Source organism: Capricornis sumatraensis, chromosome 2 (genome assembly GCF_032405125.1).
Source record: "Capricornis sumatraensis isolate serow.1 chromosome 2, serow.2, whole genome shotgun sequence".
NCBI classification, from domain to species: Eukaryota; Metazoa; Chordata; class Mammalia; order Artiodactyla; family Bovidae; genus Capricornis; species Capricornis sumatraensis.
The window spans coordinates 201,063,362-201,180,130 of record NC_091070.1 but is presented as its reverse complement, the minus strand read 5'-3'; the positions used below and the strand labels follow the sequence as shown (position 1 = coordinate 201,180,130).

General features: G+C 40.6%; 4 protein-coding genes across 7 annotated transcripts; 2 read left to right on the top strand and 2 right to left on the bottom strand.

The window, feature by feature from the left end:
- The first annotated feature begins 6,601 nt into the window (after positions 1 to 6,601).
- Positions 6,602 to 35,418, top strand: NASP (nuclear autoantigenic sperm protein). Of its 2 annotated transcripts, XM_068964116.1 has the most exons (15): positions 6,602 to 6,735; positions 20,401 to 20,451; positions 22,832 to 22,942; positions 25,078 to 25,158; positions 26,202 to 26,311; positions 27,012 to 27,992; positions 31,180 to 31,259; positions 31,516 to 31,601; positions 31,709 to 31,782; positions 32,267 to 32,455; positions 32,586 to 32,752; positions 33,140 to 33,196; positions 33,293 to 33,370; positions 34,087 to 34,215; positions 34,662 to 35,418. In XM_068964116.1, the coding sequence occupies exons 1-15, from the start codon at positions 6,677 to 6,679 to the stop codon at positions 34,740 to 34,742; spliced, it is 2,334 nt and encodes a 777-aa protein (XP_068820217.1). In that variant the 5' UTR covers positions 6,602 to 6,676; the 3' UTR covers positions 34,743 to 35,418. The 2 variants fall into 2 exon arrangements, with proteins under 2 accessions (XP_068820217.1, XP_068820218.1); XM_068964117.1 differs by lacking the exon at positions 27,012 to 27,992.
- Positions 35,419 to 36,284: 866 nt separating this feature from the next.
- CCDC17 (coiled-coil domain containing 17) lies at positions 36,285 to 40,200 on the bottom strand. The gene is made up of 14 exons (XM_068961682.1): positions 40,027 to 40,200; positions 39,875 to 39,949; positions 39,542 to 39,737; positions 39,289 to 39,451; positions 39,031 to 39,114; positions 38,824 to 38,942; positions 38,466 to 38,579; positions 38,137 to 38,243; positions 38,069 to 38,077; positions 37,899 to 37,996; positions 37,542 to 37,745; positions 37,161 to 37,371; positions 36,979 to 37,089; positions 36,285 to 36,683 (listed from the first exon to the last, which is right to left on the bottom strand). The coding sequence occupies exons 1-14, from the start codon at positions 40,198 to 40,200 to the stop codon at positions 36,600 to 36,602; spliced, it is 1,749 nt and encodes a 582-aa protein (XP_068817783.1). The 3' UTR covers positions 36,285 to 36,599.
- A 1,837-nt stretch (positions 40,201 to 42,037) lies between these two features.
- GPBP1L1 (GC-rich promoter binding protein 1 like 1) lies at positions 42,038 to 106,204 on the bottom strand. 3 transcript variants are annotated; one of them, XM_068964134.1, is made up of 12 exons: positions 106,154 to 106,204; positions 75,928 to 76,926; positions 74,994 to 75,108; positions 72,584 to 72,713; positions 71,911 to 72,197; positions 57,544 to 57,616; positions 56,253 to 56,446; positions 49,416 to 49,556; positions 48,815 to 48,973; positions 47,775 to 47,899; positions 44,119 to 44,221; positions 42,038 to 43,078 (listed from the first exon to the last, which is right to left on the bottom strand). In XM_068964134.1, the coding sequence occupies exons 3-12, from the start codon at positions 75,051 to 75,053 to the stop codon at positions 42,926 to 42,928; spliced, it is 1,425 nt and encodes a 474-aa protein (XP_068820235.1). In that variant the 5' UTR covers positions 75,054 to 75,108; positions 75,928 to 76,926; positions 106,154 to 106,204; the 3' UTR covers positions 42,038 to 42,925. The 3 variants fall into 3 exon arrangements, with proteins under 3 accessions (XP_068820235.1, XP_068820234.1, XP_068820236.1); XM_068964133.1 differs by lacking the exon at positions 106,154 to 106,204 and adding an exon at positions 105,536 to 105,664; XM_068964135.1 differs by lacking the exons at positions 49,416 to 49,556; positions 106,154 to 106,204 and adding an exon at positions 105,536 to 105,664.
- Positions 106,205 to 107,857: 1,653 nt separating this feature from the next.
- Positions 107,858 to 111,951, top strand: TMEM69 (transmembrane protein 69). Its single transcript, XM_068966070.1, is given in 4 exon segments — positions 107,858 to 107,921; positions 110,084 to 110,223; positions 111,404 to 111,743; positions 111,746 to 111,951. Coding segments are annotated over 3 exon segments (465 nt in total). The 5' UTR covers positions 107,858 to 107,921; positions 110,084 to 110,181; the 3' UTR covers positions 111,829 to 111,951.
- The last annotated feature ends 4,818 nt before the right edge of the window (positions 111,952 to 116,769 follow it).

The window sequence follows — 116,769 nt, the reverse complement described above, 5'->3', positions numbered from 1 at the left end:
GCCTAATACATAGTCCATTTTTGTAAGTGATCTCTGATGTTTGAATATAATATGCATTTGCTGTTTTTAATATTTATTTTTTGGCTGTGCTGGATCTTAGTTGTAGCATGCAGTATCATTTTTTCTTTAGTTGCAGCATGCAGAGTCTTCAGTTATAGCATGAGGGATCTAGTTCCCTGACCAAGGCTCCAGCCCAGTCCCCCTGCTTTGGGAGCATGGCGTCTTAGGCACTGGATCACTGGAAAGTCCCTGTATTTGCTGTTTTTTGAGTATAGATTTCTATATATGCTTAGTGACTGAGCACACACACAAACACACTAGAGCATATCAATAATATTGGTTCTGTCTTCTCTATCTCTGTTTATTTTTTCATCTGCTTGTTTCTGAGTGATGTGGGTTAAAAATTTTCAACTACAGTTGTTGATTTATCTCTATTTCTTTTGCAGTTCTTATATGATGGATATATCTAAGAAGTTTATTTTACTCTTATATAACATTTTTGGAGTAAGTAGTCCAGAGCTTGTCCAGTGGCTCTGTGATGCCAGGAAATAGTCCATGGGGTCGCAAAGAGTTGGCCACAGCTGAGCGACTTTCGCTTTCACTTTCAAGCATCTTACTGATTTGTCATTCCTGGTGCCTCACACTGATTGACTTTGTCCAAGTTGGTTCACCACCATGTCTTCTGGAAAGACAAGCCCCTTCCCTTTGATGTCGCTACACGGAAGTTGCACATGTTACTTCTGTTAACTTTCCTTTGACCAGAATGTCATCATGTGAGCACTTCTAGTTCCAAGGGACATTGACAATTTTGTTTTTTTTTTTCTGGTGGCTATGCACTAAAATGAATGCATAAACAAATTACTAAAAGTCAGGGTTCTATTTACTGCTATAGGAGAGAAAAATAGATAGTGGAAGACAACTAGGAGTCTATCACAAGGTGTCAGTATTTTGTATGTGGTCATTCATTTAATTCATTTCTTTTCTATATGCTTCTTCTACCCTCAACTTTCACTTAGTTCAACCTCCTTATTGTTTTACCCTCTCCAAAAAATAAACTTCCAGTTTTCTATTGCCTTGGGGAAGACAATTTGTCAGCCTAACCTGCTTTTAAAGCCCTGGGAGACACAGATTTGATCCCTGGGTCAGGAAGATCCCCTAAAGGAGGAAATGGCAACTCACTCCAGCATCCTTGCCTGGAAAATTCCTTGGATAGAAGAGCCTGGTCTGCTACAGTCCATGGGGTCACAGAAATGGATACGAGTAACTGAGCATGGACGTGTGCACTTCTTCCCATACTCTTAAAAGAACCTGCTGCAACCAATTCATGAGCCTTTTGTGACTTCTCTGTTGTCAACCTAATTGCTTCTTGGCTTTCCTATTGGGATTCTCTCTCTCTCTCTTTAATGATTTTATTTATTTATTTATGGCTGTGCTGGGTCTTCATTGCTATGCAGGGGCTTTCCCTAATTGTGGCGAGCAGGGACTTCTTTTTAGTTGAGATGCACAGACTTCTCATTGTGGTGGTTTCTGCTGTGGCCCAGCTTGAGCTCAAGGGCGTTCCGGTTTCAGTAGCTGCGGGCTGAGTGCTCTAGAACACCGACTCAATAGCAGCGCCTCCTTGGCTGCAGCAAGTGGGATCTTCCTGAACCAGGGATTGAACCCAGGTCTCTCGCATTGGCAGGTGAATTCTTTATCACTGAGCCACCAGGGAAGCCCGAATTCTCCTTTCTTAGGTGTTAGGTCAGTTACTACTTGTCCATCTCTTTTCCAACTTTAAAATTTTTGTTGCTATTGCTTCCTTTCCCATTCTCTGTGATCTTGCCAGTCTATCTTTAAAAACAAATTTAAAGTTTCTTTATTGCTGTGTAGACAGGTTTCAAAGGGAATGGGTATAAATGTGTTTAACACACCGAAAAGTCCTCCCTAAATCATGTTAAATAGAATCTTAAAATTACTTACTATGAAATCTTGTGGCTTGTTTTGTTTTTGGCCGCTGCTTTTGGGATCATAGTTCCCCGACCTTGGTCCTTAGCAGTGAAGCATAGAGTCAACCACTGGATTGCCAGGAAATTCCCCCAAATCTTGGTTTCTATTTTAAGTAGATATATTTTAAGTGAAACTCTTTCCAGTTCTAATCATGATTATATTATGATTATTTTATTCATTCACTCGATAAGTTCATTTTGGACACCTAGTATGCATCAACCACTGGTAAATCCATTGGGCATTCAGCTGTAAATAAGACAGAAAAGGCCACATGAAGCCTATATACTTAGAAGTGGTAAGAATAAAAGAAAAATGAATAACTTCAGATTTTGATAAGTACAATGGAAGAAATAAACACTAGGAAGCTAACTTTGATTGAGTGGCTAGGGAAGGTTTCTTTGGGGAAGTAATACTTGAGATGAGGCCTAAAGGAAGAATCAGTTCAGTTCAGTTCAGTCACTCAGTCGTGTCCGACTCTTTGTGACCCCATGAACCGTAGCACACCAGGCCTCCTTGTCCATCACCAACTCCTTCAGTTTACCCAAACTCATGTCCATTGAGTTGGTGATGCCATACAGCCATCTCATCCTCTGTCGTCCCCTTCTTCTCCTGCCCCCAATCCCTCCCAGCATCAGGGTCTTTTCCAATGAGTCAACTCTTTGCATGAGGTGGCCAAAGTATTGGAGTTTCAGCTTCAGCATCAGTCCTTCCGATGAACACCCAGGACTGATCTCCTTTAGGATGGACTGGTTGGATCTCCTTGCAGTCCAAGGGACTCTCAAGAGTCTTCTCCAACACCACACTTCAAAAGCATCAATTCTTTGGCGCTCAGCTTTCTTTATAGTCCAACTCTCACATCCATACATGACCACTGGAAAAACCATAGCCTCAACTAGATGGACCTTTGTGGACAAAGTAATGTCTCTGCTTTTTAATATGCTATCTAGGTTGGTCATAACTTTTCTTCCAAGGAGTAAGTGTCTTTTAATTTCATGGCTGCAGTCACCATCTGCAGTGATTTTGGAGGCCCCCCAAATAAAGTCTGACACTGTTTCCAATGTTTCCCCATCTATTTGCCATGAAGTGATGGGACCAGATGCCATGATCTTCGTTTTCTGAATGTTGAGCTTTAAGCCAACTTTTTCACTCTCCTCTTTCACTTTCATCAAGAGGCTTTTTAGTTCCTCTTCACTTTCTGCCATAAGGGTGGTGTCATCTGCATATCTGAGGTGATTGATATTTCTCCCAGCAATCTTGATTCCAGCTTGTGCTTCCTCCAGCCCAGTGTTTCTCATGATGTACTCTGCATAGAAGTTAAATAAGCAGGGTGACAATATACAGCCTTGATGTACTCCTTTTCCTATTTGGAACCAGTCTGTTGTTCTATGTCCAGTTCTAACTGTTGCTTCCTGACCTGCATATAGGTTTCTCAAGAGGCAGGTCATGTGGTCTGGTATTCCCATCTCTTTCAGAATTTTCCACAGTTTATTGTGATCCACACAGTCAAAGTCTTTGGCATAGTCACGATGGTGTGATCACTCACCTAGAGCCAGACATCCTGGAATGTGAAGTCAAGTGGGCCTTAGAAAGCATCACTACGAACAAAGCTAGTGGAGGTGATGGAATTCCAGTTGAGCTATTTCAAATCCTGAAAGATGATGCTGTGAAAGTGTTACACTCAACAGGCCAGCAAATTTGGAAAACTCAGCAGTGGCCACAGGACTGGAAAAGGTCAGTTTTCATTCCAATCCCAAAGAAAGGCAATGCCAAAGAGTGCTCAAACTACCGCACAATTGCACTCATCTCACACGTTAGTATTCTTACCTGGAGAATCCCATGGACGGAGGAGCTTGGTGGGCTACAGTCCACGGGTCGCAAAGAGTCAGACACGACTGAGCAACTTCACTTTCACACGCTAGTAAAGTAATGCTCAAAATTCTCCAAGCCAGGCCTCAGGAATACGTGAACCGTGAACTTCCAGATGTTCAAGGTGATTTTAGAAAAGGCAGAGGAACCAGAGATCAAATTGTCAACATCCGCTGGATCATCGAAAAACCAAGAGAGTTCCAGAAAAACATCTATTTCTGCTTTATTGACTATGCCAAGGCCTTTGACTGTGTGGATCACAATAGACTGTGGAAGAAGGAAGAATAGGAGCTAGTTATTCAAAGTATTGGTAGAAGAGCTTTTTAGGTAGTAAGACAGTAAGTGCAAAGGCCCCTGGATATGAGAAAGGGCTTGTACATCAAAGGAACAGGGAGAAAGTGTGGTAGAAAACCAAGTGAAGGAAGAGTAGTATAAGATGAATTTTGGAAAGGTGAATTGGAGCCAGATCATGTAGGACTTGTAGGTAATGATAAGGAGCTCAAAATCTCTTCTAACAGCAATGGAAAGCTATTCCAGGAGAGTGACATGATCTGATTTACACTTTAAAAAGATTTTTCTGGAGAGGGTTAAGCAGAGATCAGAAGGTGTGCAGTAGTACAGGCAAGAGATGAGTGGTAGTAAAAACTGAAAGTAGTGGATGGATTTAAAATCCATTTAAAAATCCATTCTTCATAAGACTGAGTTCCTCAGTCTTAAGCTGACCATGTATTTTGTCCTTAGGACTTAGAACAAAGCCTTGAAAAATTATAGCTGTTTAGTCAATATGAGTTTAATGAGGGACTTCTGTAGTGATCCAGTGGTTGAGAATCCATCTGCCAATGCAGGGGACATGGATTCGAACCCTAGTCCAAGAAGATCCCACATGGCATGGAGCAATTAAGCCTAGGTGCTGCAAACTACTGAAGTCCACACACCCTAGATCCCGTGGTCAGCAACAAAAGAAGCCACTTCATTGAGAAGCCTGAACACCTCAACAAGAAATTAGCCCCCTCTGGCCACAACTAGGAAAAGCCCCTGCACAGCAATGAAGACCCTGTGTAGCTAAAAATAAAATAAAAATCTTTAAAAAATTAGTATAAGGAATGAGTGGATCAAACAAGTTTCTGGACTGGATTTGTCAGGCCCTACTCCCCTCTCCGGAGCTCAATCCTCCAGTCACTGTGTTATCAGACTGTTGTAGCCATTTAGTAAATGGTTGGCATGACCCAGGCATAGTGCTGATTGTTGAAGCATCATCTCGAATTCTCACAATATTCTTAAAGGGTGGATACTGATATTGTCCTCGTTTTACATTTACTCTTATATGATTACTTGACTTGGCTCAGGTCACCCAGCTAAAAACTGGGGAACCCATATCTGTTTGCTACAGGAATTGGCATTTACAGGTCCAGGTCTTTTTCCCTAAAAATTCCCAACTCCCTGAGTCTTGACAAACCGGAATAATACTCCCTAGGAATCTTTCGCAGTATGTCTGAACCTGGACGAAAATAAAATTACTGTTCTGATCACGGTAGGCCAGCAAGGCCATGGTGGTAGGCAATGGATGGTGCTCCAGGTGTGAGGAAGTGCACTCATTTCAGCCTGCCAGTTACCCACTCCAGTACTCTTGCCTGGAAAATCCCATGGACGGAGGAGCCTGGTAGGCTGCAGTCCACGGGGTCGCGAATAGTCGTACACGACTGAGCGACTTCACTTTCACGCATTGGAGAAGGAAATGGCAACCCACTCCAGTGTTCTTGCCTGGAGAATCCCAGGGACGGCGGAGCCGTCTCTGAGGTCGCACAGAGTCGGACACGACTGAAGTGACTTAGCAGCAGCAGCAGCAATCTTCCACTCAGCTAGTTGCAGGAAACGAGGCACATTACGCTAGTCAAACCTTCTCTGAACTTTGCTTTCCATTTCTACCAAATGGGGCTGAGAACACCGTTGTCACCAGTAAGCTTTGGTGTAAAGTTAAGTAAGACAGTTAATAGCTTTAGATGTTTAAGCACAGTGCCCCCGCATGTAGTGGAGAAACGATAAATCGAAGCTCGATAAATCGTAATCAGCAAGTCAGATTCGGAGTCTGGGGTCGGGTCTAAGAGGATGGCGTCAGCGGATTGGGCCAGTCGAAGGGAGGCGGGTCCAGAGGGAGGAGCCACCCGCGTCCCGCCGCAGCCCGGAGCCCTGAATCAAGCGCGGTAGTTTCAAGCGGTGACCAATCCTAGGACAGCACTATTTCGCGTCAGTTGTTGCGGAGGTTCAGAGCCACGCGTCTCTCAACGATAACAGTTCTAGCCGTTGCAGGTATACCCGTGCTCGGTTTCTGCGAGTCCATCCGTTACGACTCAGACGACAGACAGAAAGTCTCAGTTACCCTCCTAAGTATCGGGCCTAGAAAGAGACTCCAGGCTACTCGCTCCAAACACGTAGAGCAGCACTAGCTTCTTTTTTGGAAGCCGCTGGCCAACGTCCAGTCAGGAGCTGTAGTGCCAAAATTCTTACGCGACTTGCTAGAGAAGCAAAAAGTTGCTTTCTTCGAGGAAGGCAGACCAGGGAAGAAAGGTACCCGGTAGAACCAGGCGGTGCGGGCGGGGGATATCCTTGGGTTGGTTTGGGACTGGGTCCTGGCCCTTTAAACTCGAGGGGGAGGATCCGGAAGTGGATAGGCGGGGCGAAGGGCCCTGCTATATAAGAGGACCCAACCGCGCGGGGTCTCCAATCTGCCATTTTCTGTCCCTGAACAAGTCTCTGGCGTCCTGAATTCCGTCTTGTTTTTCTCACAGGCTGTGTCCCGTCCGCTGGCCCACCACTCAGGGGAACGATGGCCGCAGAGTCCACAGCCACTGCCGCCATCACCGCGGAGCTGGTTTCCGCCGACAAGTAAGCCGGACCGTGGAGAGCTTGAGGCACTGGCCAGTCCGCAGGGAGGGGGTGGTGGACGGAGGCTCCCTGGGAGGGGCAGACCGGAGGGTTGGAGGACGTTCCTTCCAATGTACAACCGTCGCTATTCGGGAAGGCCCGGACACTGGAGAAGCTCACCTCTTGTAGAGAGTCTTCCCTCAATATCAGTAACGCCGGTCGGCTGGCGCCCCCTGCCCCGCTTTTCGCGGCCGCCATCTTGCCGGGGGCAGCGGCGGCTGTCTCCATTGCCTGCCCCTCTCTTTCCTCCCCCGGCCCGGGGCTATCTGTGGGGAGGCGGGGCCCAGGCGCGCCGGTGTGCCTTCATGCCCCTGCTATCCCCACACAACTGGTGTGCGCCTCCGGTAGTATTCTCAAACACTTCGGGAAAATAACCCAACAGAGATTTGGCGCCAAAAGAAAAAAAAAAAAAAACCTGCACGAGGAAGGAGGCTGGACTGGTGGCTCGGGGTGGGCGGAACCTCTAGGGGGCGGGGTTGTGCGCCAGTGCGTTCGCTTCCCTCCGCGGGCTCTGGAGCAGGGGGCGGGGCCCCGAGGAGGCGGGAAAACTCCATTGTTTGGGGCTGTGCGGCTCGCTGTCCGCTTCGGACTTCCGCGGTGGGCCTTAGGGACCTTGTTTCCTGCGGACTCCTTGCTCACCTGGTATCCTCCTACCTTCAGCTAGGCCCATTTCTTTTTGTGGTGGAGAGCATCGTGGTTCTTTTAGATTTTGGCAATGTTGGCAGGGGACTCGATTGCTTGTAGAGGACTTAATCGGGTCGTGAAGCGTCTTCAGCGCTGCGTTGAGGTCTCACTTCTAGCAGCGTTTGGTTGCTAGGAGAATGGGCAGTATTATGCGTGAATTGCAGTAGAATGGAAGATACGATTGCTGTCAAAACGGCACAGTGCCACTCAGGTATTTTTTGAACAGTGAAGGGAAACGGGACGTTTATTCGAAGAAACAAACTATTAAGTGGCAGAGTCTGGTTAAGTCCTAGTATTTCACGTTTTTATTCCCTCATTTCTCATCCTTCCTTCATCCCCAAACCTTACTTGAGAGGAAATTGCATGAAAATTTAATTAGCTAGCTGGAGAGAACAATAAAGGCAGCATTCCTCAGTTAAATTCTTGGAACAATTCAGGGGTAAGGCGTTTAAGGGGGAGGGTGAAGAAAATTAAGGTGAGTTTAGAGTCTTAAGAATGCACATTATAAAAAAAAATGCACATTATAATTCCAGTTTAACCGTTGAAAGAATAAAAAACACATAACTTTTCAAACCAGTAGAGAGAAAAAAAATGGAATGAGAAATAAACCTTAATTCAGAGTTGACTTTGATACCACTTTCATTGCTTAAGTAGTGAACGTTGGGCCACAGTTTTGTCATCTCTAAAAAGCTTCAATTTGGCTTCTGTTCCCTCATGCCATTTGAACAACATTGGTAAAAAATTTATCAATGACTGTCTAAATGTTAAATCAGTCCTTGTCCTCACTAGTTTTCTAAATAGTTCTAATTTTTAATGTTTTTATATTACAGTAGATAAAAGAATATAACAGTTTGTAATGTAGTGGTAAGGAGGAATGAGGGTACTTAGGAAGTCTTATGTGGTGCACTGAATTTTAGTTTAGCTGTCTTATTATAATTCCTGAGCTACATAATGGTACCTTTAGATGAGAGATGCTAAAGTAAAAATGAGTGGTTTAGCTCAATCTTTAAAGTTCTGGAGTTTGTTGTTTCTGTTTCCATAAGTGTAAGGTTAATCTGTGTTGATGGGAGGCGTATTTTGGTGCTTAGTATTCAGTGTTCTTGTCTGGAGAATCCCAAGGACGGGGGAGCCTGGTGGGCTGCCGTCTATGGGGTCACACACAGTTGGACACGACTGAAGTGACTTAGCAGCAGTCAGCTGTTTAAAGTGAGATCAGTAACTTCTTGTATTGGGTTGGCCAGAAAGTTTGTTTGGGTTTTTTTCCGTAAGCTCAGTAAGTAGGCTTTACCATGAGATGAATTAATGTCACAGTAATTAGAATATACTTTTGTGAAAGATTTAGCCAATGTACCCTTGTGATTGGAGGTGTTAGGCCAGTATATTAGCTCAAATGTGTAAATGAGAAAAGTCTCCGTGGACCTGCAAAAAAAAATACTGTTCTTACAGGATTGTTTTATTTACTCATTAATTTTTTGTGGCATGGCATGTAGGATCTTAGTTTCCTGACCAGGACCTTGAATCTGAGCCCCTTGTATTGAAAGTTCTCAGTCTTAACCACTGGACCACCAGGGAAGCCTCCTTAGAAGATTGTTTTAAATGAAATCTGATATGTGATAATCTCAGGGTGGTTTTGAGGTGAAGGACAAGAACAGATCAGAAAAATAAATGAAATATTGAAATTATTTCTGAACAAGATGAATATGACTTGTACTCTTAGGACAAGTTTATTCATCATCACATCCATTAACTTTGATAATTTATGTGTGTCCGAAAGAATTCTTCACTTACCACTTTAAAAGCTGGGGTTCAGAGAATTCCCTGGTGGTCAATTGGTGGAATCAGTGCTTACACTGCAGAGGGCAAGCTGTGCGGCCCATCCAGAAAAAAAAAAAAAAAAGTTTAAAAAAGAGCCCTGAGGTTCACCCTTAGGATTACACACATGCGCACACACACACACACACACACACACACACACACACGGCCCATCCGGAAAAAAAAAAAAATTGTTTAAAAAAGAGCCCTGAGGTTCACCCTTAGGATTACACACACACACACACACACACACACACACACACACGGCCCATCCGGAAAAAAAAAAAAAATTGTTTAAAAAAGAGCCCTGAGATTCACCCTTAGGATTACACACACACACACACACACACACACACACACACACACACACGGCCCATCCGGAAAAAAAAAAAAATTGTTTAAAAAAGAGCCCTGAGGTTCACCCTTAGGATTACACACACACACACACACACACACACGGCCCATCCGGAAAAAAAAAAAATTGTTTAAAAAAGAGCCCTGAGATTCACCCTTAGGATTACACACACACACACACACACACACACGTCCTGTAAAAAAAATTGTTTAAAAAAGAGCACACACACACACACACACACACACACACACACACATCCTGTGTTCATGGACTGGAATGCCTGATACTGTTAAGATGTTCATACTACCCAAAGAGACCTATAGATTCAACAGTCTGTCAAAACACCAGTGGCACTTTTTGTAGAAATAGGAAGATGCATGCTAAAACTCAAAAGAAACCTCAAGGGATCCCAAATAGCCAAAACATTTTTTGTTGTTGTTTTTGGCCTTACCTCGGCCCGGGCCCTTAGCAGTGCGAATGTGGATCCACTGGACCACCAAGGAAAGTGAAAGTGAAGTAGCTCAGTCGTGTCTGACTCTTTGTGACCCCGTAGACTGTAGCCTACCAGGCTCTTCCCTCCATGGGGTTCTCCAGGCAAGAATACTGGAGTGGGTTGCCATTTCCTTCTCCAGGGGATCTTCCCAGCTCAGGGATTGAGCCCAGGTCTCCCGCATTGCAGGCAAACGCTTTAACCTCTGAGCCACCAGAGATTCCCTGCTAAAACAGTTTTGAAAAAGAACGAAGTGTAGGTCTCACTTCCTGATTTCAAAACATTGCAAAGCTATAATAATCAAAACAGGGTGGTACTGGCATGATGGAGCAATGGAATGTAATAGTCCAGAAATAAATCCTTGCATATGGTCAAATGGTTTTTGTTAAGGGTGCCAAGATCACTCAGAGAGGACACGACATTCTTTTCACCAAATGGTGTTGGGAAAATGGGATGTATACATGCAGAAGAATGAAATTAGACCCTTATATACAAAAATGAGCTGAAAATGGATAAAAGTCCTAGATATAAGGCCTGAAACTGTAAATCTCCTAGGAGAAAGCATAAGTTGAAGGTTCCATGGGACTTCCCTGGTCGTCCAGTGGCTGAGACTCTTGCTTCCAATGCAAGGGGTGTGGATTTGATCCTTGGTCAGGGAACTAGATCTCCACATGCCTCAACTAAGAGTTCACAAAATAAATAAATAAAAATAAATATTAAAAGCCCCATGGAAATTCCCTGGTGGTCCAGTGGTTAGGATTCAGTGGTTTCACTGCAGTGGCCTGGGTCTAGTCCCTGCTTTGGGAACTAGGATCCCTCAAGCCCTACTCCCAACAAGGGTAGTTTTTTGGACTTAGAAACATTACAGATTAGTTTTGTCTGTTTTTGAATGTTATATCTACAGTATGTTGTTATATGACCTCTTATACTCAACTTTATGTGAATCATCCACATTACATATTATTTAGTGATTCTTTTTGCTGTGTAGGGGCTCTGCTTTTGAATACTGCACTTTATCTGTTATATCGTAGGTGGGTGCTGAACATGTATTTATTTGTAAGGGTATCTTAAAACTTTTTATGGAGGGACTTCCCTGGTGGTCCAGTGGTTAATACTGCAGGGGGCACAGATTTGATCTCTGGTCAGGGAACTAAGATCTTGTACGCCAAGTGGTGCAGCCAAAAAGAAAAAAAAACCTAGACAGATGATGTCTATGATGACTAGGAGTCAAGAAAACTGGATTCTCTTTCTGGCTAGCATGGTGGACCTCAGTTTTCCCATTTGTAAAATAGTGGCAGTAATGGGGAAGATTCTTTAAGGAAATTTCCTTTTAGGAAAATTTGTGAAGCAGTTTTTTCTGTCCTGCTTATAGGCATAGTGAAAGTGTTAGTCCCTCAGTCATGTCCAATTCTTTGTGACCCCATGGACTGCAGCCTGCCAAGCTCATCTGTCCATGGAATTCTCCAGGCAAGAATACTGGAGTGGGTAACCATTCCCTTCTCTAGGGGATCTTCCTGACCCAGGGATCGAACCTAGGTCTCCTGCACTGCAGGCAGATTCTTTACCATTGGAGCCACCAAGGATTCCTTGTATTTATTGAGCATTTGTTTTATATAATGAGACAGAAAAGATCTCTGCTCTTAAATGGAGACTACTGGGATAGAGACCATAAATATGTATATTAGAGAATATCAGTGATAAAGTGCTATGCAAATAATTACTTTACCTTCACCTAGTTTAAAGAGATGTGAGGTAACTGGGTGGTTATTTTAGACTGGGCAATCTGGAATGGCCACAAGGAGATGAATGACCAGGAGCCAGCTGGTCATGAATGAAGTTTCCATTCATGAATAGGAGAGAGTGTGGATGCAGGTACAGGTAGGTTGATGGTTTTGGTGGTTGAGGGAGACTTCCTGTCTAATGGTGTCTGTTTGCTCAATGAGGTGTGAAGCAAGACCTGCTTAGAAGTAAGGGAGAATGGAATACGGTGTAGGAGATTTGAGGAGAGAAATAGTTGCTTTGGATACTTGGAAGACATATTTTAGGGAATGTAGTAGGATTGCCGGTTTTGTCCTTGCTTCAGATTTGGGGCCAATAATTTAAAGAGTGCAGTCAGTGCTTTTGTTTTCTTAAGTGTGCATTCAGCTGCTTTTCTGGAGCAGACACGGAATAGACAGCTTGAGGGTTGAAACCACTTCTTGTGGAACTTAAAAGTTCTCTAGAAGAAAGGCCTTCTTCACAGAGTGAGAGTTTACGATAAGGAAAAAAATCTTGACAATCAAGACAGTTGGAGATTCCCCCCCTCCCCCCCTACATCTAGCAGCTACCTGTTTGGTCTCTTGGTGCTTGTATTCCTTCGATAGAGCAGCTTCTCCTCTGCATTCAAACGTCCCAAGGTGGATGCTTGTAAAAACATTTTCTCTGTGATATATCTGTTCAGTTGCTTTCTTTGCTTCTTCCTTTTCATAGCCAGGCTTCTTTAGGGAAGAGTCTGCATTTCTACTCTCCCATTTTTTCCCCTTCTATTTGCTTATGCATTTAACAGATGTATTCAACATATTTTAATATGTTGGGTTTCAGAGATACAAAGATGAATAAGATATTAGTTTTGAGTCATCAGATCACAGTCTAACTGGACAACTGTGTTCTGAGAATATACGCATTTGTCCATCCTGTCTCAGTTGAGCTGCTTTCCTTCATGTCATTTAAACAGCATTGGTAAAGGTAATCATTGTCCAAATGCTGAAGTAGACCTTATCATTCTTAGCTTCCTGATTAGTTCTTTCTGGTACCTTTTTGCTGCCTCTGATACCAGGTACTCCCTCTTTAATTTTGTTTTCTTTTGATGCTGCCTCTAATTTTTCCTATCTTTTGGTTCTTTCATTGTTAATGATTGCTAGCATCTTTTGATTCCTCCTTATGTGCCAAGCATTGAACTAAGCACTTTGTGAACATTCTCATTTAATTTTCAAAACAAATCTTGTGAGATGGGTACTCTTAATAGTTGAGGAAATTTAGGTACTTCACATGATAAGTGGCAAAGTCACTTGTCCTTAATCCTACCCTTAGTGATTCAGAATTGGTTACTTTAACAGATATTGATTAGATGCCGGGCTTTGTGCTTGGTTGTAGAATACAGTTTGGGATAAGACAGACATGGTTTCTCAGATCTTAATCCGGTTGGAGAAAACAGAAAGTCAGTAGGCAGTTAGAATATAGCATGGGTTATGATTGGTGTTATGTATAGATTAGAAAATCATCTGTGTAATTGGGTAAGTTACTACTCTGGAAAATAGGATATTGACACATACAACAAGGTGTTTTGTGTGTGTGTGAGAGAGGATTAAGTGATAATGTAATAGGTACTGCTCTATGACAGATGTTTGCTCTGAATTGGCCCATTGAATGTTACCCATTTCCCTGGTGGTCCAGGACTTCCCGGGTAGCTCAGACGGTAAAGCATCTGCTTATAGTGCGAGAGACCCGGCTTCAATCCCTGGGTTGGGAAGATCTCCTGGAGAAGGAAATGGCAACCCACTCCAGTTCTTGCCTGGAAAATCCCATGGACGGAGGAGCCTGGTAGGCTACAGTCCATAGGGTCGAAAAGAGTTGGACGCGACTGAGCCACTTTCACTTTCACCATTGGGTAAGACTCTACTCTCCCAATGCAGGAGGCCTGGATTCTGGTCAGGGAACTAGATTCCACATGCTGCAATTTAAGAGTTTGCTTGCTGCAACTAAAGATCCCTCATGCTGCAGCTAAGACTCAGTGCAGCCAAATAAATTTTTTTTTTTTTTTAAACCAACCAACCAACTCGTAATATGTACCCACAGTTCTCACTAATGAATCCTGTTCTTGTACCATATTTTGCTCGGATAGTGCTTAGTTTCCCAATCCCAGAAATAAAAATTCCAGATTCACCCTCCCTCCTTTCCCAGTTTCTAAACAGTCACCAATATTTAGCAATTTGGTGTTTTGTAGCTTAGAGGGCCAGATAGGAGAAAGTGATGTGGTGGTGGGGATTGAAGTGAATTCTCCCTGACAGTGCTAGGTCACTGTTCAACTTCAGTTATTGCGGCGAATGTATGCCACAGTGGCAGATATTTTTGATATTTAAAATATTATTTCTTTGACTAGGGCATACATTTCTGGTTCAAAATCCAGAAGACGGGAGTATACAGTGAAATGTTAATTAAACCTTATTAGCATTTTCTCCTTACAGTCCACCAGTGTTCGTAATTTATTATGTATCCCTCAGTGATAACTTTTGGGCTTCCCTGGTGGCCCAATGGTAAAGAATCCGCCTGCCGATGCAGGAGATGCAGGTTCAATCCCTGGGTGGGGAAGATCCCTGGAAATGGAAATGGCAACCCACGCCAATGTTCTTGCCTGGGAAATACATGGACAGAGGAGCCTGGCAGACTACAGTTCATGGGGTTGCAAAGAGTTGGACACGACTTAGCGACTAAACAACAATAACACCAATGATACCTAATCATATAAGAGCAGATTGTATGTAGTTATTCTACATTACTGTACAAATGGTAGCACGCTTGATAGATTTCTGACCACTTTATTAGCAATGTATCTTGGAGATGATTCCTCCTCAGGATGTAATTTCCTCATTAGGGCATAGTTTTCCTTTTTTTTATTTTTTAAATGGCTGCATTTTATTCTATTCTGTAGCTGTCTCATAACAGGTTTCCTGTTGGTGGATACTTGAATTCTATCCAGAATTTAATTATTACAAATAATGCTTTAGTGAATAACCTTGTAAACCATGGACTTATCTATAGGATAAATTCTACAAGTGGAACTGCTGGATCAAAGAGTGTTCACTTGTTATTTTTAATAGATATTGCCAAATAGACCTGCATAGATGTTGTGTAAATTTAAACTTCTATTAGTAATACATATATTTAAACTTCTATTAGCAATTGGTTAGTGTGCAGTACTTATACAGTAGTACATGCAGAGCCTTGCTGAGGTTGTTAGTTGAAGCCTGACCTGGAGCATGACCCTTTTGGATACCCTCATGTCCCTCCTTTTGATTCCCTGGTAGCTCAGACGGTAAAGCATCTGCCTGCAATGCTGGATACCCGGGTTTGATCCCTGGGTCAGGAAGATTCCCTGGAGAAGGCAACCCACTCCAGTACTCTTGTGTGGAAAATCCCATGGATGGAGGAGCCTGGTAGGCTGTGATCCATCGGGTCGCAAAGAGTCGGAAGCGTTTGAGCGACTTCACTTTTAGCAATATATGGGAACAATTGTTTCTCTTACATTCTTGTCTTTGAATATTTGATGGGTAAAAAAATTGTATTTCTCTGAAGAATGTGAGCGCGTATTCAGATGTTTGAGCTCTTTGTGTTTCATTTTCTGTGAATATGTTTATATCCTTTCATCTTTTCCTGCTGGACCTTTTTCTTTTTGATTATAATACTCTTTGGCAAGTTAACCTTTTGTGAAATGAATTAGATGAAGTAGAATTTATCAAGCTTCTATATTTCTGAATTTAAAAAGGCCTTCTCCAGATGAGTTACATAGTAATTTTGCCATGGTTTTCTTTAGTAATTTTTGGTTTTACAGTTTACATAACAATTTTTCAAGAGAAGCAGAAATCCAGATTTTTTATGTGCTATCTTCATAGTTTTAAATGTAGTAGCTACTGTAATTAACATTAAAAAATAATTATGGATAAACATGTCTGTGGCTCAGATAAGACATGAACATTAGTGTATAATTTTTTTCCTAATCTGGTGATTGTTACATTGTGGTCCCCAAACCAGGAGTAGCATCACCTAGAAGGTTGTTAGAAATGCAAATTCCTGGACCTCATAGTAGATCCACTGAACCAGAACTCTAGGGTTGGGACTCAACAATCTGTTTAATTCATGTAGACTGAAGTTTGAAGAATCTCTGCTTTAATTATGCCTTTTCTTCTGACTGTATTACTATGGCTTTGATTGGTTCATGCCCTTTTTGTCTAGGCTGCTAAGTAAGAATAGAAGTAAGTTTATCACTGCTGACCTGCCTCTTGAGAAACCTGTATGCAGGTCAGGAAGCAACAGTTAGAACTGGACATGGAACAACAGACTGGTTCCAAATAGGAAAAGGAGTATATCAAGGCTGTATGTTGTCACCCTGTTTATTTAACTTATATGTAGAGTACATCAGGAGAATCGCTGGAGGAAGCACAAGCTGGAATCAAGATTGCCGGGAGAAATATCAATAACCTCAGATATGCAGATGACACCACCCTTATGGCAGAAAGTGAAGAAGAACTAAAGAGCCTCTTGATGAAAGTGAAAGAGGAGAGTGAAAAAGTTGGCTTAAAGCTCAACATTCAGAAAACGAATATCATGGCATCCGGTCCCATCATTTCATGGCAAATAGATGGGGAAACAGTGTCAGACTTTTATTTTGAGGGGCTCCAAAATCACTGCAGATGGTGATTGTAGCTATGAAATTAAAAGACACTTACTCCTTGGAAGAAAAGTTATGACCAACCTAGATAGCATATTAAAAAGCAGAGACATCACTTTGTCCACAAAGGTCCGTCTAGTCAAGGCTATGGTTTTTCCAGTGGTCATGTATGAATGTGAGAGTTGGACTGTGAAGAAAGCTGAGCGCCAAATAATTGATGTTTTTGAAGTGTGGTGTTGGAGAAGACTCTTGAGAGTCCCTTGGACTGCAAGGAGATCCAACCAGTCCATCCTAAAAGAGATCAGTCCTGGGTGTTCATTGGAAGGACTGATGCTGAAGCTGAAACTCCAATACTTTGGCCACCTGATGCGAAGCGCTGACTCATTTGAAAAGACCGTGATGCTGGGAGGGATTGAGGGCAGGAAGAGAAGGGGACAACAGGATGAGATGGTTGAATGGCATCACTGACTCAATGGACATGGGTTGGGGTAAACTCTGGGAGTTGGTGATGGACAGGGAGGCCTGGCGTACTGCGGTTCGTGGGGTCGCAAAGACTGAGCAACTGAACTGAACTGATACCCATTTTTTTCTAATTTTATCCACTTCAAACTTTTGTACCACAGGGTATGTAAGAAGTAAATTTGATGATATTACATATTCAGTGCCTCAGCTTTATAAAAATGTAAAGACTTAGGTTGGCATCAAAACTAAATGATCTGTTTCTAGCCTTGTTCCTAGGAAGTGGGGATACGAAAAAGTAGGGTGAAGGACAGTTAAAAGGTAAAGTTCAGGTAATTCCTTGGCGGTTCAGTGGTTGGGACTCCACACTTTCACTGCTGTGGTCCCTGGTTCAATCCCTGGTCTAGGAACTAGAGTCCTGCAAGCTATGCTGTGCGGCCCGGTCCCCGCCTCTCCCCACCCCACCACTCCCCCCCCACCCCACCAAAGATGTAAGCATAACAACTGAGAGTAAACAGTTGGGAATGAAGAAATTTGACATTACTCTGACATTTCTGTTTTACGTTACAAAAACCCATTTCTTGCATATTGAAATTGAAAGTCTGGTCCTTCAGTCATAGGTAATTTGAGAAGCTCTGTGCTAGAATTAGAATAATCCGTTAGTGAAAGAAGCTATTTGAAGGTAATTAGCTATGTCAGGGGCTTCCCCTGGTGGCTCAGTGGTAAAGAATTCACCTGTCAATGCAGATTCAATTCCTGGATCTTGAAGATCCCCTGGAGAAGGAAATGGCAACCCACTCCCGTATTCTTGCCTGAGAAATTCCATGGACAGAGGAACCTGGCAGGCTACAGTCCATGAGGTCACAAAAAGAGTTTGACACGACTTGACAACTAAACAACAGCAAGCTATGACAGGAAGTATTTGTAGATAAGGATCCTGGGCCATTCCAGGGTTCTGGTCAGATTGTTTGCCACTTACCCTGCAGCTGAACACGTTAGCTTTTAAATTGTGCTTTTTTTCCTGTCATTGTGAAGTCTGCTTATTTTCAACCCCATTTCCCTGCCCACCTCCCCTCCCCAGGACTTTTCATCAAACTCGTAAACCAATATAATATTTATAAAAGGTTTAGGAGTTTCTAGCAAAGATACTGGATCCTGTTGAAGGTAATTGACAACTTTTCATCTCTAAAGCATTTTCTAAGACTCAGATTCCAATATGGTTAGCCCTTGCTTGTCGTTTAATCTCTTCTGCTTTTTCCAAATTGTCCTCTTTGCTTTTTGTTCGGGGGGTGGGGGTGTGGGTTGGCGTTGGCACCTGTGGCTTGTGGGATTTTAGTTCCCCCACTTGGGCCTTTGGCAGTGATGGGGCGAATCCTAACCGCTGGATAGCCAAGGAATTACCTGTGTTCTTTGCTTTAACTTTTGTTGGAGGTTAATTCTGATGCTTAGCATACAGTAGATACTAATAAAATGTCTATTGAATTTGATTTTTGAATTAATACATTTATTGAATTGAGTAAGCTATTTTTTAGTTCATTTGTTTTGTCCATATTGTGTATATTACTCTGTTTTCATAAACTTGGTGTGCTAAATAAGAAAGTCCAAGTATGAAAAATTAATTGACTCATTCTGTTTGTGTGTATATTTTAACCTTTGGAGGAGTTAAAAACACAACTTTGTGTTCTTTCATACTCCTAGCTTTCTTGCTGCATGTACTTCAGTTCGAATATATGGCTTCTGAGGTGTTTAGTAGTAAAGTTTTCTGTTTTCCCACTGTTCTTTTTCTCCATTTCATCACAGCTAACAGCATTCTCTGCTCTCATTTGAGATGTAACAGTCCTTGGTTTAAACTCTCGTGTGGCACAGTTAAAGATAATATATATCCTTAATTGGATATTTCCTTTGGGATATAGGTGAAAACTGATGATAGACTAGGTAACAAAGGCAAGGATTTAAGTTAATACAGAGTGAATAGTGTCAGTGTATAGCATTCCTAGTAATAACTTAAGTCAACCCTTTTCTTGAAACCTACCTAAGGTTTAACTGTATGATGGTAAAGAGAGGGTAAATTCTTCTTTTCCTTTATTTATCAATTTTCAAAATAATGCAGTGGTCACCCATCATTTTCCAAAGATGACTAATGAGTTTTTTTTGTTTGTTTGTTTGTATTATTGAGAACTCACACATTTAAACATATTTGGAGTTTTCCAGTCAATTGCAGCTATAATCTTTTAAAAAATATTTAAAATTTTATATTGCAGTATAGTTGATTAACAGTGTGTTAGTTTCAGGTGTACAGCAAAGTGATTCAGTTATACATATACGTGTATCTATTCTTTTTTGAGTCTTTTTCCCCACTTAGGTTATTACAAAATATTGAGCATATTTCCCTGTACTACACAGCAGGTCCTTTTTGGTTATTCAGTTAGTATCTGTGTGTGTGTTATATTTATTTGGCTGCTTTGGGTCTTGGTTGCACCGCGTGGGCTCTTAGATCATCATTGCGGCGTGAGGGATCTTTCAGCTATGGCTTGTGAACTCTTAGTTGGGACATTCGGGATCTAGTTCCCTGACCAGGGATCGAACCCGGGCCCCTTATTGGGAGCTTGGAGTCTTACCCACTGGGCCACCAGGGAAGTCCCTATTATCTTTGTTGATGTTCACATGGTCCCTTCTTTTGGCCAGTGAGATTTTATTGAGGTTGGCTCCTAAGTGTGCTTTGGTAATATTTTTGTAAATACGAAACATCAAATTTATAGAGAAGCTGAAAAAGTACCAAGAACTCTTCTTGCTTTACTCTGGACTCCCCGCCTTCCCTTTAGCATGACCATTAGTAGATAGGATCCTAAATAATGCTAGATAGAGTTTTGCTGCCTGCTGTCATGATACTGCCCCAGATTCACCTGTGTACTTCTCCAACACTGTTTCAGATCAGTTACATCTCAATGGATTCTTGGTTCCTTTTAGTGGGAAATGGATTTTCAGGAGCACAGTCTAGGCTCTAGGGGCTGCTGAGTTGGTCATTATTTCTGGACTTTTTCAGTAAACACAACTATGAAATATTTTTAAGATATTTATTAGTACTTTCTCCCCAAAAGATGAATGTTCTGGGAAACTTTGCTTTTTCCTTTAAAAAAAAAAAGTTATTTTTAGTGAGCAGTAAACTCAAATCTAGGGTGTAACTGTCTTGTTCATTGTATCAGTAGTATCACATAGCCAATAAGCATTCAACAGTTACTTGAATGAATAAACATTAAATTTGATAATTTAAATAAATGTTATGTAAGATCTGAATAATTGGACATTTAATAAATAGCTCTTTTTATGACTTTATGTTTTTAAATTTCTAGTCTTAAAATAGCCTTTCATTTTTACTTTTTTCCCCTTAATTTTTCTTTACAGAATTGAAGAAGATGCCCCTGCTCCTTCCACTTCTGCAGATAAAGTGGAGAGGTATGATTATTTCAATGGTGTGATTTGATTTATATCTAGAACATAGACATAAGAGCTATGTAACTTGAGGGCAGTTTGTTTTATCATCTTTAATAGGTAACGAGTGAGAGTGAATAAGTGTTAAAGTATTTGTTCAATTTAAAGTATGGAGTCCTGACAGTGACGTCATCAGGTTTTTTTGTATTTGATTAAAATATTTGAATTTTTAAAGTTGTTTAATTCTTCTCCTTAATTGGTACGCAGTATGCCTGGCAAATGCTAGCTTATTCTTTGTTTGAATACGTCTACTGATTTAGATCTCAGTTTTGTAAGGTTGCCATTTTCAACTTTGTTGTTAATTCTAGTTGAAAGTTTTAAATTTTATATTGGGCCCACATGTATTTCCATGTAACTTCTGCATCTTTATGTGACCATAGTTCTTAATCAGAGGAAGCATAATAATTGGAAAGTTTATCCAAAAGGTAAATGCCTGAGTTGCATTCCTGGAGATTTCATTTGTTAAGCTTTGAGTGTATGAGTGTTTTAGAAAACTTCCTGGTAGTCTTAAGCTCACTTAGGTTGAAAATTATTGTTCTAAATTCTGTCTAATCCTTCTGCAAGATATATGCACATCTTTTGGGGTTTTTTTAAGAGTCTTAAGTTTTTCTTTTTTTTTGTTTTCATCGTTTTATGTTTTTTACATTATGGTCTTAAATTCCTTTGTTATTTTGGTTACTTAAACTATGTCTTCTACAAATACTATCTAATGATTTGTGAGTTAGTCTCGTTTTTGGGTGAAAGGAGTACTGCTCAGGATTGATCCTAAACACATTCACATAACTTTTAGAGAGTTAATCTTGGTATATACCATGATATTAAATTTTTGGACTGAGCATAAGGTGTAAATGTAGCTAGGCTATTTAACCCCTGGGACACTGCTGATAGGTAATATTATAAACATTTATGATCTTTGAAGGAGTATGATAATTGATTCTGAGAGAAACATGAAGGATAGTTGGGAAAAACATGAAGAGTCTCATAAATTGGTAACAACTGACCTGAAATGGTTACTTACTACTGCCCAGCAACTATAGCATGTTTCCCTGGCCAAGTTGTTCTTCTATTCTGCTGAGCAGCTTTTTCTTAACATTTAATACCATCACCTGTCTTCTTGCACTTGATGAGTTTACTTGTTTAAAAAAAGTTTTTGATCAGTGAATAAGCAACAGGCAGGGAATTTTTTTTAAATTATTTTTTAGTTGAAGGGTAATTGGTTTACAGAATTTTGTTGGTTTCTGCCAAACGTCAACATGAATCAGCCATAGGTTTACATTTGTCCCCTCCCTCTAGAACCTCCCTCCTGTCTCCCTCCCCATCCCATCCTTCTAGGTTGTTACAGATCCCATGTTCAGTTACTTTATCTTAAATCTGTACGCATACATTCTTTTCTTTTGGATATGGGTCCATGCTCTTATTCAGAGGTTCTCAAAAGTATAGTGTAGTTTATATACCCTTGGTATCCCCAAGACCCTTTGAGAGATTCTGCAAGATCAAAACTGTTTTTGTAATTGGAAGAACATTTGCCTTTTTGACTGTGTTGACATTGATACTGATGGTGAAAAGGCAATGGTGGATAAACTTGCTGGCCCTTTATTTAACATAAGTCAAGGCAGTATAAGTAGTTCACTACCAGTTTCACTTAGAAAATAATACAAGCTAATAAATTTATTCTCAGTCCTTCACTAAATGATTTTATAATCTGTGTGACAAAATGTGAAGTATGAATGCTACTTCTGCATACTATGGTAGGTAAGATGATTGTCTTTAGGAAAAGCACTTGTGTGGCCATTTGAATTAAGAATCAGATTTTTCTTTGTGGACATGGGGACAGGGGAGGAGAGGGTGAGATATATGGAAAGAGTAACATGGAAACTTACATTACCATGTGTAAAATAGATAGCCAACGGGAATTTGCTGTATGGCTAAGGAAACTCAAACGGACTCTGTATCACCCTAGAGGGGTGGGATGGGGAGGGAGATGGGAAGGAGGTTCAAAAGGGAGGGGATATATGTATACCTGATTCATGTTGATTCATGATGAGGTTTGATAGAAAAACAGCAAGATTCTGTAAAGCAATTAGCCTTCAATGAAAAATAAATAAATTAAAAATAATTAAAATTTTAATGGAATTCTGGATTTGAAAGGAAGACCAACAGACAAACTGATTATGCAGACTTTGTAGTGAGCTTTTGTAGTGATAGATTGTGGGTTAGCGCGGCCTTGCCAGAGCAGTTGAGAGGTTTAAGGAAATAAAATACTATGGTTTAAATGTAGCAGGTATTCAAAAAATGTTGATTTTAAAAATATATGACACCTGAAAAGAAATCTCTTTTCTTGCAGTCTGGATGTGGATAGTGAAGCTAAGAAACTATTGGGATTAGGACAGAAACATTTGGTAATGGGTGATATTCCTGCAGCTGTCAATGCCTTCCAGGAAGCAGCTAGTCTTTTGTAAGTACTGTATTACATTCCTAATAAACTTGAGTCATAAAAAGTTGTTTAATGGGAAAAAGAATGAAAAGCAAGAGTTTAAAAAGATATATTTTTCATGTATGAGCTTATTCCTATAACTATAAAACTCACATATAACTGAGCAGTTTTAGCCTTTGATTTTCCTGAGTTAATGAAATTTGTTTTCTGTTGATCACTAACTAATTTGTCCCGGTTCGGGGACTTGTTCCAATTTTAACAGTGGAAGTGTGTTTGTTATTTAAACTTTTTTTTATTTGAAGTGGAGTTGATTTACAATGTTATATTAATTTCTGCTGTATATCAGAGTGACTCAGTTACACGGATATATACATTTTTAAAAATTCTTTTCCCTTAAGTATATATCCCAGGGTACTGAATATACCTGTATAGTAGGACTGTGTTTATTCTAATGCTTGAAGTTCTGTATCCAGGGGAAGTCCATAATCCCAAGCAAGGCATGGTTTGTCACCCTCTCACTAATGCTGTTAGTAGCCAGCATTTTTCATAGATTCTTAGCACCTTTGTTATCTGTACAATTTCTTGAATATTGGTAGTTGACCACCAGGTGGCCATGTGTATCTGTATCTTGGGGGAGCAGGTTAGTCTTAGTGCCTCAAGAGTGATGTAGTTTAGCCAAAGACTTTAATGTACTTTATACAGTGAGAGAAAGTGTCTTACTTGTTCTCTCAAAAATAACAGCAATAGCAGTTGAAGTCAGTCATGCATGCTCATTAGTTGATAACATTATATTCAATGGAATTGAAATCTTCCTTATGAAAGAGATGCTTATAATAAAGCTGGGTTTCAGGTTTGAGGCTCACTGATTAAGTCTTTGGCTTCTTCATTCCTTTTATTCAGTCAGTCAGGGTTATATTAGTGTATTTTTTTCCTAACCCTTACTCCCTCTAGAACAGAATCTTATTCCTGGATCCCTGTTGATTCTTGTTGATTTATTGGCCTCTGGCCTCTCTGTCATCATCTGGGCCTGAAGAGCTGAGGTTCTGGTATTCAGTGTTGTGCTAAGGGTAGGATCCAGGTTTCATCTGATGCTAAGTAATTAGGTGTTTTTATATAAAAACCTTACATTGTAAAATGTTAAGATTAAATTTTTAAGATTGAGCACATAAAACACAATTCTTAGCTTTTTCCTTCCAGATTCCTGAAAAGTTTGTTTTCTCACTGTCCTGCCATTAAGGGTATTTGAGGAGAATTTGAGATGCATTCTTCTAATCTAACAGACTTCCCTTAAACATGACCTTCATCACTATAGCTTTTATGCTTAGTTGCCCTCATTACTCTTACTAAGACTCTTAGGCTATTAGTTGACCTGACTTATCATGATTTCTGCAGATCCTTTACTCCATAAAAGCTAGTCTCTTTACTCCACATAAAGTACTTCCTCCTTCCCATTTATCATACTTGTGATTTTTCCTCTGCTGCTTCCATGTTTATAGGTATTAATAGCTAAACTTGGTGTATATATATTGCTATCTGTATTTCTAAGCATTATTTTGAATGATTTTATATACATTAACAGTTCTTGTAGTGGATCTAAGCGGTTCTTAACATTTCCATTTTATAAATGCGAAAACTAAGGCATTGTGAGATTAAGTTAACTACTAAAGTTTAAAGTTAGAGGCAGGATCTGAATCTAGGCAGTCAGGCTCTGAAGAACGTTAACTGTTTATCATGATGCCTTTACATGAACTTGATTTATGCTTTAGAGTCCCAGCCAAAGGCCATCTAACTCCTAACAATATTCAGGCTTATATTGACCCCTATCTTTTATCAGGAGCAATACCAACTGATAGCTTGGATCTTAGATTATATATTTTAATTGTAGCAAATAGATGTCTTTTTAGAATATATATTATATTTAATTATATAATGTATATTATATATCTAAATACATAATTATATATACTATATAGATGAAGAACTGGCAACATTAACTTATTCATTGTTCTTAAAATCCCTTGAACCTTGAGTTCAAGAGGAAGGGAGAGTATTGGTTTCCTAGAAGGATGTGTTACAGAAGAAACAATATTTTATGGCTAAAGAACTAGAAAAAATAGAAATTTAATTCAGATCCTAGCTGTTTATTCTCTTTTTAGAGGTAAGAAGTATGGAGAGACAGCTAATGAATGTGGAGAAGCCTTCTTTTTTTATGGGAAATCGCTTTTGGAGTTGGCAAGGTATGTCTTTCAAGCTAAGTTTAAAGTAAGATGTTTGTATCATAATGATTTATTTAAAAACTTTTAAGTTTCTTTGTTAAGATTATTTACTAGCCTTGAGATTTCACAGGAACTGAGTGAGACTGGTTTTACTCAGGGGGTTTAAAAGGGAGGATGAAAAATTGACGGGTTGTTTTTGCTTCTCTTTTTCTTTTTTTGGTTGTGTTGCACAGTTTGTGGGATCTTAGTTCCCTGACCAGAGATTGAACCTTCGCCCTCAGCAGTGGAAAGTGTGGAGTTTTAACCATTGAACCTCCAGGGAATTCCCTTGATGGGAGTTTTGAAAGGCACTTAAAAGAGTAAAGTTATACTTAAGTTTTGACTTTTGCAGTTATTAGAAGCAGAGATCTTTCCATTAGTGAATAGTCAGTAACTTACCAAGTCTAGTTTAAAGAGGGAACCTTTAAAAACACTCAGCTAGCCCAGAACAATCATCCATAACAAGGACGGATGGAAGGACAATTTGGAAACACTTGGCACGTGAAAATGTCTTAAGATAAAAAACAGAAGAATCATCTCTGGATAAGGAGTTGGAAAGTTGTTGTGATATTCCACCAGAATTTATTAACCAGAATAAAATATATTGAGGGTACACAGAATAGCAGATAATCTGTAATCTATTTAATCTGTCACTTTTGCTAAGCTTTCTAATTTTGTAAAGCAGTCTAAGGATTTGTCATGAAAATCTTGCCAGAATGTTTTTGGCCATCTAGAGACATACAGGTGGATGAGAAGTTTGGGAAACATGGCCCTTTTGGTAAGGGTTATCAGTGCTGTTTCAGATGGGTGGATAAAGGGTATGTTCATTGTCTTCAGTGCTCTTAAAACCATAGTTCATATTCATTTTGATCATTGCTTTTCTTTCATGAGTGTTTATAGTTCCTATTCCCTGTCCTTACTTATTCTTCTGTTGCTTTTATAATATAGGACTGAGTTTCTCTCTTAAAAAGACTGTTAGGTTCTAGCCATGATACCTTTCGTGCTTTCTCCTTTTGTTCTGCTAGAATGGAGAATGGTGTATTGGGAAATGCCCTGGAAGGTGTGCATGTGGAAGAGGAGGAAGGAGAAAAAACAGAAGAAGAATCTCTGGTAGAAAATAATGATAACATAGATGGTATGTGGAGTTGCATGTGACATTCAAGAGATGCGACGTATATTTCTTGTGTAAAAGCGATGGAAATAGGGCTCTCCTTATTTTGAATAGTCTCTCATGAGGCTACACCTGCATCTAGTGGAGACTGTGGGGGAGGTCTCAGTGAAACTGATGATAGACATTTTTAAGGGGATAACTTAATTTCCTAAATAAATCTGGTTATTTAAATTGATAGTCTAAGTATTAAAATAACCTAAAATATTTTTCTGATGTAAATTTTTAAAAGTCTTTGCAGCTCAGTTATTTTAATGGCTGGGCTTTGGGAGCCCTTTTACATTTTTTGGTTCTAAGAAAATTAAATGTTAATTTCTAATCTGGGTTTTGCTGCTAGAGTTTTACATATCAGATCTATTATATATATATATATATAGTGTTGAGAGGAGAATGTAAAGCTTGGCATCTCTTACCTAACTGATAATTAGAATGCTCAAGTAAAATAATACCTAATTTAAGGAGCTTGGGTTTGTTTTGCAGTAAGTGGCTCTGCTAGTTGGGATTTTTCCTTTGCTTTTCTCAAAGGGGCAGGTAATTTGTAGGCCGTCTGCTAAAACATAAGCCAGGTTGTTTGAGGGTTTAAAGGGAATGTATTTTTAGTTTCCATTTATGCCTTTATCATTAAACTCGAAGACATGTTTATGCTTCATGTTCTTTAACCATGTAGAGGAAGCAAGGGAAGAGTTGAGAGAACAGGTTTATGACGCCATGGGAGAAAAAGAAGCCCAAAAAACAGAAGACAAGTCTCTGGTAAAGCCTGCAATGGATAAAGAACAGGAAACTGAAATGGAGAAGGGTGCAAGAGAAGATATGGATATCGGTGAGCCTGCAGAGGAACTACAGGAGAAAGTTAAATTAGCTCCAGATCAGTTAACTGAAACCACTGAAGAGGGAGAAGGAGCAGTGGCACCAGAAGGATTGAGTGAAGCTGAAGTCATTTCTAAGAAGCCAGATCAGGAAATACCGGGTGCTGAGGAAGGAAAATCAGTTTCTGAAACTGACGTCCAGGAAGAGTGCAGAGAAAAAGGGGGTCAGGGAGAAGTAATTGTGAGCGTAGAGGAGAAACCAAAAGAAGCTTTGAAAGAACAACCTGTTGTGACTCTAGAAAAGCAGGGCACTCCAGTGGAGATAGAAGCAGTCAACCCAGTGGATATGGGTGGGGATGAGCCAAAGGAGCAGGTAGCTGCCTCTGAAAGTGAACCAGGAAAGGCCATTCTTGAGCAGTTGGTAGGGCAAGAACTGCCTTCTGCCGAAGAGTCACCGGAGGTGACAACACAGGCTGCAGATGCCTCAGCTGCAGAAGCCGGATCAGAAGTCTCTGAGAAGCCTGGAGGGCAGGACACAGTTCTGCCTCAGGATGGTGCAGTCAATGGACTATCAGCTGCAGGGGATCACGCCTCCACTAAACTGCAGACTAATGCAGAAGGACTGATAGGAACAAAAGATGGCTCAGGACTAGAGAAGGTCAGGGCAGAGTTGGTTCCTAGCCAGGAGACTAAGCTGGCTGTAGAAGAGTCTGAGGCAGCCGGAGATGGGGTGGAGACTGAGGTGGCCCAGGGGGCTACTGAGCAATCCCCTGAAGACAAAGTTAAGATAGCTGCTAATGAAGAAGCACAAGACAAAGAAGAACAGATGAAAGAGGGTGAAGGTAACCGGGACATACAAGAGCTACAGTGGGTGGAGTACATTCTGGATTTGACTCACTAATCATGGGTGAAAGTCAGCCTTCCATTCAGAATTTTCCGTCTGCCTTTGGATTAGGAAAGGGCTAAATGAAAATGGGAGTGGTTTAAGAAGGTGGTGATAAGTTGCTGAGCAAGTTAAAAGCAAGTCTTCTTTAGCTGGCTTATAGACTAACGCTTTTACTAATTGCAAAATAGGCCTTTCTGAGATTTGGCTAGCTATCAGTAACTTGTTGCACTCTACTAGCCAACAAAGGTGGGTGGTGGGGTGGAGTAGGTAGGGAAATAGTGTGCTAGGCTGGCAGAGAATGCTGAATGGATGTTCACTTGCATGCCTCTGGATTTTTAAATTTGCTGTTCACATGGTTCCTTTTTTTCTGCTTTAGGAAGCAGGATTAAAGCAGTAGAATCCACTGAATTGATGCACTTAAGCAGGCATGCCATTTAAGTGAAGGCAGTTTACCCTTGAATGTTTTATCACCAGAGTGAAAGAATTCTGGTAATCTTTACTTTCAGTCTTCAGGAAGTGTTTAAGAGGCTTATTCACGTTAGTTAAATTAGCCCCCTCCAAAAGATAATTGAAAACTCTTGCAGCTTTCCCTCCTCATTTCATGCTTGCTTTGGCTGCTAAACTGACTTTTTTGTTACTTAGAATGTTATGAAGTGTGAATGCTTTGTATCGTATTATTGGTCTAATTATGATTCCATTTCATCAAGATGTATAAGCCTCTAATTAGCAACTACATAATTGGCACGTCTGACTTGAGTTGTACTATCATTTGAGGATTCTGCTGTGTCTGTAAGATTTATCTAACGTTGGTATTAATAACCACAGGTATAGTCCAATTAATCGTTAATACTTTATACACACACACATATTACTTAATTATGACTACTTTGAGTTTTCTTACGTTTGAGATGTTCAAAGACCCATTATCAATATCTGCAGCTAATTCTGGTTAACTTCCTTCTACCTGTGTGCAAGTCCTTGTACTCCAGCCAGCACAAGCATGGTAACCAGAAATGAATTGGCTAAATGGTAGCACCATTGGGGTGCTCATTGGGCTTGAGGAGAATGTATGGAAAAAGCACAGAACTCAATTCCTCAGTTTTAAAAAACCTCTCATGTCTTAATCTTTAGAGTTTCTCACATACATTACTTTACTTTTAATTCCAAAATACAGTCCTATGTAGTAGGTAGTAGTATTCCAGTTACAGTGATGAGGAAATGGACGGTTAGGGGTTACGTGACTTGTTTGGTGTCAAACAGTAAATCATAGGACCAGAATATGACCCTAGATCTGATGTGAATGTGTTCTTCCCAGAATACCTCACACTGAGGAAGGCAATTTTAATCCCTTCCTTTAACCCACTTTTTGTCAGAAATGTATGTGGTAGCACTAGCCTGCAGAAATCTTGAAAGAGGTTTTCTCTTAAAACCCCTTGAAGAGGTATTTAAGAGTCATTCTTCTGCTTTGCACAGCTCTCTTGCCACATTGTTTTGAAGACGCTCTAAGATGAGAGAAATGGTATCTATAAAACGTTGTTTCCCTTTCTCTAAAGGATGACATACTACAAAAAAGATTCTATTTACAAACAAACTTAGAAAATAAACAGATCGCTTAACTGAGGCCTTCAGTGCATTTCTATTAATACCTGGGTACAGATTACCAGGTTGAAAAATAGTGGCTTTCTCATTAACCTAGCTCTTTTCCACCATGAAGGTAATGCAGATTCCTCAAGAGAAACAAGTATTTTTCTCAGACCATTATAAGAATTTTAATTTAAAAATTTGATGTAAAACTCCAAATATCTAGACATTTTATGCCAAAATAGATGCCACTTTCTAGCATGCTGGTATGAGTTGAACAGATACCAGATAAATAAGAATATAGAAGAGCAACATTTTGTCAAATTTTCCTGCAAGTTGGGAAGATAAGGTGTTTGGTTTTTTTAATATTGTGAAAAATACACGCCATCTGCTTTACCTGTTATGTGTTCTGGTGGAGGATGGGTGTCATCATCAAAGTCAACATCTAGCCTAACATTAGGGAGCTAAGTATACAAACCACTTTGAAATTTGGGCATGGCAAGGTACTGGTATGTGGTGGTGAGTACTTACATTTCAGAAGCACCAAATTACATGGTCAACAGGAGAAAAGGGAGGTACCTGATAAAACAGTGTTTGCTATAGAGGTTAATTACAATTAACTTGTAACTTTAACTGATTCTTAGGACTTTAGTTTGTCCTAATTTATACGACTTTTCTGTGCCTATTTCCATCCTAAAGAAATATTGGTAGACAGATAAAAGTTCTTTAACCTGACTTCATGGCTCTAATGCCTAATTTTCAGTTAGACAGTATTTGAGCTCTTCTGATGGTGTTAAGTACTTAATGAAAGATGGCAGAAATAGGCACATTATACCCATTTCATGACTTGTTTGAACCCGTGTGTAGAGCTATTTATCAGCAGCCTGTCCTCGCAGGCAGTTAACTTGTATTTGTCAGTATGATGAAATGTGATGGTATGGTTGTAGATTATGGTACTGGAAAGTCAAATAACATGGTACTGCTCACTCAAATTCTGTGCATGCTGGAGCTGGCTGGAGTGCGGCATGCTCACTGGTGAGGACTGGTGAGGGCTGTGCTTCTCTCCACGGCTGTGTTGTGGGAAAGCACCCTCTTGAGCATCCTTGCTTCAAATGGACTGGAGTAATTTAACTGGTATTTTCTTGGCCTTATTAGTATTAACTGACAGTTGGCTTAAAGAACCCAGGAATACTGGCTGAGGCCGCCAACTGACTCTGGTTGAGTAGATGGGAGTTTCTAGCCAGTGAATTAAAGTCAGTAGTTAATTTCTTTTGATCTGAACTGTGCAGGTTGACTTTTAGAAGAGAAACACAGCCTGTTGGTCATTGAAGGTCTGAATTATTTAAGATTATGCTAAGTCTGGATTAGACTCGAGTTAGACTGTTAACCACTGACTTTATTATTTATATCCAGTTCAAATGTTACCCGATTTGGCTTGAATCTGGCCTGTCATACCCCAGAATATAGGTCATTTGACATGTTTATTGGAATCTCTGACTTGTCCTGTCATCTTTGTCTGTTATGTTTAGTATTCTCAATACTGAAGAATTTTTTGCTTGCAGAAACCGAGGGCTCAGAAGAGGAGGATAAAGAAAATGACAAGGCTGAAGAAACACTAAATGATTCAGCTCTTGAAAACAAGGTGAATTATTATTTGCTGAGTATTATCTCCTTTCTTACTGTAGGACTATGGTTTACTAGTGTCGGCATGATTATTATAGTCATTTCTTAATTAGGGTTTGGGGACCCTTTGTTCGTGCTGAGAATAGGCAGATCCGTTTGATCCTAGGGGTTCTGTTAATTAGGACAGGACCCATTGCTAACTGTCACTTTGATTTGTAATCAAAGATGCCTGTCTTGTACTTCTGCCTAACACCAATGATTTGGATATACTTTAGTCCCTTCAAGAAAATGAAGAGGAGGAGATTGGGAACCTAGAGCTTGCCTGGGATATGCTGGATTTAGCAAAGATCATTTTTAAAAGGTAAAACTCTTGGTGCTTTTAGGCTTAGGTTGGGAGTTTGGGGGTTGAAAACAAAACAGGCTTGGTCAGATGTTATTAAGGTTTCTAAGTATCTTTCCTTCTTTTAGGCAAGACACGAAGGAGGCTCAGCTTTATGCTGCACAGGCACATCTTAAACTTGGAGAAGTTAGTGTTGAATCTGGTAATACATTTTCTATTTTACTCTCTAACACAGTTTTCCCCCTATGCCTTAACCTTCTTCTAATTCCTTAAAATCCAGCTCAATTGATCATAAATTATGGGCAGTTAGTTTTGAATGGACAGTAGGTGTTTTGGGTTCGTTATGGTTCCTAGAACAATGAGTAGTCTTTTAAATGATATTCTAAATGAAAGTCTCTTGGTAGGTTGTGTTTCTTTTGGCTGCGCTGTGCAGCATGCGGGATCTTAGTTCCCTGATTAGGGTTGGACCCATGGCCCCCTTGCATTGGGAGTGCAGAGTCCTAATCACTGGCTTGCCAGGGAACCTCCCTCCCAGTAGCTTTTTTTAAGTTGTCCAAGGGTCCTGGAGATACTACAAAGAAAAGTGAAATATATATAACATGGGAAAACATTTCTGCAGAATTTCTGGAATTGTAGAAGTTCTGTATATTAAATGTACATTGGCTTGCTATTTTTCTCTTCAATAGAGAATTACCTCCAAGCTGTGGAGGAGTTCCAGGCTTGCCTAAACCTGCAGGAACAGTATCTGGAAGCCCATGATCGGCTCCTTGCAGAGACTCACTACCAGCTGGGCTTGGCCTACGGGTACAACTCTCAGTATGATGAAGCAGTGGCTCAGTTCAGCAGATCTGTTGAAGTCATTGAGAAGAGAATGGGTGAGTATGCGTTGGCTGTTTCCACAATAACTGTGATGGATCCAGTATTGACAGGTTTTTTTCTTTTTTTTTTAAAGGTTCCTTTTGTGTTTTCTATTACTTACTGATCACTTCAGTCTTTTCTTTCTAGCTGTACTAAATGAGCAGATGAAGGAGGCTGAAGGATCACCTTCTGAATATGAGAAAGAAATTGAGGAGCTGAAGGAGCTGCTCCCTGAAATTAGAGAGAAGATAGAAGATGCAAAGGAGTCCCAGCATAGTGGGAATGTAGCTGAACTGGCTCTGAAAGCAACTCTGGTTCGTTTGGTAGAGTTTTGATAGTCACACATTTGATATTTTTGAAGGCCCTTTTATCATGGTACCTAGTGTTCCATTTGGTTGGAATCTTCCTCATGACTTGGTTTCCAGGGATTTGGATGTCAGAAGGAATGTAAGAAGTCATATATGATTTCCTCTCAAATAGTAAATACAGTGCTTAAGACAGTGTGCTCTGGAGCCAGACTGTGGGTTTGAATTCTTTCTCAGCTACTTACTGTGTGACCATGGGTCTGAGTAGAGAGGGTGGGTGATGTTGCTACCATATAGAGGCCACTAGTATTTGAAGTCTTATTAATCAGTTGCTTGTGGGTAGGTGAGCTGGTGGGTTCTATCCTGGGACCCACTTGGGTTTGTCATTTCTCACAGGTGGAGAGCTCTACTTCAGGTTTCACTCCTAGTGGAGGAAGCTCTTCAGTTTCCATGGTGGGTATTCAGGTGATTTTTGTCAGTTGTTATTAGGCCTCAGTGTATATTTCATATATAGCAGTACATTGGTAACAAAGGTTTCTTTTTTGCCAGATTGCCAGTAGAAAGCCAACAGATGGTGCTTCCTCATCAAATTGTGTTACTGATATTTCCCACCTTGTCAGAAAGAAGGTAAATCTATATGTGGTCATTTCTTTTCTATATTCTTCCTACTCTGCATTTCCCTCCCTCCAAATGATACATGAGAATTACCTTTCACATAAACATCCCTAATACTTGGTGCAATAAGACGTCTGTTTTGGGACTTCCCTGGTGGTTCAGTGGCTAAGACTCCAAGCTTACGTTGTTGCGGGCCTGAGTTTGATCCTGGTCAGGGAACTGGATCCCATATGCCACAACTAGGACCTAGTGCAGCCAAAAGAAATATATATGTCTTCTGGCAACACTCCTGGTCTATTTTAGCCCAAGGGATGTTAGGAAAGCCGATGAGGATGTCTAGTCAGATCATCCCATCTTGGGAAGCTGGCAGGTTTACAGTAGTCATTCAGCAGCAGACCTCCTTAAGCTTGTGAAGGAGCCTTCACTCTTGTTTTGCTTCCTGACTCAACTGTAGAAATTCAGATTTGTGGGTTGGTCACTGTTGTCTATTCCTCATCCCTATCCTTTCTCTTCATCCTTGAAGAGACTGAACTGGTATGTTTAGGCATACCAGTCTCTTCTGCAGAGGACAGGCTGTGGCTCAGGAGACCCTTAGAACTGTGAACCCTGGTGTTCGTGATCTTTGCACCATAGGGAAGAAGCATGTGTTACAAAATTGTTTTATAATTGTCCTTTTAAAGACAGTAAGCACATTTGTGAAGCTTTCACAATTAATTATATGTTTATAGAGGAAACCAGAGGAAGAGAGCCCCCGGAAAGATGATGCAAAGAAAGCCAAACAAGAGCCGGAGGTGAATGGAGGCAGTGGGGACACTATTTCCAGTGGAACCGAAGTTTCCGAAAACATGGAGGAGGAGGTGGGCAGTTAAGGAGGGTTTGGACTCTTGCCTCATTTCCCTTGTTCTCAGGGACTGGGGAAACCAATGCATGTTCCCCAACTTGATCCTCTTTGGATTATTTGATTACTTTCATAAAAACAATGAGGTTGTACAGGAAACAGTTTGGTTATGAAATGTAAGATGTCTCATTGTCAAATACATACCACAGGTCCCCCTCTAATGATTGTGTGAGAAAACGCTTGATTGCCAAGACCATTCAGTCACTTTTGCTTGCTCCTCTTTCTGTCAGCCTTATTACAGAGAAGTTAGGAAATGGCTGTATACTTGTGATCACTTTTAGTGTAGAGAGCAAAGCAGAATTTAAGGGACTGTGTTGTTCCTCTGACTGAGGCCAACTCAGTTGTGTAAGAAAGAATGGCTTAAAGTAGGGTCACTTATGCCCAGGCTCCCTGTTTATCTTCCAGGCTGAGAATAAAGCTGAAAGCCGGGCAGCAGTGGAGGGGACAGTGGAGGCCGGAGCTACAGTTGAAAGCACTGCATGTTAAGAGAGGGAGCAGAGCCTTCCTCCCAATGGAAAGTGTTTTTGTATATAATGTATTTTTTCACTTTTCGGGGATTCTTTTTGTATAACTTCAATAAAGATTGTAAGCAAAGGTTGAGGCTTCGATGATTTTTTCCCCCTTAAATATTGGCTTAATCTGTGCCCCTTGGAGCACTCCGGGTTTTATACAGTGGCCAAAGGTTTTTGTGTTTCTTTCCTCCTCTGTATTGATCTCTGTTGGAAGTTCTAATCCAGATTCCTGTCTTGTGTGGAGGTGATGAAATCAAGCATGGCTGCAGGCCCTTACCTTCCAATGGTGCTATATCTTCTCCATTATAAATACCCTGAACCTGGGCTGTCTTGCAAATTGAGTGGTGCTCTCCCTGGACAGGGGCTATAAAACAAGACTTAGTGAAGATCTTGTTCTTTGGGGCTGATACTGTTCGATGGACTTTGTGAGCTAATAACAGCTATGCCAGGCCTTGGGTGGCACCTTGGTATCCACCTGGTCTCCAATTAGGGCCATAATCCTGTCCTGGAAAAAACTGAAGAAAATTTGGGGCAAGGGAGCGGGCAGGGGGAGTGATCCTTGAGGAAAACTGTTGTGCTAACTGTATAAAATTGAGCTTGCAAGTGGCTGAGGGACTGACTGGACACTTTGGATGTGGTTGGAAGAATCTGTGGGGAGAACTGGCTGGTTGAGTTACATTGTTATATTTGAACCTTCCTGTACAGAAAATAGCAACAGTTGAAATTGTTACCTGTCCACAGTTTTGAATTCTTAAATAAAGATGCTAAAATGCCTCTGGACTTGTGTTTAAAGAGTGGGATCCTGGGCTGCCTGGAGCATTTCAGTGGGATGTCGGGTTGAAAGGTGGAAACTGGCTCAGCAATTCTGGCTGCCCAGTCCAGGGGTGCTGGTGCTTAGGCCACTGGTACTAATGCCATTCCATTGGGCCCTTGCTCATGTCCAGGGTGCAGAGCCAGTGTCAGATCTGTAACTTGGCTGCCTCTGAGCTGACCTTTAATAAACTGCTTTATATCAGGCAGGATCTGAACTTCAAACAGTGCCTACCCTCTACTACCTAACGGGATTTGATAATTTCAACACTCACAGGGCTACTTTGCTGCACTGGACAGATAGCAGGTTAGAACCTGGAGTTTGAACATCCAGTGTTGGACGCAAAGGCAGCTAGCTCTTAATTATCAAGCCTTTGATTTTGCCAACACGGGTCTGAAGCCAGGCCCAATGTAATTTCAGCTGGATTTCACCTCTGATGAGCCCCCGGCCAACTTGGGGGGAACATGACCAGGTTGTTTGTAAGTAGATAGGCACAGGAGCTCCCTGTTTTACGGTGACCTTGAGAATCTGGAAGGCTTCCTGGAGGATGTGAAGAAGCTGGGATAAATAAGTGGGCAGTAAGACTGGCTTTAGCAAAAAAAAAAAAAACACATGGGAAGGAGCTCATAGAGTTCCTTTAGCCGAATGAAAGACTGTCTCCAAGTCACCTTTCAAAGAATTTATATGCTAGACAATGTTATAAACCTGACATGTTTAATCCTCACTTTTTTTTTTTTTTTAAACAAAAGGATAATAGGTAAAGAAAGGCCAAGTGCTTGTGGAAGTTAGAGCTGGGATTGGAGCTCATGTTATGTGCTCACATCTGTATTTGTTTCCATACTCTTGTCAGAACATGGAGTTAGTAAAGTTGCAGATCCCAGAAGAGGCCTCAGTGTAGGCCCCAGTCTTGTGCACATTAAAGCTACTCATATCCCCATTCTTCTTTTGGACTCAGAGCCAGTGGGGGTGGGTCAAAGCTGTGGGGAGGGGACCCTCTTCTCTGTGCCTGAGTCTGCTGGTTCAGGCATCTTCGGGAGGAGGGGGGTCAACAAAGGCAGTTTTTGGGGCGAGGGGGCTGGCTTCTGGTGAAGATGAGTTGGCTACCTGTGGAACAGGAGAGGGTAGATCTGCAGCAGTTGTATGGAGGTTAACAGCACAGCGTCTGGTGTCACACCACTTCACAGTTAACTGCTTACTGTGAACCAAGTTAACCTCATTGTGCTCTCGTTTCCTTACCTGTTGACACAGTAGTACGGACCTAATAGGATATGTGAGTCTCATGAGTTCATTCACAGAAAACACTTAGTAATGGCTTGGTAAGTGCATAGTGGTCAGCAAAGGCTGGTTATTAACCACATCAGCCACACCCGTGGTGTCCCTGCTCCAGTTGGGCCCTCACCAGAGGTGGGTACCGGTACTCCTGGGCATTTGCTGGATTGATCTCTGCCAGGGTCTGGACATCTGCATCTCTTGCATTCACCAGTCGCACGAAGAGCTCAGCCTGATTAACCTGGGAAAGGTGAAATGGTCTTGTATCTGTAACGTGAAGGAGCAGACCCAGCCCCCATCCTCCACACTCACCTGGGGAATCCTGTTCAGCTGCCCAGGGCTAAGGCTGGGGTCCAGGGGGAGGGCCCGAAGTGGGAGACGCCAACGACCACTTAGCAATCTCTGATTCTGGTCAAATAGCACTAGTGAGGCCCAGGCCTTTGGCTGTGGTGCCTTAGCCCATGCTAGCCCCTGCCAGGCCCAGAGCTCACAGACCAAGGCTACTGATGGTGAGGGTAGTAGCCTAGAGCAAAACCAAAAAATGTGTCAGGAGCCAGAAGTGGTTATGCTCCCTTCCTAGGACTTGGCCCTCAGAGTCAGAGTCCTTGTATACAGATGAGGAAATATAGCAGAGTGAGGGACAAGCCTCAGCTGAGGCAAAAAGCAGCAAGGAAATAATCCCCATGTACTGACCTGGGTACAAGCTGCTTGCTGGCAAGGATGGCACAGTTGCCGGTGGGCCCAGGAGCTGGAGGTGGGGGCAGGCAAAGGGCTGGGGGTAGCGCAGTGGTCCCTCCTGATTCCTGTCCATCTCGGGCCAAACCAGTCATTAGTTGCACCCAAACCCAAGAAGCCTCAAGGCCCCGCAGGAAGTCATAGAAAATGACAAAGCCAGCCCTAGGAAACACAGGTCTCAAACACGCACACACTCCAGTCCTTCATCCTCCCACCACCCAGGCAGTTCCCTGATCCTAGCTGGCCTGAGTGGGTCTCCTTAACTAGCAGCAGTGACTAAGTCAGAGGATTGTTGAAGGAGGGAGCAGGCCTCACCCAGGGTTGTAGGGTGCAGGGGCCAGGATGTCAGCTGCAGGCAGGAGGTAGTGCGGGTCCCTGGCCAGGTTCCTGGTCATGGCTCCAGGAAGCTGCGACTGCGCAGGAAGAGTTAATTCCAGAAAGTCTCCCAGGCGGCCACGATGCTCCCTGGGCTCCCCCAGCTGCACAGAGCAGAACTGCCCCCATCCCAACCCCCGGTCCTCACAGCCTTCTCAGCGCCACCCGAGAACAGGACTCCGGTGGAGGGTGGCAGCAGGGGAGCCACGGGAGGCGGGAGGCTTGGGGGATCTTCCCTCCTCAGGCGTGGGCTCGGATTGGCCCCAAGTCTCGGCTCCCCGCGCCCTAGGTACAGGGAAGAGAAGGGGCCCTTGAGCAGGACGCAGGAAGTGAGATGCCTCATCCCCAAGAGCCAAACCCGTGCAGACACCTGGAGATGCGCGTGGACACGGGACTGATGGGGCGCAGACACGGGTCGCATTCCCCGTGCATGGTCCCTCTAACCCCTTTCTCTGAGCCTGGCCTGCTGGGGAGGGCTGGGCAGGGTGGAACTGGGTGCTCACTGACCCCAGGGCATCTGGCCTGCGCCCCTCTGCATCTGCAAAGCCAGGATTTCTGCCTCCAGGCGCCGGTTTTCAGCCTCCACTGCTAGAAGCTCCTTGAATGCAGCGCCTGTTCGTCCTCCTGAGGTTAAACAAATGTGACTCGTCACCTCTGATCTCTGGTGACCAGCTGCTCTGAGCAGCTCTCCAGCCTTGGTACTCTCTGAACACGGCTGATTGTCAGCTAACATTCTAGCCACCACCGCAGAGACAAGTGTTCTACCTCGGAGTTTCACTTAAGTGGGTCTCAAGCCAAAGGCGTCCTCCCTCCCCGCCCTTCCCTCTTTCCGGAGAGGTCTCCTGGCTGGCCCGCTCCTGTTCACCCCTGCGGGTCCGCGACCGCCGAAGCTCCAGAGCTGATGCCTCCGCTTGCAGCTGCCACATCCAGCCCAGAACGCCAGGGTCCCGGCCTCCGCCTCGAATGTAGGCCTCACGCAGGGCCCTAGGGAGTAGGGGACAAGAAGGCAGCAGCGTTTTACCAGAATCGATCAGCGCTTCGTCCCGAGCTCATCCCCGGGCCCGGACCTCACCCGATCTCCGCAGGGAGAGTCCCTGGGGTGGCCTGTAGCACCGGACCACAGAGTTCTGCTTCTCTCACGGTGTTCAGCCGGGTGCTAGGGTCGGGACCGGCGGCGCCGGGACCGCTTCAGAGATCAAGACGAGGGTCTCCGGTAGCCCCGCCCCCTCCCGACGGCTCCCGCGCGGCCTCCAGGCCGAGCCCCTCTCCCCGCTCAAGCCCCGCCCCGCGCAGGCGCAGCTCTCCCGGGATCCCCACGCGTCTTTCTTACACCGGGTTGGCCTGGAGCTGCTGAACGTGCGCCCCTAACTTCTCCAGAGCCCCCCGCGTTCGCCCTGTCTCTGCCCGGAGTTCTCGAAGCTCTCGCTCCAGGCTGGATATGAGTGATTTCCCGTTCCCGGTCCGGGCCAAACCTTGGAGGCGCCGGCTCAGTTCTGAGGGGGTAAGAGCTCAAGTCAGACGGCCGTTGGGCGACCTCAAGGCAAGGGGGAAAGGTGGGCCCTAGCCCCGCTCTGTCCCCTCACCCTCGCCGCGTTGCTCTAGGGCCCAGCTCTGTGCCGCGGTCTCTGCCACGCGCCTTGCGTGAGTCCAGTGCAGCGCCAGCAGCCGCTCGCCCAGGCTGCCAGCAGCCTTGGAGTGGGCGCTCTGAGCCGTCGCCTCTGAACGCCTCCAGGGCCCCTGTGGCCTCCTGGGGATTTCTGTTACCCAGGGTCTCATTTCCTGCAGATAGAGCCGCAGCCGCTGCACCTGGAGGTAACAGTTACCCGCAGCCTCTGTTGGGAGTAATCTGACCCACTTGTGATCTCTAAGTTTGGGGGGGAATGCCGTTTTGTGCCCGTGGGGAAAGCCAGGTGTACCTCCTCCGTTAGCCTCTTCAGAGCTGATTTGCTGGCCTCCTGATCCCGGAGGCCGTGGTGTTCTTGTGGCACAACCTGCAGACGGGGTGTGGGGTGAGGAATGCTGAGAGTTAGTCACTTCAATACCCACTCATGGCCATGGAGGCCCTTACCCCGGGTACCCGTGGTTCAGTGGCTACTGGGGGCTGTGCTCCAACTGCCACCTCCCGGGTCTGACGGCCAATGCAGAAGCGCTGAGTGTGGGTGGCCAGCAGGGCCCAGGAGCGGAAAACCATGTCACAGGACCCACAGGGCAGGAGCCTTGGCTCCCTGGAGTGGGAGGCCATGAGAGGGGACCCCTTTCTTGACACCAGCCAAGACCTGGAGAAAACAGGACAGGGGCAGAGGGAAAGGGAGAGGAGGATGAAATACCCAAAGCCAGAAAGGAAAAGACCACGTTTACCAGGTCAAGTTTGTTTGGGGAGGAGCTTTAGCTCCCTGGGCAACCACCTCAGGTCTGGGCAGGTCTGGACAATGAGTGGGAAGGCTTAGTCACCTTAGGGAGGAGTCCCTGGCTTGAAAAACACTGTTAAAGCATTGTTCCACCTCACTGTATGAGTATAGGTAATCTCTTACCACCACGACTTGGTTTTTCTGCCTACATTAATAAAGGGGAGCAAACAGCTGCCTCCTGGAATAGCTGAGTCCATATCACATACTTCATCTTGGTCATTTAATAGCCTCTGGCAGAAAAGTGTCATCTTCTTCATTCTAGTTTTGCCCAAGTGGATGTATCCCAAGTTAAATGTCGTTGTCCATCCAGGGAATACTTGAGAGAAGACATTGTGCCTGGAAACCATGACTTGCTGGTTGAGTAACAAGCATTTCCTTCCACCATTCTGCTCTGGAGGTAACATCTTTTGTATAACCAAGTCACACCAAGGCTCCCCAACTCTCAGTTCCTGCCACCCACCAACACCCCCCCCCCCCCCACCGCCACAACTAAGATAATCAGCACAGCCCAGAAAAGGTGGTTCTGGAACACAATCCATCAGAAAAGGAAATAAAATACAGAAAGGTAGCCCTTCACTGGAGACTGGGGCCCACACAGGCCGCATTCCTGCTGACCAGATCTCCCTGCCAGCTCCCCAAGTAGATGAATCCAACAGAAACAGGAGCTCTGACCTAGCTCCATGTTTCTAAACAAGCAGGTAGTGGTCACCTCACCTCCAGGTACTTAAGGCCAAGGTAGGAGCAGCAGCAGGTTACGAAGTATTTCAAAGTATGTAATCAAAGTCCAGCTCAATTTCAAGTGAGAAAAGGGCTACATTTTAGAAATTTGTTCTGAGAGAACTAGTTAAGTGGCAAAGCCCAAAACCAAATATACAGGATATGTCTAACTCAACCTACTTCTCATTTCCAATTTATAGTTCATTTAATAGTATTTTATTGAGCCTAAGATGCACATTTTTCATATTTTAATACTGAAATCAAGATTCACAATTAATGTTGTGTCATAACTGTCAAATTTTTTCTTTTCCTTCCTTCCTCCCTCTATTAATTTCTGTCTCTCTCGACCGCCCACATGGCACATGGGAACCCTAGTTTCCTGATAAGGGATTGAACCCTTGCCTCCTACACAGGAACCGTGGCGTCTTATCCACTAGATCACTAGGGAAGTCCCAAGTTTTCTTATTAGTACTCTGCCTTCCTATCCTTTAGAATCTACCAAGTATCATGGTGGTTTCTCTTCCTCTAGTCTCTACCCCTTCTGGAATCTCCACTATAAGATAGTTATCCTTATAAGCGGTTGGGCCTGTTACCCCTTTGCTTGTCTCCCATTAGAGCATAATCTTGGGCTGCTATATCCACTAGGGACCACGTGATATACAGTTGGTCAAAGAATGCCACTATCAGTGATCTGTTAACTTTGAACTGTCCATCAGATCTTGGCCTAAGATTCCATTTTTAATTTAACTGTTTCTTCTCTTCCCTATTGAGTTCGGTGCTCCTTGCATTCCCGGGGCCTTGCACAATGCCTGGGAAACCCTATATTCTTATTTAGCAGGAATATTGAGGCACAGAGTTCCTTAAAATAGGTACACTGGCAAAAACACGGGCAGTGAAAAACAGCTTCAGAAAGGAAACTTGGGTTTCTGGTTTTATTACTGGTAGTTTATTGCACAGGTTTTTCTGCATCAAAATGTATCTGCTAAAAGGAGAAACAGGTGTGTCTGAATTCAGATTTTCCTCAGACCTCTAAATCCACTCATCTAATTTTAAAGAAAATATACTTCTTACACAAGACAATCCAAACTGATGCAAAATATTTATTCCAAGTTAGTTATTTTATGCAGTAGTTTTCCCCCTCAACAGACTTGTGATAACCACATCTTTTAAATCTGTAAATAATGTTATCAAAATAATCTTAATCTTTGAAATCTCACAAAAATTTATATTTTACAATCCACCCTGAATATCAAGGCTGCAAGAATAACACAACATTTCCTATATCCAAATATTTTACAGCTGTACCCAGAAAGAAAAAAAAAAAAAAGGGAAAAAACCACATATGCTTGGTTAAGGGCTAACGTTACCCGAGCAGCCAGAAATAAAATAAAATATCCAAATTATTAGCATTAATTTAATACAATTATAACTTCAATAGTCACTTTGTCATTGACAATGATTGCTTGAGCACAGGGGTGAGTGCCCCCAAGGGCTGGTAGTAGAAGCTGTTGCTGCAGACCAGTGTCTCCTCCTCTGTGCACTGCCAGCTCCCACCTGTGCATTGCCCCGTATACACTGTGTGTGTGTGTGTGTGTGTGTTTTAAAAATCTTTCCCACCACACAAAGTTCTCTCTATTAAGCAGATAACAGGGAAGAACAACAACAAAAGCTAAACAAGCCAATCGCTCGCTCTCTCTTTGGGATATGATTATTTCCCTTGTGCATAAAGTATTCAACAATAAAATAAGAAAAGGAAAAGGAAAAGAACGATTTCTTCTGTATAACCCCTAAACACACAAGCTGAGTTTACTGGGTCAGATTTAACTGTGAGCATTTATACGCCTACTTCCAGGCATCGTCATCAGATGTCTCACTGCTACTTGTCTCCGTGTCTGAGTCCTCAAACTCTGCCCTGCAAGTGCTTCTCCAAGGGGAGAATAGGCTGGAACTTCGACTCTGCAAGAAGCCATTCTTTCCAAAGCCATTTCTTCTCAGCTGTGGTTGGCATGGGAAAAAAAGAAAAAGACAATCATCAGTCACTACACTGGCCCCTAGGACCTGGCAAAGGCCAGAAAGTGAAAGTGTTAGGTGCTCAGTCAACTCTGCAATCCCATGGACTGAGCCCATCTGGCTCCTCTGTCCATGGCATTTCCCAGGCAAGAATACTGGAGTGGGTTGCCATTCCCTTCTCCAGGGGATCTTCCTGATCCAGGAATCAAAACCAGGTCTTCTGTATTCCAGGCGGATTCTTTACTCCTGAGCCATCAGGGAAGTTGGGAAAGGCCAGACTTCAGCTCAATTTTAGCCAGAATGTTCTAAGAATGTTCTTTCTTCTAAGAAACTGAAGATTTCTTACAGCAGTGCTTTTTGAACTGCAATGTGCAAATGAATCACCTAAGGATTTCTTTAAAATGCAGACTGATTGGTATGTCTGAGGTAGGGTTCAAGATTTTTTATTTCCACGAGTTCTCAGGTGATGACAATGACAGAGGAACAGAGTTCTGAGTACTGCGGTCTTTATGTCAGCCTATACTTTTCTTTATAGGATTTAACATCACTGTTATTTATGCTTTAAATACATACCACCAGAACTTAAGTTCTATGAGGTTTGTAGGGACCTGGCAGTGTTTTATTCAGAGAAAGAATCTAGGCATTTGTTGAAGAAATTCAGAGAGACTATTTGGTTTCTTGGCTCTAGCTGAGGCACCAGAGGGAATCCACAGGGCTGCAAGCAGAGCAGGGTTAGCCTTCTTCCCCAGGGGCCAAGGGCTCAGCCCATAGCCTTAGAAAATAGCGTTGTGGTTCTGATGAGGAGTTAGAGCTTCCAGGATGAAATAACATTGCTTTCTGTAACCTGCTAACTACTGACCAGGTTCTGTGTCCACCACTGGAGGTCCTTATGGCCTGGGATGCTCCTCTGTATTTCTACAATGGCGACTTATTTATTGTTTTCTTTCTCAAGGTCCTTCTCACACCCTAAACTGGGACGTTTTCTCTTAGTCATTAACTGCTCTCCAGCAAAGTTTACCACATACCTGCTCTGTCTTCATGTGGAACTCTCTGAGCTCGTCCTCTGTGAGGGGAAGACAATTCTCGTCATTTTCAGGATACTCCTGCCATCCCATTGCTTTCAGTAACCTAGTAGAAGCAGGTCAGGCGAAGAAAATACAGCTTTAAGTGAGAGGGAAGCCCTTAACTTTCCATAGAAACTTTCCTGCCCAGGGAAAATGGTATCCACTTAAGAGAAGAAATGTGGGTTTTTCTCTTTATACTCAGAAGGATAAGCTTTAATCATGACTACTTAGGTGCTTGGAATTAGATGGTAGATCTCCACAGTTGCTCTTTCCAATCTCAATAGATGCAGAAGAAGCCTTTGACAAAATTCAGCACCTATTCATGATTAAAACTCTTTAAAAAATGGGCATAGAAGGAGCCTACCTCAACACAGTAAAGGCCATATATGATAAGCCTACAGCAAACATTCTTAATGGTGAAAAACTGAAAGCATCCCCCCTAAGATCAGGGTATCCACTTTCACCACTATTATTCAACATAGTTTTTGAAGTCCTAGCTGCAGCAATCAGAAAAGAAAAATAAAAAAATTCAGATTGGAAAAGAAGTAGTAAAGCTTTCACTGTTTGCAGATGACATGATACTGTACAAGATAGTATCAGAAAATTACTAGAGCTAATCAGTGAATTTGGCAAAGTTGCAGGATACAAAATCAATACACAGTTGCTCTTTCCAGAGCATAAGAGTTATAGAGAACTCTTATGTAGAAGCAGCAGAATAAAGAAGAGTCAAACTGTCCCATAAGCAAAACCAAAGAAATCTCACTGTCTCCCATGAGCAAATCAGCACATAGCAACATGTACCTAAGTTCTTATTTTTCTTGACTGCACAACACAGCATGTGGGATCTTACTTCCCTCACCAGGAATGGAAGCCATGCCCCTGCAGTGGAAGCATGGAGAATTAACCACTGGACCACCAGGGAAGACGCTCTGAGTTCTCTTAATTTCATGGCATTGTGAACCCATAACTTTGTAATCTTGTTTCAGTTCAGTTCAGTCACTCAGTCGTGTCCGACTCTTTGTGACCCCATGAACTGTAGCATGCCAGGTCTCCCTGTCCATCACCAACTCCTGGAGTTCACTCACTCATGTCCATCCAGCCATCTCATTCTCTGTCGTCCCCTTCTCCTGCCCCCCAATCCCTCCCAACATCAGAGGCTTTTTCAGTGAGTCAACTCTTTGCATGAGGTGGCCAAAGTACTGGTGTTTCAGCTTTAGCATCATTCCTTCCAAAGAAGACCCAGGACTGATCTCCTTCAGAATGGACTGGTTGGATCTCCTTGCAGTCCAAGGGACTCTCAAGAGTCTTCTCCAACACCACACTTCGAAAGCATCAATTCTTTGGTGCTCAGCTTTCTTCACAGTCAAACTCTCACATTCATACATGACCACTGGAATAACCACAGCCTTGACTAGACGGACCTTTGTTGGCAAAGTAATGTCTCTGCTTTTCAATATGCTATCTAGGTTGGTCATAACTTTTCTCCCAAGGAGTAAGCATCTTTTAATTTCATGGCTGCAGTCACCATCTGCAGTGATTTTGGAGCCCGTTTCCACTGTTTCCCCATCTATTCCCCATGAACTGATGGGACCAGATGCCATGATCTTCGTTTTCTGAATGTTGAGCTTTAAGCCAACTTTTTCACTCTCCTCTTTCATCAAGAGGCTTTTTAGTTCCTCTTCACTATCTGCCATAAGGGTGGTGTCATCTGCATATCTGAGGTTATTGATATTTCACCCAGCAATCTTTGATTCCAGCTTGTGCTTCTTCCAGCCCACCGTTTCTCATGATGTACTCCGTATAGAAGTTAAATAAGCAGGGTGACAATATACAGCCTTGACGTACTCCTTTTCCTATTTGGAACCAGTCTGTTGTTCCATGTCCAGTTCTAACTGCTGCTTCCTGACCTGCATATAGGTTTCTCAAGAGGCAGGTCAGGTGGTCTGGTATTCCCATCTCTTTCAGAATTTTCCACAATTTATTGTGATCCACACAGTCAAAGGCTTTGGCATAGTCAATAAAGCAAAAATAGATGTTTTTCTGGAACTCTTGCTTTTTCCATGGTCCGGCGGATGTTGGCAATTTGATCTCTGGTTCCTCTGCCTTTTCTAAAACCAGCTTGAACATCTGCAAGTTCACGGTTCACGTATTGCTGAAGCCTGGCTTGGAGAATTTTGAGCATTACTTCACTAGAGTGTGAGACGAGCACAATTGTGCGGTAGTTTGAGCATTCTTTGGCACTGCCTTTCTTTGGGATTGGAATGAAAACTGACCCTTTCCAGTCCTGTGGCCACTGCTGAGGTTTCCAAATTTTCTGGCATATTGGGTGCAGCACTTTCACAGCATCATCTTTCAGGATTTGAAGTAGCTCAACTGGAATTCCATCACCTCCACTAACTTTATTCGTAGTGATGCTTTCTAAGGCCCACTTGACTTCACATTCCAGGATGTCTGGCTCTAGGTGAGTGATCACACCATCGTGATTATCTTGGTCGTGAAGCTCTTTTTTGTACAGTTCTTCTGTACATTCTTGCCACCTCTTCTTAATATCTTCTGCTTCTGTTAGGTCCATACCATTTCTGTCCTTTATCAAGCCCATCTTTGCATGAAATGTTCCCCTGGTATCTCTAATTTTCTTGAAGAGATCTCTAGTCTTTCCCATTCTGTTGCTTTCCTCTATTTCTCTGCATTGATCACTGAGGAAGGCTTTATGTCTTCTTGCTATTCTTTGGAACTCTGCATTCAGATGCTTGTATCTTTCCTTTTCTCCTTTGCTTTTCACTTCTTTTCACAGCTATTTGTAAGGCCTCCTCAGACAGCCATTTTGCTTTTTTGCATTTCTTTTCCATGGGGATGGTCTTGATCCCTGTCTCCTGTACAATGTCATGAACCTCATTCCATAGTTCATTAGGCACTCTATCAGATCTAGTCCCTTAAGTCTATTTCTTATTTCCACTGTATAATCATAAGGGATTTTATTTAGGTTGTACCTGAATGGTCTAGTGGTTTTCCCTACTTTCTTCAGTTTAAGCCCACGATGGGTGGGTCATGGTGGAGAGGTCTGACAGAATGTGGTCCACTGGAGAAGGGAATGGCAAACCACTTCAGTATTCTTGCCTTGAGAACCCCATGAACAGTATGAACAGTGATCCTGTTTACCCTTTTTTAAGTTCCTCTGGACAGGAGCTCCTTTTCAGGAAGGTACCTGGCAGGTCCCATCTGCCATCCAGTTGGCCAGACACCTTGGCTGGCTCTGTGTTCAAGGCCCTCATTTAAAAAAACAGGCCTCATACCCTGGGGCCTCATAAATCCTGAGAGAAGCCAAAGGGGCCACTATAACAGCTCTAGGAAACAGGTCTCACCCACTCCACCCCTTCCAACCTAAGCCATAAATTAAGTCTGAAACTGAACTACAAGAAAGCCTTGGAGAGAAGCATGTGGAAAGCTGGTTGACTCTGTAAAGGAATATACCCAGTGAGCAACAGGCCAGCCTGTGGCACACAAGAGGACAGCTGCGCTGCTATGGGCACTTCTGTCTGTACTGGAAGTGGAGGTGTCTCAAGTATGTTCAAACTCCTTGTAGGTCATATATAGCCGTGTATGTGGTCCTCACTTACCTGTGCTCTGCTTCCAAAGAGTGCGAGAGGGCCTCCCCATCCTCCTCTACAGGGAGCGCGAGACCATTCTGGTGGCAGCCTTCCTCCCCATTTTCCTTTGGTTCAGGTGTGCTGTTGTCCTCCGACTGGAGGACAGGACGGACATGTTTAGTTTAATCATCTACTGGGGCAAGATAAGCAATCTAAGAGATTAAGGAGATGCTTTCTACCTTGGCCCACAGGTTTTCCCCACTTAAAAATGAGAACTTGCTCATCTTGCTAAGATTCCAAAGGATACCAACTGGCTACCATCTTACCTTCAGGTTAGGTCAACTGTGGCAGAAGTTACTAGTTGCCTATGCAGTATCGATTTTCTCTTCTTCCTACCAATTTGGACTGAAGAACCAATGTGCTAAGCTTTTAAAAAGTTCCCTTTCCTAAACTTCTTCACAACTAGGAGTGGCTATTAGACAGCTGTCCACTTAAAATGTGAGTGGAAACTGCAGGGGTGGCTTTTAAGAAAGCATTTTAAAAAGGGCATCCCTCTTCCGGTTTTTGGCTCTGTCCTTTCCCTAACTATAAAGTGGATGGGAACACAAGTACCCTAGTCCAAAGTGACCAAAAGTTACAAGTTTCCTGATACTATAGATGCTACTACCTCTTGGACTAGGAACCTGTTGCAAGATACAAAGACAAATACCCTCTTGTTTTATGGTTCTGTTTGTCAGATTTTCTTCCATTATGGTTAAATATAATCCTTAAAAAAAAAAAAAAGCTTGTATAGTTTACCAACTTCTTACAGCAATGGCCAAATTCAAGACTCAAGCAGTGTTGCCCTGCTTAAGAGCACCAAGTCCCAAGGCCACTATCATTGAAATGAGCCCTAATCTGAAATATGCTTAACAAAGAACTGAGCTCACTTTTATCACAAGCTGTTACTCCATAAACAAACCTCTGTGCTTTTTTTTTAAAATGTGCTGTATCCTTCTGTCTAAAAACAAAAAGTACATATATAATGCAGAAAAACACTTATGTTGCCCCAGAAGAACCCACAGTCTTACATCTTCCAACTTCTCACACTCTCTGCTCTCTGAGAAGTCTCCATTCCGGTCATCCTTCAGAGTCTTTAGGAACTCGCTCTTCCTGTCAGTAGTTCGGCGGGTCAACTTGGTCAGACGAGAGGAGCTGATCTCAATCGGAGGAGTGGTGCTGGCGGGACTCTAGGCAAACACCACAAATAGGTTGTTCCTGGCAGTAAATGTAAGTACTGGGATTCTCTAGGCCACTTCTTCATGGTACTGCTTTCCTGAATCTGGCAGCCTGTTTATTTCTGTCTTTTACCAAAAATAAACTATCCTTTTCATTTAAACAGAGTTTAGTTCTGCAGTTTTTACAGTTAAAACCAGATGGTTTAAATAGCACCTCTCTGATCTTGCTCCAGAGGCAAGCATAATGCCAGTCTAACACAGGCCAAAGACCCCACCCGGCTACCGCCTATCTTTGGATGCTAATGGAAATCACCAGTAAAGAAATGACTGAGCTAAGAATAGCTACAAAGGAAATGAAGTTAGAGCTATACATACCACACCACTTGTCTCAGTTTAAGTAAATGGGGAACAGCAACTTCACAAAAAAAGGCTGCTTTCCTTTATCCTCACTCACCTCTTTGGGAGAGCTTAAAACTACACCACCAGCCAGTACTACTGGTTTGGTAACAGAGACTGGACTGGTAAAAGCAGACTCTCGGCTAGAGGAAAGGGGTCCTGATTTGTGTTCCATTCTGTTAGCTTTCCACGCACTGGCCTACACAGGAAGAAAGAACAATCAGTCAGAACAGCACACAGACAGAAGATCAGCTTGTAAGGTCACAAAGCAAAGAGTGAAAAGTTCTGTGGGAATATTATGTGGAATGTTATGTACGAATATGAAAGCTCACCTGTCTCAACTTATTTGGGAGGTATACAACCTTGAAGGGAAAAGGTAGATAGGAATCAGAAAACCCATGGGATATTAACAGGTATAGAGAGCTCTAGTCCAATAAGCCTGGGAGATGCTAGGCTGAATATAGTTCCACAGCAGGTTTCTTTTACTGTGCTATTTCACAAAGCATCTTCATATATGTGAATTGAGAGACAGATATAATCTATAGCATTTTCTAAACTCATCTGACCCCCCAATTTTGTTTTTGTTTTTTTTTAATGATGTGTTGTATGTTAACCTTTGATGCAACCCTGACAAACCCCCACCCTCACAAAGCACATCAGAAAAAATGTTGTTTTCTAGGAACTCTGATGGCAGGAGGCTAGTTACAGGACAGAGTGGGCAATATAAATGGCTGGATGATCCTGGTTTAGTCCAGAAGCTCTTCCCTTGCTCTGCTTTGTGGGCCCTGGCCCCAACTCAAATGGCAACATAGTGTAGCTAGAATACTCCTTTTCCCGAGTCAAACAGCCCATCATCTGAGGCACATCACTGAAGTGAGGCTGAAGAAAGTAAAAAAGCCTGTTTTTCCAAAATGAAACAATTAGAACCAAAAGACCTCTAGGACAAAAGATGGGTCTGAGTGAAAAGAGTTTCATTCTTGTTATTAAAGAAGATACTGTAGGCTTTAGGAAACTTAACAGAGTTATCTACCATATACCAGATACTTGTTGTAGTTTATTTAATCCTTAACCCAATCAGATATAATTATTATGTTGAATTTTTACTGAGAATTATACTGACATTTGTGTCAGTTGCTCAGTCATGTCCGACTCTGAGACCCCATGGGCTGTATCCTACCAGACTCCTCTATCCATGGGATTCTCCAGGCAAGAATACTGGAGTGGGTTGCCATTCCCTTATCCAGGGATCTTCCTGACCCAGGGATTGAACCTGTGTCTCCTACGTTGAGGACGGATTCCCTGGAGCCACAAGGGAAGCCTATACTGACATTAAGGAAGTTAAATAATTTGTCCAAGGTTACTCAACTGGTATGTAATACTGTTTTCCAGAGTGCCTCCAAAAACAACATGCAAGCCAATAAAAGAAAAAGGCAATGACCCAACTAGAATGGAGATTATTTTTTCTTTCACTGAAGAAAATCTAAAGATGGCTGCTTATTCAGGCCAAATATCAAAGACATAGTTTCCCAGAGTTGTACAGGGTCACCAGATACCTTGTCTCTCTTAATATTGTACACATCCACACTTCAATCAGTAAAATAAAGGAAGGGAAAAAAAAACATTAAAATGAACCACATATCAACCATTTTCTTTTTAAAGTATCTTCTCCTTCCCTCCAAACCAATCTCAACTCTCCACCTCAAATGATCATGCCTTTTCCTACTTGACGGAAGTCAGAAGTCACTAGACCCAAACTCTCCCCAATTCCCTTCTTTGCATCTCAAGTTCCTTTAATGGCTCTACCCTCCCTTTCTATCATTCTACATGTTTGTTCTCATTCCTTTGTGAATTTATCAATTATTTCTCCTTTGTATCTTTAATCTCTTTTCTATTAAGTTGAAGCTAGGGGAAAAAAAGATCTATTTTCCTTTTTACTACCATCCTTTTATTGACAAACTTTTTTGCACAGGTCAGTATCTGCTTTCACTTGCTCATTATTACTATTTAATTCCCTGTAACACACACTTCTATCCCCATTTTAATAAAACAGCTCTGTCAATGGGTAAGCAAAAATTTTGTCTTCATATTACATTCAAAAGTCAGCTTTAAAAAGTCTGCTTTTGTAGAAAATGACAGATTGCACTTTACCTATCTTTTCTGAACTCTTTTCCCTTTTTTGGGCTTCCCTGGTGGCTCAGATGGTAAAGAGTCTCCCTGCAGTGCCAGAGACCCAGGTTTGATCCCTGGGTCAGAAGATCCCCTGGAGAAGGAAATGGTTCCCTGATCCTTCATTCTTTTCTCACCTCATAATTCCTTTCCGTCTTTTCAGTGGGTGTAGGCATACTCAGTACTCGCCAACTGGGAATCTGTTCCCAGGTGAACTTAATTAGAAAAACTAGTTATTTGTTAATTGTCTAATCATTTAAGTTGTTAAAATCATGTAGCTGATAATATGACCCCTAAACTCTCACCTGAGTTTTTATAAAGACCTCCATCACTTGGCTTTAGTCTTCAAGTGCCACCATTTCCTAACTACCTGCCATCCATACTTACCCACTTATCTTTTCCCAAACATGGCATGTTTTCCCCCTCCCCCTTTTTTGGGTAACACAGTTCCTCTGCCTTCAATGCCTCACCTACTTGCTCCCTAACAAACTCCTACTGTTTTAAAACTACAGTTTGTTGACTACTTAGGACCTGCCAATACTAGGATATTCCAAGTACTTAGAATGGCATGAAGTCTGACTCCAAAACCAGAATTCTCATCCTCTTTTTTATCCTTTATCAAGATGGAAAGTATTCTGGGGCAGTGTAAACAGCCCTAGCTGAAGTCAGACAAATCTTGTTGAAGAATCCTGACTCTATAATTTTTTTTAGGATTTGAAATAGCTCATCTGGAATTCCATCACCTCCACTAGCTTTGTTCGTAGCGATGCTTCCTAAGGCCCACTTGACTTAGCATTCCAGGATATCTGGCTCTAGGTGAGTGATCACACCATTGTGTTGGGTCATGAACATCTTTTTTGTATAGTTCTTCTGTGTATTCTTGCCACCTCTTGTTAATATCTTCTGCTTCTGTTAGGTCCATACCATTCCTGCCCTTTATCGTGCCCATCTTTGCATGAAGTATCTCTAATTTTCTTGAAGAGATCCCTACTCTTTGCTATTCTACTGTTTTCCTCTATTTCTTTGCATTGATCACTGAGGAAGGCTTTCTTATCTTTCCTTGCTATTCTTTGGAACTCTGCATTCAACCTCACATTACATAATTTTCTCCATCCTAGGATTAAAGTAAATATTTTATGCAAAAGGCCTAGTGAATGTCCTGGAACATAGTAAGATGTCAACAAATGGTAGTCCTTCCTTTGTCACTTCAAAACCCAATTCAAATATGACCTCATCTGTAAAGACTCATGAGGACCCTCTCTAAGAAGGCAGTACAATTATTTTTCGTATCTGTCTCTTCACTATATCTCAAAATAAACCCTTTGAGATTGTTTTTGTGCCTCTAGTGACATACAGCTTTTAAATACACAGATACTTAATGTTTAATCACTGTTAAACACATAGAGAAAATGAATGAATGGATACATCCACATCTGCCTATTAGTCATCTCCTCTCCCCCTAGCATCCTATACATTCAAAAGTCCCAGAACCACTCACACCAACTTTTTCCTGAAAACTCTGCGTTCTTTCTTCTCTACCTTCAGTGAAATGGTTCCACAGTTACCCCAGCTTCCGGGGGAAGAATGCTCAGTGTCCTCTTTTCGTCCTCTTTTTGCTTCCCACTGTGTGCCATCACCACACCTCTTCTTTGTTCACTTGCATCACATCCCTGTTCAGACTTTGCTACCTTTTGCAAAGGCAGTTAAACTGGACTTCACACTGGTTTTCCTATCTTTATCTTTTCTGAACTCAGTTCTCCACAACAGGGCTAAACTGATCTTAAGCTCTGTGTTATGACTTTTCTCCTTGTCACGTCTTCACCCATAGAAGATATGAGACCCCTGAGGCTATGACTTTGTCTCATTTATTTTCTTATTCTTCTTCTACATTTTAACATAATGTTTGCAGATATTCCCAAGGAAGTTACACTTATGAAAACTTTTTAAACTCTCAAAAACCCTTAAAAGACAAGCACTACCATCTTCATTTTATATGATGAAGTTGAGGTTCAGAACATTAGAAACTTGTTCAAGGTTGTATTATAAAGAAGGAGTTAAGTGTCATCTGCCTACTCGAAAGTCTTGCTGTTAATTTTCATGCTGGGTTCTTTCTTTATAGGAGTTGCTCTCTTGACTGAATTCACATTCTTTCCCTTCTGTATCAAAGGAAATTAATATTCTAAACCCCTTTTAAAAATAACACCACTTGTCAATCAGTGTATTCTTCTTGGGTCATGTTCCTTTAATGACTTTTCAAGTAAATTTAAAGTTGTCCCCACAGGCTTCTTCCTACAGATTTTCTTCATCCTTTCACTTAACTTTTCTAGCACCTATATTGTTTCCTTTTACTATCAAGTTTCAAATGTGCCACTACCTTCATTTCCACCCACAAAACTATAGAATCCTCTGAAATCTTGTTTTTCAGCCTTACACTACTCTCCTAAAACCTCAACTCAGAGTCACCAAAAACTTTCTAACTGCTAAGGTCCAAACCCCCTCTTTTCAGTTATTGCCCTTGTCACCAGCAACTGACAAATGCTGACAACCTTGGCTGCTATCTTAAACTCACCCTCGCAGATTTGTGATAGCATACCATTTTTTCTATGTCTGAATATAATTTCTTAATCCTATTAACTATGTTGTCATTTTCCTAATATTTATTAAATAATAAGTATTTTCCCAAGTCTTATTTTCCTATTCTTTATTCTTCTTCTATCCTCTTTCCCTTGGTGATCTCTACCCTGAAAAGCTTCATTATCACTAGGATAACGACCATCAGTTCTGATATTTTTCCAGTACTACCAGGCAATTAGAATGGTTCATTCATTATCCCTCAAATGTGGCCAGTTTTCTATTTTCAAAATATTTTAACCACCTCTTCTAATTTGTAGTACTTTCCAGACTTTTTCCTATCTAAATCTTGACTATCCTCTAAAAATTCATTCAAATTACATTTTTTCAGTAAAATTTCCTTTGATGGTTGTAGTCTAGGCTGATCGTGCTCCTCTGAATAATGTAAAGAGTGTTTTAATTCAGTTGTTCCAAATCTGTTTAAGATTTGTTTCTAGGATTTGTTATTTTATTTTATATACAATCATATGACCTTATACTGTTGTATCTTATCATCCCAATTAAACTTTCAGCTTATGGGGTCAGGACCGATGATATACTTCTTTGTGTTGGTCTTAAGCACAGGACAAGTGTTTTGAGTCTCAGTCATGTCCAACTTTGTGACGCCCCATGGACTGTATCCCACCAGCCTCCTCTGTCCATGTAATTTCCCAGGCAAGAATATTGGAGGGGATTGCCATTTCCTCCTCCAGGGGATCTTCCAGGCCCAGGGATTGAACCCACGTCTCCTACACTGGCAGACGCCTCAACAAGTGTTGGTGCATAGAGAAAAGTGAATTAATGCTCATTAGTATTTTCAATAACACAGTAAACTCTGTTTCCTTACAGTGGCTAGAATTTATTCAAGCAATTTTATGTGCTTTTGTGAGAGTGCTAGGGATACAAACATGAAAAAGACCTGAAGCCCTTAAGGAGATTATACCAAGTGAAGAAAATGGTGCAATAAATGTCATGATTAGAGACAGAATGCTATTCAATCAGCTACAAGGCTTAATTAGATCTTTAGACATATGTGACAGAAAAGGATTCACAGAGAGGATGACATAAACGTGAAGGAAAATCTCCTAGGTAAGAGAAAGAAAGGGCAGTAAAATATAAAAGACAGACTGGGCTTAGACTATATAGAATTATACATGCCAATGCTAAGGAGTCTGGACACTGTATTATAACATCAGTGGTTGCTAAGCTATGACCCATGGGCCAAAACTGGCTTGAGGCCTATTTTTATATGACCCATAAGCTAATAATTTTTTTTTCATTTTTAAAGGGTTGGGAAAAAAAAGAAAAAGAGTATGTTACCCAAAGTTCTTATGTCATTGTGTGACCAACAAAGCCTAAAAGTATGAATTATCTGGCCCTTTACAGATAAATTTTAGCCTGCCAGGCTTCTCTGTCCATGGAATTCCCCAGCCAAAAATACTAGAGTGGGTTGCTATTTTCTTCTCCAGGGTATCTTCCCGACAAAGGGATCAAACCTGGGTCTTCTGCATAGCAGGCAGATTCTTTGAATGTCTGCCATCAGGGGATCCCGAAGTTATCCAACCTCTGCTATACTGATGGTATGAGATCACTAAAGGGACTTAATGGGAAAGGATGTGATATATTCAGACTGCTTTAGGATAACCATTCTGACAGTTCAGTGAAAGATAAATACAGAGAGATGAGGCAATAGAAGGGTACACTGAAATAGTAAATGTGAGATGACAAAGACATAGGATATCATAGAGGAAAAAATTGACAGAGACTGTAACTGCTTGGTACAGGGGAATGAGTGAGGAGGAGGAATGAAGCAGCAGCCATGGTGTTCAGCTGACTGAACATCTACTTATCAAACAGATAAATGCTGGTATTATTAATGAAAACAGCAAATCAAGAGAAGCAGGTTTGTAAGATGAAGCTAGAGTATGAGAGGCCTACTAAACGTGTAGTTGACAGCAGTAGAGAGTTTGGAGACAGAGTAAGATACTAAACATATAAGCTAATGGTACCAAATGAATACCTGGTGAGTGACTCAACAGGAAAAAACAAATTTACTCAATTCTTATTTATTCATCCCACCTTTGCTTTATCAGGCTCTGAAACTGATTCCAAATCATACCTTGGATGGAGGTGGTACAGGCTTAGGAACCAGGTTCTTATAGACACTTGGAACCATGGTTGACGATTTGTTTCCATTTGCATGGTGAGATCCTGGTGAGGTGAATGCAGCAGAGAAGGCAGCAGCAGGATCTTCTTTGGAAACTTTTTTGATGACTAGCATTTTAGAGGGCTGCTTGGCACTAGGTGGGTTTTCTGTGAAACACAACAGTGGACAGCAAAAGAATGTCAAACCTTTTGGTTAACACACAGCATAGTTCAAATGAAGGCCTCACTTTCAATGAAGAGCTAAGAGTTGTGACTAAATGACAAACATTTCCTGGTGTGCACTTCATAGATATTCTCAAAAGTGACACTACTCAGGAACCATAAGAAAAAAGGCAGTATGTCAAACACTTGATTCTAAATTCATACTCAACCAACAAGCCCGAAGATGTTAGCAATCTTTCAGGCATGTAACAGGTCTCACGTGTGGTGTGATCACTCAGGCATATACCAAACAAGAATATATCCAAGGGTAGTTAACTCCTGTCAGTATGAGAATAGAGAGAATAGAGAAAACTGGAAAAAGGAGTCTGCTATGGGACCTTCTGATGAGGCGAACTGGAGCAAAGCTATTCGTTAACAAAAGGGAAGTGGTACAGCAACTGCCCTTAATGCTGCAACTCAAAATCCAAACTCAGTATTTAGATACACTAAAGCCTTCCTAATAAGATGCCTGGCTACTGAATAACATAGGATCTAGGAGAGTACAATTTGTAAATGCCAAATATCCCAATGCCACAGGATCAGGTTTGGTTTGAAAAACACTGATTTGTCTAATAACTTTTTATAAAGCTAGTTATTCCCAACGTATACATATAAATGTATGTATTTATAGGTTTTCCCCTACCTATACAACAATCATCATTTATAATTGCCAAAAACAAGGATACCACCACCACAGTCAGCAAACAGAACCTGGCTGAACAAAATGTTCTATAGGATGTGGTATTATTTAGCCCATCAAAGAATACTTTAGAATTCATTTGCTTAAAATCTGATTTTAAATTCAGGGTTCTACAAGCTTTCAATTGTCTTTATTCTGACTCCATTACGTTTACATCCCAATGGTATTTTCAGGGCGGAGGTGGGGTGGGGGGCAGAGTAACAGTTAATAGGTGTTAGTTACCATGTGCAAATGGATGAGAAGAGAAACCAGAGATAAACAAAAAAAGAGATAAAGAAATTTTTCTCCTCTCCCTGCTAAGATAAATTTAAAGTTTTGCCTTTAAAATGGAAAATCTACCTACCCCACACTCCAGAAGGGGTCCCAATAGGTCTGCATGGCTGATTCTGTTTGCCAGCTTCTGGATTCAAAGAAGGCTAGGAAAAAAGGGTAATATTAATGGTTGATACAGAAAGCTAATCATTTCAGCACTTTTTGCAAAGTAGCCTTCATCATTGAACCTATCAAATAACTATCAGCAGCACTTATTTAACACTATATTCAGAATTAACACAGATATGTTGAAATGTCAATCAACAGGTCTTACATTAATCTCAGGCTCTTGTGGCTTTCATTTCCTTTAATATAAGAGGATTAAAAATTAAAAAAAAAAAACACACCATGCAAATTCTCATCTTCCTATAGGATATATACGCCAATGAGAAAGCTGAATGAACAAGTATATTACTTTTCTCAGATTTAAAGAGCACAATCTGGTCAGTGAAATATCCATAGCATTTTTAATAAGACTGCTTTAGGGCAGAGGCACATCATGTGCTAGGGACTGTGCTGGGAATTTACAAAGGCAATTAAGAAGAATCCTTATCCCCACAAGGGACACAGTCTTCCTAAAAAGATAAACTTGGAGCCAAAAGTACAATAAAAGGTTATAGGTGCTATGATAAACGTTCACATTAGGGAAGGAGTATTAAGGAAAGAATAGTCAATTCTACTAGAAAGAGAAGTTCTATCAGAACAAGTTTCATTAGAGTCCTTAATGATGAACTCCAAGGCTGCAAAATGGGTAATTCCAGAACAGAATGCTCAATGAACACCAAAACAGGAAAAATATGAAAAAGAATCAAATGTTCAGAGATCGGCACACAGTTCAACGTCAGTGCTAGGGAATGAGAGGATCTTTCTTTGGGGAAAGAGATGTCTGGGAAAATAGGAAAGTGCCAGATTGTGGAGCAGTTTTAAGGGAGGTTGAATCTTATTCTTTAGGAATGGGGATCCATCTCTCAGGAAGAGTTAATGTGATCTGATCATTAGTTTACAACAAGTCTGGTAGCAGCATGAAGGATATATTTCATGGCTTTTAAGTATCTATTAGGAGACCAATTTCATAGTCCAGAAAACTATGAAGGTGACATGAGTAGAGGAAGAGATGACAGGAAGGATCAAGAAGTGTTAAGAGCAACAGGCTCAATAATGAACTGTATAGGGAATTTGAGGATGACATTGATGTCCAAACCTCAACTTTACAATCTGGTACAGAGCAGGAAAATGGCCTTTGAGCACAAATGACCATGAGACATTAAACAAACAAACAAACAAAAGAGACAGATGCTCAGACTTGACTACAGAGTCTCTGAATTAAAATCTTCAGGAGTGAGGCCCCAGCAGGTGTGTTATTTTCAACCTGTCAACAGGAGACGGACTAGCATAAAACAAGCACAGACACAATCTGAACTATTAATTCAGTATACCAACGGACAGATCTGTGACAGAAAGGACAGGTAAATACACTCCTCTGAATGGAACAGTATGGGCAGAAGGAATCTACATAGAAAAAGGCTGTATATTCTTATTTGTTTTAAATAGGCCTGTAGTCTTCATATTCCATCTAGGGGTCTTGGAAACACTGACCTATTTAGTTGGTATCTTTGATCTCTTTCTACTAATTTTTTAAAATAGTAAAATATAACAGACCCAGAAGACTGCATAAACCAAGTGGGCAAGAAGTTCTTGTAATCACCACTCAATTTAATAGAACATCACCAGCCAAACTAGAAACATTTTATAAGCCTTGTTAAATAGAAAACCAAACTAAAAAACACTTCTTCCCTCTCTAAATAGTTTTGTCTCCAAAAAACATCTCTTAATCTCTAAATTACCTGGAAAATATCTTATGTCTCTGCTTTTCCTATAAATTGGTAGTCAGTTCTAGAGGCTATAGGATCCCCTCGCCCATTTTTATTTTGGCACCTACTTGCTGGTTTTGTTTTCTCCTTAGGAGATACCTAATGTCTGGCTGTGCTTCTGTTTCTGTGATGTTGGCAGACAGTGATGCTCATAACCTGAAACTATTAACTCACTACAAGCTGCAATACAATGATCTAATTTTATCATCCTTTCTTTATAAGCTAGTATATACACTTCCACAATTCAGTGGCAGAATTCATATGGAAAAGATAGAATACATGCTTGTTTCTAGGGTGGGGTATCACTGTGAAGTCACAGCTTTAATCATATTTAATGTTATTTAAGGGCTTCCCTGGTGGCTCAGTGGTAAAGAATCTGCCTGCCAATGCAGGAGATGTGGGTTTGATCGCTGGGTCTGGAAGATCCCCTGGAGAAGGAAATGGCAACCCACTTCAGTATCCTTGCCTGGGGAATCCCATGGACAGGGAAGTCTGGCAGGCTACATACAGTACATGGGGTTGCAAAAAGAGTTGGATATGACTTAGTGACTAAACAACAATGTAAATCAAACACTTGAAATTATTACCCTTAATTGATGCATGAAACATCCCATGTTTGGCCAGTGGGAACCTCTTCAATTTGGCTTCTGAATCCTTTTGATACAAGCCTAGCCGTCTTTATTTCTTTGCTATGTAGTATAATAAAACATTCCAAGCTTATCTTATAAATATCCTGTCCAGAAATGGCATTTCAAGACCACGATCTGGGCACTAGGGACATTGTTATGGTACTGGTTATTGTGTTCAGTACTTTTTAGTGGACAGAGCCTGGAAATGCACACACATGTGCATACACACACATTTTGAAAGATGAAATACCTCATGGCTTAGTGATATTTCCAATTCAAATTGAGGGCCTTGGGCTTTTTACTAAACATCTTCTATTTTCTATCTGTATTTCCTTTCTTATACCTCTGATTTTCAAGGATACAAAATATCAACAATATGATTAATAAAATGTTCTTACACACTGTTTGTTTGTAACCTTTATAAATGAAGATAAGTGTGACAGAGTATAAAATGCTTGGCTCACATTTTCCTTGCTTGAGTATCCAGTTAATTCACTGACTTGGGTTATAAAGCTTTGTTGTCAAAGTGTATCTGATTTTTTTTTTTCTTATGTCACTTGTTCTTTATGTCTTGATATACAAAGGATGACTGGTCTGGGTGTCCTTTCAATTTGTAGTTTCAAGTCTTACTGTATTTCATGAAATTATTCTTTAATTACACTTTTTAGCACTTACATTTTTCATTGTTATTCTTTTGAAGGGAGAGCTTTTGGATTTTTTTTGTCAAATTACTGCATCTCTTTTTTTCAATTCTAAATTTCATGTATTTGTTTCAGCTTACTTAAAGTTTCCTTTATCTTTTAATTCTTGGAAAACACTACTATTTGTTGTCTTGTGCTCCTTGTTTAGTCTTCATTTTTCTGAACCTTTATTGTTTCCCAAGTTCTAGCACTGTGAATTTTTCTGGTTATGTTTTTCTTGTACCATTTATTCAGATTTTAAAATAGCAGGTTATGGTTCCTATCTGTATTGTGCACATCTTACAGGTATACTTTGCAAGGTCTATAGAAATGATATTCTGTTCCTTACTATCTTGATCCTTTCATGTTGTTCCATTTTTATGTGATCAATTTTTGTGAATGTGGATCAAGATAGCTTTCTAATATCACTCTTCATAGCTCTCTCTTCTGTTGTTTCCATGGAGTGCTCAAAAGGACGATGGCATACTTTCTTTGATATCCTAGCTCACCACCCCCTCCCCGTGCCTTCTATATGAACCTTTTCTTCCCTTTGTCTCTATAGTCTGTCTCTGCAGCTCAGTCTGGATTCTATTCCCAACAGTTTTGTTCTCAGTGAGGGGCTTTGTTTTGGATGGGAGCACTGGCTAGTTATGATTAAAAGGGATAGAACTCTGTGCTGGTTATCATTTTATTGCCTCTTGGTTCCAGTCATCCTTTCTGCTTGCTCCATGTAAATTTATCTGGGCACTTAAAAAAAAAACAAACTCCCTTTGTTAATTTGCTGGCATGGTAATTTTGTCAGTAGACAGCAAGGAGAGATTTTTGCTTCTTGTTCCTGTGTGCTTACTCAACAGACTCCTTTAGCACCCTGCTCCTGCTCTAAGCTGGGTTCTAAGGTACAAGTGAGCACTGACTTGAGTGGTTTTATAGCACTGACATCTCCCACAAACAGCTTTATGAGGTACTCTAAAGGGCATATTTCCAGTATATTCCCTAAAGAAGCACCTTACCAACTGCTTTGCCATCCAGTGAACCACAGCTAGGCCTTTCCAACAAGGTCTTGATCTCAATCGTGGGAGAGGTGATGGGGCAAGGGAACACTCTTGGGCACTCTGTCTTAGCCCTAGGGTTTGTGGCAGCTCCTTATATCTGCTAATTCGTTACCTTAGAATTCTACATATTTAAAAAATATATTTACTTATTTGGCCGCATCAGGTCTTAGTTGTGGCATGCAGGATCTTCATTGCATCATGCCAGATCTTTTGTTGCCTGCGGTGCATGGACTTTAGTTGCAGAGTATAGGCTGTCTAGTTGTGACACACAGGCTTAGTTGCTCCACAGCATGTGGGATCTTAGTTCCTCAATCAGGGATCGAATTTGCATCTCCTGCACTACAAAGCAGACTCTTGACCACTAGACCACTAGGGAAATCCCAGAACTCTGTATTCTTTATATTTAGAGTTCTCTTTACTTTTTGCTAGCCAATCACTCATTATCCTATCTTGTTACAGTTCTTTATATTAACTTTCCTTGTTCAAATTACTCAAAGATTTCTCTCTCCTAATTGATCCACTTAGACCCTTCAAACCTTATCCCAGAATACCTCTGTATTTACTAGTTTTGGGAATATGGAAAACCACCCCTAATTTCTAGCTGCTGTTCTCAAATGTTCTGTAAGCTTTCCAGAATAATTCCTGGCTCTTATGAAAATCCTGGGGTTGCTTGATGCCCTGTTGTTTCCTTCAATTTCTCCTGCACAAACGCTAATACCTAATTATTATTCAAGTTTTATAGCTTTCAGCGATTTGCCCCTATGCTGCAATACCTCAGTTTATTTTGTTGTAGGTGATGTCCATGTAGTTTCTGGCTCTTCAATCCTGTAATTTCAGACTTGGAAGTAATACAAAGAATTCCTATACATCACGCATTTAGAGTCATGTCTCCTGCTTGGCTGGCAGACTTCTTACTACTAACACACCTGGGAAGGCTGTTCTAGAATGTCATATAGATGGAATCATGCAGTATGTACTCTATTGTGTAAAGCTTCAATGAGATTCATTGTGTTTTATCCAGTCATTCTTTTTTTATTACTGAATAAGTAGTCCATTAAGAATCCATCTGCCAGTGCAGAAGACACAAGAGACTGGGTTGGGAAGATCCCTTGGAGTAGGAAATGGCAACCCACTACAGTATTCTTGCCTGAAAAATTCCATGGACACAGGAGCCTGGCAGGCTGCAGTCCATGGGGTTGCACAGTATTAAGTTGTCCATTACATGATTACACCACAATTTTTCTATTCCTGTTTCTACAGACATTTAAATGGTTTGCTGGGAATTCTCTGGGAGTCCAGCAGTTAGGACTCCATGCTTTCACTGCTGAGGGCCTGGATTCAATCCCTGGTTGGCAAATTAAGATCCTACAGGCCACATGGCATGGCCACCGAAAGAAAAAAAAAGAAGTTTCCAGTTTTGTAGTATTATGAAAAAATTTACAATAAATGTACATAGACTTCCATTTCTCTTTAGTAAATACACAGAAGTGCAAGTACTGGGTCACCAGATTTATGTTTAATTTTATAAGAAACTGCCATATTTTCCTTTTCCCAAAATGGCAGTACTACTACACACACCTACATGAGAGCTCCAAGTACTCAAAATGTCACCAAATTTAGTGTTTTCAGACTTTAAATATTAGCCAGTCTGTACAGCAATATCTCATAATGGTCTTAATTTAAATTTCCACACTTCCTTTATGACTAATAACACTGACCATTTTTTCATGTGCCTATTGGCCATTCTTATATCTTCCTTGTGAAACATTTGTTCAAATCTTGTTTATAATTTTAAAATACTGATTTGTAGGAGTTACTCATATTATGGCCACAGGCCCCTTTTCAAATCTATGTTCTGCAAATATTTTCCTGAGTCTGTGAGATAAGCAGAAGTCTTAAGTTTGGATGAAGCCCAATTTATCAGTGTTTTCCTTTATGGTTACTGTTTCCTAGGTCCAAATAAATCTTTTTAAAAAATCCCCTATGTGAGACAGTGAAGTTCTCTTCACTTCAGGCCTTACCATAGGTCTATAAACCATCTCAAATTCATTTTTTATATGCTAGGCAACAGGAGCAGAGAAGATATATACTCATACCTGTGTTGTGTTAGTTGCTCAGTTGTGTCCAACTCTTTGTGACCCCATGGACTGTAGCTCGCCAGGCTCCTCTGTTCATGGAATTCTCCAGGCAAGGATACTGGAATGGGCTGCCATTCCCTTTCTCCAGGGGATCTTTTTCCTACCCAGGGATCAAACCTGGGTCTCCTGCATGCAGGCAGATTCTTTACCATGTGAGTCACCAGGGAAGCCCCATCTATACCTAAGAGAAAGTATAGGTATAGATGGGGTAGCCATCAGAGAAGCTACCCTGGTCACTCAGCTGGGTAAAGAATCCGCCTACAATGCAGGAGACCCCAGTTTGATTCCTGCATGAGAAAGGTCCCCTGGAGAAGGGATAGCCTACCCACTCCAGTATTCTTGGATTTCCCTGGTGGCTCAGATGGTAAAGAATCCACCTACAATGTGGGAAACCTGGGTAGGGAAGATCCCCTGGAGAAGGGCATGGCAACCCAATCCAGTATTCTTGCCTGGAGAATCCCATGGACAGAGGAGCCTGGCAGGCTACAGTCCACGGGATCTCAAAGAGTCGGATACGACTAAGCACACACACACTTGCAGCATCTATACCTATATATAGATAGATACACAGTCCCAGCACAATGTGTTAAAAACCTTTCTTTCTCCACTGATTGGCTTGCTTTGATACTTCTGTTGAAAATCAGAGGAACATATTAATGAAGGTTTATTTCTGGCTTCTCTATTCTGCCCTATATTGGAGAAGGAAATGGCAACCCACTCCAGTATTCTTGCCTGGAGAATCCCAGGAACAGAGGAGCCTGTTGGGCTGCCGTCTCTGGGGTCGCACAGAGTTGGACACGACTGACGCGACTTAGCAGCAGCAGCAGCATCATCAATCTATATGCACAATAATGTCATATCATTTTGAATAGTGTCGCGTTATACAAAGTCTTCACGTTAGCAAGTATAAACTCTCTGACTGTTCTTTTTCAAGATTGCTTTAGATATTCTAGGTCTTTTTATTTCAATATAAGAAAGCATGCTTGCTGGGGTTGTACAGTCCATAGAACTGATGTCCTAACCATGTTGAATCTTCTAATTCAAAGCCTCCCATTCAAAATGTATCTCTTATTTAGATCTTTAATTTCCCTTGGCAATATTCTGTGGTTCAATATTAAAGTCTCTCACATCTTCTGTTAAATTTATTCCTAAGCAATTTTCAAAGGTTTTTTGGAATTTTGTAAAAAGCCCTCTGTATACATATAAGCTGTTGAGTTCTGATCTGTGGATTCAATCAATTGCAGATCATATACTGCAACTATAGTATATACTACTGAAAAAATCTCCATACAAATGGACATGCAAGCTCAAACTCTTGAACAGCATGTTGTTCAAGGATCAACTGTATATAAAAATATGACTTAAATTAATGCTGTAGCCTAAAACCTTGTTAATTCTTTAGAGTCCTTAAGATTTATGTAAGCAATCATGTCACTTGTGAATAGAAACTTTTATTTCTTTCTGTTTATTTATAATGCATTTTATTTCTCTTTCTTGACTTATTGCACTTGCTAGGATCTCCAGTACAGTGCTAAATATAAGTAGTGAAAATATACATGTTAATACTGCTCCTGATATTAAAGGGAGCTCTGCTTTTACTGGAGAATTTGGTAAGACTCAAAGCCACGGCAACACTGTTGTACCTTCTCAGAATCCCTTCTCTACACAAATTTCTTACTCTCAGATTCCACACACATTAAAGCCCAAATCCTACAAGACTACCCTCACGCCTGGCTCCTTCTTCTTCAAGAACAGTGTACCAGGCATCATCGATTCATTCTCTTATCCTTGGAAGGTAATATCAAACTGCCAGGAACAAAGCTCTCACCCACATTTACTAACAGCTACCGTTTAAAAATATATGTGCCAGACTTTTTGGGCAGTCCAGTGGTTAAGAGACATTTCTACTACAGGGGGCGTAGGTTAGATCCCTGATTTGGGAACTAGGATCCTGCATGTTGTATAGCATGGCCATTTAAATAAAAGAAAAGAAATTTTATTCTTTCTTGATATATCCCAATCTTTTTCAACTAATCACTTCTTAATCCCCCTTATTGCTATTCCACACACCTCCTCTCTGAATATATTACTTTCATAAATCTCAACTACCACCGCTGTTTCCAAAGGCATACCTCTAATTTACCTCACCCATCTCTTTGGTACTAAGACCTCTTTATCTTCTACCCTCCAATTCTGCTCCTTCTGTATTTTCTTTTTAAATGAATTACTTCAGTTCAGTTACTCAGTCATGTATGACTCTTTGTGACTCCATGAATCACAGCACGCCAGGCCTCCCTGTCCATCACCAACTCCCGGAGTTCACTCAAACTCGTGACCATCGAGCCAGTGATGCCATCCAGCCATCTTATCCTCAGTCGTCCCCTTCTCCTCCTGCCCCCAATCCCTCCTAGCATCAGAGGCTTTTCAAATGGGTCAACTCTTCACATGAGGTGGCCAAAGTATTGGAGTTTCAGCTTCAGCATGAGTCCTTCCAACAAACACCCAGGATTGATCTCCTTTAGGATGGACTGGTTGGATCTCCTTGCAGTCCAAGGGACTCTCAACAGTCTTCTCCAGCACCACAGTTCAAAAGCATCAATTCTTCAGCGCTCAGCTTTCTTCACAGTCCAACGCTCACATCCATACATGACCACTGGAAAAACCATAGCCTTAACTAGACGGACCTTTGTTGGCAAAGTAATGTCTCTGCTTTTCAATATGCTATCTAGGTTGGTCATAACTTTCCTTCCAAGGAGTAAGTGTCTTTTAATTTCATGGCTGCAATCATCATCTGCAGCGATTTTGAAGCCCCCCAAAATAAAGTCTGACACTGTTTCCCCATCTATTTGCCATGAAGTGATGGGACCAGATGCCATGATGTTCGTTTTCTGAATGTTGAACTTTAAGCCAACTTTTTCACTCTCCTCTTTCAGTTTCATCAAGAGGCTCTTTAGTTCCTCTTCACTTTCTGCCATAAGGGTAGTGTCATCTGCATATCTGAGGTTATTGATATTTCTCCCAGCAATCTTGATTCCAGCTTGTACTTCTTTCAGCCCAGCGTTTCTCATGATGTACTCTGCATGTAAGTTAAATAAGCAGAGTGACGATATACAGCCCTGATGTACTCCTTTTCCTATTTGGAACCAGTCTGTTGTTCCATGTCCAGTTCTCCTGACCTGCATATAGGTTTCTCAAGAGGCAGGTCAGGCGGTAGGGTATTCCCATCTCTTTCAGAATTGTCCACAGTTTATTGTGATCCACACAGTCAAAGGCTTTGGAATAGTCAGTAAAGCAGAAATAGATGTTTTTCTGGAACTCTCTTGCTTTTTTGATGATCCAGCAGATGTTGGCAATCTGATCTCTGGTTCCTCTGACTTTTCTAAAACCAGCTTGAACATCTGGAAGTTCACCGTTCACATATTGCTGAAGCCTGGCTTGGAGAATTTTGAGCATTACTTTACTAGCGTGTGAGATGAGAGCAATTGTGCGGTAGTATGAGCATTCTTTGGCATTGCCTTTCTTTGGGATTGGAATGAAACCTGGCCTTTTCCAGTCCTGTGGCCACTGCTGAGGTTTCCAAATTTGCTGACATATTGAGTGCAGCACTTTCGCAGCATCATCTTTCAGGATTTGAAATAGCTCTACTGGAATTCCATCACCTCCACTAACTTTGTTCATAGTGATGGTTCCTAAGGTCCACTTGACTTCACATTCCAGGATGTCTGGCTCTAGGTGAGTGATCACACCATCGTGATTATCTGGGATGTGAAGCTCTTTTTTGTACAGTTCTCCTGTGTATTCTTGCCACCTCTTCTTAATATCTTCTGCTTCTGTTAGGTCCATACCATTTCTGTCCTTTATCAAGCCCATCTCTGCATGAAATGTTCCCCTGGTATCTCTAATTTTCTTGAAGAGATCTCTAGTCTTTCCCATTCTGTTGTTTTCCTCGATTTCTTTGCATTGATCACTGAAGAAGGGTTTCTTATCTCTCCTTGCTATTCTCTGGAACTCTGCATTCAGATGCTTATGTCTTTCCTTTTCTCCTCTGCTTTTCTCTTCTCTTCTTTTCACAGCTATTTGTAAGGCCTCCTCAGACAGCCATTTTGCTTTTTTGCATTTCTTTTCCATGGGGATGGTCTTGATTACGTATTATTCACTAATTCCCTTTGAATAGAAATCTTATTTTTTTATTTTAATTTTTGTAGAAATCTTATTTTTCACTCTTTCTTCTCTAGTTACAATGCCATGGTTTCCATTCTTTAGATTTATCCTCCAAAACAAGATTTTTAACAAACTTAATGTCTGTTAACAGGAAAACGGGCTTCCCTGGTGGCTCAGACAGTAAAGCATCTGCCTGCAATGCGGGAGACCTGGGTTCGATTCCTGGGTCGGGAAGATCCCCTGGAAAAGGAAATGACAATCTACTCTAGCACTCTTGCCTGGAAAATCCCATGGACGGAGGAGCCTGGTGGGCTGACAAACCTAGTACATTCATACAACAAAATATTTCCTATACAGCAGTAAAAAAGATACACAGCAGAGTTTCTCAACCATGGCACTACTGACATTTGGGATTGGTTAATTCTTTGTTATAGGGCTGTCCTGTGCATTGTAGGAAAGTCAGCATCATCTCTGATCTCTACATACTAGATGTCAACAGGACTATCTCCAGTTGTGACAACCAAAATTTCTCTAGATATTGTCAAATGTGCTCTGAAGGAGGCAAATTTGTTCCTGGGTTGAGAACCACTGATCTAGAGCCCTATGTATCAATATAGACAAATCTCAAACAATTTTAAGGAAATAAAAGAGAACTACGTCGGACACGACTGAAGTGACTTAGCAGCAGACGATGTGATAGTATTCATATAAAATCAGAATCAGGCAAAACTGTATTACAGACTGTTTATGGATACATTCATACATGGAGTTAGTGCAAAAGTAATTGTAATTCTGCACTGCTGAATTTTGCTCTTTGATAATGGAATATATTCTTTTTTGGGAATATACTCTTAAATATTTGTGGTAATGTTACATACATCATTTTAATGTGTATATCTTGCTTTATGGCTTTTTGCTAATGAGTTATTACTTGCTGTTTATATTTATTTTAGACCACGGAAATGTGAAATGATGTAGACAAAAAGTGAATGTGAGTGATTTCCTTATTTGCATTCAAAATGGGTCGTAAAGCAGTGGAGACAACTTGCAACATTAAGAACCCATTTGCCTCAGGAACCACTAACAAACATATAGTGCAGTGGTTGTTCAAGAGTTTTGTAAAGGAGATGAAAGCCTTGAAGATGAGGAGTATAGTGGCCAGCTGTAGTGGAAGTTGACAACGACCAATTGAGAGCAGTCATCGAAGCTGCTGCACTTATACAAGAAGTTGCTAAAGAACTCAACATCGACCATTCTACAGTCATTTGGCATTTGAAGCAAATTGGAAAGGTGAAAAAGCTCAACAAGTATGTGCCTCATGAGCTGCCTGTAAATTAAAAAAAACTGTTTTGAAGTGTCATCTTCTTTTATTATACACAAGGACAATAAATAATTTCTTGATCAGATTGTGATGTGTGACAAAAAGTGGATTTTACATTATAACTGGCAATGACCACCTCAGTGGTTGGCCCGAGAAGCAGCTCCAAACCACTTCCCAAAGCCAAAGTTACACCAAAAAGAAAAAGAAGGTCATGGTCACTGTTTGGTGGTCTGCTGCTGGTCGGATCCATTACAGCTTTCTGAATCTCAGTGAAACCAGTGCATCTGAAAAGTATGCCCAGCAAATCACTGAGATGCACCAAAAACTGCAATACCTGTGGCAAGCACTGGTCAGCAGAAAAGGTGCAGAATTGCATGATGACGCCCAACCACACATCACACAACCAAAGCTTCAAAACTGAATGAACTGGTCTATGAAATCTGACCTCATCTACCATATTCACCTGCTCTCTCGCCAACCAACTACCACTTCCTTCAAGCATCTTGACAACTTTTTGCAAGGAAAATGCTTTCCACAACTAGCAGGAGGCAGAAAATACTTTTCAAGAGTCTGTCAAATCCCGAAGCGTGGATTTTTACGCTACAGGAATAAATAAACTTACTTCTCATTGGCAAAAATGTGTTCACTGTAATGGTTCCTATTTTGGTTAACAAAGATATGTTTGAGCCTAGTTATAATGATTTAAAATTCAGTCTGAAACCACAATTATTTTTGTACCAACCTAACAGTAAAAAAACATATATGATGGGAAACACTGAAATAAAAATGGTGATTACTTTTAGGGGAAAGAGGAGAATATGGTTAGGAAGTTTTAATTGTACCTATAATATCTTGCCTCATTTGTAGAAGAATGGTCTGGAGCATACTGGGCAACATGTCAATATTCACAAAGCTAGGTTATGAGTGTACTTGACCATTTTCTCCACACTTTAATGTACACTTATAATATGCCATAAAAGTGTAAACACAAAATAAACCTGCCCTTATTGACCTTTTTCAGGTATGATGTGACTTAGCAGGTGAAGATAATGCTGCCTTAAACATTTCTTTCCGTTGTCAACTCATTTCTCACTGGAAAAGCCACAGGACTGATAACAGACCTTATCAAACTATGCCAATCAGTAGTATAGTACCAGTTTAAAAGGTACTCTAAGTAACTTCTACCTTACCCCACATCAATTCTCATTTCTCATTATCTTTTTTTTTTTAACTAAAGCACACAAGAAACTTAAACTACTAAAATAAATCTTGTTTTCCAATGTGCTCAGCTGACTGTGGTCATAATAATACGTATTTTAGGTAAATGTCCAGATATGATAGAAATTATAACTACAGTAGGTTTATTTAATTGTGTGAAAATTACAAAATGAAATTCATTTTATAATAGGAATATCATTCAACTTTTTTTTTTGTTGCTGCTGGTTTGATGAGGATTTCATCAAGTTCTCAAAGTGTAATGAACAAGAGAGATTTTGTTTCCTAATCACTACCACTGGTCTTATTTGAATTTGCTTATTTACTGAATAAATAAAGTTATAATTTAGTATAGTCATTTTGGACTACTGAATACTTAAAAACATTCTGGTCAAATACTTAATGTATTGGTGTATTATAGACTTTTCCAGGAATAAAGTTTTAAAAGACAGGCACCTTGAAATAGGAATATCAATAAGTAACATTTAAATTAAGAGCCCCCAGATCATTTGCTAAACTTGGGAGGAGGGGCTGAATGCCTGAATTTTACTCTTTAGTTGGCTTTGATAACATGAAATGGGTGTCATAAAAGTGACTAGCTTATCTAATGTGCTACTTAAAAATAATGAGCTGCACTAATAGGATTTTGCTACTAGTCATATGTGGCTTCTGGGCACTTGGAATGTGTTATCTATATTAAGATGTAGTATAATTATAAAACACACAAGGAATTTTGCAGACCTAGTATAACAAAGAATGTAAATTATCTCGGTAATTTGAAGATAATGACTATAGGTTAAAATAATAATAATGATTTAGATATACTTGGTTAAAAAAAATATATTATTAAACTTTTAAAGGTGCACAAAAACTACTTTTGGCTCAGATGTCAAAAGGCATATAATTCAACACACAGTAGCATATTTAGGCAACAGTTAAAATATTCCTAACTGTGTGTTTCTAAACTTATCACAACTGTCTATATAAGCAAGCAATATCAGAGGAAAAAAATCCCTCTTAGGATAGCTGGAGAAAGACAATTTAACAGTTTTCCATAAATATATCTGAATATTGAATCTTAGAAAACTTAAAACTCAGGATTTCTTTCAAGTTCCAAAGGCATAAAGATGAAAAAATATTAAGATTTGCTAAAAATTATACAGGAATTTTGGTTCTCATCTTCATATTAATCAACTCTTTCCTAAAAACAAAAAAAGTCTAAATGTAGGACTCCCTTTCATGTACTTCTTCAAATGTTCTCATTATTAACAGAGTTTTATATGTAAGAATCATTTTAGATTTTAACTGCAGAACTAAACCTTTATACTTACAAAGTCCTCCTCTTCAAACTGCAACTTTTCCACCTTATCTTCTTTCTTCTCTTCCCTAATATCTGTAGGTGGCTTTTCCTGAAAGGCACAGCCTTTCCGGGAATGGAAGCTGCCATTCCAATGGCGATGGTTTCCTGTGCCACCCCCACTACGCTGGCTCATTCCATCATGACCTCGTGAAGAGCCATGCCAACCAGATAGGTTCCCTGTGATTCCAGCATATGCTCCCTTAGAGACACCAGAATCCACAGAATCATGGCGGAACAGGGAGGGCTGGTGCCATGAATCTGAAAAAATAAGGAAAAGTAACATATTAGTGTGTTTTCTTTCTGGAAATTCAGAAACAAGTGGGCCATATGCTTCCTGATCTAATTTACAGTATTGCCAAAGCCCGTCAGGGGACCTGCTAAATAAAAAATTAAGTCCACATACACAAATCACAAGATACATCCTTTTGTTTTAATATAATTTCTGTATGAGTTCTTTAACTGAAGAGAACTTAAGAGAACCTAAGAACATTAGAAAGCCAATACAGGTGAGTAATGACTACTGGACGATCTAATTGAGTATTATATTTACAAAAGATCATTATTCCGAGGTTACGGACATGTACCCTCAACCTGGGCTTCCCTCTGAGTAGCTTAAATAGTCGTGGAAGTTGGGTATGTCTTACCTCCTGTCGTTCGAAGAGGTCCATTGTTGAAAAAGCCATCAGAGGAATTATGTCTACGACGGCTTACTCCAAATCTACCATCTCCTCGGGGTAGGTGCTCTCCGTGTTTTTCGAAAGTCGCTGTAGGTGACTAAGATGATAATAAAGTATAGAGAAGCAAACAGATAAGTACGTATCAATCTCTTTTATTATCTTTGGATTTGCATCAGGCTTCTAGAAAACAAGTAATATTGGTGGCAGATATCTCCATTTTGAGCACATGTGACATAGTTAAGGGCAATAGTTCTCTGAGTTAGAGAAGTTCTACATTGCCTATTTAATCACTGATTGAATTAATTAACAGGCTACTTCAATTACTTGCATGGCAAGGGGTGGGGGAGGAATCAGTCAATATCCAGAAGAATAAGCTCCAAAACTTACACTTAAAGATGTTGTTAATCTTGAAAGGAAAAGAAAGATGCTTGCTTTTAAAATAATTCTAAATAGCTTATTTGTGTAAATTACTCTCAAATTGAAGAGAAAGGAACAGTTTAAATACCACCATGGCATGCCATTAACAATCACACACAAGTTTTTATAGTTTTATAAAACACTTACTTCCATTGTTTAATACTCATAACAAGATTACAATTTGACATCATCCCCATTTTATTTACACACGAGGAAGGAGGTCAGAGAGAATAAGTCTGAGGTTACACAACTAAAATAAAGCATTTTGAGAAACACTATTATGTCCTTTCCTATTTAAAATAGCTGTATTCTATGACAGTCTTTTTCTCAAATAATAGAAAACCAAAGTTTAAAAATCCACAAAATGTATGGTTTATAGGCCCACCACGCCCAACATTTGATAAGTGCTTCTAGGAGAACTACAAGTTGTGTCACAGAAATCTTTACATCTATTTCCTTATTATTAATATCTTCACTTACACTTGGTATTGTCAGATTTTATTTTAGCCATTCTAGTGGGTTACAAGGGCTTCCCTAGTGGTTCAGCTGGTAAAGAACCCGCCTGCAGTGCTGGAGACCCCAGTTCGCAGAGTCAGACACAACTGAGAGATTTTCACTTTCTTTCAGTGGGTTACAAAGATTTCTCCTTTCCTCCGAAAGTTTATTGGGTTTTAATTCTTCAACTTAGGTTATAATCCACTTCAAGTTAATTTTTATGTATGATATAACGTCAAGGTTGAGGCTCTCCCTCCTGCTACTGCTACTTCTGCTAAGTCACTTCACTCGTGTCCGACTCTGTGTGACCCCATAGACAGTAGCCCAGCAGGCTCCCCCATCCCTGGGATTCTCCAGGCAAGAACACTGGAGTGGGTTGCCATTTCCTTCTCCGCTCTCCCTCCTATTCTCCCATAAATATCCAGTCCTAAAGCAACTTGTTAAAAAGGATTATCACTTCTGCATTGAATTACCTTGGCACTTTAGTCAAAAATCAACTGACTAAATATATAGCACTATTTTTGAATTTTCTATTCTATTGCATCACTTCACAAGTCTATCTTTATGCTAATACCACACAAATTTGCTTGCTGTAGCCTTAATGGAAATATTTATTAATAAATTATATTTCCTAATATGGCACTAAATCAATTGTTCTTTGCAGGTATAAGATCTGCCTACTTTTAAACACTTTCCTAGATCCCATACCTAATCCCTCAGGTTCACCACCTCCAACCCTTGAGGCGGATTATGTCAATTATGAGATGGCTGGGAATTTCACAAGCACAATTCAAACTGAAATTTAAAGCAAAGGGTTGTAGGTCTAGACAGACCAGGAACATCTTCCCCAAAATTCATGTTTAAAAAAAAATGTGTTGTTTTTTTTTCTGAGACAACCTATCAACTTTGTCCCTCCTCTATTAGGTGGCAAAACAGGAAGTATTTTTATTAGCTTCCCAAAGGTTTCCTTTATCAAGAATATATTCCATTTGTCTTTATTCTTAATGCAAACATTTTCTCCAAAATCAGTGAGCAGACCATTGTCTCTGAAATAGAATTTCTAGGATTTAATCATGTAGTAGTCAATCAATTACTGTCTATCCTTTTTCAACTACTACTTTAGACATATGTACTTTCATTCTGAAGATCCATTTCCCCCCAAACCAAAGTGTTCTGCAGCTAACATAGGAAGTCTTAAGTGTGCCACACAATGAGAAAAGGTTAACATGTAATGAAATAAACAGGACACTTAGGTACACAGACTTGAACTGCCTAAGTGTTTATACCCTATTTATATCCTAAAAGTAAGATAAAAGAAAGATAAGTTTATGAAAACATATCTAAAATTATCAGTCAAGACTGAATATACACACAAAAAAAACTAGATTGTAAAACAGAGGCTATAAGACAATACAAGGATGCAAAGAATTGGTATTGAGATAGTTACTAGAATGGAGAACAGTACCTTAGCTGACTGTGGTGTTGAGAAATTTAGCCAAGCAGGAACAAAGTCATGCTGCGCCATTTAGGTCCAGTGTCTCTTTTCAACAAGGTGAGGCATCCAACCTCATGGCCAGGATCTGAAAATGAGAAAATTGAAATCATTTATTCTTGGAAGAACCTGGTATCAAGTAAAGGAGTCTGCAATTTCTTTAAGGTCACCCTTTTACAGAAAAACTTGCTCTCTGAGCCTTTCTAGAGTAGTCCTCTGGCCTCATACATCAGAGAAGTTCTAAACAAAAACAATAGCCTGTGAATATATAACTATGAATATTCAACACAGAGAAAGTGGGACATTGCCCTGAAGGTTATATGACAGAAGCTAATGAATTCTTGGGTTATAGCAGAAGAATAAACAACTACTCATAACTATAGATATATGCCATGACAGGCATATGCTAAGTTGCTTCAAACACTGCTGACACTTTGCGACCCCATGAACTATACAGCCCACCAGGCTCCTCTGTCCACGGTATTCTCCAGGCAAGAATACTGGAGTGAGTTGCCATTTCCTTCTCCAGGAGATCTTCCTGACCCAGGGATCAAACGCAGGTCTCTTATGTCTCCTGCATTGGCAGGAGGGTTCTTTACCACTAGCACCACCTGGGAAGCCCCAAACTATAGATACTTATAGAAAAAGATTAATCTGCTTCAGGTAACTTCAGGAAAAAGCAGTAGAAAAAAATCTTCTAGAGAAGGAAGTTATAACTTCTCAAGAGTTTTTCTATTTAGTTCACATTAACTTCTCCTCATCAGAATCAATTTTCCTGAGAGATCCGTTGTGTCTCCAAACTACCTCACTGATAGTCTCCAGAATACATTAGAAAAGAGTAGGTATTTTCCATGATACATATACATACACAGTCTTCTTCCAAAGTTAGACATAGGAGGATACTTACCCCAGAGTATAACCTCTGTGGTCCTGCTTCCTGAACTTCTTGAGCTGCCAGCTGGATTTCCACAAGGTTCTCTTGTTAAAAGGGTACTTAATTAGGCTGGCCAGCAGAAAGCCTTACGATGAAGCAAAAAGAATCCAGGCTCTGTGTGGATCAATCTCTCAGTCCCCTCAATTGCTCATCTTAAACTATCTAGTTCCTGACACGTTTCCCAAAGGGGAAGGGGAAAGGGGAAGGGGGAGGGGAACATAAAAAGTATTTGTTACATTTAAAAAATGGGGGGAAGGGGAAAGAGCTATATCAATGTTCACCTCATTCAACTTCCTTGAGTGATGGCACTATGATGTTGCTTAAATAGATAATACATGGACATTTGCACAGTGAATGCAAATACTGTTCATAACAAGGTCATAGCTTAGAAAGACAGAATGACTTTTGTTTGGTCAAATAATGTCATTGAAGTGATCAAAAATAAAACACTGATGAGCTATAAAAGATCTTCGGAGTAGTCAACTCTAGTAGCAAAACATCCACATTACAAAGCCCTTAATTTATATCTCATTATTCTTACACAGCTGGTAAAAACAGTCTGCAGGTATGAGTTTATATTTGTCTTATCCTTCAAAATCTAAGGACATAAGAAAGCTTGTTAAAAAACAAAAAAACAGGAACTTGATATGCTTTTCCCTCCAAGAATAGCAGCTTTCAAAGCAAATTTCTTGGTATAAAGCTCTCAAATGTTTCTTCTATTTCTTTGGTCTTCACTATTTATAAATTCACAGCAAAACTAAAACAAGTAGAAAGGCAGGGCTTAAGAACAGTCACGGAGAAAGCTCCAAAGTGAGGTTTTCTTCTCTTCAGTTTTCTGTATTTCACTCGTTCTGCCCGTTCCCAGAGACTAAACTGAGTTAATGGAAGGTAATAACAATCTTCTGCTTCAGTAGAGAAGTCACTTTGGATCCATTTTCATTTTTATTCAATCATTTAAAAGGCCACAGGAATCTATCAGTATAAATGAAAAAACAAAATAACGTATCACAAGAGGCAAAATTACTATATATAATTGCTAAAATGAGACATGGTCCAATTATGGACCTAGGAGACAAAGGTCTAGGAGACAAAACTCAAGTCCAATTTAAACATGAAAGTAATGGACCACCACCTATAGCAACAACATAACTGGCTAAAATTTTTTAAGGATTTTAGAAAAGTGAGGTGAAAAAAAATCTACCTTTAAAATAACCATTTCTCCAATTAGCTATCAAATGTAATTCAGAAATGCAAATTAGAGTCCGTTAGATTTAGACTTTCCCTCATACTTGGAACAGCTTGCCATAAGTGGTCAAACAGGCATAACTAACTGGTTTATTACAGTCATCAACTATTTAATTATTTAGTGCTAACCACGGCTAGAGGCTTAAAAACAAGACATCTGTCATAGCATTCCTCATGTATTTACGTATTTTTAGATACCTACTTATCAATTAAGAGACTTAAGTGCTTATTCTCTGACGTAAGATATGCAGTAAGAGATGACATAAATATTTCTTGGGCAAATTCTTAACATACTTCCAAGGGCTAGAAAATGCTTGCATCTGTGGGCAATTCTGGTCTACACTGGTAAATACTGGTTTATAGAATACTTCTCATATAATCAATTCCTGTTTAAAGAAATACTAAATTCAGAACAGTAAATACTGCTGTGGGGAAACAATGGGAAAGGAATCAAAAAACGGTTCTGGGTTGCTTCATCTGTATCTGTAATACATTATTAAATTGAATGATGGGTACTCATTTGTTCTCTACACTTTTTATATCTTTATAATACATATATGTGTAACATCAATCACTGTACACACATGTAGTAATTTTTTAAAGTAACCTTCTTAATAAGTAAAAGAAGTCTCTTCCCACTCTCCTTCCCCTTCCTGAAGAAATACTGTACAAAGCCATTAGGAGCCGTCAGGCGAAGTAAAAGCAGCCAAGGGGGAGGCTCCAGAGGCCAGAGCAAGGTACTGGGGCATAATCAGGATGTGAGGGTGTCCACAGAGGGAGGATGGATACTGAAAGGTGTGTACGGCAGCAGTCCTGCACAGGTTGTTGGACCTCATTAGGTGAGTGTCCCAGTATAGTCCAATGCAGAGTATGGGAACCTCAAGAGGAGTAACGAGGATTTCCTGGCAAAGGGACATGGCCAAGTGGGTTGCAGGCTTCCATGCAGCAATGTGCCTTCCAGAGTTGTTACAACTCTGACGTGATTAGGGAGAAATACATATAAGGGAGGAGGTGATAAATGCAGGTTGGTTACATACCAGGATTTAATCAAAAAGTAAAAAATATTAGGGAAAAATGAGAATCAGATTCTTACTGTGAGAGAAGTGATACAATGATAAAGAAACTTTCAAAATCTTTAAGTAGAAGAAAAACCACTATGAATAAATTTGTACTATAATAGCTAGAGCAATACTTAATAAAAAATAAGCTTTAAAAACTTATTTTTTAAGAAGATTAAATCAAACTGAACTTTATTGCTCTTTTTTTTTCCATGATGGGAAACGAGCAATAAAAAAAATCTAAAGAAACACAGAAAGACAAGGTCAGAAAAAATCGGAATGATTTTTTAAAACAATAATTCTTTTGAAACAGATTAATAATTTTTTAAGACAGAATGAAAAAGAGGAAATAAACACAACAGATAAATAAATATCATGAGTAGGGACTTCCCTGGTGGTCTAGTGGTTAAGAATCCACTTTGCACTGCAGGGGATGCGAATTCGATCCCTGGCTGGGGAACTAAAACTCCAGGAGCTGAGGAGCACTAAGCCCACACCACAAACACACTCCAGTATTCTTGCCTGGAAAATTCCATGGACAGAGGACAAGGAATAGTTAGTTCAAGAATAATCTCTTGATATTGGTTCTGTGGTCCAGCCTAGAGATTTTGAAAATCAGAACTGATTGCAATTCACAACCTGTTGAAAACTTGATTTTTTTTTTTTTGGAAAACCAGTTTTTAATATAAACAAATTAAAAGCCAAGTCACAAAATACTCAGGAAGAAGTAAAATAAACTGAACTACATAATTGATGGGATATGGGAGTAAAAGAGAAATAAAAGTTCATACTCTGATTTCTAGCTAGGGTAACTTCATAAATAACTGCATCACTGACTGATACAGGGAGTAAAAGCTAACTGGCTACTGTTCCTCCAGTATAATTCAGGTGTTTTTTCAAAAAATAAATTTATTTATTTTTGACTGCACTAGGTCTTTGTTGCCGTGCACAGGCTTTCTCTATTTGTGGTTAGCTGAGGCTATTCTCTAGTTGCAGTGCACAGGCTTCTCTTGTTGTGGAGCACAGGATCGAGGTGCGTGGACTTAGTTGCCCCACAGCATGTGGGATCTTCTTGGACCAGGGATTGAACCCGTGTCTCCTATACTGACAGGCGGATTCTTTTTAGCACAGGACCACCAGAAAAGTCTCAGGATTGTTTTTACTTAGGTCTATACCTGCAGTGAAACAATCCTATGACAAACCTAGACAGTGTTTTAAAAAACAGAAACACCATTTTGCTGACCAAGATCCATATAATCAGAGCTATGGTTTTCCAGTAGTCATGTATGGATGTGAGAGCTGGAGCATATAGAAGGCTGAGTGCCAAAGAATTGATGCTTCTGAACTGCAGTGCAGGAGACGCTTGGACAGCAAGGAGATCCAACCCGTCCATCCCAAAGGAAATCAGTCCTGAATATCCATTGGAAGGACTGATGCTGAAGCTGAAGCTCCAATACTTTGGCCACCTGATGCGAAAAACTGACTCACTGGAAAAAACCCTGATGCTGAGAAAGATTGAGGGCAAGAGCAGAAGAGGGTGACAGAGGATGAGATAGCTGGATAGCATCACTAACTCAATGGACATGAGTCTAAACAAACTCCAGGAGACAGTGATGGACAGGGAAGCCTGGTGTGCTGCAGGCCATGGGGTTGCAAAGATATGATTTAGTGACTGAATAACAAACAATACCTATAATACCTAATACATGATGACAATGTCCCTGCAACAGTTTCTTAGGGAAAAATACCAAATCAAGTTTCCATCTAAAATAACATAATTAACTATTTGTTGCACCCTTTCTGTTGTAAGAATTTTGGTTTAAACCACAGAGAACCAGAAATTCAAGGCAGGAGGATGGGATCATCTATTAGGTTATAAAATTGATAGAAACGAAGGAAAATGCCTCAGTTTTAAACACAAAGATTTCCCTTTAACAAAGTACACTAGGCACATTCTAACTGAACACATTATTTTTTCAGTCAGTATTCAACCTCAAATTACCTAAGTAGAGTTTCAGCTGAGGCAGTGACTGTAGAGGGAATATTAACTGGTGATGCTTTGCTACTGGTGTGAAAGTTCTAAATTTGTTATATATCCCATAACTACTTACTGACCATCTCCAACCTACTAGGCCGTCAAGCTATCAAAGTGTGGTCTGTGAATGGACATGTACAGCATGTGGTGGTGAGATGAATGACAGTGGGAAATGAAGAAAGAGGACAGATAAAGGAAAAAGAAATTCCTGTTTTAGAAGCAAAAGACTAAAATGTCAATAATGGTTTTACTAGGATGGTGTAACTACAAGCATTTTGTTTCACTTTCGTAGTAAAATGTTTTTGTAATGAAATGTCTTTACTCTGGTTATGCCTTCTGGGGCTGTGGCTATTTTTATAACAACTAATTGGAGCAACTTTAGCTTAACTACTGAGAAATTCTTAGAAGGAAAAATACATCACTCAAAACTTCTGGGGTGGTTATCAAGACTTAAAAAACTTAAATATGAGATGTCAAGTATGAAGTCTGGATCTCAGAGAGGTCTGTTCTGGAGAGAGAACGTTTGGTAGATGATGTTTAAAATCAAGAGATGAGATCTAAGGAGACTATAAAGATTTACCTAAGAGTCTCCAAGTCCTATCTATTCCACTCCTAAGATTCCATTCCTGTTTGTCACTCTAGGTTCCAGTTACTCTTCAATTAAAAACCTAGTTTCAGGGACTTCCTTTGGCAGTCCAGTGGTTAAGACTCCACATTCCAAAGCAGCGGGCATGGGATTGATTCCTGGTTGTATGTCCCATAGCACAGACAAAACAAACAAATGAAACTGGTTTCCCAGGCACTACTAGACTCTTCAGCCCTCTACCTCAGCCTCTACTCTTGGCTGCTAGATTTCTCTTCCAAAGTCCAGGTTCAAATTATATTACTACCCTGCTCAGAAGTTTTCTGGCTTCCTACCAACTACACAATAGGGTTTAAGTTCCCTGGTCTGACAGTTGACAATAAGCCTTTCAGGACTTCCCTGGTGGCACAGTGGATAAGAATCTCCCCGCCAATGCAAGGGACACAGGTTCCATCCCCGGTCTGGTAAGATTCCACATGCTGTGGAGCAACTAAGCCCCCTAGCCACAAGCACTGAAGCCTGCACACTGCAATGACTAAAGCCCACAGGCTTTATAAGCCTGTGCTCCGAAACGAAAGAAGCCACTGCAATGAGAAGAAGCCTATGTACTGGAACAAAGAGTAGCCCCAGCTCACTAGCAACTAGAGAAAATCTGGGCAAAGCAACAAAAGACGCAGGGTAGCCAAAAATAAATAAATAAATAAATATTTTTAACAGAAGAAAAGAAATAAGCCTTTCCCCGTAAGTAAACTCTTTGTCTAAAATCTTCAAGGTAAGTTAACTGTGCCTTCTAGGGCACTCAACACTTCCTCCTTTCAGCACAGTTATAAATGTTGACTCTAACTCCCAGAAGGCCAAAAACTGTTGCTTCTAGAAAGTCTTGTCCAGCCCTTCTTTGAAACAGCATCTAGCATGGTACCCTGCATGCAGTAAGGATTCAAAGGTTTAATAAATTAATTTCTACAGATTATGACAAAGCAAGAATGAAGCGAAATTGGAACCCTCATACATTGCTGGTAGAAATATACAACGGTGCAGCTGCTGTGGGAAACAGTTGGTGGTTCCTCAAAGTTAAACACAGAGTTAGCATACAATCTATCATTTCTATTCCTACGTATACAGAGATAAGAAATGAAAACACGTGTCCACACAAAAACTTGTAAGTGAATGTTCACCGCAGTTTTACTCACAAAAGCTACAAGAAGAAACTCAAATGCCCATCAATAGATGGATAAGCAAAACGTGGTATATTCATACAATAGAATATTATTCAGCTTTGAAAAGGAATAAAGCACTGATACATGCTCCAAGGATGAACTCTGAAAGCATTATGCTAAATGAAAGATGCCAAATATGCAAAACAACACGTATTACATGACTCCATTTATATGAGATATCCAATCCAGAGAGACAGAGAACAATTAGTGGTTACCAGGGGTTGGAGGAGGGGATGTGACTGCTTAATGCATTTGAAGTTTATGTTTGGAATAATGAAAAAGCTCTGGAACCTGACAGTGATGTTAGTTGGAAAACACTGTGAGTGTACTTGCTGCCATCAAACTGTACACTTTAAAATGGTTACAACAGTAAATCTTTTATGTATTTTGCAACAATTTAAAAAAATAGTATTACAGTGCAGTTGTTAAGTCAATAGAAACCATAATATTAAACAGGGCAGTACATCATTCTTTTTAGGTTTTTATCTAAATAATTTTTAGATAAAATGCTCTCTTCCTGCACAAGCATATCAGAACTGCCTATTTGAATACTTGATCCAACCATTCATTCACAAACATCTGTCAAATATTTCAGCTTTACAAATCCTCTGACTTCCTGGCTACTTCCCATCTACCCAGCAATCTACAAGATACTTCATAACATAACATGATCTAATTTTATAGCTTGTAATAAGTTGCTAGAGAGGATGTCCCTGCCAGGGACCTTATCTCAATCTCCTCTAAGTTAAGCTCCCATTATCATTCCACATGTGTTCATGACCTCACTAATTCTTATTTTCTCCACAGTCCAATATCCCTCTAGGTATTTAGGTTCATTTCCCTTCAGTCTTAACAAAACTTCCATAAAGAGCAGTGTACTGTCAGTATCTCCATTTTCTCACTCCCCATTTATTTCTCAATCCATTGCAAATTTAATTTCTTCCCACAACTCTAATGAACACTCATCTGTCCTTTTAATTCTAAAATTGAAGAGTATCTCCTAGTTTCTTTATCACTAAAATGAAAGCTGCGCTTCTTCACATGTTGAAGGTTAATAAACCAACAAATATATAAAAACAGCACATTACTTTTTTATCGACTCTTAATCAAAGGGCTTCCCAGGTGGCACTAGTGGTAAAGAACCTGTCTGCCAACACAGGAGATGTAAGAGACTTGGGTTTGATCCCTAGGTCAGGAAGATCCCCTGGAGGAGGGCATGGCAACCCACTCCAGTATTCTTGCCTGGAGAATCCCATGGACAGAGGAGCCTGGCGGGCTACAGTCCATGGGGTCGCGAAGAGTTGGACACGACTGAGCACACAATCAAAGAGTGGGTGAAAGGAAATACAAAGCCAGATGGTTTATGCAGTCATATTCTGGGAGAACTTTTAATTAAAACACTAATCTGTGCAACACCTACCATATACTTTATTCTTCCTTCCTGACATCAGGTTAGCCATCCACTCAGAGATTAATAAGAAAAAACGAACGCAAGCTCTAAAATGTTAAGAGACTTAACCAAGATAACACATCTAATAAGTGCCTGGGCCAGGTTTGGTACACTAATTTTCTAATTTCACTGCTTTCTGAATTATACACACTGTGATTGTTTCCAGTCATGAAATAATTCTGATACTTAGAAAAACAGAACAAATTCCTTAAAATCCTAAGGAGCAAAAATCTAAAGAGGAATGTTAATTTACACACACTTTCTTTTGGCCTTTCTTTCTGTATTTCTTTTACTTATCTCAGTTAGTCAAGAGTGGCTGGCTTCCAGGCAAAGCTGAAAGACGAAAAATTAAACCTTTCGGTGCTAAGAAAAAAGAAGCACATAAAAAAATGTGGCTTTTAAGTACATGGTTTCTGATCCTTTTTTAAAAATAAATTTTATTTATTTATTTATGGCTCCATGAGGGTCTTCGCTGCTGCGCACAGGCTTTCTTTAGTTGTAGCAAGCAGGGGCTACTCTCTAGTTGTGGTGTGCGGGCTTCTCTTGTTGTGGAGCATGGGCTCGAGGGCCTTTAGTTGCAGTGCGCAGGCTCAGCAGTCACGGCCCACGAGGGCCTCGGCTTATTTGCCCCAAGGCACGTGGAATCTTCCTAGACTGGGATTGAACCACATTTCCTGCAATGGCAGGCAAGTTCTCAACCACTGGACCACCAGGGAAGTCCCATGGTCCTGATCTGAACAAAACTGCCATCTCATGGTTTTAGCCATGCCAATACCTTAAAAGAACATGACCCATATATCCAACTCCATCACAGGCAAAAATGATTCAGAACATGTACTGCTGAGGACCTATCATATCCACAGCTAGCTAAGGGAAAGAATGCAAAGAAGCCACAAGGGGTTCTTTCTACAAAATGTTATCAGGCTTATATCAACTGATCTTGGCTAAAAGGGATAATTGGACATAGAGTTCGAAAGGAACTTCTCTACCTTCAACTTCTATATGGTCACTTCTCTGAAACTGCATATAAAGTTTCCATATAAGGAAGCACCTGTGTGGGTGGCTCAGTGGTGAAGAATCTGCCAGTGCAGGAGACACAGGTTCAACCCCTGATTCAGGAATATCCCACATGCTGAAGAACGACTAAGCCCATGGGCCACAACTACTTAGCCTGTCCTCTAGAGCTTGGGAAACGCAACTACTGAAGCCCACATACGCTAGAGTCTGTGCTCCAGAACAAGATTAGTCAACGCAATGAGAAGCCCCACGCACCACAACTGCAGAGCAGCCCCTGCTCTCCGTAACTAGAGAAAAGCACACACGGCAGTGAAGGCCTGGCACAGACAAAAGTAAATAAATAAAAAGAAGAAAAAAAAAGGCATCTGTGGTCAAGACATCATGTTAATTCTTCCTTCCCATCCTCTGTCCCAGGAATGTTTCACAAGGGCCCTTCTCCTTCTTACCCATCTTACTATGGATTAAGAAGAAAGTCTTTTGATTCATGTTGGAGAGTTCTCATTGTAGAATGTGGTGACAGGTGTGATAACAATTTTTGTTTAATGATGTCACTTTTTGGTTCCCTTACTAGTATCAAAGAATGCTACTGTAAGCAAGTATGACGAGAGCACAGAGGATATGGGTAAGGCATAAAGCATTATTTCACCTAGGTGAAAGAATCATAGCAATGCTCCTGAATTTTGGGAAGTATCAATCTACTGAGAACCTCAGCAAGGACTCATTCACTTGTGTCTAAGACTGTGTCCTAGCTGCATTAAAATGTGTCCCATACACAATGGAGTATTACTCACCCATTAAAAAAGAATACACTTGAATCAGTTCTAATGAGGTGGATGAACCTGGAGCCTATTATACAGAATGAAGTAAGCCAGAAAGAAAAACAACAATACAGTATACTAACGCATACATATGGAATTTAGAAAGATGGTAACGATAACCCTGTATGCAAGACAGCAAAAGAGACACAGATGTACAGAACAGTTGTTTGGACTCTGTGGGAGAGGGAGAGGGTGGGATAATTTGGGAGAATGGCATTGAAACATGTATATCATAGGTGAAATGAATAGCCAGTCCATGTTCGATGCGTGATACAGGATGCTTGGGGCTGGTGCACTGGGATGACCCAGAGGGATGGTACAGGGAGGGAGGTGGGAGGGGGGTTCAGGATGGGGAACACGTACACCTGTGGCGGATTCATGCTGATGTATGGCAAAACCAATACAATATTGTAAAGTAATTAGCCTCCAATGAAAATAAATAAATTTATATTAAAAAATAAATAAATAAAATGTGTCCCAGTTACATGCTTTGCATGATTCCAAGTTGTCGAAGGTGAAAAGATCCTAAAATTTTCCTTTTAAGAGACCAACATTACATATCTGAATAAAAGAACTTACGAAGTTTGAAAACATAAAAAGGGAACATACCAGACATACGTTGGGGATTTGCATTCCATTTTGTTGAATAGCTATTCAAGACATGAAGAAACATTTTAACTGACTTTTGCTGAAAGATTTGATACTATAAATCCATATTCATTTATGCGTTATCATATATCAGTATTTCACTTGCACATTTACTCATTCCTACCACACACTTGGGCTTTCCTCTTGGCTCAACACTAAAGAATCCATCTGCCAATGCAGGAGACATGAGTTTGATCCCTGGGTTGGGACGGTACCCTGGGAAAGGAAATGGCAACTCATTCCAGTATTCTTGCCTGGGAAATCCCATGGACAGAGGAACCTGGTGAGCCATGCGGTCACAAAGAGTCAGACACAACTTAGTGACTAAACCACCACCACCACAGACTAATAATTTACAAAGACTCTTAAAAAGAGTTTCACTGCTTAAAAAAAGTTCCTAGCAAAATGAATTGATTAAAAACTATATCTACATACTAGGTATTACAAATATTCCCAAAATGCAATCTAGGACATAATGCCCTAAACTTATAAACAGCAAACAAAAGCCACAAAGCAAAAACAAAAAAACTTATTTCAATTTAAATAATTTTTCCCTCTTAGATGCTATCATTTAAATTCATTTAATGAAAGCATAACCTTCAACCACAAAATGAAATTTCTATTCTACCTATACTATATACGACAACTCCAAACTTACGTCTACAATACCACTGAGGTTTGGTTTTAATTTTTTTTAATAATCTGCGAGAAAACTCTAAAATATGCAGTGTCTAATTTTTAGCCAATCTCGTTTTAATTTTGGCTCCATAAAAACTGCTTTTAAATAAAAAAGTAGTAGGTATACTTTATCTTTTAAATTTTTATTTATTTTTGGCTCTGCTGAGTCTTCACTGCTACACAAGGGCATTCTCTAGTTGTGGTGAGTGGGGGCACACTTGACTTGCAGTGTGTGGGCTTCTTACTGAGGTGTTAGGGAGCACAGGCTCTAGGGCACACAGGCTCCAGAAGCTGTGGTGCATGGGCTTAGCTGCCTTGCAGCAGGTGAGACCTTCCCAGACCAGAGATCAAATCTGTATAGCCCCTACACTGGTAGGCAGATTCTTAACTGCTGTACCGTATTAGTGAGTAGTGGAATAGTGAAGTCACTCAGTTTTGTCCAACTCTTTGCGACCCCATGGACTTTAGCCTATCAGTCTCCTCCATCCATGGGATTTTCCAGGCAAGAGTGCTGGAGTGGATTGCCATTTCCTTCTCCAGGGGATCTTCCCGACCCAGGAATTGAACCCGGGTCTCCCGCACTGCAGGCAGACCCTTTACTGTCTGAGCCACCATATTAGGGAAGTTAAATAGTCTTGCTTAGGCTTCAGAGCCAAAGAAGAGCAGGCCTCTAACCTTGCTTCTAACCGGCCTGGACACTGTTCTTACTGTGGTCAGTGCAAGCCTTGCAGCAGCATAGATAAGATGCCAGATAAATCTTAAGACTGTTGAGTCCCTGGAGGGGGGCTGGTCAACCAAGCCCTGGGCTTAACAACATTCCAAGTTGTGTCACAGTTCTGACAAAACACGGTCCACTGGAGATGGGAATGGCAAACCACTTTAGTATTCTTGCCATGAGAACCACATCAACAGTATGAAAAGGCAAAAAGATACCACACTGAAAGATGAACTCCCCAGGCAGGTAGGCACCCAGTATGCTACTGGATAAGTGGAGAAATAACTCCAGAAAGAACGAAGAGACAGAGACAAACCAAAAACAACACCCAGTTGTAGATGTGACTGGTGATGGAAGTCAAGTGTGATGCCATGAAGAACAATATTGCATAGGAACCTGGAATGTTAGGTCCATGAATCAAGGTAAACTGGATGTAGTCAAACAGGAGATGAAAAGTGGACATTGTAGGAATCAATGAACTAAAATGGACCAGAATGGCTGAATTTAATTCAGATGACCATTATATCTACTACTGTGGGCAAGAATCCCTTAGAAGAAATGGAGTAGCCCTCATAGTCAAAAAAAGAGTCCAAAATGGAGTACTTGGGTGCAATCTCAAAAATGACAATGATCTCTGTTCACTTCCAAGGCAGATCATTCAATATAGTAATCCAAGTCTATGCCCCAGCCACTACTGTTGAAGAAGCTGAAGTTGAACGGTTCTATAAAGACCTATAAGACCTTCTAGAACTAACACCCAAAAAAGATGTCCTTTTTATCACAGGGGACTAGAATGCAAAAGTAGGAAGTCAAGAAACACCTGGAATAACAGACAAATTTGGCCTTGGAGTACAAAATGAAGCAGGGCAAAGACTAACAGAATTTTGCCAAGAAAATGCACTGATCATAGCAAACACCCTCTTCCAACAACAAAAGAGATGACTCTACACATGGACATCACCAAATGGTCAATACCAAAAGCAGATCAATTGTATTTTTTGCAGCCAAAGATGGAGAAGCTCTATACAGTCAGCAAAAACAAGACTGGGAGCTGACTGGCTCAGATCACAAACTCCTTATTACCAAATTCAGACTTAAACTGAAGAAAGGAGGGAAAACCACTAGACCATTCAGGTATGACCTAAATCAAATCCCTTACGATTTTACGGTGGAAATGACAAATAGATTCAAGGGATTAGATCTGATAAAGTGCCTGAAGAACTATGGACAGAGGTTCGTGACATTGTACAGGAGGCAGTGATTAAGACCATCCCCAAGAAAAAGAAATGCAAAAAATCAAAATGGTTGTCTGAGGAGGCCTTACAAATAGCTGAGAAAAGAAGAGAAGTGAAAGGCAAAGGAAAAAAGGAAAGATACACCCAATACCCATCTGAATGCAGAATTCCGAAGAATAGTAAGGAAAGATAAGAAAGCCTTCCTCAGCAATCAATGCAAAGAAATAGAGGAAAACAATAGAATGGGAAAGACTAGAGATCTCTTCAACAAAATTAGAGATATGAAGGGAACATTTCATGCAAAGATAGGCACAATAAAGGACAGAAATGGTCTGGACCTAACAGAAGCAGAAGATATTAAGAGGTGGCAAGAATACACAAAAGAACTGTACAAAAAAAGATCTTCTTGACCCAGATAACCACGATGGTACGATCACTCACCCAGAGCCATACATCCTGGAATGTGAAGTCAGGTGGGCTTTAGGAAGCATCACTACGAACAAAGCTAGTGGAGGTGACGGAATTCCAGCTGAGCTATTTCAAATTCTAAAAGATGATGCTGTAAAGTACTGCACTCAATATGCCAGCAAATTTGGAAACCTCAGCAGTGGCCACAGGACTGGAAACGCTGTTTTCATTCCAATTCCAAAGAAAGGGAATGCCAAAGAATGTTCAAACTACCACACAATTGTACTCGTTTGGCACGCTAGCAAAGTAATGCTCAAAATCCTCCAAACCAGGCTTCAACAGTACATGAACTGAGAACTTTCAGATGTTCAAGCTGGTTTTAGAAAAGGCAGAGGAATCAGAGATCAAACTGCCAACATCTGCTGGATCATCGAAAAAACAAGAGTTCCAGAAAAACAACTTCTGCTTTATTGACTATTCCAAAGTCTTTGACTGTGTGGATCAAAACAAACTGTGGACAATTCTGAAAGAGATGGGAATACCAGACCACTTTACTTGCCTCCTAAGAAATCTGTATGCAGGTCAAGAAGCAACAGTTAGAACTGGACATGGAATAACAGACTGGTTCCCAATTGGGAAAGGAGCACATCAAGGCTATATATTACCACCCTGCTTATTTAACTTCTATGCAGAGTACATCATGCGCAATGCCAGGCTGGATGAAGCACAAGCTAGAATCAAGATTGCTGGGAGATATATCAATAACCTCAGAAACACAGATGATACCACCCTTATGGCATAAAGTGAAAAAGAACTAAAGAGACTCTTGATGAAAGTAAAAGAGGGGAGTGAAAAAGTTGGCTTAAAGCTCAACATTCAGAAAACTAAGATCATGGCATCCGATCCCATCACTTCATGGGAAATAGATGGGGAAACAGTGGAAACAGTGGCTGACTTTATTTTCTTGGGCTCCAAAATCACTGCAGAGGGTGACTGTAGCCATGAAATTAAGAGACACTTGCTCCTTGGAAGAAAAGTTATGAGCAATCTAGACAGTATATTAAAAAGCAGAGACATTACTCTGCCAACAAAGGTCCGTCTAGTCAAAGCTATGGTTTTTCCAGTAGTCATGTATGGATGTGAGAGTTGGACTATAAAGAAAACTAAGTGCCAAATAATTGATGCTTTTGAATTGTGGTGTTGGAGAAGACTCTTGAAGACTGCAAGGAGATCCAACCAGTCCATCTTAAAGGAAATCAGTCCTAAATATTCATTGGAAAGACTGATAATGAAGCTAAAACTTGAATACTTTGGCCACCTGATGCAAAGAACTGACTCACCGGAAAAGACCCTGATGCTGGAAAAGATTGAAGGCAGGAGGAAAAGGGGACGACAGAGGATAAGATGGTTGGACGGCATCACAAACTCAATGGACATGACTTTGAGCAAGCTCTGGGAGTTGGTGATGGACAGGGAAGCCTGGCATGCTGCAGTCCATGGGGTCGCAAAGAGTCAGACATGACTGTTCAACTGAATTGAAGTTTTACGCGTGAACATAAATCAGAGCTTCAGTTTGCTCACAGGTTGATGATGCTGTAAGTTTGCGTCCTAGGATTATACTTGGGAATCGTGAACTGCAATTTTGCAGTCACCTACAGAACTGATGGCTGCCTGGGACCTTTTCCCAACTGGGTCTCCAGATGTGCTGTGACACGGGACTTCTTCACTGTTTGAGTTTGTCTAAACTCAATTTGTTTGTCAAAACCCAATTTGAAAAAAAAGACCAATTTGGTGATGTATCTTCTGCTGTTTCTAGTTCTCTTTTCTCTTAATGTTAGTATGTTGAAAGTAAGCTAGATAAGGCTCTAATAAATATTGGTATTATTTATTTGTATATAATGAGTGGCTTATTCTGTTAATAAATCCTTTGAACCTGAGGCGAAAGTTTTGGCAAAACAGACCACAGGGAAACTCAATAGATACAATTTAGCAACTGGACAAGCTTTTGGCATATTTCCTAGAATGCAACACCATCTCACAGATAGGATAGTTTACAATCTACTTATACCACAGAACTGAAAAAGGATGTAACCTGTTTCTCATCTAACAGATCATAAAAATTACTTCTGATGATGGATTGATGAATGATTTTTTTGTAAATCATTTTGGTAAATCTAGAAGGACTCAAAGAATGCAGTGGCACTGACTTAACAAACCATACATAACACTTTTAGAACTTAATCCAAAAAAGTGAAAAATAAGAAGTGACCTGATAGCAATCTGTTTTCATCCTGTTAAGTAACATTTTTCTATAGGACTGATCACCTATAAATTTTTAACATCTTCCACTGGACTAAAGCACAAAGAACATTATCTTATATGGTAGGCACTCATTGCTGAATGCATAATTAAGTAAATGAAGGAACTGCTGACTACTGTAGGTAGTACATCTTCAACTTCACAAGGTAATGCTTGTAATGCTTTTCAATCAGGTCACCAATTTACACCAGCAGAAGTGGTTATTTTTAGAGTTCCATCTGCTCCACACTCTCACAAAGCTAGGTATGGCTAGACTGGAACTTAATTTTCTGTTCTGCTGGTGGGTATAAAACAATGACCTACCACAGTCTTTGCATCATTTAATCTGTTTATCATCTCTTCGTGTTTCATTTTTTGGCAAAATTATCTATTCTTATCATTTTACCATTCTTTCAGTAGCTGGTCTTTTTCTTATCTGAACTAAGACAATACAATAGACCCCAATCTTCTGATTATACTGTTTCAAGTATCTTTTCCAACTTGTGTTTTTTTTATGAACATAAATTCTTATTTTAAATGTAATCAACACACCTGAATGTAAAACATTATTGTGAATCAACTATATTCCACTAAAATTTTTAAATAAATAGCTGAAAAAATGTAGTCAAAATTGCTGATCAAGACATGATTATTTGGGGGGGCGGCACGCCATGCAGCATGTGGGATCTTAGTTTCCCAACCAGGGACTGAACTGGTGCCCACTGCAGCAGCAGCACACTCTTAACCACTGGACTGCTAGGGAAGTCCCTAAGATACCTATTTTTAATCTAATGTATAAAAGCCTTTCTTCCCCAAAGTTCAAAGAATTTACCTACATTATCTTCTTAGTTTTACAGTTTTGCCTTTCACATTTAAAACATCAATCAGTTGGAACTGATCTGTATGCAGTATGAGGTCCAGGTTCAGTTTCATTTTTTTTTAACTGCACGAGTAACTAGTCCCAAATGTCCCAAACCACTCTTTCTCCACTGATTTAAAAAGCCAGCTCAGAGTTCTCTGGTTGCCTAGTGGTTAGGATTCCAGGCTTTCACTGCCATGGTCCACGTTCAATCCCTGGTCAGGCAACTGAGATAAGCCGTGGGTTATCACCCTTCAAAAGGCCAGCTCAATTTTAAATTGTTTCTACATATGCATGGATCTGTTTCTAGACTTCTGTTCCACTTGTTCATTTGTCTATTCCTATACTACAATTCATTCATGTTAGGAAGGAAGGAAGAGAGACAGGAAAGTTGACATATCCACACTGAAATATTCACAAAGGACTGGTGTAACCTCTGTCAGGGAGCAGCATGAGTGGCAACCATCCATTGCATCAAGATATCCTGCTCTTCTCCCTACTCTGTGATTGCTTCTTTTCTTATTCTTTTGCTCTGTAAATATAACCACTACCTAAAAGCTCTGATGCAGCACATTTTGTTTCTTTGGAATCTCTTCACCATCTCATTCATTTTAAAGTCTTCAGTTCTCACCTCTAAGGGGATGACTTAAATAAATCTCTACTTCATGAAGCATTAGATCACGCACATACCTATACTCAAGTATCCATCACCATGTATTATTTACCTGTTTATATATTTATTTCCCTATGCTTGATAGGGATTAATAGCAAATGGGGTCATCTCTTAGTACAGACAGGATGACCATTAAATAATCATTTCTTTAAGAAATGTTGACAACTATTATCATCTCCTTTAACTGTTAAGACCTCTCTTTAAACATTTCTTATTCCTTAAACTGCAGAGTCCAAGACTATTGACTTTGCATATCTTCAGATATTCACTGGCCCTAAAATTTCCTTTCCAAATCTCATGATTTGAAAAGAACACTACTTAGGTTTAAATGTCTACCACTTTCAATTCCTCTAAGGGACCGAGAAACCCTACAATAGTCTATACTCATTTGTTAACTATGCATTCGCTTCCTTCCCAAGTCCTTAATAAGGAGAACTCCAAGGTAACTGGTGCCTTGCTTAATTTTTAACCTTCACATTATTATTGCATCAGAGGGAGGAGCCAAGGGTCATATTCTACTTTTTTTTTTGAATTTCAGGAGATTAATTCATACTTACAACTTCTAAACCATGAAATTTGAGCACATCTTTCAATGAACCAAAGAGATATCATACACCTTTAAGATTTCTTTCACCGCCATTTCTGTCTGTTAAGATAATACTTACTAGCATGATTATTAATACTGATAAGTAAGGTCTGCTATTACATGATAGGAGTCCAACAAACAAAAAAATTATATTTCTAGTACAAACTCAACGATGCCCAAGTTATCTGTCAAAAAATATAACTGCATATTTAACATATTACCCTGCCCATAAGAGACATGCATGTGATAAGTGAGTGTTCTCAAATTCAATAAAGCACTACAGAATGTATTACTCAGAATTACACATCAACTTATACTTTCAAAACCTGAGTAAAATTATGGGGTACTATCTCACACTCTCCAAACTGGCAAAAACAAATCCTGAAACTATCAAGTGCTGATAAAAATATAAAGCAACAAGAAATTTTCACATATTGCTGGTGTGAGTGTAAACTCATACAACTACTTTCGAAAACAGTTTGACAAATACAACATTGAAGCTGTGAAACATCTATGACCCACCCAATCTTAACCATACATGAAAGTAAGACAAAGTGCATAACAATATTTGCTACAGGATTGCATACAGTAAACAAAAAACTAAATTACCTAAATGTTCACCAATAGACTGATTTAGAGTTTCTCTGGTGCCTCAATGGTAGAGTCTGCCTGCCAATAAGGAGATATAGGTTTGATCCCTGCATCGGGAAGATCCCCTGGAGAAGGAAATGGCAACCCACTCCAGCAGTCTTGCCTGGGAAATCCCAGGTACAGAGGAGCCTGGCGGGCTACAGTCCATGGAGTCTGGACACGACTTAGCAACTAAACAACATCACAAGACTGATTAAACTGTGGATTTGTACAATGCTATACAGCAGGAAACGATCACATTAGAGATGTGCATACAAAATGGATGACTCTCACAAAGTAGAATAAAAAAGTTGTTAAAATTAAACTATGATACCATATAAAGTTTAAAAAAATGAGTACAAAAAATAAAAATAAAAAAGGAGTAACAGTATCAGATAGTTTTGGGAAGTGCTTAGTCACTCAGTCAAGTCTGACTCTTCGTGACCCCACTGACTGTAGCCCACCAGACTCCTTTGTCCGTGGGGATTTTCCAGGCCAGAATACTGGAGTGGGTTGCCATGCGCTCCTCAAGGGGATCTTCCCAATCCAGAGACTGAACTCAGGTCTCCCACTTTGCAGGCGGATTCTTTACCATCTGAGCCATTAGGGAAGTCCAAGAATGCTGGAGTGGGTAGCCTATCCCTTCTCCAGGGGAACTTAGCAGGAATCAAACTGGGGTCTCTTGCATTGCAGGCAAATTCTTCACCAGCTAAGCTACTAAGGAAGCCTTAGTTATGGGATATAGTCAAAGAAAGCAAAATTACTTAAAAATGCAAGAGAATGACAAACACCAAATTCAGGATGAAAGACACAAAGATATATAATCAAAAAGGAACATATATAAGGGCTTCAATTCTGCACACTGGCATAAGGATAAACATAGAGGTCAATGGAACAGAACCACGAAACCAGAAGTAAACCTAGTAAGTATGGCCAAATGATTTTTAACAAAGAAGCCAAGATATATCAACAGGGGAAAAATGGTCTTTCTTTTCAACAAATGGTGCAATAATCACTGGATGTTCACTACAACAACACAAAAATTAACTATAACTGGGTCAAAGGCCTTAGTATAAGAGCTAAAAGTAAACAGAGGAGTGATTTTAAGTTAGGGAAAGAGAAATTGAACTTTCTTATCAAAATTAAAAACATTTGTGCTTTAAAGGACACAGTCAAAGTGAAAGGACAACACAGAGAGAAAACATCTGCAAATCATATATCATGTAAGGGACTTGTATTCAAAATAATATCACAATAAAATATCACCTTACACCTATGAGACTAGTTATTGATATTATAAAAAGGACAAGATACTGGCGAGGACGTAGAGAAAAGGGAACCCTTATGCACTGTTCATTGGAACGTAAATTAGTGCAATTACTATGGAAAACAGTATGGAGGTTCTTCAAAAATTTAAAAACAGAATTATCAAATGATCCAGCAATTCCACTTCTGAGTGTTTTCCAAAGGAAAGGAAAACACTCACTTGAAAAGCTATGCACCCCCATGCATGTACACACACCCTGAAATATTATTCAGCCATAAGAAAGAATGAATTCTTGCCATTTTCAACAATATGGATGAACTTCGAGGGTACAAGGCTAAGTGAAATAAGACACAGAGAGACAAATACTTATGATCTCACTCATATGTAGAATTTAAAAAAGCAGCACCAAGCTCATATACAGAGAACAGACTGGTAATTGCCAGAAGTGGGGCGGGGTGTGCCAAATGGTTAAAGGGGTCAAAAGGTACAAACTTTCAGTTACAAAATAAATAAGCTATGGGGATAAAAGGTATAGCGTGGTGGCTATAGTTAATTATGTTGTTGTTTAGCCGCCAAATCATGTCTGACTCTTTTGCGACCCCATGGACTATAGCCTGCCAGGCTCCTCTGTTCATAGGACTTCCCAGGCAAGGATACTGGAGTGGTTTGCCATTTCCTTCTCCAGGGGATCTTCCCTACCCAAGGATCAAATCTTTATCTCCTGCACTGGCAGGTGGATTCTTTACTGCTGAGCCACCAGGGAAGCCCCACAGTTAATTATGTCGTTCAGTCGCCCAGTTGTGGCCAACTCTTTGTGACCCCATGGACTGCAGCACGGCAGGCCTCTCTGTTGATTATACTCAGTGCATATTTAAAAGTTGCAAGTTCTCATTACAAGAAAGAAATTCTATAACTATATGGTGACAAATGTTAACCAGATTTACTGTGTTCCTTATTTTGCAATATCTGCTATAATTATAAAATTATCATATACACCTGAAATAAAATGTCAAGCTTCAATTAAAAAAGAATCCTACAACACAACAGTAAAAAGACAACCCAATTAAAAAGCAAGCAGAGGATATGCATAGACATTTCTCTCAAGATACCCAAGAGACCAAGGGGTCACTTCAGAAAACAGTTTTTTAAAAAGTCAGTTACCATATGACCCAGCAATTCCACTTCTATAAAGATCCAAGAAAGACATAAACATACATCCACACGAAAACTCGACATGAACGTTCATAACAGCATTACTAACAACTGCCAAGAGGTAAAAATGCAAATGCCCATTAACTGATGAGTAAAAAAACAAAATGTGGAATATTCATACAATAGACTATATGGCAAAAAAGAGAAAAATACTGAAAACATACTACAACGTGTATGAAAATTAAAAACATTACGCTTAGTGAAAGAAGCCAGACACAAAAGACCACATACTGTATAATTTTATTTATATGTAATGTCCAAAATAGGCAATTCCAGAGACAGAAAGGAGATTAGTGGCTGCCTAGAGTTGAAGAGGTGAATGCTAATGGTCATGAGACTTCTTTCTGGGGTGATGAAAATGTTCTAAAATTAGATAGTAGTGATGGTTATACAACTGTGAATATAGTAAAAAAAAACAAACAAACAAAAACCCCCATTGAATTGTACATATTAAGTGGGTAGTTTGTTATGTACATTCTATCTCAATAAAGCTGTCTTTAAAAAATTAGGTGAACAATTAATAACAAACAAGGAACTTGTACAAAGTAGCAACACTCAAATTAGTTTCTTGTTGCAAGTGGCAAGACTTACTGTTTAATATATGGATGCAACCATTATCACCTTAATCCAAGAATCAACCTTAACACTACTAAAAGTAGGTCAACCAGGTATTATGTGCATTATAACATGATGCAAAATGAGACAGAGCTATGATGTATTCTCGCCAAAATGTTTAGATATAAATCCATCAAGCTTTTACCTGTAAACTTTAGAGATAAATACAGGAACAAAAGGAACAAACTAAGTGATACCTTAAGAATGCAACTGTATAAAAGCATTCTCAGGACAACCAGTCCAGTCTCAAAGTTAACATCACTGAAAAACAAGGACTAAGCTAGGTTAAAGGCTTCCCAGGTGGTGAGTGGTAAAGAATCTGACTGCCAATGCAGGAGACACAGATTCAATCCCTGGGTCAGGAAGATCCCCTGGCAAAGAAAATGGCAACCCATTCCAGTACTCTTGCCTGGGAAATCCCATGGACAGAGAAGCCTGGTGGGTTATAGTCCATGGGGTCACAAAAGAGTCAGACACAACTAAGCAACCAAATTACAAAGCTAGATTAAAGACAAATTAAACAAAGTACATTTTACGTTACTTTTATTTTTACTTTATTTATTTTTGGCCACACTGCATAGCTTGTGGGATTTTAGTTCCCCAACCAGGGAATGAGCCCAGGCCACGGAACCAAAGTGTTGAGCCCTAACTTGCCAAGAAATTCCCTAAACAAAGGGTTACAATGGACAAAGTCCTGGTTCAGATATTAGTTTGGATAGCCAGCAGTAGCAAACATTTTTTTTTGATCAGCTGGGGAAATTTGAATAATAACACCTGCATACCAAAGGAAAGGAATATGGAGTGTGGGTATCACCCAGTTTAAAAAAAAAAAAAACCCAAGCTGTAAACTGATCTCATTTTAGTAAAATAAAAGTAAAAACTTACGTATATGTGCTTAGAGAAAGATCTTGGGAGGAAATGCACCAAAAGATAACAGTAGTGATTTCTGAATGACAGGAATGTCAAGTTTTTATTTTCACATATCTGTATACTCTAATATTCTACACAGCACATTCACTGTTTTTTTTTTTAAATGAATTAAAGACAGAATCACATGGGGGGGGTTTAATAAACTAACAGTGTCCAGGCCTTATCCCATATATATTTAAAAACATTGAGAACAACTGCTCTTAAGAATTGGGAGTGGATAAAAGGGAAAATTCTTGTCTAGGTTTGTCTTTAAAAAAGACATTCATGGACTTTTTAACTTATTGAGTTAGGAAGGAGACCACTCTAAATAGAGGCAGTAACTATATCTTTTAGAAGGAGCAAATTATATTAGTCAATTTTACAAATTAGGATCCTTGGTTGAAAAAAAGAAATCTGGTTTCGGTATATTAGCAGAATAGGAAATTTATCAACAGGATATTGAGAGTTCCAAAAAAAAAAAGATTTGGCAAACTTGTAAAAAATCAAGTTAAGCAGTCAAAACCACCAATCAAAGTCACATCACAGGAAGAAGTCTCTCAGAAAACTGCCCACTAGCTAGTATGCCACTGCCACAAGTCAACAGAATTAATTCTAAATTGTCCTTGTTCCTTTGTATCTCTCTCACTCCAGATTCAAATACCCAGTCAAGTGTATTTGATTGGCATAGCTGGGTCACAGCTACCAGGGGCCTTGGAAAGAAAGTATATGTGTGTATGCAAACAAGCTACATGTCCTTTTCCAGCTTCCACTCCCATCAAGTTTCACAAAAAGGCAATATTGGAACAGGGTTAAATGGTAAACAGACAAAAGAAACAAAGAAAAACTTTAAAGTCCAATTACTAGAATGTCCAACATATACATCTTCCCAGTCTTCCCATTAGTAACAAATTTTAATCATTGTGCCTTCTGATTCATTCTCAAAAAAAATTTCCTGAAAGTAATTTCACAAAATATAAAATTTTTAGACTAAAATTTGCAACCTTTCTCAGGTAGTTATCTCCTTTCCAACATTTTGTTATTAAAAGGTCACAAGCACTTGCTGCAAACATACCTATATACTATCCCACTGATACAAATGTAATTTACTTAAATCACAACAGTTCCAAATAAACAAACATATTATGAGACATACTATGTTACAAAAGTATATTTATCACCTGATGCAATCTGACACATTAAATTCAAGCTGTAAGAGTCAGGTAACTAAGTGGACGAGTTTTATGTACAAGCATATTTAAAAATCTCTTCTCAAGAATAAATTTTTTGCTCAAAATCCAAACATTACTTTTAAGTTAGAAGAGCAGACTCTGGATCTGGTTGTCACTTCACCTCTTTTTGCTTCAAATCCTTATCTGTAATTGGAGATTGTTGCAAAGTCAATGATTAAGTGAGTGAATATATGTAAAGTGTTAAGAACATTGCCTGGATGCTTTTCTCAGGGAAATAAAAGAATCTTGTTTACAGTCAGTACTCCATAGGTGTAATGCTTAATAGTTAAGGACTAGGAGGGATAAAAAAAAAAGCAGAGATATTACTTTGCCAACAAAGGGCCATCTAGTCAAGGCTATGGTTTTTCCAGTGGTCATGTATGGCTGTGAGGTTTGGACTGTGAAGAAAGCTGAGCACCGAAGAATTGATGCTTTTGAACTGTGGTGTTGGAGAAGACTCGAGAGTCCCTTGGACTGCAAGGAGATCCAAAGGAGATCAGTCCTGGGTGTTCATTGGAAGGACTGATGCTGAGGCTGAAACTGCAATACTTTGGCCACAATACCTCATGCGAAGAGTTGACTCACTGGAAAAGACCCTGATGCTGGGAGGGATTGAGGGCAGGAGGAGAAGGGGATGACAGAGGATGAGATGGCTGGATGCCATCACCAACTCGATGCACATTGAGTTTGGGTGAACTCCGGGAGTTGGTGATGGACAGGGAGGCCTGGCGTGCTGCAATTCATGGGGTTGCAAAGAGTCGGACACGACTGAGCGACTGAACTGAACTGAGGAGGGATAAACAGGCTTCCCAGGTGGCACTAGCGGTAAAGAACCTGACTGCTAATGCAGGAGACATAAGAGACATGGGTTTGATCCCTGGGTGAGGAAGATCCCCTGGAGGAGGGCACGGCAACCCACTCCAGTATTCTTGCCCAGAGAATTCCATGGACAGAGGAGCCTGGTAGGCTGCCTACAGTCCATTGGGTTACAGAGTTGGACACAACTGAAGCGGCTTGGCTTGCACACGCACACACAGGGCAGGGAGTAAACAATAGGAAAAAAATTCTGTTTTGAGAAGAGAAATTTTCAGACCAAACAGGCTGAGGAAACTACTCACTAGTAACCAAAAAAGAAGACAAAAACCAAAAAAAAAAAAAAAAGAAAGACAAAACCACTACAAACCCAGCATATTTAGCTCAATTTTATTTTTTTAGCTCAATTTTATAATACAACAAATATACACTAGGTAGGAAAAAAAAAAAGGACAAGAAACAAACTAGCTGGAAAAGTTAACACTGAATTGGGCACAGGACCAAAACAAACACTCCATTTTACAACCATGTTGGAGGTGGGTTAATATCTCATACAATTACTCTATGCTGCTCAACAGAGAAATTGTGAGAAAATGATATGAGAAACACTGAACAAACCAGAAGAAAAAAAGGCTACCAATTTACAGGAAAATCTGGAATGTGGGAAACTGCAGGAGAAATAACCTGGTTTCTTCAACAAAGTACAAGGGAAAAAACCCTGAAGAAACATACAAACTAAGAGGCTTAAAAGAATATCAGTCAAAAAAAAAAAAAGAATATCAGTCAATTACAGTGTGTGGGACCTGGATACTGATTCAAATAAAGAGAAGTCAACAGAAAAGTAATAACTAGAAAAGGAAAAAAAGAATACCAAAAAGCCCATGTGCAACCATCTGTTCAGATTCCATACAATTTAATTCAATGAGTAAAAGGTAAAGGCAATTTTGAAAAATTATTTCACAATTATGAAGTGCTTACAACAGTCAGGCATTGTATTACGAACTATACAAATGTTATTTCATTTATTTACCACAAAAACTCTATGAGAAGGTACTATTACCCCCATTTAACAAAGCAGCAGGCAGAAATCATACCTAAAACTTTTATCAAAGTCTCAAAGCTTTAAGTGGTAATACAGATTCAAACCAAGGGCACTATGACCACCATACCACCACGCCATCTCCCTACATGATGTGGTGAAAATCCAGCTTCGGAATCAGACAGCTGTCTGAGTTCCCACCTCTCACTATGTTATGCAAACCACTGAACTTCTTGGATCCTCTGTACACTCACATATAGAAGCATTAATATCACCTATTTAAACAAGCGTTTTGAGGAGCAACAAGAATATATATATATATATATATATATATATAATGGACTCTGTTACACCCTCTAGCTTATGAAACCTTCAATAAATGGTTCTCACTATCCTTCTACCATACCTGGTAAGACTAATTAGAAAGCACAGCTAATAATTCATAAGCACATAGCTGGAACACTGGAATAGTTCTACCTTTTAATTAACTAAAGAACCCCCAAACCAACTTTTCAACATACTTGTAAACTTCAAGGACAGCAGTAATTCAGAAGAGAACTTTTTTATATAATGACATTTAAATATATAATCTTTGGTGGCTCAGACAGTAAAGTATCTGCCTGAAATGCAGGAGACCCAGGTTCGATCCCTAGGTTGGGAAGATCCCCTGGAGAAGGGAATGACAACCTACTTCAGTGTTCTTCCCTGGAGAATTCCATGGACAGAGGAGCCTGGTGGGCTACAGTCCATGGGATCACAAAGATTCGGACATGACTGAGGGACTAACACTTTCAAACTTATAATCAGCAGAAACCAGAGTTTGCAATATAAAGTATAATCAAACTTAATTCTTAAAAGACAAAAAAGCAAAAACAAAACCAACTTATTCCACACATACAGACCTGCTACTCAGAAAAGTGCACTAAAACTTTGTTCATACTGATGTTCCTCTTGTCTGACATCTGATTAATATATGGCAAAGTAGTCTTATTGTAAAAAAGGAAGGTAAGCTTAATGACTATGTTAAAAATTAACTCCTTTAAGAAAGACAGCTTTCTGTGTTGTTATCCTGTGGATATTTTTGTGCTTATCTGTTAAACTACTAAGTTCCTGGGTGGTAGGAATGTTTTATAGTCATCTAGGCATTCCTAGACCTTAGCAGGCTGAAACTGGCACCACAGTATAGCCTCCAACATTTCTTAAAGTGTTTCCCAGAAGAATGATTGAACCATTTTGTTTGAAAAATAACGTGTCCAACAGATCAGTTAAAGGTCGATTTTTTTAAATAATAAATAATTTTTATTATTACTATTATTTTTTGTCATGCCATGCTGCATGCGGGATCTTACGTCTCTAGCCACATATCAAACCCAGGTTTCCTTGTAATGAAAGCGAAGAGTCCTAATCACTGGATTGCCAGGGAAGTCTGGCCAAAAGGCTGATTATTTGCTTCAGGAAATAAAAATAACTATTAGATGCCTTTAAACATCTGCCGAGTATATTTGAAATCACCTGTAAAATTCATAACATGAGCAATATTTTACCTCATTAGTTAACATATACCTTTGGACAAAAGAACTTCAACTCATTCCACTGAATTATTTTTCAAGATTGATTGTAGCCAGTTTTGTTTTGAGCAGAAATCCAGTGGGAAATAAAAAATCAGTCTGATTTTGAAGTGACTTGGGCAGCTACCACTCAGCACAACCACATATCAAACTGTAGACAATGGCAAATATAGTCAGTTACATAGTAGTATGTTTTCTATGTATGAAAGAAAAGAAAGAAAGTGAAGTTGCTCAGTGTCTGTCTGACTCTTTGCGACCCCATGGACTGCAGCTTACCAGGCCCCTCCGTCCATGGGATTTTCCAAGCAGGAGTACTGGAGTGGGTTGCTATTTCCTTCTCCAGGGGACCTTCCCGGCCTAGGGATCGAACCTAGGTCTCCCACATTGTAGGGAGACGCTTTACCACCTGAGCCACCAGGGTAGTCCCTTTCTATGAATGGGGAAAGCCAAAACTTCATTCAAGTTTTTCATCTTAGTATCACCTAGATTCCTTCCCCATTACAATTATTTGAAAAACCATAAATACATACCACAATTTGCCTTTTCCACAAACTACTTTTTCAGTTGGGATATTTAAAAAATTGCTTAGGTTTAAGTATGTACCAGTTGGATGAATATCTGAACTTATTTTCCTCAACAAAAATAATGGGAATAAAACAATATCTACCTCACAGGAATAAACTAATAAAAATATAAAGCAATTCAAGCAACTGTAAGCCTCTGGCACATTAGTTACTCCTGTTACTAAGTGCATATACTTTAAGTTTTAATCATAAAACAAAGATATGCAATTGGTTGGGAGTATGATTCAAAATTGTTGTTTTATCTAAGTATTTAAATTTTAGTTACAAGCAGAAATATGTCCCAGATTTCTTGTCATTCCAAATGTATTAAAATGGCTGCATGTGCTGTCCTCAACCAAACTACTAAACAGCCACTGACAAGAAAACCAAGCTGAATTCATTCAAAATAAAAATGGCTTCCTAACAACCCCACACCACCAAATTTCAAGAGCTTTGCTAAGATACTATTCAGAATCAATTGAAAGAATATTTGTATCAGTATGTACAAACTGTTTTGAGAATCTTTAAAAAAAAGAGGTCTCACCCAAGTTTATGGGTTCAGTAGTCAACAAAAGCAAAACACAAAGCAACTGACTTGTAATTTCTATAAAGCACTTTAAACGTTTTTTCTGTAAAACCACCAAAATAATTTAAGAACAACAACAACAAATCCTAGGGGAGTTGACAAAAGTAAACTTTCGTATTGAACGAATGTGGAAAGGTAAATTGAAATTGACTCCCTAAGGGAAGGAAGATGAAGTAAAATAGTTTATTTTCCTATTAATTCCAAACTTCTCATTCACAATTAGCACTTTATTATTTTATCTTTTAGACAGATTTCAACTTGAAACTGGAGCATCTTCCCAAATACTGAAGTTAACTGTTTTTGATTTCCATTCTGTGCTCTTTTGTTTTCAGTTAAACCTCTGGATCTAATGTTGTTTTTTAAGCAGCAAACAAAAAAACAGCCTTTTGTTTGAAAGGGCACAACAATCAGGCACTCCACTTAAAGTCTGTTTTCATTTGTCTTACATTCTTCTGATACGTGTCCCAATATAAAAGACCTTAGAAAAGGCCAGCAGTCGACCAAACTGCAAATCTAAGTCTATTGAAGACCAATCACTATACTTTTTGGAAGGAATTACACAGAATGTGACTTCTGTTACTAAACTAAAACATGAGCCACCATAAACTTTATTTTTCCCAGATAAGCAATAAACATTAAGAGCAAGTATTTTAACAAATATGACAAACCAACTTAACAGCACAAAGTTGGCTGATAAAATTAACACCACAGCACAATTTCAAAACTATAAGCAACTACCAAAAAAAACCGCACCCACTCTTATGTAAACTTTTGGAGTAAGCAAACTAGCTTCACCTTTGTTTTCACGTAGCAAAGACTCTTCAAGATAAGACAACAGTAAGATCAAAAGACCCAGTTGTTGAAAAATAACCAAGGAAAAATAACTAAGAAGTCAAGACTTGTTAACGTATTTAAGTTACTAAGCTCGGGGCACTTCCCCAAGCTACAGCCATTTTAGATTCAGCCTTTCTTTTGAGTTTCACGGGGAGTAGGGAGAGGTAGATGTAAAACAGAAAAAGTCCTCACTAAAACACTTAAAGATCGACCAGCTTTTTTCTCCAGGTAGGGAGGAGTCGGTAGGGGCTGGACAGACCATCTAAATCAACGAAAACACCTCGCTACCAAGGGGAACCGGAACACTGGGGGCAGGGGTGCGGGGTTAAAGCTCTTCTTTCCCCCTCAGATACCCCACATTTGACTCACACGTTTTTTTCCCCTTAGATTTTTCCATCACTGGAAAACAAAAGCCCCTGGCTCTAATTTAAGAAGGAGAAAGAAGTAACCGTAAACCAAGCTACTCAGTCACCAACAAGCCGGAACGCCTGGAGCGGAGCCAGAGAGCCGCAGGTGAGCGTTCCGACCAGAAGAGCAAAGTTAAAGTAGGAGCGCTCTGGCAGAGTCTCGACGACGCTCGTGTGCAACGCTCCACGCGTGGGGGAAGGTGCCCCGTTCGAACCACACGACCCGTGGGCTCTGCTCCCGGTCCCCAGACCGACCTACACCCAACCACCTGTGTGAGAGCCTCCTTCAACTTGTTTCAACAGCCGATCAGTCAGGCACCGGGTGGAGCCCTGCGCCAGATCACTCACGATCCCCTACCCCACCGTTGTCGGGAACTCTCACTCACCGGGCAGTGGAGGGGCTACAGTTAGGGACCAGTCGCGGCGTCTGAGGGCGCGTCCCCAGCTTCCTGATCCGGCAGAGGTGGAGAGCCCACAACCATAACAAAGGTCTTCCCAAAATGGCTGCCCGGCCCACACGGCCCAGGAGGGGCAGACCGGGTGGAAGGGGAGGAGCGACGACCAGCCCGGCCCTCCCGCAATCTCACCCCGCCTCACACACGCCCACCCGTTCGCACCGCCCACAAGCGCGCACGCGCATGCGCATGAGCCCTGTTCGGGTGACCCCCGCCGACGCCCCAAGCAGCCAACGTTTAGCCGAGGGGACGGCGGTTATTCCCTGCCCCGCCCCCAGCTCCCTCCGCTGCGTCTCTTGGCGGCGCCCCTGCCCCTCTGCAGAGTTTAACGCTGTCTTTTCTAGCGCCGCCTCAGAGGCAGAGACCAGCTGAATTTGGTACTCCCCTTCACATCTCCTCTCCAGGCACTAGGGCCTGGGCGCCGGTGAATGAGTGGGTGGGGGTGTATATGTGCACCCGTTTTTCCCCGCCCCTTCATTCTGCACCTTCCCACACCCCATCTCTCAGCAAGCACACTTCTCCAAACTACATCTACAAGTACTAACAAACCGGTTTTGTAGGCGCGTGTGTTTTCCGACCCTTTCCCACCTTCGGCTCCTTCCTTCTTTCACGTGCGCGCGCCGTTAAGACTCCAGCCCCCAGCAGGCCACACGGCCGGGCTTTGGCGGCCTGAGTGGCTGGTCCCGACGCACTACCCGCTGGGAGTGGTAGTTCCGCCCGACCGCTGGCGTCACGCCCCTGTCCGAGTACTGGGCGGTTTTCTGGCCAGAGCCTGCTCCAGTGCCAGGGCGGAGAAGCTGTTTCTTCGGCTCTAAGTCTCATTGGGTATCGCATAACGGGAAGAGGCGGCGCTGCCATGGCCGAGAAGGAAATAAAAGTGAAAGCCTATGGCGACTGGAAAGTGTTACTATTAGGAAGAATTCGCTGTGAATCTGTTCTGTACGAGAGGCTAAACCATGTGACAGCCGGCAACCAAGAAGCCAAACTACATAGAATCGGGAGGAATAGAGGAACTGGGTAGCGTGGGCTCCTGCAACTCTCCTTTTGTTTTCAGATAAACGCACAAATTGCCTGATAGTGTTTCCTTTGATAGACTGTGAAATGGAGGCCCAGAGAAGGAAAGGGACTTGCTCAAGGTCACAAAGCCCACAAATAAAAGTTAAAGCACAGAATGACAGGAGGAACAATCAAACTTACACAGGTTACCCTAAAGGCTCTTATCACACTTCTCATGAAAATAAAAGTCTTGCCCCTTATTTTCTTTATTTCTTAACAAAATTTCCAGGTACCAGCAAAGAGAATGAAGTGGAACTTTTTTCCCCTTAAGTAGTATTAGTTCAGTACCTTAATGAGCTGTGAGATATGCCCAGATTATCTTAGAAACCCCTTTTTAATGCAAAGTCAAAAATGAGTTCCAAGGACTTCCCTGGCTAAGACTCTGCACTCTGTGTAGGGGTTCCAGTTCGATCCCTGGTCGGGAAACTAGATCCCACATGCTGCAGCTAAGACCCGGTGCAGCCAAATAAATATTTTTTTAAAGAAAAAAGAGTTCCAGAGATGGCAAGCAATTTGGCCAAGTCATACTTTTCCTAGACTCCAAATCTCCTACCTTCCTACACCACCATCACTCTGTAATTGCACTCTACCTTCCCGGACTCTGCGAGGCAGATTTTGCTGGCTGGGAAATCTGGACTAGAAAGGAAAGGACCATTTAAGAACCCTACTACTACTACTAAGGATTCGCTCAGTTGTGTCCGACTCTTTGCGACCCCGTGGACTGTAGCCCACCAGGCTCCTCCATCCATGGGATTCTCCAGGCAAGAGTACTGGAGTGAGTTGCCATTTCCTTCTCCATGGGATCTTCCCAACCCAGGGATCAAACCCAGGTCTCCTGCACTGCAGGCAGACGCTTTAACCTGAGCCACTAGGGAAGCCCCTTTAAGTACCCTACAGACTTCAAAAGCCAGTTTCTACTAGAACTAAGATTTTACAGAAAACCCAGGGTGGGACTGGAGAAGGAAATGGCAACCCACTCCACTACTCTTGCCTGGAAAATCCCATGGACAGAGGAGCGTAGTAGGCTACAGTCCATGGGGTCGCAGAGTCGGACACGACTGAGCCACTTCACTTCACTTCACTTCACTTCACTTCAGGGTGGGAACTAGTTAGCGCTGGTCAAGTTTCCACACGGACTCTTTTTTTTGCTCTCAGGAAGTGAGGGGGGTACAATTTATTCTCACTTGCCGGAAGTCTTTTTTCCGGAGTTCCGAGCTCTTCTTGCAGTTCAGGTTTCTACCTCTGTGTGCGACGCTGGCAAGTGAGTAGCAGGGCTGTTGCCACAGGTGCAGGTTGGGAAAAGTGGTGGGGCACCAAGGCTTTGGTGTAAATTGAAGCCGCGGGCGCTGTTGAACAAAATTTCCCGGGGATCTTTGCGTCCAGACTTCATCCCTTTTCTACTGATGTCGGCTCTAAGAGTTATAGTTTGTATTGACGCAGTGGAAATATTGAGCATTTTCACCCAAATTGAGTGGATTAACTCTTGGGTCTTTGTCCTTAATCTCCTCACCCGTTGCCATCCCGGGCTTTAGGCTATCACATTTTTGCTTTAATACCCTTGAGTTGGAAACCACTTGTCACAGTGCCTAGGGAGTTCGGAAGGTTGGGGGAGCATGTAATCCCTTAAAAAGGTGATTTTGAACAAACGTGAGTAGGTCGGTCCTGCAGGTATGTGCGTTTGGGAGTCAGGAAGTGTGTGTGTGTGTTTGTGTAGCCACTCAGTTGTGTCCGACTCTTTGTGATCCCATGCACTGTAGGCTGGCCAGTTTCCTCTGTCCATGGAATTCTCCAGGCAAGAATACTGGAGTGGGTTGCCATTCCCTTCCCCAGGGGATCTTCCTGACCTAGGAATCAAACCTGGGTCTCCTGCATTGAAGGCAGATTCTTTACCATCTGAGCCACCAGGGAAGCCCATATTATCTAATTGACCCGGGATAACTTAACTCCCTACTTGCTTCCATATATGGAGAGAGAGCCATTGACAGTCTGGTATACAGAATTTCTTGACCCAGCCCTAATATCTGTGATCAAGAAATTAGTTCACTGTTTTTTTTTCCCCAATAGGCGAGAAGTAAATTTATTAATAAAGGAATCTTTTGAGAGATCGGCAAGGGGGCTCATCTTAGATGTGACTCCTTGCGGCTGGAGAGCCTAGTTGCTTTTGCATGTGGGATCTTAGTTCCTCCGCAGGGCTCAAACCACATCCCCTGCATTGGGAGACTGCAGACTCTCAACCACTGGACCACCGGGGAAGTCCCCAAGTTTTTAAATTAAGCAGCAACTGTGGGTTTTGGATTTTAGACCCTTCTGTTTTTCTGGTTAATACTGGGACTCATGTAAACATGACAGATCTGGGTTCATAGTATTCTCATTCAGCCACTTACTGGTTGCTTACATTTGGTAAGGTGGGAATAATAGCTAGTTGTTTTTTTTTTAGTGCCTGCTTTGCATTAGGGACAGTGCACATCTATTAGCTTATTTAATTTTTATAGCGACCCTATGTAGTTATTATAAGCCTTAGGTGAGTGAACTGCACTATAATCAGGTTAAATTAATTTGTCCAAAATCACATAACTAATGGTAGAGCCAGAATTCCAGCCCAGGTCATTTGGCTCCAAAATCTGCACTCTAACTTAACAGATTATTAATATCACTCAGCACCAAGTTGATGAGGTGCCTGTATTAAATAAGTTCATGCATATAAAACACATAATTATAATGCCTGGTTCACAGCTAGTTGTATTGATTGCTATTATCATTACTTTTAAGCTATAAACTCCTAAGCCCCAAAATAACTAACTAAGGAGAAAAAAAGAAAGCAGACAAGCTATGACTTTCAGTGTTAAAGATAAGAAAGCTGGCACTTCAAGGAAGCAATTTATCCAAGGTCACACAGCTGGGAAATGATAGAGGCATTTGTAAAGAACTAGATACATTGTCCAGAGAAGGCAGTGGCACCCCACTCCAGTACTCTTGCCTGGAAAATTCCATGGATGGAGGAGCCTGGTAGGCTGCAGTCCATAGGGTCACTAAGAGTAGGACACGACTGAGCGACTTCACTTTCATGCATTGGAGAAGGAAATGGCAACCCACTCCAGTGTTCTTGCCTGGAGAATCCCAGGGACGGAGGAGCCTGGTGGGCTGCCGTCTCTGGGGTCGCACAGAGTCGGACACGACTGAAGTGACTTAGCAGCAGCAGCAGATATATATTGTCTCTGCATTACTCTTCTTTACACCCAACAGCAAAAGCTAAAATAATGGTTCAAAGAAAAGGATCTATTTACTCCATGTTACTGATTTTTTAAAACATTAATGACTGTTTCCAAAGGAAACTGTTATACGGAAGAAATTCCCCCAAATTCCTACTTTTAAAAATTATGCATGAAGTGAAGAAAATTAAATGACATCTTATTTTGTTCACAGCAGCATGCTTCTGATTCAGACCCTCCACTTAACTGTAAAAATACATTAATCAGAACTGTGTGGCATCTTCCTAAGCAAGACTTTCAGTGGGACCCAGTATGCTTCACTTCATCCGGAAGTTTTCTCAAGCATCTTCAAAGGTTGGTTTATTCAGCAAATATTTGAGCACTACTTTCCAAGCACTGCTTCACTGGACAATAGTAGTAAAATAAAGAAGACAAAAATCCTTATCTTCATACTCTAGTTGATCTGGGTAAGAGTAAAATACAAATAAGTGAAATATTTACTATGTCAAAGTGAAATATTTGGTATGTCAAATGGTAAGTGCTGTGGAGAACTACAGAGCAGGGAAGGGGAATAGGGACAGTAGACTTTGAAGTTCTGCATTTATAAACAGGGTGGTCAGAGTGAGGCAATGATCGATGCAGATACCTCAGGGAAGAACATTTTAGACAAAAAGAAGAAAAAACAGTTCTCAAGATGGACTCATTCCTAGCAATTCTGAATAACTACCAAGATTCTTTAAATAGCTCTTACGTTTTCTTTAATCCAGTATTTTCTGAGTTAAAGTTGATCTGTGTAACTATTGAAGTATGGAATCTACTCACTAAAGAACAGAATCAGCAGAAGAGGTTATTGCTTTGGCCATGTGCCATGAACGGCACTGGGGATTTTTTTTAAGGCAAAGGAACAAAAACCATATGGTCCAAGCCCTCAGGTCTACTGAGACAGACAAGTGAACATGTGATTTTAATTCACTGTGAGAGTTATGATAGGAGTGTGCATAGGGTGCTTGCTTACAGCAGAATTAAATCACATTGGAGAAAGCTTCCAGCTGAATTTTGAAAGGTAAGTTCCCTAAAGAGAAAAATGGTAATCTAAAATTCTAGGCAGAGACTTGTAGAAAGGCATGAAGCTATGAAAAGTTTGCAGTAACTAAAGCTTAATTTTCTTTACATAAAACAGAACTGCCATAGTAATTAGTGCAGCTTCTTTTTCAATTTATAAATAGAAGAGGCAGTTTAGAATGCCAAAAGCTAAAGACCTAGTCTTTACCTGTTCCTCCAGATCTTTCTTTCATGCGATAATATTGTGGTAGGCCAAAACATACCACGGTTTCTATTCCGTAGTAGCTTCTTTTGCATGTTGTATAGCTATTTAATAGTCTTTGCAGCGATAACATCACCCTATACGCCAACCTTTACGTTTGACATGCAGCACATGGTTTGTTTTTATATTGTTTCATATTGTGACTAAAACATTTGGTGATTTTCTTTTTTAAGTCTGTTTTATTGTCTTCTGGTTCTGTTTTCCCTGTAGATGCTGAAGTACACTTCCACAGTCAGACCAGGAGCCAGCCGGAGAATAGAAACACTTTCTCACAAGACATGTCTTCAGCAGAACTTTTCCCTTTTGTTTCCGAGACTTTGGCTTTTCTCATCCTTTCCAGCATGTGTGAGCAAGACACAATATTATCATACTTCCCTATGCAGTTTTAAGAAGAAGCAAGAGCAAGCAGTGCTTCCAGCCAGGCCACCACGAACAGTCAGTTTGCTGCCTGACAGCCCAAAGCCAGCATTATACATAACTCTGGCAGGACTAATCCCCTTCGTTGCTCCACCAGTGGTCATGGTGATGACAAAGACTTATATTCCCATATTAGCTTTTACTCAGATGGCTTATGGAGCCAGTTTCCTTTCTTTCTTGGGAGGGATCAGATGGGGTTTTGCTCTGCCAGAAGGTAGTCCAGCCAAACCAGACTTCCTCAATTTAGCTAATAGTATAGCTCCTGTTGTGTTTTCATGGTTTGCTTTCTTTATTTCTGAAAGACTAAGTGAAGCTATAGTCACAGTAATAATAGGTTTGGGGATAGCATTACACACTGAACTCTTTCTCTTGCCCCATTATCCCAACTGGTTCAAAGCCCTGAGGATAGTAGTCACTTTAGTGGCCTTTTTTTCATTTGTAATCACTTTACTAGTGAAAGATTTTTATCCAGAGAAAGGACCCAAGAGACTTGGGCAAGTAAAATAAACATAAAACTACTCTATAGATAATGTTAGCATGTTGGTTAGAAGCCTTGTGTTTTGCAGTCATCTTTTTCTACCTCTCCTGTTTAGCTTTTTCCCAGGAAAGGTGATATTTTCTTTCCAAACTATTTTTCATTTGTAGAAATCTTTATCTTATAGAAATCACTGAGAAGCAGCTTGAAAACCCTTAAGTAAAATTCTCATTTAGTCTTTTTATGAGTTATAGTCATCCACTTAAAATTTTCCATGTTTTGTTTTGAAAAATGTAAATAAAAAATTATGAAAAACACTGTGCTAGAGCTTTACAGTCATTGAAAACACACACAGAAACTCTCAGAGGAAAACTTCATGAGTGTCTAAAAATGATAGGTGGCTCTAGTGTGGAGTTTTCATTGCAGTTGCCCCTGGAAATTGCATTTCCAAGCTCATTTTACCTGACATAACCTAGTTATTTGAACTGAAAGGATCTATGGCTTTAAAAGTTAGTAGGAAGCACTGTCACAAGGGAAAGCTGTGTTGAAAGAAAAGCTGGACATATTTTCTGGTTTTATCCGGATATTTGGCAGAGTATAGACAGAACTTGATTTATGGACCTAACATTCCAGATTCCTATGTAATATTGTTCTTTTTAGAATCAGACTTTACTTTCACCACCACAGACATCCACAACTGAGTGTTGTTTCCGCTTTGGCCCTGACGCTTCCTTCTTTCTGGAGCTATTAGCAACTGCCTTCTGCTCTTCCCCAGTAGCATAATGGACACTTTCCTACTTGGGAGACTCATCTTTCAGTGTCATATCTTTTTGCCTTTTCATACTGTTCACAGGGTTGTTAAAAGTACCAGACCCACCTTACCTGTCTCCTGAGAAACCTGTGAGTCAAGATGCAACAGTTAGAACTGGACATGGAACAACTGACTGGTTCAAAATTGGGAAAGGAGTATGACAAGGCTGTATACTGTCACCCTGCTTATTTAACTTACATGCAGAGTATATCATGCAAAATGTTAGGCTAGATGAATCACATGCTGGAATCAAAGACTGCCAAGAGAAATATCATCAACCTAAGACATGCAGATGATACCACTCTAATGACAGAAAATGAAGAGGACCTGAAAAGCCTGTAGATGAGGGTCAAAGAGGAGAGTGAAAAAGCTGCCTTGAAACCTTTAACATTAAAAAAAGCTAAGATCATGGCATCCAGTCCTATAACTTCATGACATAGAAGGGAAAAAAGTAGCAGTGAAAGATTTTATTTTCTTGGGCTCCAAAATCACTGTGGACAGTGACTGCAAGCAAACCCAGGTCTCCTGCATTGCAGGTAGATTCTTTACTTGCTGAGCTACAAGGGAGCTCAGATGTGAGTTGGACCATAAAGAAGGCTGAGCGCCAAAGAACTGATGCTTTTGAATTATGACGCTGGAGAAGGATCTTGAGACTCCCTTGGACTGTAAGGAGATCAAACCATCAATCATAAAGTAAATAAACCTTGAATATTCATTGGAAGAACTGATGCTGAAACTCCAATACTTTGGTCCCCTGATGCGAAGAGCTGACTCACTGGAAAAGACCCTGATGCTGGGAAAGATTGAAGGTAAAAAGGAGAAGAGGCAGCAGAGGATGAGATAATTAGATAGCATCACCGACTCAATGGACATGAATTTGAGCAAACTCCAGGAGATGGTGGAGGACAGAGGAGCCTAGTTTGCTGCAGTCCATGGGGTTGCAAAGAATGGGAAACAAGCTAGAAACTGAACAATAACAAGTAGATACAACTTATCTCCAAACATAACACCAACTGGTAAAAAAAAATACTTAAAAGAATAAAGCGACTAGTAAGATCCCCTGCAGAAGGGCATGGCAACCCACTCCAGTATTGCCTGGAAAATCCCACAGACAGAGGATCCTGGCAGGCTACAGTCCACTGGGTCACAAAGAGTCAGACACTACTGACATGACTTAGCATGCACACATGTACAAACTTGGAAAAGTCAATCTGGAGTCATTTTTATAATGTTCTATCTAGTTTTACAAGTCAACTCATACAGAAGCTTTTTATAACAGTGAAAACAATACCTTGGATTCTAACTTGAAAACCTAGTCTTTTCAGATGCATAGTCTCATAAAAAGAAAAAACATTTAAAATGTAAGAATATAAATTAGGAAATGGATATGATATATATAACCTTTGTATCTCTCTCTGTTAGTCACTCAGTCGTGTCCAACTCTTAGCGACCCCATGGACTGTATGGACTGAAGCCTGCCAGGCTCTGTCCACGGGATTCTCTAGGCAAAAATACTGGACTGGGTTGCCTACCTTTGTATAAGTATTCAAATATTAGGTAAGAAATTTCATAAGTAAATTATATACATATAATTTCCACTTCAGTGATTCTTGCTGTGGAAAGATCATAATCTAGAGTAGTAACGTTTACTTATTTGTGTGTTCAAGTCCCAATCCACAGCATCTCAGAATGTGACCTTACTTGAAGACGGGTCTTTACAGAGGTAATAAGGTTAAAGTGAGATTATAAGGGTAGATTGTAATGTTATATTACTGGTGTTCTTACAACAAGAGAAAATTTAGAGATAAACATGTATATAGAGAGAATACCAATGAACATGAAGATCTACTTGCCAAGAAGAAGCCTTGAAGAGATCTTTCCTTAGCCCGCAGAAGGAACTAACTCCACCAACACCTTGATTTCAGATTTTGGGCATCCAAAACTGAGACAATACATTTCTGCAGTACTTTGTTAAATGAAACAGTCCTAGCAAACACATATAATACTATGGTGCTAGAGCTTGTTCTGATCATTGGGAAGTATACCAGTTAAAGCCTGTGGCTAAAATCACCAAACGATCCTTCTTTATTAGTGCAGAGAAAAGTTTACGACAGCCTGATACTGAAGGAATGAAAGCTCATACTCTTCAGAAGATCCTTTTCAGATTCTACTCATATTGTTTTAGTGAGGAAAATTACTTCTTTGCTTCTAAATTGCACGAGTACTACACAGACTTAGAACTTTTCTCTGATCTCAGTCTCTCATAATATGGGCAAGTCACATGTTCAAGCTAACTGACCTGTCTTTTTCAGCCCCACCAACTGCATGCAGAATCTTAGCTCTCGGACCAAGGATCAAACCCATGCCCCCTGCAGTGGAAGTGTGGAGTCCTAACCACTGGACCACGAGGGATTTCTCTACAGTGTGTATGATTTTTAAGTGCACTGGACAGAATATTTAGAAGTATACTGAATTGTTAAATATTTGCGGGGAAGATCATGTTAATCAGATTAGTTCAGTCACTCAGTCGTGTCTGACTCTTTGTAACCCCATCAACCACAGCACACCAGGCCTCCCTGTCCATCACCAACTCCCGGAGTTCACCCAAACCCATGTCCACTGAGTCGGTGATGCCATCCAACCATCTCATCCTCTGTCGTTCCCTTCTCCTCCCACCTTCAATCTTGCCTAGCATCAGGGTCTTTTCAAATGAGTCAGCTCTTCCCATCAGGTGGCCAAATATTGGAGTTGCAGCTTCAACATCAGTCCTTCCAATGAATACCCAAGACTGATCTCCTTTAGGATGGACTGGTTGGATCTCCTTGCAGTCCAAGGGACTCTCAAGAGTCTTTGGCAACATCACAGTTCAAAAGCGTCAATTCTTTGGTCCTCAGCTTTCTTTATAGTCCCAACTCTCACATCCATACATGACCACTGGAAAAACTATAGCCTTGACTAGACGGACCTTTGTTGACAAAGTAATGTCTCTGCTTTTTAACATGCTGTCTAGGTTGATCATAACTTTCCTTTCAAGGAGTAAGTGTCATTTAATTTCATGGCTGCAATCACCATCTGAGTGATTTTGGAGCCCCCCCAAATAAACTCAGCCACTGTTTCCACTGTTTCCCCATCTATTTCCCATGAAGTGATGGGACCAGATGCCATGATCTTAGTTTTCTGAATGTTGAGCTTTCAGCCAACTTTTTCACTCCTCTTTCATTTTCATCAAGAGGTGGTTTAGTTCTTCACTTTCTGCCATAAGGGTGGTGTCATATGCCTATCTGAGGTTATTGATATTTTTCCCAGCAATCTTGATTCCAGCTTGTGCTTCTTCCAGCCCAGCGTTTCTCATGATGTACTCTGCATATAAGTTAAATAAGCAGGGTGACAATATACAGCCTTGATGTGCTGCTTTTCGTATTGGAACCAGTCTGTTGTTCCATGTCCACTTCTAACTGTTGCTTCCTGACCTGCATACAAGTTTCTCAAGAGGTAGGTCAGGTGGTCTGGTAGTCCCATCTCTTTCAGAATTTTCCACAGTTTATTGTAATCCATGCAGTCAAAGGCTTTGGCATAGTCAATAAAGCAGAAATAGATGTTTTTCTGAAACTCCCTTGCTTTTTCAATGATCCAGCAGATGTTGGCAATTTGATCTCTGGTTCCTCTGCCTTTTCTAAAACCGGTTTGAACATCTGGGAGTTTATGGTTCACGTATTGCTGAAGCCTGGCTTGGAGAATTTTGAGCATTATTTTACTAGTGTGTGAGATGAGTGCAATTGTGCGGTAGTATGAGCATTCTTTGGCATTGGCTTTCTTTGGGATTGGAATGAAAACTGACCTTTTCCAGTCCTGTGGCCACTGCTGAGTTTTCCA

Coding starts and splice junctions, on each gene's coding strand:
- NASP (XM_068964116.1), top strand. CDS start 6,677: ATGGCCGCAGAGTCCACAGCCACTGCCGCCATCACCGCGGAGCTGGTT. Junction 27,993..31,179: donor ACAGATGAAAGAGGGTGAAG/GTAACCGGGACA, acceptor TTTTGCTTGCAG/AAACCGAGGGCTCAGAAGAG. Junction 31,260..31,515: donor ATTCAGCTCTTGAAAACAAG/GTGAATTATTAT, acceptor GATATACTTTAG/TCCCTTCAAGAAAATGAAGA.
- CCDC17 (XM_068961682.1), bottom strand. CDS start 40,200: ATGGCCTCCCACTCCAGGGAGCCAAGGCTCCTGCCCTGTGGGTCCTGT. Junction 39,452..39,541: donor CCTAGAGCAACGCGGCGAGG/GTGAGGGGACAG, acceptor TTACCCCCTCAG/AACTGAGCCGGCGCCTCCAA. Junction 38,244..38,465: donor CGCAGGCCAGATGCCCTGGG/GTCAGTGAGCAC, acceptor CCCTGTACCTAG/GGCGCGGGGAGCCGAGACTT.
- GPBP1L1 (XM_068964134.1), bottom strand. CDS start 75,053: ATGGCGCAGCATGACTTTGTTCCTGCTTGGCTAAATTTCTCAACACCA. Junction 72,714..74,993: donor CAACACCACAGTCAGCTAAG/GTACTGTTCTCC, acceptor TTATCATCTTAG/TCACCTACAGCGACTTTCGA. Junction 57,617..71,910: donor AGTTTGAAGAGGAGGACTTT/GTAAGTATAAAG, acceptor CTTTTTTCCTAG/CCTTCTTTGAATCCAGAAGC.